The sequence below is a fragment of the Chroicocephalus ridibundus genome, chromosome 9, assembly GCF_963924245.1.
Source record: "Chroicocephalus ridibundus chromosome 9, bChrRid1.1, whole genome shotgun sequence".
NCBI classification, from domain to species: domain Eukaryota; kingdom Metazoa; phylum Chordata; class Aves; order Charadriiformes; family Laridae; genus Chroicocephalus; species Chroicocephalus ridibundus.
The window spans coordinates 5,869,255-6,001,621 of NC_086292.1; the positions used below are offsets into that span (position 1 = coordinate 5,869,255).

A 132,367-nucleotide genomic window follows, 5' to 3' on the forward strand; every position below is an offset into this window, starting at 1 on the left:
TTAACCTTGATGGCATTTAGAAATCTGTAGGCTCAGACGTGATTCCATTCTGCAGCTCAACGAGCGAACACGCATCAGGCAAGCTTTGGTACCTGCCAGAAACGTGACACAAAATGGACTGTGCTAGTACAGGCGAGGTGACGGGATATTAAGTCACTGTAACGTGGCTGAGCTCCTGAGCCTCGGGCACTGGGTTTAGGTGCAAATTGCAGCAGATACTTTTGAAAATGTTGTTTTCTGCCTAAATCATTCGGGCCCTTCCTTTAAAGAACTTGGAGATAAGCTTCTTGTGTATATGTGTATTTTTATATGCAGTTTTACTTGCCCTCCTCCGGTATCTGCGCTGCCTTTTAAGTCTTGATTGTGATCTCATCATATTGGAGAAGTCATGGCAGCCCGGTGAAGTTCCCACTGACTGGAAAAGGGGAAACATAAGCCCCATTTTTTAAGGGGGGGAAAAAAGGAAGACCTGAGGAACTACAGCCCAATCAGTCTCATTCCTGTGCCTGGGAAGATCATGGAGCAGATCCTCCTGGAAACTCTGCTAAGGCACATGGAAAATAAGGAGGTGATTTGTGACAGCCAATGCAGCTTCACTAAGGGCAAATTGTGCCTGACAAATTTGGTGGCCTTCTACGATGGCATTACAATGTGGATGGATAAGGGAAGAGCAACTGACGTCATCTACCTGGACCTTGTGCAAAGCATTTGACACTGTCCCACATGACATTCTTGTCTCTAAATTGGAGAGACGTGGATTTGACAGATGGACCACCTGGTGGTTAAGGAATTGGCCTGGATGGCCGCACTCAAAGAGTTGCGGTCAATGGCTCGATGTCCAAGCGGTGACCAGTGACGAGTGGTGTTCCTCAGGGGCTGGTTTTGGGACTGGTGCTGTTTAACATCTTTGTCGGCAACGTGGATGGTGGGATTGAGCGCACCCTCAGCAAGCTTGCTGATGACACCAAGCTGTGTGGTGCAGTTGACACGCTGGAGGGAAGGGAAGGGAAGGCCCCAGAGGAACCTGGACAGGCCTGAGAGGGTGGGTCCATGTGACCCTCGTGAAGTTTAACAAGGCCAAGTGCAAGGTCCCGCATGTGGGTTGGGGCAATCCCAAGCACAAATGCAGGCTGGGTGGAGAATGGATTGACCTCACCTGGAATACTGTGTCCAGCTCTGGGGTCCCCAACATAAGAAGGACATTGACCTGTCAGAGCAGGGCCAGAGGATGCCACAAAGATGATAAGTGGGCTGGAGCGCCTCCCTTATGAGGACAGGCTGAGAGAGTTGTGGATGTTCAGCCTGGAGAAGAGAAGGCTCCGGGGAGACCTTAGAGCCCCTTCCAGAACCTAAAGGGGGCTACAGGAGAGATGGGGAGGGACTCTCGATCAGGGAGTGCAACAACAGGACAGGGGGTAGTGGCTTCAAAATGAAAGAGGGGAGACTTAGATTAGATCTCAGGAAGAAATTTTTCACTATGAGGGTGGTGAGCCCCTGGCGCAGGTTGCCCAGAGAAGCTGTGGCTGCCCCATCCCTGGAGGGGTTCAAGGCCAGGCTGGACGGGGCTTGGAGCAACCTGGGCTGGTGGGAGGTGTCCCTGCCCAGGGCAGGGGGGTGGCACTGGATGGTCTTTAAGGTCCCTTCCAACCCAAACCATTGTATGATTCTGTGATCTCTGCAGGTTTTCTCACAACACTCTCTAGAGTCTGTCAGCCCGTAACGTTCCCATCATGGTTTGTTGTACACGGATCAATAAGCAGATTCCTTTCTCTTAGGGCACCTCTGATCTGTGTCGAAGTGACTCTTCAGCAGCTCCTGTGTGATTGCTTTCCTGCTCCTTTGTGTGCGCAGCCCAGTAAATAAGGAGGGGGATGGAAAGCACTTTGTAAATGTGTTGACAGCTTTTGGAGAACAAAACGGCCCCTGAAACTTGCCTGTCTGCCTTCCCCTTCTCTCCGCTATGGTTTTGCTTTCTGCTCTACCTTTTTCTCCGTTCTCTTTTCTTTCTCCATCTCTACCCCAAATCCTTTTACGCTCTTTTGATGCCCACCCCTCATTCTTTTGGTGCTCGCTGCTCTGAAAAGATCTCTCTTCCCTATAGCCCTTCTCATCTCTCATTCGGGGGGCGGGGGGGGAGCTGTTTCAGTCCCTGTGCAGGAACAAATGAAAAGGGGGATTCGTTCCATTCCTGAGTGCGTGGCAGCTGTCTGCTTGTGTCGGTTCTCTGCCCGTTCTTCTCTCTCACCCCAGGTACTGTGCTTTTAGAAAGTATCCCGCTGTTTTTTCTAAATGCTTTCAGCAGGGTAGAATCGGTGCCTGGAAGAGTTTTGTGCTTATTGATGCTGGCAAAGGAGGGGCAGTTACTTATTTGTCATCAGTTATTTAAACAAAAAAAAAAAATGGAGCAGGATGGTACGCTATTCGGGCCCGACACTCTTAGATTCTTCACAAGCTGAATTTAGGGCCCCTAATTCTAGTTTTGTTCCTTCTTGTTGAGAAGGGGCTCCTTGTGCTCGGCTCACAAGTGTGTTTGCCTGTCGAATGCGCTGGAATTGATGGGCAGGTCTGTCCCTTCGTGCGAGAGTTGTTCCTTCTGCCTTCCCTTCCCAGGTAGGCACATCTGCGATCCTGCCTCAAAACCGAATTACTGTCGTTCTGATGTGGATGTGTGAGAATGCAGTCTCATTGGTTACTTCAATTAGGAGGAGACCCAGATGAGGGAGCTCTGCGTCTCAGGAAAGCGGGATTCGTAGGCTCTTGGGGGAGAAATAGGTTTTCTTCAAGCCATAAGGGACCTTGTCCTGGCTCGCAAGCCTTTCACCAAACCCTTCTTCAGTAGCTGGATCCACAAGGACACTGTATGGCTCTAAGGAAAGTGCTCTTTATTCTTCTCTCTTCCTGTATCCTCCTTTTAGCAAGGATGCGCTTTCGTATACACTCTCAGTCAATGTTTAGGTCAGCTCTTTTGGGGTTTGGAGGCTGTTGGGATATCAATGACTTGGTTCCACGTGTAGGAACTTCACAACCTCCAACTGCTTCTCCAGCGCTAGTTTGGGAATTAAGCTCACCAGGCTCCCCCGGCTGCTTCTCTCCTCGAAACTCCATGTGGGTTCCTCATTGCAGGTTGTTTGACAAAAGGCCACAGCACTTTGTGCAAAGCAAAGACGCGGTTGAATACAGGTGTATGAACGTGCCCTGACCTACTGCCTTCCTCGCTGCTGCCGCCTCCTGCTCCCTGAAGCCTTTCTTCTCTCTCCAATCTCTGCGTGTGCTCTTGGGAGAGCTCGATGTGAGGGATTTTTGAGAATTTATTCCACACCGGGTGAATTGTCATCTTCCATGGGCAATCTACAATCCAGCTTCCTAGGTAAAGCATCATTCACTAGGCAATCTTTAAGGTCCCTTACAACCCAAACCATTCTATGATTCTCTGAAATATTTTCATTTGGGATAAATTTGAGCTTTACTCGGAAAGGGAAAGAATCTAGCAAAGTTCCCAAAGGACGGTAACAACACTTCCTCTTCTGTACAAGAGGGAAGATGACGCTCCTCTTTCAGGAGATGGGAGATTTCAAAGGAGGGAAGCTGCCGCGTTTGAAGAGGAGAGCGAATATACATCTCGGGGAGCAATTCTCTGCCACAAGGACTATTTTAGAAGCGGAAGTTAATGGGTGTAAAAACAATAGCCTTTAACTGTATCGACACCTGAAGTGCTGTGTTGAAAATGGCAATGCTGGAATTTTAGTTAATGTCTCTACGGGTTGGTAATGCAAGATATCGGTGTTATGGATGGTCCAGCTTATGAGTGATTTGACTGAATTAATACTGACTTTGAATAATGAGAAAGCAGTAGGCTTTAGGTTCAGGCCAGGCGCAGCCCTTACTTTTAGCTTTTTAAAATTTTCAGAATAAAAATACCGTTAGTTTGTGTCCCCATAGCATGGTTTTCATTAGTCATTTTCAGCAAACGCGTCTGTATTCAGGGTATTCTGCACTTTGCCACTTTGTGTGTTTGTGTGGCCGACTCTGGTTTCACGACTGTGAACTGGAATCCGTTTCAATGATTTAAACCGATTAAAACCCCAGTGTTCTAAAGGGAAAGATTCTGGTGAATCAGAACCTGATTTCAATTTCATGTTCATGCCTTAGAAAACCTGGCTTGATTTTTGTCTACTGTATGTTTGCACGCTCCGTTCAGCGTTGTGTGTATCGAGATGTCCCTGTTGGGCGGGTGGCGATTCTCCGTTTTGCTAACAAGGTCCGTATTTGCCATTTGGTAAGACGTAAAGTGCCTGAAATTTTTTGTTGGGGAAAAGCATAAGGTCGGTACCGCTGTGTCTTCTGAAAGCTGGGTTCTTGGAGTTCCTTGAGAGATTTTTTTTTTTTTTTTTTGGATTAAGCTCTCTTCAGCACTCAAAGCACACCATATTTAGCATCCCGTCTTATAAACCTTCCCATACACTTTAAAAAGTTGTAGTGCTTATGGGAGAGGCTGCATTTGTGACAAATCTGAGTTCGTCTCCCTGATTTCCTTTGAGTTTTGAGTTGCTCGGCTGCTTGTCCTAATTATATCCTTAAAACAGAAGGCATTGGGGAAATAAGGAAGATGCTCCCAGCCATGGAAGCAACTCTTTCACCAGCGATTCTGGTTTGTCTCAAAATTTAAGCTAAACTGACACATGAGATTTTTTTTTTTTCCTGCTGCGTTTTGCTGTCCCTAAACTATCAATAATTTAGGATGCATGCGCTGCAAAGCGCCTTGTTTTTGTGGTTCGTGCTGTCTGTTAACGTCTCTGTGCTGATGTGTGTCTCGTGTGCATGTGTAACTTGGCTTGATATGTACTCGCTTTGTTTACCCGTGTTGTCACGTCCCTTATAGGCACTGTTGGTGACAGATGCATGCTGCAGTTGGATTTGGCCGTGTCTCTCCGTAGGATGGTGTGTTTGGAGTTGCCTGGGTAGCCCTTCCAGCACTCGGTTGATGTTCTTTCCCCCCCCTTCACTCTCCTCACTTAACCCAGGATTTACTATTTGTGTGTGTATGCACGCACGAAAATAGCCCAGCAGAGAATCTACTCATTTCTGTTTTCCTATCCATATCTATTTTTCTTTTGGTCTAAATACAGCTTTTCAGAATGAGTTTTGTTGTGTCGGTACAGCTGTTGTGGAAGCAGAAGCTATTGAAGAAGATTTTAAAAGCAGGAGGTGTGTGGAGTGAGTACATGTTCTTGCGTTGGTACTCAAAAGTATTCAGCGTTGCTCCTTTTGGAGCTGACTATAAAGAAGCTGCTGTTTAAAAACCTTCTCCTTTCAGAGGTGTTACAGGAGGTTTCTGTGCATCTTCCCTCCCCGCGTGCTGCTGGGCTCGGCTCCTGACTCCTGGTTCACCTACCTGGGGTGAAAGGAGAGGTTCCTCGGGGTCAGACACCCACCTGCTGGAGGTTCTACCAGGTACCACCATGAGGAGCACACTGGTTTCTCGAGGGCGCTCTCAAATGTGTTTCACCGAAGATCAACTATATTTTGACTGCCTTCTCCGGGTTTAAATCGGTGACCTAGAAAAGCTTTTGATCCGCTCACGTCCACCTTCCCACAATGGCCTGGGATTAGGGAATTTTGTTCTTAGAGTCCCAAAACTGGCTGAAAGGTAGATTCAGCCTCTCCACCACACTGGTCACAGCAGTGGGTGGCTGAGGTGGGCATCTCCCGACCAATGCTCGCCAGTGCACGGCCCACGGGCAACCCCCACCTCTGCAGGGAGTTTGCCGGTTGCGTTTTCCATTGCTGCAGGAGAGAGATGTTTTGGCCAGAAATGATTTTCAGAAACATAGTAGAACTGTGAAGGTGTTGTTATCCATGCCCTGTGTCTGAATGAGCCAAGCGAACCTGCATTGTCAGGTACGCCTGACCTACTCTTTGTGAGGAATAAACGTCTGAAAATGGGCAACCTCTACAAACGGCAGTGGTGCTTCAGCAGAACGTGACTGTATGAGTAGAAAACGAGCGTCTTTAGTCTATCGGCTCTGGGAAAAGAAGGGCTAAGGCTCATTAAAGGTTGCTCAGGCAAGGACCAAGAAGATCATGTTTCCCAACTTTCAGTTTTCCCAGGGAGAGGCCGAGAGAGTCTTGTGGCTAAAGCCCGGGGCTGGGATCAGATTTGATTCCTCTTTCTGACCAAGTCACTTCACTCTCTTTGTGTAACATGGGAATAACATCGCCGGCATCTCGAGCAGTTTGAAATCCTCGGGTGGAATGATCTGAACAACTGCGAACTACTCGATACGTATGGACTGAAATCCCAGCCCCGGGTCTGCTTGTGTCCTCAGCCAGATCAGCGGCTCCAGTCCTTCTGTTCCTTGTGAGCTGAGACAAGATACCCTGGCATTTAAAAAAATCTTGGATCAGGATTTCTCTCCAGCTTGGAGAATTGGCTCTTCCTTTACTTATTTTTCTTTTCTAAGAAGAATAGGAAGTATATCCGAAACTAAGTGACTATCCTATTTTTGCTCCTTAACTTTAATTTTAAAACGGGCTATTTTTAAGTTATTAAATCGTGTGCCAGACACCCAAATTGTGGTTAAGAAAGGAGGTGAATGTGTCTGGCATTTTCCAGCACACGCATGGCTTTATCTAACCTAAAATGAGAGGCGGTGGGGAGACGTCGGCAAGCAGCGGGAAGCGTGTCTGAGCCCAGCAGCCTGTGTCAGGTCTCCGGAGGTCAGACCACAGCGCCTTTTGTGCCTTTGTATTTCTCATCCCCCACCCCTCCCTTTTCTTTCTCCTTCTCCATGTGTATTTTGTCTCCTCCTCCTCCTGCGCCGTGTGTCTTTCTTTGCATCCACTCTTCTCCCTCCCCTCCTCCGTATCGATCGCCGGCCGAGGAGACCTCCAAAGGGCCGGGCGCTTGGTGGGCTCGTCCTTGTTCCTCCTGTCTTTGCCGAGTCAAGGGTATCTCTCTGCAGGCTGGGAGAGATGCTGTTACTCCTGGTGATGTGATGGCATAGCAACACAGCGGCGCGGGGCGGTGGAGGAGGAGGAGGAGGAGAAGGCAGGGAGCCTGCCGACAGCAGCGCTCAGCCTCAGCATGCATCCCTGTCACAGGGACTCCTTTGCTGATTCACAGAGGCAGCCCCCATCCCCGCTCCCGAAGCCCCGGCGGCCGCTGCCCCCGCGTCTCAGACCCGGTGGACTCAGAAGGTAGGCCGTGACAAAATTTGTTTCCCGCTCCGAATCCTGTAGCTGGGCTGGAAAAGGGGAAAATATGAAGCTCGGGAATGCGCTCTTTGGGCGTGTGTGCATGTGTGTGTATATCCCTTCACAGAAACGCTCTCCGTGTACGTGTGGGTGAGGAAACTCGCCGGGAAGAAAAGGGGGGTGTCGGGGGGGGACACGGTGGGAGCAAGAGAGGTGGCCAACATCGTTTCCACAAGGGAGAGCCTGGGAAGCAGTAAGTGATGTGCATTCCCAAGGCAAACAATAGTAGCCAGCATCCCAATTTCACCAGCTTCGATTCTGTGCACACTGAGGGCTTATTTAGCCTGGCGGTGTTTTTGCCTGAGCCGAAGGACTGCTCTGGGCAGGGCGCATGGTGGCCTTCCAGCATCCTCCTGGGAGGATTAGACAGCAGGGCAAGGCGGGGACCCAAATATTCCTCGAGTAGTAAGCGGGGATCAGACTCCAGTCCCAGCTCAGCCTTTTTCATTCACCACCGTGCCCGGTCCAGCCCTGTTCCTTTATGTGTCTGCCCTCCCCTCCCCCAGCTTCTCCCCTGTCCCTTTCACTTATTCCTCCTCCTCCTCCTCCTCTCTCAAGGCCTTATATTGCCACTGCTGACCTTCCCTTTGCTGCGGGCAGCCCTGACCGGCTGCAGAAGACATGGGACCTCTCCTGCTCCCCGGGGCTTGGCACTCTGCCTCCCTCTCCGTGCCGGGCAGGGCAGCCTGGGCAGCGGTTCACCATGATTTAGTGATGTTTTGCACAAGAGATTATTACCTGTCCCCGATCCAGCCTGTTCCCTTCAGTCTTCCCTCCGGCACGGCGTCGCAGGCGTAGAGCATCCTATTCACGGGGGTCTCAACGCTGAGGTTGCCCGTGTGCGGTGACGGGGGTGTGGAGCAATCACTCCCACTGCGCTGTCTGTGGGAGAAAACAATGTTTGTTTGGGTTGTTTTTAGCGTTGAAAAAAAAAAAAATAATCTCTTGTCAAATCTTTGTCCGTCTGTGTTTTACCTGAGGTCCTTCACACCTCCTGCTTCTCACTGATCTCTCTGGAGGTGTGAGAGTTCTTGCTTGATTATTCTCTTTAATGGCCTTTCTTGCCCGACCACAGCACCCTGCAGCAGTGCACGGTGCGAAGTCCCATCTACGAGGCTCGGTCACGCTGGGAGGGTTTCTGATTTTCTGGCAGGCGTGTGTAGCGCGTGTGCCCGCCATGGCTCCGGTGCCATCTCGCAGCCTCCCCTGCCCCTTCCCCACGCTGAAAGCTGCTTCCTCCGCTGCTGCACGAATGGGCCGGGCAGGGCTCTGGTGACAACAGGCGTGTGCTGGCACTCCGGAAAGGGACAGACGTGCAATTTCAAACTGTCTTGTTTTGCCGCACCGTGCCCGGGAATGCGGGTGCCTGGAGTGGTGGGGTGGGAAGGCGTCAGAGCAGGCGCTGTGGTGCGATGCTGTGTGCAGGTCCTCTTCGTTAACTGAAGAGATTAAGATGAGGACCACCTCTCTCTGGGTTGACATCTGAGAGATCGATCCCACTTGCTAAAATTGGCCAAGATAGTCACCGTGAATGGGGCTGCTCAGGTTGGAGTGGCCATGTGAGACGGGGAAGGGATTAAGTGAACGGGTTCAAACAGAAGCCCTGAGTTCCGGAGACAGATGGTGAATTTCTGATTCTAATACAATTTTGAGAAATATGTTCAAGGCCTCCACTTCAGGCAGGATGCCTACGATAAAAGCGTAAAAGAGGAACTATAAGTCTCATGGAAACAAGACACGCTGACCAGAAAGAATTCAGTCTTAAAAAAAACCCTCATTTTCACAGGTGTATAAAAATGAAACTGGGCTTTTCGAAATTGAGCCAAAATAGCTCCATCCCATTTTCCTTTGCTGTTTCCCTTAGCATAAGAATAAGGTCTCTCTGATACATCTCAAGAAAGGAAAGGAAAAGTGACTTCATGTGGCACATTGGCTGGCTTATAACTGAGGAGGCCAGAGAACCCCGTGCTTTGACTGGGAGTTTATTATAAAGACGAGCTTGTTGGGGGCAAGGCGGAACGTTTGGTGCAGAGAAATAGGTAGGAGTTTGACACTGAGAATGAGAGACAAAGCGTCAAGGAAGCCAGAAGTTAGCACAGCATTACCTTGGCGGTCGCTGTGTGCCGGGTGTGCTCTTCCCGCTGTTGCTGGGGGGTACATAGTGTAGAGGTACAGTGTGGCAAACGGGTGACGTGTTTTTCACAAAGCAGCAACGCTCGTGGCCTGCCTCCAACAGCAGGGAAGGGAAAGCTCGGGTTCTTAGAGGAGAAAGACAAGACAAGGGTTTAAACAGGCTGGTTTCGGGGCTACAGGACACGACCGAGTCTCTGAAGAACTGGATTCGTCTTTTATGGTCGGTGAAACCTTCTTTTGGTCATTAGGCAAGTTATTTCCCCCCACCCTCCCCCCGCTGTCCCTTTTGGGGAGGTTGGAGAATGTTTGCTGTTTCCCCGGCTCCTTTTGTCTGTCAGGTCCATCAGGCAGCAACTTCTCTGTGTCCAGCACAGCGGGGCCGTGTCTTTACAGCTGGGTCCCCCAGGTGCTCAGGTAACTATTTGTAGGACTTGTCTAATCGAAGGAGGACGAGAAGAGACGGGAAGAATTCCTAGGCGAAGTGAGTTTTGGAGAGAGCAGCTTAGAACCCAGCTGGGAGTCTGAAGCGGGGTGTGAAACACATTTAGATTTCCATCTTCCTAAATAAATTCCCACAAGTTATTTTTAAGCAGGGAGAGGAGCTGTCAGCTCTGCGCGGCCGTGTGGTGTGCATGCACCCACACTCACCTGGTTAGCTGGGGACGTCATTGTCCCGGTTTCCTGCTGCACGACTAAATGGTTAAATGCTTCAGCCGGAGTTTTTGTGTTCATGCGCGTGTTCTTTTGCTTGGGAAAATGGAGAGTGAGCCAGCAGAAGAGATGCTGCTGCTTTATTAGGACCTGTGGCACCTATTTATCCATGGAGTTAAAATAACATATTGGTTATGAGCTCAAAGTCTTGAGTGGTCATTTAGGAACGTAACTCATTAGAGGCGAGAGTGCCTCACGTCGCCCACCCTCAGTGAACAAGGCATCTTCTGTGCCACTTGCTCACTACCAGATTTTATGTTACTTCTTAAGGACAGCTGCTTAATTGAAGGACCCTTCATTCTAATTAATGAAGGGGACCTGGTACTTAGGTGGAAGTGCAGCACGAAGCCCAGCTGCAGCTTTGGCATCTGGCTTTTTTGCGCCTTTGGATGACGGGGTTGTAAACGCCCCCTCATGTGGGAGAACATTGATAGTCCTTCCCCCCTTTCCGTGCACACAGGAGCAAGCGAGAACCAGGAGACTGTTGGGGTGATTTTTTTAAAAAGGAGTGTGTTTGGGTGTCTGTTCCTGGCTTGGAAAGAGATGGAGACTAAGGGCTCTAAGAGGGAGTTGTGTTGTTTACGCTTGGTCCCAGTGGGATGAAGACTCCTCTTCCTTCTTTCTCACCAAACCTTGACCTAGCAGGGTCTTGGGAAGTAGGTCTGCCGGCCCTCCATCTCAGGCTTAAACTATTTACTTAGACGTGCAGAAAACAATTTTTGCTGGAACAGGATGTGCTATTGCGCTGTGGAAGGAGTCCCGCTGTCTGCCAGCTTGGGAATGCTCCCTTTGTCAGCATGTACATGGGAGCTGAACTTTGAAATATCCACAAGCCTCCCACCTTTCCCCTTAAAGGACACTGAGCATGCTGAGCTAAAATGTTATTACTTCTCTTGAACTGTAAGTTAGACAACAACAAAGCCATTAACATTTCCAGCAGCGGGGAATGTGTTTGTATTTCCATTCCCCTCCTGGGATAAAGGCTGAGCTGCCTTGCCTCAAAACGTTGCCATATTTTTTCCTTATAGGCCAAGATCCGAAGTGGAAAGTTTCAGCCCGGAAAGAACATTTTGGAGGAAATTAGCAATTCAAAGCATAAGCCTTGTGATCGAGAGACCTCTTGACCTACATGTTGTATTTGCTGCTGTTATATGTGGTAGAGAGCCGGAAATTCAACATCTGACACCGAATTCTAGCTTCCGCGCCACGTCCCTAATTCTGGGGGTTACCTTTAGCGATGCGGGTCAGCTGCAGTGTGAATTCCCTTGATGTTTGGGAGAGTCTGGATCAGGGTTTGTATCAGAAGGATTTTAAATAAATGCAGTGAAACGGCGGTGAGGCAAGGGCTGTTCTTACTTCCTTCATGCTGGCAGAGAGCATGGAGACCCACCACATCCTACATCTGGATACCCACAGGACACGGTCTGCCCGTCTGGGCTTTATTTTCTCATGGCTATCTGTAAAGCCGAGACGATGCTGGCATTGGGATAAATCAGTCTTTTAGCTTGTTCAGGGTCCAAACAACAAAAAAAGTAGCGTTGTGGCCAGAGGTTGCATTGCAGATCTACAGAATAGATAAGGGGCCACTGCTAACTGGCTTTACGGGTCATACAGTTTTAAAACCAGAATAAAAAAAACTCATAAAAAGGTAGCTATAGTGTGAGATGCCATACTGGGGGACTGAGGCTCAAGGGAATTCTCCTTCTGAACAGAAAAGGAAAAAATAATATGTTTGAAAATATTGTTTGTTATGGGGATGTGTCTATTATGTCTAAACAAAAGTGGTCATGACAGTGAGATCCTCTGTCCCCTCTTCCTTTCGAGCCTGGGCATCTCCCGTAGTTCAGAAACCCAACCCTTGTTAAAAATGCAGCATAATCTGCGGGACTCGCTATCACAGGAGACCATTACAGCAAATCGCATAACCAGATGCAAAAAAGAGCTGGACGTTTTGATGAAAAAAGATTGCAATGTTAGTACAAGCGTGTATTTTCTTAAAAATGCATCCTTTTAGTCTTCAGCCTCCGTGAGGGCGGCAGGCTGGGAAGGAGCTCAGCTCCTTGATGGGGTGAAACCTGACCCAGGGACTCTCACGCTGCTTTTCAGGTGCTCGTGCCCAGCGTTGTCTCCATCCCCATGAACATCGGCTCTGATGCAGCCCCTGGTGATGCAGGAATGGCCCTATGTGCTCCCCCGGTGTCCTGAGTGGCACGTCACAGGCCAGGCGCAGCACAGCAGCACTGCCCGCCCGCTGTCTCAGGTAAGAGCTGGGTCCGGCAGCCTTTTTCGCGGCAGCTTTTTGCAATGGTTGCAAACGCCTGTGGAACAAACCGGGACCTCTGTTCCTGGTGGCAGGAAAAGCTGTTATCTCCAGCCCCGCCATCGGCTTGCACTTAATGAGAGCGTTAGCTCTCCTCGAGCGTTTTGGCTGCAAAGTGTTTCCCAAAGTAGAGCAAGAGAGGCAACCTGCAGAGCTGGATTTCGAGCTTCGTTCAAAATAAAGAGCAAGAGGCCACCATTAACAGCTCTTGTGTATTTGCTTGAGTTTACTTTTTTCCAACACAATTGGAAGAACGTCAGCTTTTGCTGAAAATGTCTGGTTTTAACCTTCCTGGTTGCAGAGAAGAGCTTGGAAATAAGCCCCTGGCGAATGCTGCAAGGCAGAGGAGGAGTTTGACCTCTTTCTAGTCTAGTTGTCTTGAAGAACAGAGACAGGGTGCTCACACTGCTGGTCTCCCCCCTCCTTCCCCCAGGGTCTCAGAGCTGGTAGACCAGGCTCCTCACCAAAGCCGGGCAGAGAGGCGAAGGTCTCCGGGACTCCTGGGGAAATGGCAGGGCAGAGTGGAGGGGAACAGAAAGGTGTGCTGGAAACTGTCTGCGAAGCTGCCTGTGCTCTGCACCGAGCTGTCACAAGCTGGTTTAGCACCTTGTCCCAGACAGCACGGCCTGGGAAGCGCTGCCCCGGCTCTGCGAGAGCACGGCTTCCCCTTTGCTGCCTGTGGCTGTTGGCCTCGCGGTACCTCTCGCCTGCCGAGAGACTGATGGACGGTGCCAAGGTTTTCCTTGGGCACTGGCAATGTTGTTCCCAGGATGAACGAGGTCCCTGGCTCTGACTTTTTCACCGTGCTTCAAACATGAAGAGCAAAGGCTGAGCTTGAATCTCCTCCCTGCCTTGGCTTGCCATCAGCCTGGACCGATCCTGACCCAGGGTCTGCAGGAGGAAGGGGGATCCTTCTCTGGAGTGGCTCCAGCATCAAGGATGGGGCTTGTGGATGGGGCAGGTGTTTGATAGCTGAGTCAGGGCTTATTGGCCCCGGGGTGGCTGTTAGGTAGCTGCTGTTGGGCCAGCGCGTGGGTGGTAATGAACAGCCCAGCAGATGAAGCGAGGAGAGAGAGGGATAGAACAATATGAGCAGGTAAATGCCCTCCTGAGCTGCCCTGCCTTGAGCAGTCCAAGCCTCTATGAAGGGGTCGGAGCCCTTTGGGGTTTGCCGGGAAGAGGGGAAGGGAGCTGCGGCAGGATACCCTGTGGGACCCACCAACATTGAGCTTCAAGACGGCACAAAGGGAGGGCACAAACATCCTCAGCTCAGGTCATATCCACCATGGGTATCCCCCAGTCCCTGCCTGAGCCTGGCTTTCTGCTGTGTGGGCATCAGTGTGCTGGGTGCCACGCGCTAGCTGGCTGCTGGCTCCCGCAACACTGAGGACAGCCTGCCTCATTCAAAGGGTCTGCCCTGCCCTCCTTCTCACAGGTGTAGGTGTTGCCACCTAGGAAACAGCCTTCCTCTCTTGTTCTTTCTTGTCCTGAAAGCTCCCGGCACGCTGCAGACATCCCATCCTTAGTTGTGCCCTGGCCCTGCCGAAGCCCCCTCCTCCGGTCTGGGAGCTGGTCCTGCATCTGTTGGCCCTGGGAAGTGGTGGGGAGAGGAGGCTGGACATGCCGACCGTGTCTCTCCTGGAGGGAGAGACAGCAGCAGTCAGATGTTCAGGCAGGGAAGGAGGGGAAGAGAGGGAGAGATACAGGGAGCTTTTCATTCCCTTCCCTGTAGGTGGAGGAGAGCATGGAAACAATGCCGGACGGCAGGATTGTGGGGGGCACGGCCCAGAGCCTTCTGGCAAAAACAAACTATTTGCACCCAGTCCAGGCAGGCAGGAACATCTGTGCTGGCGCCCAGCGCTGGCCTGGAGCACGTCGGGGAAAAAGAGGGCATCTTTGTCTTCTTGGGGGTTAGATCTCAAGGACCTGACTATTCACCTTCTGGGTAGCCAAAGCTTGCTGGGACCATTCCCTGGGTAAATCTCTTCCCTGGAAAACACCCTTGTCTGCCCTGCATGTGCTCCAGCATCTGAGGGCAAGGTCTCCGCTGGTCACCCCATCCCATCCCACCATCACCCTTGCAGATATGGATCCCCAGTGCCTGGACCAATCCCTCTGCGCACGGCCAACTTCCCGCCGGGAACTTTCCCTCACCGGGATACCCTGCAGATCTCTGCCCACTTCGTGCTTTGCGGGCAGCCACGATGGCCCCACAGGGGTTAAGGCAGGTTGGAGGCTGCTGGAATGCCACCGGACAAAGCTGGGATTGACTCTGGCTGCGAGGCACTGCCGCCCCCCTCCAGATTCCTGGGGGGTCAGTGCTCAGGGCGGCCCCGCTCTGCTGAGCACTCGGCGCTTGTCCCCTTCCCTGCCGGGTGCTGCCTGGCGGCACCCGGAGGGATGGGAAGCGATGCCGGCTCCCCCAGCGAAGCTGAGCGGCGGATCTGTGGCTAAGCACAGGTAGATGCGCTTGCCGGAGCCCACGTGAGTGTTCTGTGCCTGAAAATAAAGTCACAGAGGGGGAATGTGGGTCCAGGCTGCAGCTGCTGGGGCTCTGGGGAAGGGATGCTCAGGGGATGCTCGGAGGGCAAGCGCTGCTTTTTCCCCTCTGCTGGCTTCCAGGGGTTTTGTCCCAGGGGAGCAGATGTTCAACACCTGGCCACTGCTTGGCCACTCTCACTGGCTCATCTACTGGGCATAGTTTGTGAGTCGCAGGCTCGGCGGGCTTTTAACTCCTTACACAAGGCTGGGAGGACCGTGTTGTCTGCTGAGCTGTGCTGCAGTTGCACTTGCACCCAGGTAGAGCTGATTCCTTCCTCTGGTATCCCCTGGGATAGAGGGAAGGGCTGGAGCGTTCCCTGGCAGCGCTGTGGGGCTAACCTACTTCAGTGTCACATGCAGAGTATTGATTTTTCTACGTGTGAGCAGCAGTTTTAGCTTGAGCGGTTTGTTATTCATGGCACTAAGATTCCTGTGAACTCTGTGGGTGATGGTTTTCTCTGTTTTCTTGATGCTCCTGGAGTGGCAGGACGGGGAGGCAGAGAACAGCCCGGAGTTCAATGTTTTTAGGTCAAGCAAACTTAGCACCGGTCTCGGCGATCATTTGAATTCTCTCTGAGAGCTGGCATGGAGGGGGTATTGTTTCAGGTGTGTAGCCAAATTCCTTGTCCGGTGGTTTCCTCCTGCCTGTCGTTCTCCTTGGCTTGGCTGGATCTGTCCCCTGGACACCTGCAGGAGCCCCCGCACAGGACAAATCACAAGTATCTGCTCGTTCCCCTGGGAAGAGCTGCCACTTTCCCCCAGAGGCGGCTGCCTTTCTCTGGCAAAGGGGTGCCTGTTGTGTGCGCTGTTTAGAAAGTGCTAATGCAGTTAATTATGGTTGATTAATCACCTGGGGATAATTATCACAAATGAGCTCTAATATCAAAGTAGCATGGGATCGAAATGCTGCTGTTTCCCCAAGAAAGCGCATCGACGTCTCGCTGGTGGAAATGCAACGCGTCCGTGTGTTTTGGACAAGAAACTCTGTTTTTTCGGAGAGGAAATCCCCCCTCCCTCCCTCCCTCAGCCCTATGTGTGTTGCTTCCAGTCCTGCTGGTGCGTGTTGCTGTCGCCAGCAAGCGTAACGATATTTTTTGCTGCCATCATAAGCAGGAGTATGATACGGTGCTAAAGGCTTAGGAGAGGATTCCTTCCTCTATCCACCAAGGATTTGCTGTCCATGGATCAGCACCCGGTTTCTCAGGCTGAGCGGTGCAAAGTGTGCTTCCTTCATGTGGCTGGGTTAGGATTTGCCTCTCGGAGCATCCTTCCCACCGCCGCTTGCTCTGGAGAGGTGCGGAGGAGAAGCAGCGCCTGTGGAGGAGAAGTGGCACCCCCGATTTGCTGTGCAGGCAGCGAATACCCTTGTGCTTCTGTAGAGGAGCAGGTGGCGGCTCCCAGTACTGCGGATGGTGTAAAGGAGGTTAGCAGGGTCCCTTGGTCCCTTGGAACAACAGGTCCCAGGGTTCGCATCGCCTCTTCTCAAAGCACGGCAGCCCTGTACGGCGTGGAAAAAAAAATCGCTGTTAGCTCTGCAGGGACTGTGGCACACAAGAGCCAGCTCTGATTTAATACCTAGCAGTGAGATAAGTTCATTGCTGGGTAACTGAGGAGCACAGGGATCCTGCAGAACAGATGTGCAGTGAAGCCCTTCCTTCAGCCTTTGCTGTTTGTGCTGCTGGAGCTGACGCTGCCTCCTTCCTCCAGGCACGGCCACGAGCTTCCCTGGAGCTAACAGACCCCTCCGGGAGCAGGGCAGCCCCCTTGCGAGTTGAAAAGCCAGGCAGGGCCAGGGCAGAGCCGGGTAGGTGGCCCCAGGCAAGTGCCGTAAGCACCGGGCAGCGATGTCTGGATGCAGCGTGGTTCTGTTTCTGCCCAGGTCGAAGCCTCGCAGGATGGTGCAGGACCTCTGTGTGTAAACCCCCGGGCTCCGAGCGGTGCCGCCGGGCCCCAAGCCCATCTGGAGATGAATCTTTGCTGGAATGAGATCAAAAAGAAATCCCACAGCCTTCGGTAAGAGTCCCCGCCTGGAGCAAGCTCCGGGGTTGGCCAGGCCTTCCAGCCTTGCCTACTGCATGTGCCTGTCAGGAGGTTTTTGGACTCATTTGCTTGATGAGCCACATGAATTCACGGTGACCTTGGCTTGGTTTCCCCCCTTATCCACAGACCTCTAAGTCTTTCTCCCTGCGCTGAAAAGCATCCCCTCCATTTCCACCCATTCCATCCTCCTCTCCCTCCCTTCCTTCCTTCCCTCTTTCTCAGCTTTCTGCTGCTTTCTCCACCCTCTGCTGTCTCTGCAGCTTGTCTCCTTTTTGCCCCGCGGCTTTGCCGCCACCTCCTCTGTGCTTGTCCCTTTGCTGGGAGCCCTCTCCACCATGCGGGGGGTGGGGTGGGGGAAACATGCCTTCCAGACCCTCAGAGGTTGCAGCTCCACAGCCAGCATGACGGAGAGCTTAACTGGGGCGTGTTAATTGTCTCTTGCCTTACTGCAAGGCTCCTGGAAGCTGCCCAGTCATGTAAATGCCGTGCCAAGCACAGCATTTACAGCCAAGCACAGAGCACAGCCCCGACCCACGGGCGAACGCAGAGTGACTCTGTCTTCTGCTCCGGGGTGATGAAGAGACTCAGAGTTCCTCCTCCCCGAGTCCTCCGTGCTTCACCCCACCTGGTGGTGCAGCATCTGTGCTGGCTGAGGGTCACGCACAGCCCATGCCGGGATGTGCTGCCGGTCACTGGTGGGGTCCTGCGTCTGCCCGGGGGTCACCAGCCCAGCCGTGGTGCTCTGCCTCCCCTCCCCGGGGAACCTGCTCCTCTCCTGTCCGTCTGACCCCCGTCCTGCTGTCCTCGCTCTCCTGCCAGGGCTCGGCTGGAGGCTTTTTCCGACCACAGCGGGAAGCTGCAGGTGCCTCTCCAGGAGATCATAGACTGGCTCGGGCAGAAGGATGAGGAGCTCTCGGCACAGCTGCCCCTGCGGGGCGACGTCCTCCTGGTGCAGCAGGAAAAGGAGACGCACGCGGTACGTTCCCTCGTGCCTCCCCTGCCGCCGCTCACTGCGAAGAGGAGCTGCAGGTGGCAGCCCTGCCTGGGACCCCCGCCTCGCGTCACTGCCCCTGCCCACAGCCCACGAGCTCACCTGTCCTTGCCCGTCTCCATCTCTGCTCCCCGTGGCAAGGCAGAGCCCCAGTCCCGTAGCAAACACCCATGGCACGCGACAGGTGGAGCCCATCTGGTTTTAGACAATAAATGTGCGTTACAGCCTGCAGGTGCTGCAGCTGGTAGTGGGCCCCATCACTTCTCTCCTGGTTTCCTCCTCATGTCCTACCTCTGCAGCAGAGGGAATTGCCTCTCGTGGGCCTCTGCTTTGGGGATCCTGGGGCCTGAGGAGGTTGGTTGGTCTAGAGACGACCCGGTGGTCAGGACATGAGTGATTCCTCCCATAGCACATCAGCATCATGTCTGAAATTGGGATAAACCCAGACAGATCAGAGTTTCCGGCTTCCCCGATCAGACCATTTCCTTTTCGCTGCCGGTGGCTGTTGGGCTTTAGTTGTTTTTACCTGGAAAACAAAACTAAACTGTTGCTTACTGCTGCCATCCCTCCTCCTTGCTGGAGCTAGCCCCTTCCCCGGCGCACAAACAGCCGATTCAGCATATAGCACCACTGAGGAGCTGCAGTTGGAGGGGAGGAGAGGACATCCTAAACCAGCCTGCCTCCAAAGCCTGCCCTGGCAGATGTCCTGCTTTGGGGCATCCTGCTGTGCCCCTCCTTGCTCCTCCAGCAGCTGGACCTGTTGCTGAACAGCTGCTGGAAGGACCGTTTGCATGACCGTGCTCTCACCGCGTGAGTGAGGGGCGTCTCCAAGCAGGGCCTGTGAGAGCATCACCAATAAAGCAGTTCCTCTTGGGCAGCCCTGGCTCAACACACCCCTCTGGGCTCGCTGTTCCGCCTCCCCCCCCCAGCAAAGCCGCAGTCCACACCTCTGCAAGAACCACCTTCTTGCAGATGGTCATTCCATCCCCAAATCGCAAAAATATTTCTCTGTTAACTTCTCTCTGTGTCTGCAGTGATTTTGGGGCCCTGGAGTGAATAAATCACTGCAGCCCTCGGGGAGGGAGCAGCAGGGGCACTATTCTCCAGCTCAGCCCGCTGTCTCATCTCTGTGCTCTGCTCTCCAGGCTTTCATGGAAGAAGTAAAGTCTCGGGGACCATACATTTACTCTGTCCTGGAGTCAGCACAGGCTTTCCTTTCCCAGCATCCGTTTGAGGAATTAGAAGAACCAACTTCAGAAAGCAAAGGTCTGTGGAGCTCCCCCTTCCTTGTTCTCCCATAGCACAGCTCCTCCTCGGGATATTGTCACTTGTTTTCCCTCCCTCTTTCCAGTTTTCCCTAGATTTTTTTACCTCCCTCTTCCCTGCCCTTCCTCCATCTCTTGCCCGCTCTCCTCTGGGCTGGGCTCTCATTTTTTACTCTCCGATCCCCTTCTACTTTGCCTTCACAGATGTCTCTCCCCGGCACCGCATCCAAAACATCAGCCGCTTTGTCTGGAAGCAGGCGAACGTGGCCAGTGAGCTGTGGGAGAAGCTCACGGCCCGGTGCGTGGACCAGCACCGTCACATCGAACGGACCCTGGAGCAGCTGCTAGAGATTAAAGGGGCCATGGAAGAGCTCAGCACGACCCTGGACCAGGCTGAAAGCGTGCGTGAAACCTGGGAACCCATTGGGGACCTCTTCATTGACTCCTTGCCAGAGCACATCCAGTCGACCAAGGTACTCATGGCTCTGAGAAGGCTCCAGCCTTGGCCCCAGAGGGTGGCATTGATGAGCCATTGTCCATGTCCCGCTTCTCAGGAGATTTGAGTGATCTCCAGCCTGGCTGGCTTGTTTTGAGGTTGTTTTTTTTCCCCCAACTAAGGTACCCTGTGGGAGGGTTAGTCAGCAGCATCTTGCCAGGCACTAGCCCACACTAGGTTGTAGGAGAGGAATCAGGTCCAAGTCCCGACCACTCACCTGCTTCTTTTCCTTCTTCTGCTGCCCTGTGACTGTTCCCCTGGGCACGGGACTCCAGCTGTTCAAAGAGGAGCTCTCCCCCATGAAGGATGGGGTGAAAGTGGTCAATGATCTTGCGCACCAGCTTGCCATCTCAGATGTCCACCTGTCCATGGAGAACTCCCGTACCCTGGAGCAGATCAACACGCGCTGGAAGCAGCTGCAGGTGGGAAGGAGTCAGGACCAAGCACTGCAAATAAACCCCAGGTGGGAGGATGCCGGGGAAGAGCTGTCGCTGCTGAGCTTCAAGGATGATAAAGGAAGGCTTGGCATAGGAGGGATGGTATAGCTGGTGTTGCTGGAGGAGGAGACCATCAGTTCAGTGTGAGGAAAGTGGCTGGTAAATTTGTAGAGGTCCTGAGCAGGAAAAGGCAATGGGAGAAACAAAGGATGCTGTCTGAGGAGAATCAGGATCTGATGGGGGGGTCAGTACCAGCTGTGTCTGCTTTGATATCCGTGAAAATAGGGATACAGGTGAGCTGGAGATGTGGCCTGTGTGTCCTCAGCCTGTTGGAGGAGGTGTAGAGGGCTGAGCGGGCTGGGGAGTGCAAATACCAAGGCAGGCGAGGAAGGAAGAGGACCTGCATGCTGGGGCACGTCTGAGTCCATCCGCAAGCCTTCCTGAATGGGGCTTCAATCTGAAATGCCTGATGGGCTGTTGTTGAATTTTTCTGTCCCATTCTCCAGGCCTCCATAAACGAACGCCTGAAGCAGCTCCAAGATGCCCACCGGGACTTCGGACCAGGCTCCCAGCACTTCCTCTCCTGTACGTGAGCGGGTCCTCCTGGTTTCCCGACATGAGGCTGCCTCTGCAGAGGGGCTCAGCGTGGGCTGTGGCACAGGAGGGTGGGGTGCAGAGTCCTGTTGCTGACCCCAGAGCCTCCAGAGCCACGCACGCAGCTAGAAATGGGCCCAGGCCAGCGCCTGGTGCACAGGACCCAGAGCAGGAGGCATCTCCCAAAGTTAGCATTGCGCTACCATACCTTGTGGGACCAAGGGTGAGGTTCTCCTTCGGAGCGCGGAGCTGTGACACTCGCAGCAGCAGCTCCCAGGTGATACTGGGACAGTGCCAGCCTGCAACTGGGTGGGCAAGGCGACAGATGGCAGAAGAAGGCAGTCCCCCATATCCCGTGTTAGTCATTCGGAGGCCAAAAATGTGCCCGTTAAGGAGGTTTTCATTCACATGGCGAGGCAGAGGGATGCTGTTCCTACAGAGCTGAGCTGCTGCTGGCTATCAGACCTGCAAAGCATGGGTGACAAGTTGTGCTCCAGAGTCTGAGGTCCACCATTGGGGATGCCGAGCCCTGTAGGGTCTCCAAGATGTCAGTGGGGTTTGTTGGCCTCTGTTTCTCTCCAGACCACATCCTCCTATTTGAAAGGAAGAATGACTTTTTCCAGTTGCTGGAATTGATAAGCTGCCTGTGACAAGGGAAAATAGCTGAGGGTCATAAAAGGACTCTCGTCCTCTAGATAACAAACGTAGGGTGGCAGGCAACTGGTATGGGATGTGTCCTTGTCTTCCCAAGATACGGCAACTGACACACAGAGCATGAGTAATGGCAACAGCAGATGCTGTGGGTACCCAAGCCTGGCCATAACAGACAGTGCTCTGCGTGTGTCCGAATCCCAGCAGCTATGAGCCCTGCCCACTGGTGACCACAGCGCTGCCTTGGGCATCGTCAAAAGCATCAGGAAGTGTCTCTTCCCGAGCTCTGAGCTCAGCCAGATTCAGAGGCCCTGTCTCAAGAGAGGCATGACGCCTCTGACAAGACTAGCAGTCTTGTGCCTCTCCTATAGGCAGCATCCACTTGCCCACTCCAACTCCCCCCAGGTGGTGATTTGGCCTCTTCAGAGGCCCCCACCTGCTGGCACAGTCCTGCTGGGCTCCCAGCAGAAACAGCATCAACCTACAGGAGCGGTTTTTTTGGTGTTGATCCGACACATGTTTCTCTCCTTGCAGCCTCTGTCCAGGTCCCCTGGGAGCGAGCCATTTCCCCCAACAAAGTGCCGTACTACATCAAGTGAGTGCGCTCCCACCCACAGCCCCTGGTCTCCTCTAGCCCAGAACCGGTCCCCCATTCTGGAACAGGAATTAAGGACCCATTAGGAGTGGGGGGCAGTGAGCAGACCGGTCTGAGCACTGACCTCCAGCAAAGCGTGTTGCCCCCAAGAGCCAGGCTTTCCCTGCCTGCCGAGGTGTCCCAGATGGGAGCGGGGGGGCCGCTGGCTGGAAGGAAGTGGGGCTGGCAGCAAGTGGGGCATCCTCCCATGGGCATCCTCCGTGCTGCTGTGGCTGGGGAGTGTGCTCACTGGGGTGCAGCAGCATCTGCAGGCACTGGGGGACTCACTCCCAGGGCCGGTCAGGTCCTTTTTGTCATCTCTCATGGCAGCTGCATAGTTTCCAGCTTGACTCTTGGCTTCCCTCTCTTTTCCTTTCAGCCACCAGGCCCAGACCACATGCTGGGACCACCCGAAGATGACGGAGTTGTACCAGACACTGGGTAAGGAGGCTGCCACAAAACCATTCCAGTAGCATCTGCCTTTTCGCAGCGTGGGGTGCTACGGGATATCCCCCCAGCCCATCTGCTCCCCTCTGTGGCACGGGGGTCCCCAAAGCAACGGAGTGTGACTCCCCCCCGCCAGGCTCTGTCCCTCCTCCTCCCACACTCACTCTGCTTCTGCTGGTGGGGCTGGTGTCTGGGAATGGCAACTGCTGCTTCCCGCCCTGGAGATAAGGATGTCGAGCAGCGGTTTTATTCTTCTTTTCCTCTGTTATTGCAGCGGATTTGAACAACATCAAGTTCTCAGCGTATCGGACGGCTATGAAACTACGACGGGTGCAAAAAGCCCTGCGACGTGAGTGCGGGAAGAATTTCCCCCCTGCTGGGTCTCCCTCCGATAAAGGCATTAAACTGACACAAGCTTTTATCAGCGCATGAAAGGCAGGAGCCCACCAGGGGACAGGTAGCTGAGGCGAGAAGCGCTAGGAAAATGAGCCTGTGGCTGGAAAGCTGAGCAAATCCAGAGGCGAGGTGTCTGTGTCAGCGCCTTTCTTTGCAGGCTTAGGGTGGGAATGCCTCAAGGGCAGGTGTTAGTCAAAGGGATTTGAGAACAAAGTGGTCCAGCTCAGAGTTACAAAGCTGTGGGATCAGGCAGGGGCTCAGTCTGGATCTCCAAGGGAGCCCGGAGAAGCTGTGGATGTAACCGAGAGCAGAAACAAGGCTCTCTGCAGGGGCGGAGGGGGCTCTGCTGCTTAAAGGGGAGGAAGGGAGACAATAAACCTGACTTCTGCACTGTTGGTAAAACTCTGTTGGTAAAAATGAGGATTAATAGCCAGGTGAATATGATGCGATAGGAGTTCAACACACTGTGTGGCTCACCGAGAGGCAGCTGCTCCTCGGAAACTGCTGAGGGGTTTCCAGGGGAATCGGTGAGCAGGCGGACGGGAATCTGATAGATGCGGCATCCTCAGCTGCCGGAGAGCTTTTGGTAAGGCCTCTCGCCTAAGGCTCTGTCAAAACTAAACAGGGGCAGAATGAAGGAAAAACCCCTCCTGAATTAATTGTTCTGGACAATTCTGGGAGCTGCACCCGTTCTGCCACCACAGCGGGGCTGAGACCGCCCCAGGTCAGGGCAGGGCTGCGTCTCCCTCCTCTTGGCTCTCAGCTCTCCCGTTTTCCTCTCTGATCCCTCCGCCCGTGCTTTCTGCGCAGTGGACATGGTGACCCTGGCCACCGCCTTGGAAATCTTCAACGAGCACGACCTGCAGCCCAGCGACCGGGCGATGGACGTGGTGGAGGTCATCCACTGCCTGACCGCCCTCTACGAGCGGCTGGAGGAGGAGCGGGGCATCCTGGTGAACGTGCCGCTCTGCGTGGACATGAGCCTCAACTGGCTGCTGAACGTCTTCGACAGGTACCGCTCCCTCGGCGGGAGCTGTGGGGCTGCCGTGCTCGGAAGGACACATTCCGTGCTGCTCTTCCAGCCGGCGCTGCTGCAAAACGGCCCTGGCTGGGAGCGAGTGGGGGGGCGCCTGGCATGGGCTTGCCTTGCTGACACCCCCCCTCCCCATCCCCGACCAACCTGCATAAAAAAACCCCTCCAAAGCATTTGCAAACCTGCGCAATATCTCGCCTTGCAGCGGCCGCAGCGGGAAGATGAGGGCTCTCTCCTTCAAGACGGGCATCGCGTGTCTGTGCGGGACAGAAGTCAAGGAGAAGTTTCAGTGTGAGTCCCCCGTCTCCCTCCCCCAGGACCCGGTGTGGAGTAACCTGGGGAAAGTGGGAGTGCTTTTGTTTCCCGGCATGGCCCTTCTTTGCCCAGAAAAAGCAGAGAAACTGCTTTCCTGCAGTGACTAATCTGCTTGCATTGCCACCTCTCCCTCCCTCCCCGAGCCTACGCCGCCTAAATTAGGAGGCGTTTCTGCAGACTGACTGGTGCTGCGCTGATCTCGCTTGCGTGGCACTAGAAGGAAGAGCGCAGAGAAGGCAAACAGGCAACAGTTATCAGTGCTTCCCAGAAGGAAAAAACCTGGGAGCGCATGGCTGGGAAGTAGGTTTCGGACAAGTTAAAGGAAGTCCCTTTCCTCACTGCGTTTTAACCATGGTGCTCTCTGGCACGGGATGCTGCGGGGGGGTTAGCATAGGAAGCACCAAGGGATTAAATAAAGAGGTTGGGCAGATTCATAGCAGACAGGCCAGCTGTGGCTGTTAAAGAAGTGATGTTTTTAACCTCTGTCTCAAGAAGACTCTAAACTCCTGGTCATTGGGAGCTGGAAGGATATTTTAAGGCTATTTAATCGTAGCTCAGTTTTTCCCTCTTATTTGAGCTCCTGGACGGAGATAGGTGGTGGGACCCCTGCTCTGATCCACACACCGCTCCCCTGTGCCTGCGTCCTGCCCAGTGTGTGGGGGCATCAGCCGTGTCTCTAACGGGGCTGCGTGTCTGTCCCGCTGGCAGATCTCTTCAGCCAAGTGGCCAACGCCGGGGGACTGTGTGACCAGCGGCACCTTGGTGTCCTGCTCCACGAGGCCATCCAGGTCCCGCGCCAGCTGGGGGAGGTGGCGGCGTTCGGGGGCAGCAACGTGGAGCCCAGCATCCGCAGCTGCTTCCGCTTTGTGAGTAGGGTGCAGTGGTCCGTGCCATCCCCGCTGCAGCAGCCGTACTGGGGAGAGGCTCCTGGAGGTGGCGAGGAGCTTGCCCCCCATCACAGCCGGGTCCCAGCTCTGAGCAGCCCCTTCCTCTCCCTTCCCCAGAGCAATGGGAAGCCCGCCATCGAGGCATCCCAGTTCCTGGAGTGGGCTAACCTGGAGCCGCAGTCCATGGTGTGGCTGGCCGTGCTGCACCGGGTGACCATGGCTGAGCAGGTGAAGCACCAGACCAAGTGCTCCGTCTGCCGGCAGTGCCCCATCAAGGGATTCAGGTAAGGGTTGGGTATGGGACCTTGGCCCCCAAGGGGAGCGTGTGGTGTCCTGCAGGAGGGAGCGGAATTTGGTCTGTGCTGTCGGGGGAACCTAGAGCTCTGCAACAGCAGAATTTCAGGCAGGTCAGACCAGGTCCCAGCAGAGGGGGAAGGAGAAGGATGTTTTTCTGGGGACTTCATCCATCAGCATAGTGGGTTCAGTGGCGTGCGAGAGCAACACAGCCCCCTGCTAAGACCCTCTGTCCCCTGCTAACCTCTCCTTGGGCTCCAAAACGATGTGGTTTTCCTGACTGTCACTGCCTCCCTATGGCATCTTGATCTCTCCAGGTATCGGAGCCTGAAGCAGTTCAATGTGGATATCTGCCAGACTTGCTTCCTCACCGGGCGAGCCAGCAAGGGCAACAAGCTGCACTACCCCATCATGGAGTACTACACCCCGGTACGGGGCTGGGCTTCGGGAGTCTTGGCTCAGAGCAGGTCCCCATTGGCAGCAGCAGCCTTGCGATGTTTAGGCCGGTGAAGCCCCAGAATTGGATCCCTCGTACAATTTTTGTTCACCTCCACATGCTGGAGGCTGCCTGCATCCCTGCTATTCTGGGGCTCGTGCTGGGAGGGATGCGTGGCATCCACAGATGCCCAGCTTGGCTTGTGCCAGGCCCCGTGAGAGGCTGGCAGAGCCACCGTGAGCCCTCCTTGCTTCCTCGATTGTGTCTGCTTCTTCCTCCGTGGAGCTCATGCCCAACCCGAAGGGACTTCTTCCCTGCAGATGCTGACCTGTGGTCCCCCACTTTTCATTAAGCAGCATCTCGGCAATGTTTGTGTTTGCAGACCACGTCCAGTGAGAACATGAGAGACTTTGCCACAACGCTGAAGAACAAGTTTCGGTCCAAGCAGTACTTCAGCAAGCACCCGCAGAGGGGTTACCTGCCCGTCCAGTCCGTCCTCGAGGCTGACTTCTCCGAGACGTGAGTTGGCTGGCCCCTGGGCTCTGCCTTTCCGCCCTGCCTGATGCATGGGCTCCACGGATGGAAGCAGCGTCTCAGCTGGGAGACAGGGCTCCCATGGGAGGGCTGGAGGGGACACTTGCTCCGGGGGTGGTATGGCCATTAGTTTTTGGAGGAGCAGAGATTTCAGTCTCCCTCTCCAGCGTGTCCCTGGCTCCTCTCAGCCCAGGTGAGACCAGGGCAGCCTTTCCAAGCCCTAACTCTGAGCGAGGACTGCCAAGCCTTGCTGACCAGTGTGCATCTCTTCCAGACCAGCCTCCTCCCCGATGCTACCCCACGCCGACACCCACTCCCGGATCGAGCACTTTGCCAGCAGGTACCACCACCGGGCACTGCTGTCGTGCCGGGGCATGGAGCATGACTCTGATGGGTGTTGGAGGGGTTTGGGGGCAGCGCACGGTGAGGTCCTGCTGCCCGGAGGCCCCTCCATGCTTTCCGGTACACTGCCTGGTGGGCAGAGGCTGGCTGGGGCGGCGCAGGCTGCAGTGCCCTTGGGAAGAAGCAGCCGCAGGGCCAGGCAAACCTGCCCACACCACTTCGCTCCTGCCAGGGACGCGGCTGATGCCACCCAAATTGGCAGCGAGCACCATGCAATTTGACAGCAGATGCCTTGGTGATGAAGCGGCCTCCTGCTCTTCCCAGTAGGAGCTGCTGGTCGGATTCTCACCAGGCAGATCCCTCGGTGTCAGTGCTGCTTGCAGGATCCCCATTGCTGCTGCCTGGTGGCTTGTAATGCCTCTGCCCTCACCACGGGGCCGGGCAGAGCAGGCACCCGAGGAGCACCAGTTGCTGAGTTGTTACGCTTTCACCCCTTTCTTTTGCTTACGCTGAGCCGGCTGCATGGCAGCAGCCCTTTATTCCACAGACTGTCACCCCCAGAGCAGCAGGAGCTTTTGTTTTCCAAAAAGATAAAACTCTCTAGAGCCTGTAAAGAGGGGCAGAGTGGTGCAGGCCAGCTGGGAGACCCTGCCAGAGAGGGGTCTTGCAGGGGCTGCCATAAGCAGGGTGCATCAAGCAGACATTCGGGCTGTCTCTGACCATATCTCAGCCTGTTTCTCTTTCCTCCAGACTTGCAGAGATGGAAAGCCAGAACTGTTCCTTCTTCAGTGACAGCCTGTCCCCCGATGATAGCCTGTGAGTTCTGCCTTCTTTCCCTCCTCCTCATCTCCTGTAGCTCCATCCCTGCCTATCCAGGGCACAGAAATGCTTTCCTTCTCAGTTCCTTTGAGTACGAGGTTCTTGGGCACCCTCAACTATCCAGCGGTGCTGAGCCGCTCCTGAGCTCTAGACGTGGAGCAGCCATAATGAGCTCCCACATGAAACCACCTCCCTCCAGGCTGTCCTTCCCCAAGGGCACACAAATCCTGTGAGTCCAATGTTCTTAAGGTGTTTCTCCACCTGCTGCGACAGGGATGAGGACCAGTACCTGCTGCGCCATTCCAGCCCCATCACCGACAGAGAGCCGGGGGGCAGCCAGCAGGTTCCAGGGAGCCTCAACATGGATGACAAGGGAGAGCTGGAGCGAATTCTGTCCCACTTAGAGGATGAAAACAGGTAGGGGTGTGGGAAACTCTGAAAGTGGAGTCTATAGCCTAAGGGAAGAGGGCTGGAGGAGCCTGGCAGAGCTCAGAGTGGAGCCAGGGGATAGCTGCAGGGGCTGGAGGTGGGGATCAGAGGAGCTGAATGGGGTGGTTTGGAGGGTGTCTAGGCTGAGCCTTAAGACCTTCATGGGAGCACTCAGTGAGGAAAAGAGTGGAGTGGAGAAGAATGAAGTCTCAGAGTGGAGAAGGAAGGGAGAAGACAAAATTTTCCTGTCCCCATCCCCAGAACCTGTTCCCCTCCTGAACCCCAAACTGGTTGAAGTGAGCCCAGGGCGCTGCTGTCTCTCGTCCCTGAGCCCCTCGCAAACACTGCTGGTGCTGCTCTGGAGCACACCAAGTGAGCCTGTAAGGCTCAGGAGGAGGTGATGCTTTCCCTGCCCTTGTTCTCAGCCTTTTAGGAAGCAGTTGCTTGTCTTTTTGTAAGCTGCCGGAGTGGGGTAGAGCTGCAGGCAGGCCACCCTGCAGTGCAGGGACCAAGTCCAAGAGCGTGCTGTTCCTCAGTCTTCACATGTGGCAAAGCCTCCAGGAGTGTTTTGTCTCTAAGTCATGGGCCATCCCTGGTGCGCAGCTGTCGGGTGTTTCCGGCAGTCTCGAGAAATTAGGATGATGATGCTGACCTAGGCTGTCTTGCAGGATCCTCCAGGGAGAGTTGAGACGTTTGAAGTGGCAACATGATGAGGCGGTGGAGTCTCCAACCTTGGCTACGGGCTCCCCCGAATCAGTGCAAGACCCACGTAATGATGAGCTCCTGGCAGAAGCACGAATCCTCCGGCAGCACAAGAGCCGCCTGGAGACCCGCATGCAGATCCTGGAGGACCACAACAAGCAGCTGGAGTCCCAGCTGCACCGGCTGAGGGAGCTGCTGCTGCAGGTACTTTCAGAGCAAGGATCCGGGGAAGCCCATCCTTGGGGTGGGCTTTGCCATGACAGAGCTGGGGCAGTGGCAGAAAGCGATGCTCAGAAGGCAGGGAGGACAAGGACAGAGGAACATGACAACTCGCCTTCTCTCTCCAGCCTCCAGCAGAGTCAGATGGCAACGGTTCAGCAGCCTCTTCCTTGGCTTCGTCTCCGCATCAGTCCGAAGGCAGCCAGGCAAAGGAGAAGGAGCACAACACCCCAGACACCGAAGCTGCAGGTGAGGACTGGGGTTGGGCTGAGCTCTTGGCCCCACTCCCTTGGCTCCACGCTGCAGGAAGCTGCCCGTGCCCTGCCATCCTGCAGAGATGCTGGCTGGCAAGGTGGATGCCCAAGAGCCTCCTCACCCTCCTTCCCTCTTTCCCGCTGCAGATGAGGTGGAAGCCAAAACCCAGGAAGTCAGCATGTGCCTGGAAGACATCATGGAGAAGCTGCGGAGCGCCTTCCCCAACTCTCGAGGTACTCGAGTGAAATCTCCTTCTCTGGCCTCTTACTGCTCCCTCAGATGAGGTTTTCCCCACAGAGCCCTGCCCCGATCCCTGCTTCCCTGCGACGGCCGATCCCCCGCAGCGCCTACAGCCAAGAGCTATGCTGCCGCGGCGCTGCTGGGACTGGTGTGTGGCCTGGGCGCGGAGAGGATGAGGAGGAGGTTTCACACCTTGCAAGGAGAGGAGATCAGAGCTGCCGAGAGTATGGATCAAGTAGATCCACCCAGAGATGAACTGCGAGGCACCCTCCCCCCCTGCTGGGGACCCCGCACCCTGCGGGGCTCCCCACTGCGAAGACGGACAGAAATGCCAGCATGGAGTTTGCAGCGATCACCTTGAGCAGCCACCTCCTCGCTTCACCCCTGTCCAGACCCCTCTCCAGTTACCTGGCGAGACGGAAGCAATGGTGCAAGCTCTCCCAGCTGCTCATGGACGGCTCTTCCCAGCAGGGATGGGGACTGGGGGATGTGTGTGTGGATGGCGCTCCCCTCACCCAGTGGGTTTTGGTGTTGGTCTTTCTGCTGTCCCTCCGTGCTCCAGCCTGGGAGCAGCACCCGGTCCCTCGCCCAGGCTGGCCATGCTTTTGCCTGGGGGAGACATTGCTTGGTGCCAGCACTAACACAAGGCTGGGGAGAGCTCTCCTCTCTGCCCACACAGACCCTTGCCCACTTTCTGCCATCCCTGAGCAGGATCCCCCTGGCTCTGCAGCAGCCCTATTCTAACCAGGTGGCTCCAGGTCCTATTTTCCTGACCTCTCCATTTCTCTTTCAGGTATGACCTCCCTTATCTAACACCTCCTGTGAGCCAGAGGCTTTTCCTAACCAGCTACCTGGCTGCTTTCCTCCCCCTCCTCTCCCTGCCATGCTCCCTGTGCTGCGGCAGACCTCGCACAGACTCCCACCGAGCCGGTTGTGCAGGATGCTTGCCAGCTCCAGAAGATCTCAGGGGATCATAGGTCGTGCGGGAGTGGGACTGTGGGCTCCCCAGGAGGTTGGCTCGGTCACTCAGCCACAGTGTCCAAGCCTGGGTGGAAAGGTTCAGAAGAAAGAACTGAAGCCATGAAAGCTGCCTGTCTCCCCCCAGCACAGCACTCCTGGGCTGCAGCCCTCGTGGGATGCAGGGTTCAGCATCCTGCTCCTCTTCAGTTGCGCCCAGGGGCCTCCAGGTTTATGGGTGCCAAAACACTCCTGGAGCCACCCAGTTTTTAAAAGAACTCTTTCTAACCGCGTCCATCTGCCAGCCTTACGGATTGAACTCTCTCTGCCACCCAGGGCTGTGCAGCCAGCCAGGCATATATCGTCTGGTGGGGAGAGTCTGCCAGGTTTATGGAGTAGGGACGAGTCCATGTTCGAGCTTCAGCCCAGCTAGTAGCCTTATCTTGAGAGGGTCTTTATAACAGAGCCTTATCATTTAATTTGCATATATTTCTATATATTATATATATATATTCTGTACTTAAATACTCTCATGGACTCACTCCATTAAATTCTAATACTGTAAGTGCAGCTGCCCTTCACTTTCGGTAGAGCCCAACATCTGCTCCCATGGGACCAGCACCTTCCCCGTTGCTGGTGCTGCCTTGGAGCAGGGCTGGTGCGAGGGGAGCTCAGTGGAGGGCTGGACCGGCAGCAGGTAACTCCATCCCACCTGGTTTCCTGGGGAGCCGTGCCTTTGCCGTGGCACAGAGAGCCTGTCCTGCCCAAACTCAGCTCCATCCCTGGGGACCCTCGGCTCCTGCAGCCACCCATCCTCATGGCGCTGCAGGAGGGGGTTTCTCCAGCCATAGCTCTGGCCGTGGGGCCACCAGGATGTTGGGCTGTGATGCGGGACCATAGCGGTGTGGGAAGGCAGCAGGACAGACAGGACACCTCCTTTCCACCCCAAGGAGCTGCTGCCCTGCTGGTGACCCCCAGTTTGAGCTGGGCTGAAGGGCCGGAGGCACTCGTTGGAAGCAGGCGCGTCCCGCTGGGCAGCGGAGGAGGCTGTTGTGCAAGCTGGCAGGGTAGCGCGGTGGTGGCGGTGGCTCCTGATCCCAAAGGCTCCCTCAGGCTGGCTGTCTCATGCTGTGTTATGTCGAGAAAGAGGTAGAGTCAGGTGCTGTTGGGGTGCCCCAGAGCGGAGGCCGAGGTGGCCCCGGTGCTCTGGGGCCACAGGCTGCAGGGGGACGAGATGCCTGAGCCCTTGGGGCAGGGCTGCGTGCCCAGGTGCCGCATCCTGCCCAAAACAGGGCTTGCTGCGAGGACAGGGACGGGGCCGTCGTCGCTGGCTGGGACGGGACGCGGTGGTGAGCTGTTCGGGGAGGTTTGGACCAAGGGGGTGCGTGGGGGCAGAGGGCTGAGCGGTTGGCTTCGGCGTGCTGGCAGAGGCGTGAAGCAGTGCCCACCCCGGGGATTAGGTGGGGTGAGCCCTACAGCCAGGCGTTTGGGGTCTGGTGCTGCAGTGTCCGCTCACAGCGGTGTGGGTTGTCCTTGCCGTCCCCCCTCACACCCGGGCGAGCGACAGGAGCGGTGGCGTCGGCGTTAGGCTGGCTGTAAGCACGCTGTGTTTGACAGCGGTGAGGGACCACGCGCCAGCCTGCGAGACCCAGATGGACCCCCCCACCCCGTTATCCCAATGGCAGGATGGGGGGAGCGTGGGGAGGAGCGAGGTTTTGGCCTGAGGGTGAGGTCAGGAGCACCCAGCCTGGGGGGAGCCGGAGGAAGGAAAAGGCAGGATGAGGACCCAGCTGCTGGCCCCGGAGCCAGGCGCGGGGAGCAGCGGTGGCCAGGCTGGGGGTGCTGGGGCTGCGTCTGGGAGCCGGGATGCGGCAGGGAGGGGAGCAGGCTGGCTAATGCTCTGGTAACCATGTACCGTGGTGCTGCTGTCCTCGCTGCTTCGCGCCATCTCTGCTTTGGAAAGAGAATAAATTTGTATTTATACTGAGACCCGTATCGGCGCTCTGGCCTCTTCTATCCGTGCGCCTCTATCCAGGCTGGGTCAGGGCAGCTCCCGGCGCTCTGCCATCCCGGCCCCGCTGCTGCAGGGCTGCTGGGACACAAATGTCCCTGTGCCCTGTGTCAGCCTGACTGTCCACACCATTCGAGGCAGAGCGCAGAAGCTGTGAGCAGGGCCCCGGGCTCCCCAGACACAGGTGTGTGTCCCCAGCCACCATCTTCCTTCGTCCTCTTCCAGCAAAGTCTGCTCAGGACCATGCAGCAGCCTGAGGGCTGGTACAGGGGCTGTGTGGGGACAGTCCCCTTTTCCTCACCCAGGGACTTCTGCTGTAGGAAACCCTTCTGCCCCAGGAAGGATGGAGGCAGCAGGGGGATGCTGGGCAGAGAGTCCTCTCCCTCCATGCTTTCTCCCTGGAGCCCCTTGAGGTCTCCGGTTCCTCAGAGGTGTCCGGGTGCCTCTGCCCCAAGCGCAGCCTGTGTTCCCCATGTCTCCATGGCGCAGTGAGGGGCTCAGCTGAGGACTAGCCCAGGGCAAGGCAGGGGGCTCTCAAGCCCTCCCCACCACACGGGGTGCAGCCCAGCCTTGGCTGACAGTGAAGCCTGCCCAGGACTGACACTTGTAAGGCCGGACCTGCTCTCACCCCTGACTGGAAGGGCTGGCGGTGCCGGGGAAAGGCTTGACACGGTGCTACCGCAGAGAAGTACAGGGACAGAGAGATTCAGAAGCTTAAATAATGGGGGGTGAAATGCAGCCTCTTTAACACCCCCTCCAGAGAGTAAAGCAAAATGCCCCGTCCCTGTGCCGCAGGCTCCAGGGCAAGGCAGGAGGTGATCAGGGAAACCGGTCACGTCCAGGAACAAATCCAGCACATGCTGCCAGGGAAAAGCTTTTATTTCTCAGCCAGCAAAGCTCAGCGGGGCACAGCTGAAAGGCGCTGGAGCCGATGAGTCGGGGCAGGGAGGCAGCAGGCGCTGCTGCACAGCGGGGCTGGTGCTCCCGGCGGCGGCAGGGTGAGGACAGCTTTGTTCCCGTGTCACTGCAGGGCCAGTCCCCAGCCCTGGGGCTCCCTCTCAGGGCACAGCAGCCCCGCTGTGCCTCCTCCTCGTCAGTGGTCCAGCAGCCTTTCCCTCATCCAGGCTCTGCTCAGGGCTGGCTGTGCCCCAGGGTTGTGTCCCCAAGCTCTCTCCTCTCACTGCACCGTCCTGGGGGTGTATCGCTCCCTTCCCTGGCTGGTATGGGGCAGGGGGGTACTTCTGCCCCTCTGCCCGGCTTCTCATCTGCCCCCAAGCCCCCAGCCTGGAGCACCACCTCAGGGGTGATGCTCTTGGGGGGGATGCTGCCTTCCCCAGCGTTTCCCGAGCTGCTGCCTGCTCGCTGCTCCCTACAGCTCCCCTCCTCCAGCTCCTCTCTGGGGGGTTCATCCTCCAGCTCCGGGGGCCCCTGGGCTGGCTCCAGCCCCTTGCTCTGGGGCTCTGGCACTCTACCTGGCTCAGCTTTGGCCATGCTCCCTGGGCCAGGTCCCTCACTGGCTCCCTGCTGCAGCCCCGGCCCAAGGCCTGCTGCCTCTGTTGCCTCTGCTGCCCCACATTGCCCTACAGCTGGCTTTGCCATCTCTGCTGCTGGGCTCTCTTCCTCCTCCACCTCCCTCTCCTCTTTTTCTTCCTCCTCCGCCTCCCTCTCCTCTTCTTCCTCCTCTTCTTCCCCCTCCTCCTCCACCTTCTCCTCCTCTTCTTCCCCCTTCTCCTCCACCTCCCTCTCCTCTTTTTCTTCCTCCTCCGCCTCCCTCTCCTCTTTTTCTTCCTCCTCTTCTTCCCCCTCCTCCGCCTCCCTCTCCTCTTCTTCCTCCTCTTCTTCCCCCTCCTCCTCCACCTTCTCCTCCTCTTCTTCCTCCTCCACCTCCTCCTCTTCTTCTTCCCCCTCCTCCTCCACCTTCTCCTCCTCCTCTTCTTCTTCCCCCTCCTCCTCCACCTTCTCCTCCTCCTCTTCTTCTTCCCCCTCCTCCTCCACCTTCTCCTCCTCCTCTTTCTCATCTTCCTCCTCTGTCCTCCTCTCTGCTCCCCATCTCTCTGGCTTTGCCCCACAGGTGTCCAGGTTTTCTTTTCCCCCCTGTCCCATCTCATCCCTCTCTTCCACCTTCACCTCCGACAGCTGCCCCTGGGCTGCTTCTCCTCCTGGTGCTGCTCCTTTACACTCAGCCCTGGGGGTCCCTTGTTCTGCTTGGTCATCCCCTGGTTGTTCTTCTTCTTTGGTCCCTGGACCCCATTCCCCCTGCCCTGGGGTCTCCGGGACCCCAACCTCACCCTGAAGTGCCTCTTCCCGCAGCATCGTCTCTTCACTGACCTCCCCGCTCTCCTGCCCCTCGCTGGCCTGTGGCCGCCGGGGCGGCTGGAAGAGCCCCTGGTAGCGCTTCCGATCCTCCACGTGCTTCTTCCTCATCCTCTCACCCAGCTGCTTCAGCTCCTTCTTCACAGCAGCCGCCATGGAGGGGTCGAGGTGAGCCACCCGCAGGAAGTCCTCCCGTGCCTCCCGCTCATTCCAGACAGCTGCGTGGGCCTTTGCCCGCTTGAAATAGGCCTTGGCGTTGTCTGCCGGGAGAGGAGAGCCCCCAGTGGGGGTCCTGGAGCTCAGGGCCACCAGCCAAAGGAGCTAGAGAGACCCTGGGAACCCAGGGGACATGGAGCACAGGTACCATCATAGGCAGGGGAACATGGGGTGGACACACGTGGAGGTAGGGGTACCATATGGGCAGGGGGACCTGGGACATGCATGTACCACCAGGGGACATGGGGGGCAGGGGTCATCATGGGCAAGGGGAACTATGGTGGGTAGGGGGATCTGAGTGATGTGGGACAACATTATGGGCAGGGGGAACCTAGAGGACTTGGGGTACAGGTGCCATTGTGGGCAGGGGAAATTGGGAACATAGGCACTGTCATGGGCAGGGGGACCTGGGACATGGGTTCTGCAGTGGGCATGGGGATCCAGGTGACATAGGTACCATCACAGGCAGAGGGATGTGGGATGACCATTGTCACGGAGGGGGGATCCAGAGGACAGAGTCCCCGGGGGCTGTGGGCATATCTTGGCGGGGGGTGGGATGGAGGGCACAGGTACCTTTGTGTTTCTGAAGGAGCTCTGTCGTGTGCTCCAGCACCTCGTAGTACTCGCCCAGCTCCAGCTGGCACTGGCAGTAGTTGAGCACCAGCGGCGTGACCAGGCTCTCCAGCTTCAGCCAGCCATCCTCCCACGGCTTCTCCTGCCCCGGGGAGCCACAGTGGGTGGTTCACGGCTGTGGCTGTCCCCTCCCGGGCACCCAGGACCCACGGGGCTTTGCTGAGGAAACCCAGGTAGGGATGAGAGGAGGTGGCCAGGTCCTGCTCACCTTGGCCTGGAGGTTCCTCAGGCAGATGACAGCCTCCTGGTACTTCTCCGCTGCCTGCCCAAACTCCTTGCGGAGGACGAGGCGGTTGCCCTCCCTGTGCAGCACGGGCACCGCCGCCAGCTTCTCCTCCTTGCTCATGGCCCAGGTGTCACGCTTGTACGCCCAGGGCTCCTCCACCTGCACGGGCAGAGGGAGCTGAGCCTCCTGCCCTGATCACCCCTGTGCTGGCAGCCATCCCCACCCTTCCCCCTTACCCGGAACAACTCCATGATGAAGATGAGGGGCTGCGGCGTCCGCTGCAACTCGTCCAGGTCCTCATAGCCGGTGCTGTGGTAGTCAAACATGTTGCCCATGCCACAGCGGTGCTTCTGCCCTTCCAGGGGGTCCCGTCCCTCCGCGATCCTCCGCATGCCCCTGGAGACCAGGGCGTACATGCCCGTGTGCTGCAAGGAGGGGGAGCACCCTGCTCAGCCGCAGGGGGCCAGCCTGCACCCCCTTCCTCTGGGGCAGCCCCCCAGTGCTGTGGCTAAGTGACACCTGTGTCCCCTGTGCTTGCACCAGGCAAGGATGGAGCATCTCTAGGGTGCACGGTCCTGCGCCCTGGCTCTGCAGAAAGGAAGGGAGCAGGCTCCCGTCAGCCCCTCACTCACAATGGCGTCGCACCAGAACTCGGCCACCTCCCCGGCTCTCATGGAACGGAGCAGCGTCTCCCAGATCTCCAGCTTGAACATCTTGCCCACGATGATCTCCATAGGGATGCCAGCTTCCCGGCTGTCGTCGATCACTGTCCGCTCAAAGTCATCCTTCAATGTTTGGAAGTGGAAGGTGATCTGCCCCGGAGAAAGCTCAGTGTTGAGTGGGGGAAGGCACCCCAGTGAGAGCCCTCCATCCCCTCACCAGCCCCCCATCCCCAGGACACGGGGCCAAATCTGCTCCTGGCGAGGTGCTGGTTTGATTGGCAGCTCTCCATCTGCAGCAGGAGATTGTGCCTCCTACCCACTTATCTTAGACAGCAAGCAGATGGTGGAGTGTCTCAACGCCCGTCGGTGCTGTATCTTGCTCCCCCTTTATAACCCAGTACGGAGGACCTGGCACAACCCACGCTGATCTGCCCCAGCCCACTGTCTGGGGAATTTCAGAAATCCTCAAGATCACCCGGTTGCCTGCTTGACATGTCAGGCAAGGCAAATTTCCAGCCACACATGGTGGCTGCTGAGCTCCTGACAGCCCCAGGACAGAGGGAGGAGGCAGGTAACAGCACCAATGCAAAGTGAAGGCAGTGGGCAATGTCAGCCACCGCTGTGAGGGCAATGTGGCTGCCTGTGCCCAAAACAGACCTCCTGGCACACCCTTACGAGGGATCCCCTGGAGGTGGGATCCCCTGGAGATGGGATCTCCCCATACCACAGACCTGGAGCTCAACTTGTCCCATAATGGGCAGGGATAGCAGTGTCGGACCCACTCCCCCTTCCTAGGGCTTTGGGGTACCAACCAAGACAATTTACCTTGCTTCCATCCTGCAACTTCGGCAGCTCCCCTTGGCCTCCATGCAGAATCTTCTTTTTGACCCCTTCCACATTCAGCAGGTAGGTTTCCTCCATGGCCACCCCTGACAGGCCCCAGAAGCAGGTCACAGGCACATGGGCACACTCTGGACCTTCCTGAGCTCCGCGTCTTCCTTGGGGTATCTCCCTTTCTTCACTATCTGGACACACAAGTCATCATCCCAGGGCTGCCGCTGGCCTTTTGTTTTCTGGGTTGGGGCAGAGCCTGGAAGCCTTCTCCCTGTCCCCTGCCCTTCGGGATGCAAGAGGGGCGTCCTGCTGTGGCACACCCTCACTGAAGCCCACGGTGCCCTCTGTTGTGTTCTGGAACTGCCTTTCTAATCCTCTTCCCACCCTGCCAGGTTAATCTGGGATTTGCCTGCCTAGTCTGTGAGGAATTAAAGAAACTCCCCGATCAGGAGGGCCTCCTTCTTCCCACAGAGTGACAGCTCACGGAGTCCCCTTCGCACGCAGTCTCCCTTTGACCCAGCCACAGCAGGAGCATTTCGGTGGAGGAGCCCAGCAATGCTGGTGCGAGCACCAGCCAGGGGCTGTGCGTGGTCAGGCACAAGCTGGCAAGAGGCAGTGCTAGTCTGTGCTCCGGAGACCACAAAGGAACAGACCAGGATTGGAAACAGTAGTTTATTGAGTCTGGTTTGCAGACACAAGCATTCCTCAAACACAAGAACAAGCTCCTACCAGCCCACAGCCCATCAAGCCCAAGACTCAATAAGACGCACAAAGCCGCGCTGCACTGTCTCAGGGAGAACTAAATCCCTCTGGGAGAATGGTGCTGAATATTTACAGTAAATCCAGGGTTTTGGCTGCTCTCACAGGCATAGTCCAACTCTTTAGCTCCACCAGCCAAGCCCAGCACAACGTACATGAGAGCAGCTCTGGACACGGAGCCTCTAGTGCCGCCCAGTAGCACATCTGGCAGCAGAGGCGCGTAACTAGAGCAAAGACTTCAGCGTGATGAACGCTTCCAGCTCTGCTCGCAGGTACAAAGACCCAGGCTTGCTCCTCACTTCTCCATGAGGGACTCCAGCTGCTCCTGCAGGGACGTCATCTGGAAAGAGGGAGTGAGGCATTTACAGTAAGGCATGGCTGGGACTCCTGGCAGCTGCAGCCCAAGCACTTCTGTGTTTCTGCGGATCTTCCACCTACACCAGTGGCTGCTTTGCCTGTACGTCTCAGGAGCCGTCCCTGGGCACCTCTGGGGCAGAACTCAGCACTGCCCACAAGGCGAAGCCACACAACATGAACCTGGGAGTGGGAAACTCCTGCCTTGGTACCTGGCTGAATCTCAGCAGAGCTGCCCAGGCGGGAAATCTGTCAAGACCCTGCAGCTACTGCCCTTTTTGTACACGGGTGCTAGTGGGTTTGTGTCATGTTTTAGCCCAGCAATCCTAGCAGCTTTAGGCTGCTGACTAGACATGTTTTGTCTCACCACTCCTCCAGAAGGAGGGCTGCAATCAATCCCATTTCCTATACCTCCTTGTGCTTTAGGAAGCTCCATGCAACTACAGATGAGGTACAACCACACCTGACCTGTAACACTGCAGTTCAAAGCAGCTGGTGTGGTAGAAGATTCAGGAAACTTTGTCAGAGGCCAAGCCTAGAACCATGTCATGACCCAGTCCTTCCCAATCCACTGTGGGATTTTCCTCACCTGCTGCTTCTCTCGCTCTTCTTGCTGCTTGAATTCATCCAGCACAGCCTGGAGACGGGTCTGCAGAGACAAACATGCCACACCACAGTTAACAATGCGTTCTCAACCGAATGGGTGCTGCCACAACACGTCAAACGGTGCAGCAAGCCCCAGGTTGCACTGACAACCAGCCCCCTTATCTCCTGCAGTTTCATGGATTGCTTTGCCTCCATAGGGAAATGCTGGAGTATGTGTGTGGTCACACCACAATTATTTTTAACCGAGCAGGCTAAGGCCCTTGGCTTTTCCAGGGCAGCAGCTGAATCAGTCTGTTGGATCAAATGTCAAGCCAAAGCTAAGCAGAAGACTTGAAGACGCCAGGAGAGTTCTGTTCTCACCTTGAGGGCTAGGTTCTCCACTTTCATGATGAGATCTTCCTGGCGCTTCCTCCTGTCCTGGGTCTCCTGGAGTTTACTTTTCAGGTTGTCAATCTGTTTCTGGATCCCCATGACTGGAAGAGAGGGAGCTCAGACCCAGAGCAGCGGCAGAGCTGGGCAGCGCAGCCAGCCTGGCACCCTGGTGATTCTGCTGCGCTCTGCCACCCACTCACCTATCTGGTTGGACCCCTCGTTCTCCTGTTGCTGCCCATCGGACTCATTGAGCTTGTCCTGCAGCTGCCTCTCCAAGTCCTCCTCAGTGTCCATGATGTTCAGGTCTTCATCGTCATGATGATCCCTCTCATCTTCATCTTCGCTGCTGCTGCTGATGTCGTTAAATATCTCCCGCAGTTCATCATGTTCTAAGGGGGTGCAAAAGGGAAGAGGGGAAAAGAGGGAAGAGGGAAAATGCAGCTGATGAGCTCCCAGCACCCTTTGCCTGCTAAGGACCACATCAGTACACGGAGCCTGTCTCAATGCCCTCTCTCCTTCACTCTGGTTAGGGCTTACCCCAGAGAGAATGGGCCCAACTGATTACTTAGATGCTAGAAAGAAAACAACAGCGTTCCCCCCTGCACCTGAGGAGCCATGGCCTTGCTTATGTCCCGACATCCCTGGGGAGGAGATATCCAGGCTGGTGAGCGAACCATGGTTGTCTACTTCTTTTGTTTCATCTTCAGCAATGACTTCCCAGCCTGACAGCGGGAACAGACGAGTCAAGGGAAAAGGAGGAACATGAAAGATGCGGTACGACGAAACAATGCTAAAAATTGCAGGAGATCACTGCCCCTCCAACAAGTCTGGCCTTGCAGCTATGGATATCCAGGATGGACTTCCCCAGCACCCTTTTTTGATGACTTCTCCTCTGCTGTTAAGTTCCCGCTCAGTACAACAATTCAGTCTGCAAGGAAGGTCACCATGAAGAAACAATGAGCTCTGAACAAGGCAAAGATGAAGCCCCAAAACTCCAGTGCCTCTCGTGTGCTTATCTCCCAGTCTCTCACACCCACGCAAAGCTGAACTTGTCTCTCCTTTCCACAACCCCCAGGTCACGCACAGCGTCCTGTCCCCAGCTTGAGCTTTTTCTTTTTTAAAAGGATACGGACACTGACAGCTTCGGCGTCTGTGCTCAGGAGACGCTTCACCTCTTTTTCCACATCAGGAGACTCAATATACTGGGACAGAGAGGGGAAAGAGAACAGAGACACTGTTAAATGCCTTGTGTGTGCCGCTGGTGCTGGTCAACTCCAACCCTCCACCTCTGGAGGGAGCCCTGTTTCAAGCCTCTTTTCTCGTATGCTTTCTGATCGCGTTCACCCTAAAAGTAATTTATGCACCTCCAGAAAGCAATGTGTCTTTTTTGTGCAAAGCTCCTTGGTGGGTTGTATGCTCTCACTTTTCTACTTATACTTCTTACGAAATAAGACTTTCCGTGTGTATGCAGAAAGTCCTTGGGGTGCTGTTTCCTGATGGATGGTCAACTTAACTCCTTCCCATCTCACTCAAAATAAGGTTTAATTTTTCACTTTTAAATTAGGCAGGAATCTTAATGCAGTGACATCACATCTCTCCTGTGGGCTATAAGAATGTCTCAAGTAATTTTTTTCCCAAATGTCATGCCAAATAGCACTCCATCCTGTTCTCAGAAACTGCAAAGCAGAGAAGAACAAGTCTTTCCAGCCTCACGGTGCTGCAGCTCCCCAACACCTTGCCTGGCTTGTGCATATGCACAGAGACAGTCTCTGAGCTCCATCTGTTGTCACTCCCCCAGCTGAAATGACAGTTATTCTATTTGTAGTGCTGCTTGTTGGGGAAGTGAAGGGGCCATGCGTAGAGAGAAGATTTCAGACGGGAAAGCAGGAATGACTGAAGCCCCATTTCCATGCGAATCTTCCTTTCTTCTCTATGAGCAGGAAGAGATGCGGTACGGCAAGGCAGCCACAGGAATGGACTCCAGCAGTTCTCTGCACAGAGGATTTTCCCCTCAGGAGCATCTTGGAAAACATGGAGGAAGCACCCAAAGAAGTGTTTAAATGTACTATCCTCCCTTCACCCTCATCTCGGGCAAGGAAACATGTGAAGCAACGTTAAGAAATTACACGTTTTCTGGGCTAATAGATGGTTACAGCTCTAATGTCTCTGCCTTCCTATCCCTTGGTTATTGCACCTGCATCTCTGTGAGAAGCAACTCACCTTCTTCTTAGCTGTCTTCCGGAATCGTCTCTTCCGTACATTTTTCAAGGGAAGAGTGACTGTGACAGAGGAAACAGATTGCATGTGTCAGGCAGATGGCCTAATGGGAGAGCTGCATGCCAAAAGGGAGAAGATCCCTTCAGGAAGAGAGAGAGCACTGAAAACGCAGCAGCAGCACAGGCGAGACACAGCAATGGTGAGTGCCCTGCACAGCTGTGGGGACACTGGGGTGGTGGGATGGGGGGGTTTGGCACAGCCTCTACTCACTGCCATGGTTCCAGATGAATTTCTTCTCTCTGTCCTTGTCCTTCTTCTTGTTTGCCTTGGGGTCAGTGCTCACAGTTTGCTCTTCCAAAGGCGGGTAGAGATCACCATCCACAGTGCAAACAAGCATCTGGAATCCCCGCATAGACACAAAGGGTGCTTATTGTAACATAAGGAAAAAAGTATGTGAAAGCTTTCCTGGAAAGTGAACAGTGGCTGCCCACTGCATCTTGTGAGCCAAAGGGATTCATGGGCATGGGGTACGAGAAACACCATGTTTCACACCCAGCTCAGTTCATATCTAAACACGGCAGCAGTTAAGCTGTTACAAGGACAATCCCATTTCGAGCTTCAGAAATGGGATTTCTAAACACCAAGCAGAGCGGGGAATTTTAAACTGCTAATATTGTGAGAATACAGAAATTGGCCATGGGTGTCCAGCTGCCAAAGCGTACAGGGATTTTCCTGGAGAGTGGAACACAAGGAATTAAGCTGTTGGGGCAGGCAAGAAGGACAGACCATACCTGGCAAATATCCGCTGTCTTATAGAAGGTTTTCTTGTCAATGGTTTTTAAGCTCTCGATGATGCAAGGCAGATCTACCAGCTTGGCCGCCAGCGGCACCCGGTCTACGCGGACAATCCCGTGGCGCCCATCCGCTGCAGAAAGCCACGGGAGAGGTTAATGCTGTCACTAAGCAGCTAAACTGAGCAATACATTCTTGGACAACAGAAGTTTCACGGGAAAACATGTGCAAGTTGTACCGCTTCAGTTGTGGACACCCAGAGCAGTTTTAAGATGCTCTGATCCTGCTCACTCACCGTGTAGCTCAATGGTGAGCCTGTCCTTCAGGTTGACATTCCCGGACTGTACCGCTCGCCGCACAGTGGAGGCATATTCCTGGGAAGGTTGGAAAGACTCACATCAGGACTGGGTGTGCTTCCCCCGAGAATCACTGAAGGATTCTGTCCAAGCTACACACTTTTAAACAGCCCTGCCATCCCAACACAGAAAAACAACTGCAAGAGCTACAATGAAAACTGCACCCTTCTCCCACTATCACGTTAACCGTGTGGCTCTGCTATTCACAGAATCACAGAATGGCAGGGGTTGAAAGGGACCTCTGGAGATCATCTAGTCCAACCCCTGGCCAGAGCAGGGTCACCCAGAGCAGGTGGCACAGGAACGCCTCCAGAGGGGTTTGGAATGTCTCCAGGGACAGAGACTCCACCACCTCTCTGGGCAGCCTGTGCCAGGGCTCTGCCACCCTCAAAGGAAAGAAGTTCCTCCTCGTGTTGAGATGGAACTTCCTATGGTCAAGTTTGTGCCCGTTACCTCTCGTCCTGTCACTGGCCACCACTGAAAAGAGCCTGGCCCCATCCTCCTGACATGCACCCTTTAAGTATTTATAAGCATTGATAAGATCTCCCCTCAGTCATCTTTTTTCCAGACTAAAAAGACCCAAGTCCCTCAGCCTTTCTTCATAAGAGAGATGTTCCAGTCCCCTAATCATCTTGGTAGCCCTTTGCTGTCCCCTCTCCAGCTCCCTGTCCTATTCCCAGTGCCCTTCACACCCCCTGACACGATGCAACAGGCTGTGTGTGACACACTGTCACAGCCGTGACAGTGGTGCGATGCCCCCAACAGAGGACCACAGCTCTGGGGGAAGTGACAGCCCCCCTCACCAAGCTCTTGTGGGCTCAGCAGGACACAGTCTCAGCTTTAGGCACCTAACAAACACCATCAAGCGCACTGACAGCCGCAGCAACTGAAGACCCAGCACTTGCTAAAGCTCTACCCTTACAGAAATTTCCTCCCTCATCCTCTAAATTGCCTTCTGAGCCTCCTGCTGTGTGTGCCGGGGGCACCTCTCAAGAGGAGGCCGTGGAAAAGCTCTTCAAAAGAGTGGGAATGGGCTACCCGAGGCCGAAAGCATCCAGCCTGCTCCCATGTCCCTGGCCGGCTCCGCAGACATCCCACCCACCCCACCAGCCTCGCAAACCCCTCTCCCGAGCCCGGTGCCCCCCGGGCGAACCGGACCAAGGTGCGACGGCCTCTCACCGGCGGCAGCCGCAGCACGAACTGGCTCTCCAGCTCATGCGGGGCATCGTCCTTGCTCTTACTCATCCTCTCTTCTTCCTCAGCTCGCAAATCCAGCCACAATCACCTCCTCGCCAAGAACGCTCCTACACGGTAACCCCGGCCCAACAGCCCCAGGGCCGGACTCTCGCCCACGGGCACCGGCTGGGGGTGCTGAGGCTTCTCCGGGGCCGACACCCCCGGGCAGTGCCTGCCCGGCACCTGCGGCCGCCCCCAGCCCTCGCTGCCGGAGCCCCCCGCGGCTGCCCCGGGCGGAAGCCGGCCCCGGTTCGCCTGCTCCGGCTCCGCCCGCCCGCACCGCCCGTTATGTTCGTTCCGTTCCGCTCCGCCCGGCGTCGGGGAAGGGTTACAGAGACGCACCGGAAGCGGCGGCGGGGGCTGCCATGGGGGCGGCAGGCGGGCGGGCCGGCTTCTACGTGGGGCTGGGCCTGGCCCTGGCCTCCAGCGCCTTCATCGGCGGCAGCTTCATCCTCAAGAAGAAGGGGCTGCTCCGGCTGTGCCGCCGCGGCCGCGCCAGGGCAGGTACCGCCGACACCGGGCCGGGCCGGGGGGGATTCGGGCTAACGGGAGAGGCCAAAACGGGCCGGTGCTTCCCCTGTCACCTCTTCTGTCACCTCCGCCTTGGGGCCGTGGGCAGACGGTGCACCCCCGGAGATCGCGGGCCGCTTCAGCCTGTCGCTGGCCAGCGCTGGGCCTGGGCGACCCCTTGCCTCGCTTGGAGTGGGGGGGGTTTGGTCTAAAAGTAGACTTTTTCCACAGGGGTAGGCAGTCATCGCCAATAAAGACACGTTTGTAGAACCGCTCGTGCGTTTTTGAAACGTGGGAGAACCTGGGGATAAAATCTTTTGCTTTTAGGGTAGAAGAATCGGTCGTTGCCCACGCCTGGGCCGGGCCCGCATGTGACGAGGCAGACCCAAGGCAGCCTTGTGCTTAGAGGAGATCGAGCTGCTCCTGCTTTGCTTCTCTGAGGCAGTTCTGGCAGGATAGTGAGCCTTTTGTGTAGCTTCATCTTCATCTATCGCTTCATCCGAGGTTTCTTGTTGCTCTTTCTTCCTTACTTAGGGCAAGGAGGTCACGCGTACCTGCAGGAATGGCTTTGGTGGGCAGGGCTGCTGTGCAGTAAGTACCCGCTCTGAAAGTGTAGCAAGACACACTTAAGAGGGTGTTTGTCATTGTTGTTTGACCGCTTGATTTTCATCTGAGTGTCTGAGGATGTTGTTGATCTAATTATAACTCTAAAATATTCTAAAGTCTCATGCATTACAAGGTTTTTCTGCTAAACAGGAGTTGTGGCGCTGGTCTAATGGGTTGGGTTAAGTGCTTCTGACGTGTCCTGCCCAGACAATGTAGTTATAACAGCACATCCAGCACCGTGCATGCAGTGCTACAGCGGTTTCAGCAGCTCTGTTTTATACTTTGCAACACTAATAACCAACTGTACTTGATTTACCCTTTAAAAAGCTGTAAAAGCTGTTCCACGACAAGAACGTGACTTGAAAATAAGAAAAGGCCTTAAAATTCGTTCAGCTTTGAGTACACCATGGGAATACTTTTCTGTCGTTACTGCTTAGCTGCATAACTACATGTAGCCACTAAGCATCACCATACATAACCACGAGCCTTCTCTTCCCAAGACAACCTATATCAGGCTTCTGCTTGTTCTTGCTGGTGCTGTTCTTTCTTTTGTTGCATGACATACCTCGGAGAAACGTGGAATGCTCAGATGGAAATAGAAGCTCTCTTCTGACTGCACTCAAATGTGTATTATGCTGAAATGCTCCTACTTTGATGCTCACCTGACAGGGTTTCTCTTGCAGTGGGAGTTGGAGAAGCAGCAAATTTTGCTGCCTATGCCTTTGCCCCTGCAACATTGGTAACTCCACTGGGTGCTCTAAGTGTCCTTGTTAGGTAAGCAGCCTCAGAAACACCCTCACCTCACCAACCACCCCTTAGTGGTGAAAGCAGTTACTCTGCTTTCCTTTGTCTCTTCCCTCAGGCACTCCATCCCTTGGCCTAATTGGTTTGGGGTTTTTTTGCTATCTTTCAGTGCAGTTCTGTCTTCCACCTTCCTGAATGAGCAGCTGAATGTTCATGGGAAGATTGGCTGCATCCTCAGTATCCTGGGCTCCACAGTGATGGTGATCCACGCTCCGCAGGAAGAAGAGGTTTCCAGCCTGGAGTCAATGGCAGAGAAGCTGAAAGATCCAGGTACTTAAATAAAAGGGATCCTGCTAATTTCAGGCTTGGAAATGACAGTAGATACAAAAGATAGTAGGATACAACTCGTCTAAATTGGGAAGGACTGAACTAAAGGGTAATTGAGCTGTTTCTTGCTCTGCATACCAGTGGAGGAAACACTCCCCTGTGTCTAGGATAGCTTGTGGGTTTCCTTCTGTGATGGGAAAAGACTGGGGTCTCCACGCTCTAAATGTGAAAGATTGGTGACTGTCAAACAGCATTTAATGCACGTGCTCAGAGGATTTACACCTTGTTAACTAGCTCAAAACATACAGGGACATGTCAGCTTCAGAATGGCTTTTTAGGACTGTCAGGTCCTGTTGACTGTGGGATGAAAGAAGCAGATGGGAAGCCCACTTTGCAGAGAGGGAGTCCGAGTGATGCTCCCAAGTCACTCGGTCTCTGCTGAAGCACAAATGTGAAATTGGGTCATTAACCTAAGTAAGTGTGCTTTTTTTTGTACTGTCTATGAGGTGTAGATGCAAAAAGGGAAGAGCATGGGAATTAGCTGCAGCTGTCAGCAGAAGTGGTTGGGCTGTGGCAGTGCCGGGATAGGTGAGAGAATTCCTGTACATGAGGGTGGTGGTGGCGTGGCTGAGGGAAGACAGAGGAGGAACTTCAGGCAAAGATGAGTGAGCGATTCAAGGAATTATGCCCAAGATCGAGTAGTCCTGACGTTTATGTTAGAGGATGAATCAGGTTGCAAAGATATGATTTGGGCAATAGTGTGAATGGCAGAATAAGTCACAGGAGAATGGAGGAAGGAGGCATAGGGAGAAGACCGAAGCGGAGTAACAGGTAGATGCTGCTGCTCATTAGAGGGAGTGCTCTGGCAGGGCCTCGCATTCCTGTGATGTGGTGCTTTCCTCTTTATCCCACTACAGCCCGCAGAGTTCAGCTAGGGCTTCCCAAGCCTTCTGTCACCCTCCTGGGCCTCCTGCAGAGCTGTGCCCCCTTATCTTCCTGGTCAACAAGCCCCCCACCTCCACTAGTGCCGTAGAGCCTGGCTGTGCCCCTTCCCCTTCCAGCACGGGCGGCTGTATCCCCTGACAGGCTGATTTGTGGAGCAGTGCTGTGATCAGCGCTATTAAAGAGCTGCTGCTGTTTCCGCAGCTTTGTTCAGGCTGGAGACCAACCCTGCTTCCCAGCCCACCTACAGGTGGAGGCTAAAAAGACAGACTGATGGGGCAGTTACCCGTCTGTCCTCCATCTCTACTTGCTGTTCAGTTACATCTGTCACTGGTGCTACTGTTCTCTGATAGACCTTTTTAATTCTTTTTTCCCCAAGGATTCATTGTATTTGCTGTATGTGTCCTGGTGAGCTCCCTTCTGCTTATCTTTGTGGCTGGACCCCGTTACGGACAGAGCAACGTCCTGGTTTATGTTTTGGTCTGCTCTGCCATCGGCTCGCTTTCTGTGTCTTGCGTCAAAGGCTTGGGGATTGCCCTGAAAGAACTGTTTTCTGGGAAGCCAGTCCTGAAAGAACCACTGGGTTGGGTGCTCCTGGTGTGCCTGGTGATCTGCATCAGCGTCCAGATCAACTATCTGAACAAAGCCTTGGACATCTTCAACACTTCCGTGGTCACACCCGTTTACTATGTGCTCTTCACCACATCAGTCATGATGTGCTCTGCCATCCTCTTCAAGGAGTGGCAACACATGGTGCTAGACAACATCATCGGCACCATCAGCGGCTTCCTCACCATCGTGTCTGGCATCTTCCTCCTGCACGCCTTCAGGGACATGCCCTTCACCCCTGACCTCCTGCCCCTCTTCCTGCAGCAAGGCAGGACAGACCTGCACGCCTCGTGGAGGAGTGCAGACAGGCATCAGTCATGCCAGCACCAGCCTCTTCTGCGCTCAGAGGACAAAGGCTCTCAGAGCGCAGAGGAGGAAGAGGAGGAGGAAGGTGAAAGCGTGTGAGGAAGCCTCTGAACTGATAGCTTTCTGCTCCCACTGCCAAGCAGCTCCACTGCAAGGCTGAACATGCTGCCTCAGCTACTGCTGCACTAGCAGGAGTTGGCAGTTACCATCTACCCCAGGCGTGAGATGGGCGACCTGCCACTGCCAGGAGGCTGACAGGGACAGCAGCCTCCTGTGGCTACAGACAGAAGCCCTGGGAACAGCTCAGTTCCTGGGATCTGGTGCCTCTTTGCTCTTCTTTTACATGAAGATTTGATCCGCCTTCATCAGGACAGAGACTTCAGCTGCGCAGAGGCCCGCAGCACTAATACAGTGCTAACCCTTACTGAATGCGAAGACCACGCATTTGGGGACGCTTCACAATATTTTTTAAAAATATACTTAGAAGATTAACAGTTACAAAGTAATCTAACATGGTGCTAAGATTACAGGGAAAGAAGATGAATGTCTGGCTTTACAGATGACATACCCAGAGTATTAATTCAAAAATTCCTCTGTCAAATACTCATTTTGCTCACTCTGCTAGAATTTATTTACAGATTCACATCCAAAAACAGAATACAGCCAAAACTGGAAAACTTCAGTGGTGCTGCCACACGCTGCTGTGGCTCTTATGGAGGGACCAACCTCTTCGCGCAACTTCTGCAGTGCAGGTTGATGAAGCACCTGCTTACTGTATTCTATTAAAAAAAAATTTGTTCAGTTACCAAGTGGCTAGTGATACATTCGTACCGAGAGCTGGGCCAGCACTGAAAGGCATGAAGGATTACAGGGGTAGGAAGAAGCGGATGCTTGGGAGAAACTCAATATGGGGACAGGAGAGGGAATCGTTTACTGTGGGAACAGGAGTGACCTAAGAATCCTTAGCTACTGAGGTAAATTTCTGAACGACAACTAGACAGCTGTGTCCTCACTTAGGTGGGTTTATATCTGCGTAGCTGTTAAACACATCCTGAATTTGTTCCCAGGAAGGCTGCTGGCCACAAGCCGCCCCTGTTAGGCACTCACACGCCCTGTCCAGCCACCCATGGCAAATGGATGTGAGCAGAACTGCTTTACCAGGTGCCTGCGTAGAGCTCGAAGCCACTGGCAGTGGGTCACTCCAGGCTTCCCAGAGCCACGCTGGACGTAAACACTGCTGAAATGCAATGCTACCTTTCCAGGGGGCAAATCAGTAGTGTGTTGTTTTTCCAGATAGAAAAACTGACCTGTTTTTCCTCTCTGTGTCCTGGGGGCAGAGGCCCAGAAGACACAGCCATGGGCCTCCCTCCAGTGATCTCCACAGGTAAAGGTGTGTGAGGTTATAAAATGTCTGGTTACTTATTATTTCCTGCATTTAGTCTCCCTCTAAAGAAACTGCTCCTTTACAGGACAGCAGGAGCTGTTAACCCTTTGGGGAAGAGGAAGACAGGCCATAGCCTCTCCCAGAAATGAGTTTGATTCATGGGACCAAATTAATTGAGAAACAAATCAGAATTCAGATTAGACCTTCTAGCTAGAAGGCAGTTATGCCCCCTCCCTGCTAATTTTGCAATAAACAGGATCACTGGGAAGGAGGGGGAGAGACAAGGCCAGATTTTCAATTCTCAGTGGTCATCTACCTGAACAAAGAAGAATCTTATATTAAAAATTGACCCAGTTAATATTTATTACATCGATCAGGGGAAAGCAGTTAATGGAGCAAGTCAGTATTGACAGAGTTGTGCTGCAATTTGAAAATTTGCCACATGAATGATTTACCTATGGAAGCCTGAAAGTATTTTCCAGTAGTGTCTGCCTGGGATGATCACTGTGCCCAACAAGCTCTTCTCTCTAAGGGTACCTGTACCGGCCTGCGCAGCGATGGTGCCTGCAGGGCTCGTTAGCATCTCATGCTCGTTAGCATACCCGGGAGGGTTCGTTTTGTGCAGCACCGTTGAAGGCAGCCTCACCAAGAGCTGAGATTCACATCAGCGCTGGGAGCACCCCCTGATGCGAGTGTCACCGCCGCTCTGTTCAGCGGAGCGGGTGCGTTCCAAACACTCCCTGTGTAGCATCGGAAGCCCCTGGAGTCCCAGCACAAAGACCGCTGCTGGCCCGCGGGGCCGGGAGCAGCACGTCACCCTGAGGAGGGGCGACCATGTCTCTGTTGTGGGCTCTCATCTTGCTGCAGCTTCCCCGAGACTGGCACTTAATCAAATCCAAAACCCCAGAGCTGATCCCGGCTCATTCAGGCGGCAGAGTGACCAGGAGCCGGTACGGCGGAGGGGCCGGCCTGGTGGGGAGGGGGAAGGGGGTCTGGCCGGTGTCCCCTGGGGCGCGGGTGCCCCTCAATCGGACAGGCTCTCTGAAAAGGCCGACTTGGACTTCTGCGTCTGCTCCAGCCGGTTGAGGATGAATTGGCTGGTGTCGATGAAGCGCTCCACGCAGTTCACGAAGCACGTCTCGGCCCGGCTGTCCAGCTTCGGACCCGGCTTGTCCATGCACTTCTCCTGCACACACAGCGGCGGGACCCGTTGGTCCCAGGGACACCGCGGCCCGACCCCCCTCTTCCCCCCCACATCGCACACCGGGGACGTACCCCCGGGCCTTCACCACCCCTCGGGCACATCAGCGACGACTCCCCCCTCCTCGGGATCCTCATGCTCTCCTGCCCCCCGGGGCCCTTCCCGGCCCGGACCCCCCTTCCCGAGGGCCCCCCGCTCTTCCCGAGAGCCTCCCCACCTTCCCGAGAGCCTCCCCCCTCCGGTCTCACCGGGGCTGGGACTGCTCCCACGGCGGCTCCATTTTGTCCCCATCTCCCTCCTCCTCCCCCTGGGGGCAAAGGTCAGCGCGGCCTCCCGGCCCGCCTGTCCCACCACCGCGACCTGCCGTTTCCCCCCACCCCCTCCCTCCCTCCCTCCCTCCCGCCGCTCCGGTCACCGGAGCCGTCGGCCCCGCCCGTACCCAGCAGAGCTCGGTCATTTGGTGCACCAGTTGCTGGAAACGCTGCTTCTGCGTCTCCACCTCGATGAACCGCTGGAGCTGAGGGTCGGCGCCGCCCAGCCCGGCGGCGGACGGCGCATCCATCCCGTTACGGGTACCGCCGGGTGCCGCCGGTACCGCCGGTGTTACCGGTGCCGCCGCGCCGCGACCTTCACGTGCCGCCCCGCCGCCGCCGCCGCGCACGCGCCCCGCCCGCCCCTTCCGCCCGCCCCGCGCATGCTCGCCCGCTCCCCCCGATCGCCCCCTGGCGGCGGGGCGGTGCCGGTGCGCGGCGGCAGCCGGAGAGCCGTCGGCCTTGGGAACCGTTTATTGTGCACAGGCCCGGCCCGCCGCCGCCTGCACCGGGGCCCGGCCGGCACCGGGCCCTCCCCCCCCGCTTCTGTCCTTGGCTGTGAGGGGCCCTGCGGGTGACAGGGGCTGCGGTGGCGGCCGTCAGGGCCCCTCAGGCCACTGTCAGTCCGGAGAGTGGCCATTGCCGTGTCCGTGAGGTGCTGAGGTACCGTCCGGTGCGCAGGTCCGTCCCGGTGGGCGGTGGGGCAACGCCAGCCCAGTAGTACCAGCCAGCGGCAGCGGGCGGGGGTCGGCGGGCCCGGCCGGCCCAGCCCGGGGTCAGGGCTCCTCGTCCGTGATGTCCCGGATGCTGCCCAGCAGCGCGGTGAAGGTGGGACGCTCCTCGGCCTTCTGCCGTGAGAGAACCGGGAGCCCTGCTGGAGCCTGCCGGCTGCCCCGCTGCTCCCTGGGGAGCCGCAGAGCCTCGCCAGCCCCCTCCAGGGCAGCTGGGGGTGATCACTGAGGACGAGAGCAGCTTACCTCATGCCAGCAGCTGTACATGATGGCGTAGACCCGCTCCGAGGCCTGCTGCGGCCGGTAGAGACGCAGGCCTTGGATGACGTGCTCTGTTGTCTCGCTGTTATTAAACCTCTCGTAAGGCATCTTCCCCAGAGAGAAAACCTCCCACATCAGAACACCTGTTACAGGAAAGGGCAGGGACAGGTCATGGCACGGCAGCGCCTGTGCCTGGAGCTGGTTTGCAGAGCTCACCGTTGTTGGGCCACCCTCTCCTCCTGACGTCCGAGACGTTAGTGCCGTGCTCTTACCAAAAGCCCAGACGTCAGACTTGCTGCTGAACTTGCTGTACAGAAGCACTTCAGGGGGAGACCACCGCACTGGAAACTTTGACCCCATGGAGCTTGTATACTCATCATCTAGAACGTACCTGCAGCAGATAAATGGGTCAGGGTGCCTGTCTTGGATTGCACACTTTACTCCTCCATGCAACTGACCAACCCCAAAAGGAACTGACAGCTCTCAGAGTGACAAGAGGTTGCACTCTGCAACAGGCAGAAATGTCCCTTTGCAAACAGGTCTATGTTAGTTAAAACTGGGGAAGGGATAAAGTGACACAGAAGCACAGCAAAAAGGGGATGTGGAGAGAGAGCTGCAGCCAGGAGACCAGAGGTGGGGGAAAGAAGAAGCGAAGAGAGGGGGAAAAGGGATGGGGGAAGTAAGAAAGAGGTGGTGGAAAGTGGAGAGGCAGAAGGTTGAGCCAGATAGATGAAGCCGAAAGATAGAAGACGACGGAGGAAAAGCAGGGCTGGAGGATGGTGGGGAGAAAGACTAAAGTGCAAAAGAGACTGAAGGAGGAGATGGGAGACTGAGACAAGAGAGTGACACAGATGTATCTACCAGACCTGGAAAGGCCAAAATCTGATACTTTCACAATTCCTTGGTCATTCACCAAACAGTTGCGAGCAGCCTGTGGATGGAGAGATGGAGGCAGTCACTCCTACCTGCTCCTGCCTCTCCCATCCCCCTGTACCATCTGGAACTTCATCCTGCGCCCACCCACTTAACACTTTGCCTCAGTTTGTCCTGCAGGTTCACCTGGACTGGGGCAAGCTACAAAGTCCTCAGCAAAGATAGCAAGAGAGGTCTCCAGGCATCCTGTTTATCTATGGAGGGGCGACTTCCCTGGCAGGATTTTGCCTGAGCAAAGCAGCAGCAGAGTAGATCAGGTACAGCACCAAGCAGGACTGAAAGCTGGCAATGCCAGCCCAAGGCCTGACAGACTGCAGGCTCGGATTTTCACAGGGGTTGAGAGGTCCCTTTTCATGTCTGAGCCATGATGCTGCCTGTGCTGCTTAACACAAACCCTGCTCTAGCCACAAATGTGCTTCCTGTCCCTGGAAAGCTACTTAGTCCTGCCCTTTCTGTTATCTCTGCTAACTTGCTGCAAAGCAGTGACTTCAGAGCATCCCGCCCATGCCCAGGTGGGCAGGGAAGCTTAGAGGGGTGCTCTGCACAGAAGGCTGTGGAGCTGCCTCTCTTCATGTTGATGAACTAGCTGGACCCTGTCTAGGACATGCTGTGGCTGTCGCTGAGCTGGAGATGTGTCCTTCGGCCACAGCCGTACCAGGTCTCGGTGTAGGAATTGCTTGGATTCTAGGTACTCCATAGCTTCACAGACATCCTTGCACATCTCCAGCAGCTCGGCAGGCTGGAACCGCTGCCGAGTTTCCCTCAGGAAGTTCAGGAGACAGCCGTTGGCCATGTACTCGGTGATGATGAAGATGGGACGCTGCTTGGTGCAGACCCCATAGAGCTGCACCAGCTTCTCATGTGATAGGTTCCTGTGTTGGGGACAAGAAGGGCAATTCTGAGCATCTAGAAGGCCAAGCAGCAAAAGAAGCATCTGTGAATAAAGAGAGTTTGGGAAGGAAAGTTGTTCCCGGGCCAGCTGATGGTGGAAAAGCTCACTGGGGAATCAGCACAAAGGCAGTACGTTCTCGGATGCATTTTGCAGAGCGTGACGCTGCCTGATTGTCCCTCTGCATCACCCAGGAGAGCAGCCATTCTGGCAAGGCATATCCAGCACTGGCCTGCAGGCTGCTTACCACTTACATCATGAATTTGGCTTCGTCGATAAACTCATCCTCTGACATGGAGCCCTCCCTGATCATCTTGATAGCAACGTTGTACTGGCCTCTCCATTTCCCATACTTCACCACGCCAAACTGCCCCGTCCCCAGTTCCTTCAGAAAGGTCAGATCCTTCGGGTCAATCTCCCACGACCCTAGGACAGAGAGCATGAGCGTAACATGAGTGCAGGTGACATCCCTGCAGGGTGCTCCCAGTCATCTAATCTAGCAAGCCCAAGAAGAGCTCACGAGCATGTGCTGCCTGAAAAACCATCCCCAAAAATGCATGAAATCTGAGACTTGTTCCTCACAGAATGGGGAGCAAAGTAGCTTGTGGTGTCTCTTGATCAGTACCTGTCACCAGAGGGCCAGTTAAGTGTTGGGAAGCGATTCCTGGGAAGGCTGTGAGCCCTGCTGCCATGGGACAGCCAGGTTCCCAGCTCCTGCAACCAGGGAACTGTGAGGTAGCCCAGGCCAGCTTACCGTAGCCAAGGCCAGCTGTGGAAGGAGCACTTTTCTGGTGTGGAGACACGGGGTACTTCAGTCTGGATATGAGCCCTGAAACACAAAAGGGTAGATTGCCACACCACGCTTACCTGCCACATTCCAGCAGGGAACACAAACTTCCTGCCTTCAGCGCAGGAAGGCGAGGATACTGTTGTGTCAGTAAAAACACTGCTGGCCTCACTCTGTCCCCCAAACACTGACCGCCAGAGTTGTGCTGATGGTACGTGATGAGCTCCGGGATGGTGTTGAACAGGTGCTTTTCTGCCAGGTAATACTGATTCTGGGGGGTGCAGCATACAACGTAATGGCGGATCGTGCCTTGGGGGTCTCTGGAGAGACAGTACATGGGGTCAGCGGCATGGGAAGGACAGGCAGAGGCTGAGGGGTGCCTGGGGGGGGGCCCTCTGAGGTAGGAACAAGCTGTTCTTAGATCCACTTACACAGAGGACTTGGCATAGACGGAGACAGTGTATTTCCCTGTCTTGCTGGTGGAGTCTCGGACAATGAAACCCCCTTCCTTACCCTAAAACAGAAAGGGGAGAGGGGACAGGGTGGTTGTGGGGAGGTATGACTGCAACAGACAAGACTTAAAGTGAGTGAAGATCACAGCATGGCTGGAGAGGGTGTGATAAGTCAGAGGAGTCCTGTTTCCAGTCCCTGTCTGGAGACCACCTCCTGAAGTGCCAGCCAGGAGGAGAACACACAGGAGCAGAGATAGTTCCTGGGGCTGTTGGGGTGATACTCCCCTCCCATTGCAAGCCCGGGTTGGTCCCATGCTGGACACAACGTGACAGCAGCCCACGGAGGGCTGGTGTGTAGAAAGGACCCAGCCTTGGGAGTCAACACTTACCTCCTGTTTCAGCAGTTGCTCTGCTTGACTCCGAGTGATATTCTTTGAGTACCACCTGGAACAGGGACACAGCTGTCAGTGAGATCACCGCAGCCACCGCTACCCCCAGCCTGGTTTGACCCTGGCCCAGACAGCATAGGCAGTGCAAAGAGCAGGGCATGGATGGCTGTCAGAGGGCCAGTGGCTCTTGAAGGGTGTGCAAGAGGGAGAGGGACCCAGCCAGGCTGGGCTTGCAGGCTGCATAGGTTAACAGAACTGAATGTCAGAAGTCTCTGACCAAGCACAACTTGCCATATCCCTGCACCTTCTCTTACTCACTCAAAGATCTCCAAGGAATTTCTGGTTTCAGTGACATAGTTGCTGGGGATGTATCCTTCCCTCCTGCAGGAGAAAAGGGGCTGGTCACACACTGATGGAGAAGGCCAAGGGGAAAGCAGGCTCCTGTCCCAGAAGGCTGAGTAGAAACAGGCTCAAAAGCCTTGGCGCAAACCCATTTGGGTTCATGCTTGGCGAGGGCTGGTATCCCAGCCTGCTTCAGTCTCCCTCACCCTCCTCATGTGCCATCCCACACGGGAGCCTGTGGGCAGGCAGCCCTGTCCTAACCCCTGTGACTCTGAAGAAGTATGTTTGCCCACCAGTGCCTTGGCACCAGGAGAAGGAACCGTTGCGGAGCAAGTGGCGTGGGTAGTGGGAGCTCTTACCCATTCTTGTCACGGGCTTTCCACCAGGGCAGGTGGCTTTCCTCCAGGATGAAGTATTCCTCGCCCTTCTGCAGCTGCAGGTCCTGCGCGTTCATCGGCAGGTAGTTGTAGAGGGCCACCACCTTCTTCATCTCACCTGCTGTGCTGGGGGCTGGCTCGGGGGGCAGGGGCTTCATCACCATCTTCCCCAGAGTGAGGGAGAGCGTGGGACACGGTGAGGCTGGCAGACACACTGTTTCCCAGGCGATACCCTCCCCAGGCCTGGCAGGGCAGTGGGCTCAGGCCAGGTCAGCACAGCATTCATCTCAGCTCCCACGTGTGTTTCCACCAGGAGACTATTCCCCCCCAACGCTTTTTATTGCAACATTTCTTCCTTGGAGACCCGTTCTCACAAAAGATAAGTGTTTTATCTCTACCTTTTGGCTTAACACGTGACTCCTCCATCCTATATCAGGACTCCTCTATCCTCCCAGCTCCTGCTGTGGACCCTTAGGGGTGAGATCATTTGCCTTTCCTCCGGGCCTTTGGGTTCCATCCCCTGGTTCAAGCTCCTTCTGCCTTAGAGCACCACCTTGACATCCCTCTCCAGAGCACAGCCCTGGCCTATACATCTCTGAGCAATGCCTTGTCAGTCATTGGAAGTGTTGGCTTTTCCCAGGTAGACCTTTCCTTAGGGAACACCTTGGATCATGCCGACACTGGCTCCTACCTGGTCCTCCTCAGGAGTGGGGGGAAGAGGCTTCTTTGTCTTGCGATGTGACCGTCCAACTTTTAAACCTTCAGAACAGAAAAGGGACTAAGGTGAGAAGAGATCCCCAGCATCATGCTGCGGTGGTCCCCAGGGGCTGGGGCTGGGGCTGGGGCCGGGGCTGGGGCCGGGGAGGGTGCCAAGTGTCTTACTGCCGTTCCTGCTCTCCAGGATCTGGCAGCCCATGGCATTCTTGGCTGTCTGGGAGCAGCACAGGTACTGGCCGTCGATCCAGAAGCAGGGGTGGTACTTCTGTACCAGGTCGCTGTTGTACCGGATCACTGTGGCAGAGGAGGGGAGATGTGTGTGACGCAGGGCTGTGCCCCCAGCCTGCTGCAGAGAGCTCTCTGCTCCCTGAATGCAGATGATCAGCCCCATTAAATCATTTCACCCTCTGCTGTGCTACTGATACACAGTTGCATGTGGCCCTGCTGTTCGGGTTTCCCTCAACTCATTGCTTGTGTTTCGGTGAAGGGGCTACACCAACCCTATGCCACGAAATCCCAAACTTGGGGAGGGCCAGGCCTTTCAGATTTGCTTAAAAGGTCTTCAGCAGCTCTGCAAATGGACACAGACGTGGGCTTGGAGGGACAGGTCCTGCTGTGACCAGCCCTCCTGCCAACCCAAAGGTCCAGCATCTCCCGGGCTGCTCAGAGACCTTCCTTGCTGGGAGACCGCTCCCTTGCCAGGCAGGCACTGACCGGCTTCCTCATTCTTCTCCCCAACCTAAAGGGACAACTGGATGGGCCTAAATACCACCGCAGCGCGGTGCTGGCCCACAACAACTCCGCGGGGTGCAGAGAGCCCCTTCTCTGGGTGGAGCAGGACGAGGACATCCCAGCAGCAAAAGGCCAGCATTTTCTCTCCTCTTTTCTCCTGTGGATTTTACACTGGCTTCAGCTCCCACAGCAACCCCCCTCCCGCAGCAGGGAAGTGGGGAGAGGGCTGGCTGCCTGCCGGGGCAGAGCAGCAGGGCTCTCGTGAAATAACCAACTTCCCCGTTATCTTCTCTGCTCTGCTTCCGCCTCGCTTGGGCAAACTTCCCTGTGTCAATTTGAGCTGCTAATCTCGCCCCACCAGCACAAAGCCACAGAAAGACATACATGCACCAAGAGACACATAGGGGCAGCTCCAGCCGATTTCGGCCGACAGCAAGCACCCGAGCCCCTCTGCGCAGTGCTGCTGCAACACGCTCTCAGCTCACCCATGCAGCTGAGCGTTAGCGAGGCTCGGGGTGGATTGGGGAGAGACGCTCCCTGGCTTCCAATAGGCTTTTTGTCCGTGTTTCCTGAAACACTGGGTGCTCTACCCTTGTCTTGCATGTCACTACAGCTGTGTGGTCACATCTGCTATTTCCTCTTGCCCTCACTACTTCTGAGCCTGCTTGAGCTAATTTGGAGCAGGCTTGTGAGAGGGCAAGAAGTCTCAGCCGAGATGGCTGCGGTGCTGCAGAAGTCAGAGGGTGACAGAGGTGAGTGTCCACCTCCTCCGAGCAGGAGCGGCTGGTGTCAGCTCAGGGATGTTAGGGAGCATGCATGTCGGGGCACGGCCTTATGAATGCGCTTGTCATGGGAGAAGTTTCTAATCAGCACTCGCTCTTCCGTAGACGTAGGATAACATAACCACAAGATAGCGAGCCCCCGGAAACCCAGCGTTCTGGGTCGTGACACATGCACAGCCAATTGCTTGTGTTTGCTTTCTGAGGGAGCCACAGAGTCCCCAAACTCACCGCTCTTCAGTTGATGGATCCAGCGTTTGCGTAATTCCTCCGTCGGGGAGAAGACGTAGAGGGGCCCTTCATCATATACCACCTGCAGGACCACATGCCTCAGTGCTCCAGCCTGGGTGTCTCCCGGGAAGGATGGGGGGAGCTGAGGCTTGTGGCCACCCAGAGCAGCCCGTGCAGAGTACAAGCCGTGCTGCTGTGTGCTGGCCCCACACGGTGCTCGCGGGACCATGACGGAGAGGTTATAAATAAGCCCCCTCCCCCGAGACTTTCCACTTCCTTCTCTGACTTTCAGTGTGTTGGGGGCCACGCTGGGTGCCAGCAGGGACAGGCAGCTGGGTTGGGGGCTGAGTGGGCAGCCAGCAGCCAGCATCCTTCCAGCATCATCCAGGGGACTGAATGGGGCAGGACAGAGCTCAGAAGTAGGTTTCCATCTAAGCAGCCCCCTTAAATAGGGCCGTCCAATTCCTCGGGGCTTGCAGAGGCTCACTTGCCTGCTCCACTCAGCACAGAGAGCAGCAGGGCATCCCCAAACGGCTGAGTGACACCTGGCACTGGGGCAGCAATGTCGTGTTTAGCCCCAGGTCCCTCTGGGGTCCTCCCCCCAGCACTGTGCAGCCAGGCAGAGCGGACCAGCAAAGGAGGTGCAGTGAGAACTCACCTGGAAGGGGTAGGGGAACCGTTCGATGATGGAGATCTGCTCCATGTTGTTGTATTCCTCTCCTTTCCTCTGGAAGAAAGAGGCAGAGACAGATGCTGGCATCCTGTTGCTCAGCTGCTGGCACCTCCCCTGGGACCCATAGCCTTTGGTGTCCCCCTGCTCCCTGTGCCCTGCATCAAGGCAGACCCCTGGTATGGTACAGGCTGTGGGTGCAGAGCCCCCATGCCAAGCGGGACTGTCCCCCATTCGCACCACCCCAGGGCAGGGTAACTCTCACTGCTTCCCCAGTGAGGGGACAGGGGGACACAAGCGGGTACCCCAGGGCCTTCCTCACCGGGACCTGCCGTTCAGGAGGAGGGTTGTTTTCAGGCATCACCGTCTCCACACAGGTGATCTTCTCAATGTCCACTGAGCCCTTCTTGCTGCCCCGGCGCTGCAAGAGACAGGGTTGGTTCAAATGATCGCCAAGGGTGAGACCCAGAGATATTCAAGCAAACGACCATCTCTGCCTCACCACCCCTTGGGCTGGGTGCTGGCGAGGGACAACTTGTGACCCATTGGCACTGCCGTGGCATAGCCCCTGTGGCCCTAGGGCCGACGACTCACCCCCCGCTCAAAGTCATACTCATAGTAGGACAGCTTGCTCTCTGTCAACAGGAACAGGCGCTTCTTGAAGTTGAGGGGAGATGTTTTCTTCTTCTGCTGTGAGCGCTTCAAGAAGATGCTCTCCAGGATGACGCTGGCCATGTCGGCCACCCCGGCCTCCTCCGCGACGTGCTCGCCGGGTTGCTGTGGGCAGGACAACAGTGAAAGGGAGCTTGCTGAGCCGAAAACCTGCCCACCGCTGGACCTCGCTCAGGTACACGCTCCCCCCTGCCTGAGGGGCAGCCAGGGGGTGGTGGGACCCCCACACGGTGAATCAGCTGCAGAAGTGTGCAGGCAGGTCCTTGTGGAGTATTTATGATGTCCACTGAGGCTGCAGGCTGTCCCCTCTCCGATGCCAGGCTGCAGACCAAGCCACAACCCAGCCGGCTTCAGCTCTCGCTGGATGGTGGAGGGGCCCCTGGAGTGTGCAGACGGACACAAACCGCTGCAGAGGGAGGGTGCAGTGGAGGCTGTGAGAAGCATCGCCCCGGGGAGGAGCGCAGAGCCTGAGCAGTGACACCCAGCAGGCTCCCTCCTCCCCTCCAACATCGTGCGTGTGTGTTTATGTGGGCTGTTTCCTCCTGCCGCACCGCAGGCGCTTCGTGCCAGGGACGTGCTGACTTGGCAGTGGGCAAGGGGTGGCTGCGGGAGGACAGTGCCTAAAAATGTGTGGTTATGTCCTGGCCTCAAACATGGGCGCAGTTACGTGCTGCCCATAGCACGGAGCAGCCCTAAAGTCATCCTTCCCCTCTGCATCCGTGGAGCCTGCAGGAGTGCAGGGATGGTGCTCAGCCCCCTTTCCTGCCCTGTGAGCGGTGCTCACTGAGGCCAGCTCGAAGGGCTGCCTCCAGCCAGCAACCAGAGGTGTTAAATGCCCCCAGCCCCGCTCAGTGAAGCTCTCCTGAGCCTCTCCAGGGACTGGCAGGAAAGGGCTCGGATGAGAGCCCTGCATCCCACTGCTGCCCTGCCTTCATGGGCACTGGAAATCCGCCCTGGCCCATGTCTTGGAGCAGCCCGTCCATCTCGCCCTGTGCCCCTCCATGCTGCTCCCAGGCACTGCAACACCCAGACGGTCCCAGCACCCTGTAGAGCTGTGCAGCAGGAGCTGTGAGCTTCTCCTCTGAGGGCTGTAACCAACACCTGACTCCAGCCTGGACCCAACCGGGAGCTGATAAGCTACATGGAGCCACTGCTGAACTGTGATCCCTTGGAGTCCTCCTCCATGTCTCCTGCCCTGACCACCTACATGCCGTGCTCCGCCTCCACATTGTTCCCTTTTTTTCTCCTACAAACACAGCTTTGGAGGGCAACCTAGGAGAAGCTGTTTTCCTCCCCTGCTGCCTGCAGCCCATCTCCTCCGGGGGAGGCTCAGAGGTGGGCCAGAGTCAGGAGTTGAGCCCATCCTCTGGCTGGGTAGCCCATCCTCTCCCCCCATGCAGGAGACAGCCATTGGCTCACTTGCAACAGGTACCAGGTGGGGACTAAAGATGCCAGGAGCTGGTCCCACCAGCTGTGCCTCTCTCCAGGGCATGCCCCATCCTGGTGGCAGGAGCAGGGGCATCCCCCTGTCTGCTGTCAATGCCCAGATCCTGATGCTGCAATCTTGATCCTGCCCCACACAGTGGCTATAGCCACAGAGGCTGAGGACAAGCAAGGTTCCCTTCTCCCCTTCCCTCCCCTTGTGGCCCTCATGGCTCAGGCCTTTATGGCTTGTTTGAGTGGTTAAAAAAAAAACAACAAACAACCTTAAAAAATGAGTCGTCAGAGTGTTTTAGAAAAAAAAGCAGCCTTCACTGGCTGATCCAGGCCTGGGGAAGAGGGAGCTGGGGTCCCTGCTGGGAACAGGGCAGGTGGCTGGGGTGGCCACTGACCCCAGACTGCTGGCAGGGGGGTGGGCGAGCCCAGAACAACCCCAGCATCCCCCTGTAGCCCAGTGTCTCAGTTTCCGTAGCTATAAAATATGGGTGCTGTTCCTGTGTCCCAAGAGCAGGAGGGCTCCCATTGCACTCTCGGCACAGGCCCAGGGGCTCCAGCCCAGCCCGACTGCAGTGCTGTGTCCCCAGAAGCTTTACCTTGAGTCTCAGCAGCTGTGTCACTGACAGCAGTGTCGGGCAGATGGGACACGTCCTCGCTGTCTCCTCTGGGACAGTGCCGCCAGTGAGGAAAGAATGAAGAATGATGAGTATCTCAGAGGGCTGTTCTGCCCCAGCACAGCACAGCCACCCTGTCCCCAGCACTGCCTCCTTGTTGCCAGCATGGCGCAGCCTCCCTCTCCCTGGCACTGCCACCGGTCCCGCTCTGTCCCTGCCTGGGGTAAGCGGGTGCCCCGTGCGACTCACCCTTGCAGCCAGCCATCGCTGCTGTGCTGTGACAACAGAGGTGGCGAGTAGGTGGGTGGATGCATGTCCTGTGTGTCGTCCCCCCCGGCTAATGTGACTTCCTGTCACTGTCACACCTTGGCCAAATGTTCTCTGACACAACCACGGGGCCCAACACATCAGACACGGTGCCCCACCGTGGTCCCTGGGCCACCGCCCTGCAGGCAGGCTCCCTGGCCCCTGCCCGTGTCCTGCTAAGGAGCCGAGCCTGCCTGCCACCGCTGGTTGATGGGGGGCTGGCAGGGGAGCTGGCATGCTCTGGGCAAGCGGGAAGGGCGACAGGGGGTCTGGGAATGACAAACTTCACAGCCCCCGTGTTTCAGGTGCAGCCTGGAGGGTGCCAAAAAAGGACAGAGGAGGGAATGTACCACACGGGACACTCAGGAACAAACCCAGGGCTGCACCCCAGCAGCGCCCGCTGCAAAAAGCGCAAACAAGAAGTGGGTAAAGGCACTGTCAGCACCCCGACCCCCTGCTCTGCAGCACCCCTGGGGTCCCTGGCACCCATGCACCACCCTGACCCCTGCTGCAGCACACCCCCGCATTCCCCAGCACCCACACGCCCCCCACCGCCCTGCTGTGCGGCACCCCATGGCACTATGGCCCCATGGCAGCTGTCCCACTGCCGGCCAGCCACCGCCTGCTCAGAGCCATCCAGGCCGTGGGATGAAGCTGAGCCCCCCCAGCTGGGCTCACCCGCACTCGGCAGCATGTGCCCACTGCCCGGGATGGCTCTCCCGCCCCCTGAGCAGGCGCCATGACCCCTGGCAAGGCCGAGGAGGGGAGCAGAGGTGCGAGGCCGCAAGCAGGCGCCTCATGGCGGCTCTCCCCCAACGGCCTTAACGGGGCCACCACTGCCGCCGCCCTCGTGCTCCCCGCGCCATGTGGTGCCGGGACACGTCTCCCCCGGACCCCCGCGCCCAGCCGCACTCACCGAGCCCTCCCGCCACCGCTCCGGCCGGCCAGGGTCCCGCTGCGCCTGCTGCCCCGCGCCCGCCTGAGCGGCCCAGCCCAGCGGGTCGGGGTGGCTGTGGCGGCAGGGAGGCGGCAGGCACGGCGGGGTCGGCCGCGCGGGGAGGAAGGACGGGGCCGGCCACCCCCACCCTTTCGGTTCCCCTTTTTTTGGTTTCTGACTCAAAAGCAGCAGCTGTGTTTCCTCCTGGAGACAGGCCGGGCCGCCTCCATGGGGCCACCAGGGCCCTGGCCGCTGCCAGGAGCTGCCCCACATGGAGGGGACGCGGGGCCTGGACGTGGCGCCAGGGGTGCAGGGCCGGGATGTGCAAACCGGGGTGCAGGGCCGGGGCTGGGGGGCGGGCGGGGGTCAGCGCCGTGTCCCTGCTGCCCTCCTGCCCCTGCTCCCCACCTCCCGCACCCGGCAGTCCCCATGTCCCACACTCTGCGCATCCCACAGACCCCCGGCCCCAGTCACCCCCTGCCAACCCCCCCATCCCACGGACGCCCCCATGCCCGCGCCCCCACCCCTCAAACCCCGCGCCCCCCCCACCGCGCCCCCATTCCGCAGCCGCCGCCCGGCACTCCTCCCACGGCTAGGGGGCGCTGCACACCTCATCTCGATGGTCCTACCCTCTTCCATCAGCTTCCGCTTCCGGGGCGCTCCTTCTCTTCGGGCCGCGGCCGACAAGATGGTGAGCGCTGGCGGCAGCGGGATGTGGGTCTGGCTCCATCTGCCGCCATCCGCCCCGGTGGCGGCTCGCTCCGCCCACCCGAGGCGCCGGCCGCTTCGGTGGGCGCTTGGCCGGCGTCTAAGCCGCGGCGGGGCGGCGGGGGGAGGCCGTAGGGCCGGGATGGTGGGGCCGGGCCTCCCCGAGGGGAAGGGAAGGGAAGGGAAGCCGGGCGTCTCTCCAGCTCCTGCTGACTGACTTCTCCCTGCCCCTCCAGGTGAACGTCCCGAAAACGCGTCGGACCTACTGCAAGAAATGCGGCAAGCACCAGCCGCACAAAGTCACCCAGTACAAGAAGGGGAAGGAGTCCCTCTACGCCCAGGGTAGGGACGGGTGCGCTCCGGGGCACGGCCCGGGGGGAGTTGTGTGGAGCCCGGGTGGTCATGCGGGACGGCTGCGGGCTGAGTGTATAGCTGTGGGAGATGGGGGGGATTGCTTCCGATGCGTTGTGCAGCTGCAGGCTGAAGCCTGCTAGGGCTCGGTGAGAGATTGCCAGTTGGACTTGTAACATGTCTTGAGTTGTTGCCTGAACAGAGCCATTTTCTCCCATAGGAAAAAGACGCTACGACAGGAAGCAAAGTGGCTACGGAGGCCAGACAAAGCCCATCTTCCGTAAGAAGGTGAGTGCTGCTCCCGGAAGGAGGACGTGAAACCTTCTTGGCATTCCACATGCCTAGCTGAAGAGGGACGCTGCAGCCTCCTGCAGCTTTGTGGTCCTGTGCTCAAGGTGTGTTATGGCAGCTCTGTGCTGGTAGCACTGTCCAGGGAGTGTAAGATCCACATCTCATCTTCCCTGCTGCTCCTGTCTCATGTGGATGCTCCTTTTTTTTTCGCAGCAGCAGTGATGTAGGGTATGTTTGCAGAGCATGTTTTGCAGGGAGCCTTGATGCTGTCAGAGCATTTTTACTGGAAGTGATGCTTTTAATGAAAAGAGTGTTTTCCTCATTGCTTGCCAAAGGGGAGGAGCACGGCGAAGGAAAAGGCAGCCTGCTGCTTGCTTTCCCTATGAAGTGTCAGTATTTTATCACTGAAACTTGTTGCTGGGTTTGTGAGGCTCTCTGCGTAGTGAGGCTGCCTTCACTGACAAGGGTACGATAGAAGTGAAGCGTGTGCAACTCCTGAGGGTACCACAGAGCACGACATTGGTTTCTTGCGGACCACTGTCTCCAGGGAAATCCATATTGCTGCGGCAGTAAATGCTCTGTTAGGCCTTTGCTGAGAGTCTGAAAGACAGCAGTGCATTCTGTTACAGATGAGTTGCAGAAACCTGCTGCTGTTGTCCTTCCTCTTCAGTGTGGGTACCTGGGACTTAGCCTCGCAGTACGTTTTCCCTCTGTGTCTCTATGTATCTCCTGCCTAGGAGTTGAGGAGACAAAAGCTGTGGTATTTACAGCAGTGAAGCAAAACCTGATGGGCTGATTTGTTAGATTTTTTTGTGTGAACTGTTTAGTTAAGGTTATAGAGCTACTTGGCTTGTTGCTGGAAAGCCCTGGTATTCTGCTGGAGGCGTTCAGGAAGTCTTCCAGCAAGAAGAAAAAAATGAGCAGTTTTTCAAGTTGCCTTTCTGCCAGGAAGTGGGGAGACCTTGCAGAAAATGCTTCTGCAAGCAGGGTACACAAAGCAGCTGTGCTGCTTTCTCAGTTTGGCACTCTCCACCTGTACGTTGCCATCCCCATTTCGGTTTCTTCCCAGTCAGCATTATATGGATGATTGGCTGAGGCTTGTAACTGGTGGTTACAGCTGCAGTAGCCTTGCATTACAGCTTTGGATTCTTCCCTCTCAAGTCTTTTGGGTTTCATCTGACTTCTCAGTAGCTGCGGGTCTGCATTGAGCACATTGTGTTGCTGCTTCTTCTGGTAAAAGTTTGTCAGTCCTGCTGCTTTCAGGCATTTCTTCTGCCTGGCTCTCTGCTGAACCTCTGAGCAGTGTCAGTCTGTTCTCCCGCACTCCAGAAGTGCCTGTTCCTTGGTGTGTTCACTGGCACAGACTTAATTCCAGCGAGGCCGATCTCTGCAGGGGATCATCCCTGCCCCACTGAATGGTTTTGCCAGTGTCCTTTATTGTGAAGTACAGATCCACTATATTCCTGTACTGGTCCTTAAGGTGCTGCCTTGTTTTTAATGGAGGGAGCCGAACTATGTTGGTAGTCTTATTCTTTACACTTTGAGAAGAAGCTGCTGACTCTTCAGGAGTGTAGATAAAAGCTTTTCCTGAGAGCAGCAGTTTGTCTGCTTGTGGAAATTTTGTTCATTGATACGCTCTGCTACTCCCCTCCCAGGCTAAGACCACAAAGAAGATTGTGCTGAGGCTGGAGTGCATGGAGCCCAACTGCAGGTCCAAGAGGATGCTGGCCATTAAGAGGTGCAAGCACTTTGAACTGGGAGGAGACAAGAAGAGAAAGGTATGTTTGTGTACCGTGAGTGCCTGAGAAAGGGTGGCAATGTTCAGTGGTGAATAAACTTGCTCTATCTCTTCTTACAGGGCCAGGTGATCCAGTTCTAAGTTCCATCCTATTCGTTCTTATGGACCGTATTAAAATATTCGGAAGTAATCTGTTGCTTGGTTTTGTGTATCCTCTCTTATTGGTGGGGTGGGACTTGCAAGTCCCAGCACCAGGAAGGTGTTACTTGCAAAGCTGCTTAGTAAAAATTAGTAAAATCTGAATGCTTTTGAAAAAAACCCTGCCGATGGCTGGAATGTCCTTACTGTGTTACCAAGAGGTATTTTAAAATGCATGTAGAGCCTGAGGCTCTGATGGATTTTTGCACCAGTGGCTTCTCTCCCCGAGCATTGCGGTGCTGCTTTTCTACAGGCTTATTTATGAGCTTCCATGATAGAAGGCTGTCTTCAAAAGGGCCCTGTCTAAACTTCTGCAGCTTGTTTCATTTAAAACAGTTCACGTCTCTTTTATAACAGTTCCATTTCAGGAAAGCTATGATGAAGTAGGATTGTGTTAGATGAAGTAGTGATTGAAAAAAACCAAACCAAACCAAAAAGACAAGCAGAGCTGCCTGATTAGGCCTTTTTCCTTTCCAAGGCCTTACCAGAGAGGAGAGGCAGGTAAAATTCCTTGCCACCCAGCAATGGTTTCAACACAGTAGGGACCACAGTAATCCGAACCCCTACAGACAGCCCCTGCACTTGGCTGTTGGTCCTTCTTTACAAACAGGGAACAGTTGTACTGCCTTAAGGGGCAACGTGTGGGCAAAGGCCCTGGGACAGCTAGTGGGTATAGTATCAGGGGCTTCATCTGATGAAGCGTCACCCGCACCATTAGGCGGTGGTTACGTGCTGCAGCTCAGCTATGGCCTGCGCAGTGGCTGTGTGTTATGGTAGCTCAGAGACAGGAGAGGGACAGCTTCATACCCATGGTTCCCCCAGCTGCGTGCTGTCACGCTGAAAGCGATGGTGTGACAAGCTTCAGCTGCCTGTCCCCAGTGTCTGACTGCTGTTGGCACCTCTTCTTAGAATTTTCCTTTAAAGAAGCCCAAACACAGCACTGAAGTTTCAAATGAACGGTGACTGATGGGCAGCTGCTGAGTGTGGTACGTTATAGGGCAGCCTACCCTGGGCTTTGACGGGATCGTCCACTTGAGGCAGCAGAATGCTGCCTGTGAGTAGGAAGCCCACTATCAGCAGATGCTGGGAGCACAATGTGGAGCTTGCTTTTAAAACTAACTTTCTTGTGGTTGAAATAGAGCAGGAGAATGGAGAAATGCCTCTTCACACATCTTCATAGGGACTGAGACCACTCAGTTACCAGACTATCAGAATTTGTATTTTTGGTTATTCGGTACTGGCTGATGTGGTTGGTGTTTTCAGATTCCTGCTGCTTAAGCTGTTGGCAGCAGTGGCTTTGGCCTTTGCCCGTGAGAGGGACTGTACAGCTGTATTGTCAGCTTTACTGAGCACTGTTTGTTGTAATCGTGACAAATTTCACAAGAACTCAGTGACTTGAACAAGCTGGCCCATTTTCTAAAACCTGATTTAATTTCAGATACCATGCTGTACTCATGTACAGTGAAACTAAGAAAAAGCTTAGCCTTTTAAGGGATGCTTTAATCAAAGTGCTTAATCACAGAAATAAGAACAAATCAAGTTATCCTGATTGTGCAGTAGTCAGAAGAGAACATACTTGTACATAATGGTTGCACAAGTGATTAAGTATCCACCTCTCGTCTCAGAAGGACCTGTGTTATTCAACCTCGAGGCTAGTGCCAGCAGTAGAAGGCAAGCACATGGGCGTTTCTGGAAGGCAGCTCACCGAGGAAGGGGACCCTAGTGTTCCCACGAAGGGTGGAGAGGGATTTATCATCTGAAGGGAAGTGACAGCCACTGGTGAGAAGGACTCCTGGTGTAATGAGAAACCCTCAAAAGCCAAGTCCTGAGGCATGATACTTAACCACATTTATAATAAGCAGGCAGCTGTCAAGAAAGCAGTTGCTAAGGAGTGCAGTGATTTAGGTCGGTCCCTGAGTTGTCAGAAGGTGGAAGCAGATGCCCATGCTTTGAGGATAGTATTGGGTTTCTTCAGTGGGGGTAGGAGCAGCTTTTCTTGCTCTTGGACTGTGTGCCTGGCAAAGCAGCAAGTTTTTCCCCATTGTCCCTGAAGTGCTCAAGGAGAGCTGTAAGATGCTGCATGTATCCTTTGCATTTCTTTGGTTGGTAGTGGCAGTGGGCATTAACAGGAGTTGCTGCCCTGCTGGGGCCCTTATAGCCCCTTGGAGAAGGAATTAGGTGAGATGCCAGAGAAAGGGTAAACAGAAGAGAAGCAGCACCCCTTTCCCCGTTACCTCTTGGTGATGGAGTGATAGGTATTTGTCACGTTAAGCCGAAGGTTCAAAGTCCACATAGAAGCACATAAATAGTGAATGCTGGAGGAGAGAACAAAGGCACCCTGCTTGGAGGAAGGAGACAGGCTTCTCGTGACAAGAAGTTTGGACAGAGTCTGAGGCTTATGAAAAGATTGTCTTTGTACCTCCTATAGTACTACTACTTTCAGCAGCACCGTGCCTGTTGGGTTCACCTCCACGCTCAGGGAGGAGACCCATGTGTAAAACCCCCAGTCCCTGCTGGCTGGCAGGACCTGCCGGACGGAGCATGCTGGGTTGCAGGCCAGCCCGTTGCCGAGGAAGGTGAGGGAGAAGGTGAAGTTCTGGGGTCCTCCGATCTCCTGATGGTTTAGTACTGCCACAGCATAGGCTCGACCAGACAGAGGTCGCTCCCACAACTCAAAGTTCTTGTCCTGCCAAGGAAAAAAACCCAGGGCTTACGTTAGGGAAGGCAGAACTGATGGCCTTCGTGTCTGTCTCTTTAAACGGGCTTCAGGAGCAAGCGGGCTCACTGGGCTCCTGTTCCCAAACCCGGCGCACTCCTCTATAGCCCGTGTGTCCCCAGTGTCCCCTTTCTGAGGAGGCTGGCTGCCTGTGCCCTACACCCCACCTCCTAGCCTGGTCCTGCCATACCTTGGTGATTTGGTATCCCTGCTTGCCCAGGGGATCCTGGTTGATGGCGATCACCTCTTTGTTCTGGAGCAGCCATTTGGCCTCAGGACTAATGTGCCGCAGGTCATTGGACATGAAGAGGGGAGCTGCCATAATAGCCCACATTGCCATCTGAGTCACCGACTGATCCCAGCTTAGCCCAAAGTTTCCAATCACCAGCTGTGAGAGAAAAACAAAAATGCCCGGTAACGCTGCCTGCCGAGGAGAAACTGGGCCACCAACCTGAGCACTAGTAAATGACAGGATGCCGAGGGTGGGACCCCTGTTTGAGGACTGGTTAGATAGGCTGAATACCAGGAGGAGGACCAGATGGTTGGGAAAATCAAGGCATGATTAGTGTGGCAATTTAGGATGAACCACTGGTGGAGGTAAAGAAGAATCCTTAACTTCCTAGGTAGCGTTCAAGAATCTGCTTTTGGATGCAGGTATTCCTTCCTTGTGATGCTGGCACCCAGGGATTTTCCCCTCTGGTGGGAGATAAGCACTTTGGAAACCGTCTCCCACTGCCACATCTGTGTTCTGAACTGGCACTGCTTGTAGAGTCTGCTTTACGCAAAGACAGTGCTTCCTCGGTACCTTCTGCAGCTGTAGTTCTCTCTCCCTCTCATCAGATTCCTAATCCTAGGGCCCTATCAGAGCCCTTCCCCCAGTTCTCTCCCTCCCCTTCTCAGCCTACAGCCAAGGAAAGGGTTTTTTTGCCAGTGCCGAAAGGGACGTGGGTGTTGCTCTACTTGCCATGTCAGGATCATTCCAGCCCCCTGGCCCAGCTATCTTCACAATGCTGTCTTGGTGAAGTGCTGTCCAATCCAAGATACTCTTGATGCTTCTCCAGGAATCATAGACATCAAAAAAGTTCCTCCAGTGATTGCAGTACTGTTTGATCTCTGTGTAATTGGGCTGCCAAAATAATTAGTGTGATTAGCCAGAGAGCCTGACTGTACAAGAACAAGACTGTACACAAGGCTAGACTAGATCAGGGATAATTTGGGGGAGAACTATGATAACACCTTTCATCACCAGCCATCGGGATGATCTAGTACATCTTGGTTCCCTAGGATGCCTTGTGCCCAGTAACTCCAGTCTGCCATGCTCCAGACAATGTTATTGCTTCCCTTGGGTGAACAGTTGCAGCCATCTAGCTGTTAGAAAATTCCTTTGAGCGCTATTTTACTGAAGGTGTGACAGGGCCAGTGGGATTAAACTGTAACATCCCAGTAATTACTGCCCTTTCTTGGGTTTACATCCTGTGGTGACTAATGCGTTTAACTCCCAGTGGGAGGGAACGGCAGCATCCTGTCATGGTGGCACAGGGGATGCCAGCTGTGGGTGGAGAGCAGCATGTCAGCCATGGACCCTGGCTGGCAGAAATCTGTCGGTAAACAATGTGGGGAATTCCTATTAAATAGGCTGTCCTAAAGTCTCTCTCCTGGTCCCTAGAGATGACTGTAAGGCTCAATCTGTAGCACTCTGCCTCCAGGAGGAATAACACCGAACTGTCCGCTAACCGTGTGTCTGCATTGCCAATGTTTTGTTGCTTGGTTCCTTGGAGACAGAAAGCAGATGGATGCTGCTGTGTTCTTTGGCACATTGCAGCTGGGCTGTGCCTTCATGCTGCAGGATCCTACTGAATTCTTTTCAGCAGAGTAATGACTTGCCTCAGGTATACTTCAGGGCTCTAGAGGAAAAAGGGGTTTTCCTCTACCTTACAGTCTTTTTCTCTGTCAGACTAGAGAGCAGCAAGTTTCTCGGGAGGCTGTTTTGCACTTAAAGCTTTTTTGTTCTTTCCACTTTCAGCCCCAGGATAAGCCTCGAGAAATGCTCCTTACCTGCTGCACAGGCCTCAGGTAGAAAGGCCATTCACAGGAGTACACAATGCTCCTTCCAGTCTTGTTCAGGGCCAGAGACATGCGTCTGTAACCTAAAGGAAGAGGACAGGCAGAGGTTACACAATCTCCTTGGTCAGAGGAACTAGTCCAATGTCACAGGTTCGGGTTTCAGTTCAACTCTTGCAAAATCAAGGATGAAACACCACAGGGAGGACAGGGGAGCTTATAGTCTGCAGCCAGTGGCCTGCCTCCCAAGGACAGGTGAGCTTCTTCACAGCTTTGCTACAGGTCATGGGCAGGCTCATTGCTCCACGACTGCTGATCTCTTTGTACGTACAGCCGTGGGTAGAAGCTGCAGTTTTGCTGTGTGGCATTTTTCCCTCTAGATACCTGGGAAATACAAGTTGGTATCTATCAAGCTGCTAGGTACAGCTTTGCTGGGTAGTGTAGCAGTATGTTCTTATGAGGCGTTTGTGCCATATGGACTGGGCAGGAATTCAAAAGCACTAGCTAGCTTTTTCCTGTCCTTGTCCCCAGACAGCCCTTTTAAGTCCATTTTAATCAGCAGAGAGAGAAATAAAGGCTCGCTCTCTCCCCTGGAACTGCTTCAATACAACCAGATTTTATCTGGGTTACACATATGATCCAACAAGAGCTTTCAGCTCAGCCGTCACTTACGGTGCTGAGCTGTGCTCCTGGCTGTGGCAGCTGGCATATGCCCCACCAACTGGCTTCGATGGGATTGTCACTTGGGCATGTTCTCCCTGCCAGGCAGAGCCAGGACTGCGTGCAGGATTCCTGCTGCCAAACACCGTGGTGCTGACTGTGCCAGCAGCCAGAGTCCAGTCAAGAGAAAACCGCCTTCTGAATTGCATCGTTCTTCCCACAAATCTGCTCCCGTGGCACTGGGATTTGGTTGTGCTTGTAGCCAAGCCCCCCCCCCCTCAGCACAGTGAGCTACTGAAGCTTTCAACTGCTGACTTGCCAGCCTCTGTGCAAGTAACTTCTGAACTGGGATTTACACTGGCGTGCTTTAAAATGAAAGCCCCAGGAGGATTTTCATGCCAGAATTTCCTTCATTTTTTTCCATTAAAAGCCCTGATAACTGCCCTTTTTTATGGCTGACACAAGCTGTTCTAGCTTCAAGCTGATGTGCATTGACACGCCCTCAGCAAAGGGATTAAGGGTTAAGTGTGTGAAACGTTTTGAGCTCTCCAGTGAAAGCACTGCAGAAGGGCAAAGCCTCTCCGCATTAAAAGCTGAGGCGGCAGTCTGCACAGAGAGCTCCCAGAGCACGCAGTCGATGTTTCCGTGCTCAGCACAATGTGATCTCTGGTGTGAGGAAGCTGCTCTTTCAAGCTGTGCACACCAGTGAAAGCGCCAGGAGGCTGAACTGGTAAAAAACACTTGGGCCAGCAACACTTGCTATCTTGGCCTTGGGAACAGAGTTTCATACCTGCTTTTGTAAGCAAATCCCTCAAATAAGTATGCTCAGGGAAAAACAACTCCCTGGAGCCCACCCTGGGCCTAGAATTGCTGCTGCCTGCAGAATATTCCCACTGCAGTGCTGCCTCGAGCCCACACCTACCTTCTGCCAGCAGCTCCAGCGTGCCAGAGTTGCAGCCGTCAAACTTCAGCAGATCCACGCCCCAGGAGGCAAACGTTTGGGCATCCAGGTCATAGTAGTTGTAACTGCCAGGGAAGCCAGCACACGTCTTGTTCCCGACATCGCTGTAGATTCCCAGCTTCATCCCCTTGGAGTGGACCTGCAGAAAGAGAACTGGGGATGGGGCAGCTGCGAGGCAGGAGGAAGCGGAGCTGGGCCGGCAAGGGAAGCAAAACCCCACTCCGGCAGGTAGGACCTTAGCTAAGCAGCTACGCAGCCATTTTCCACCTGGCCTTCCCTCTCCTGCCCTGCTCCCAGTGTGGCTGCAGGTTGGGTCCCCCATCACTGCCCTGCGCCGCAGCGGGTGGCACTCACGTAGTCGGCCAGCTTGCGGATCCCGCTGGGGAACCGTTTTGGGTCAGCCTGGAGCCTGCCGTGTTCATCCCGCCTGGGAGCCATCCAGCAGTCGTCGATGCAGACGTACTTGTAGCCTGCGTCCCTCCAGCCCTCGGCAGCCATCACATCGGCCATCTCCATGAAGAGCCGCTCGCTGGGCACGGGAAAGACACGACCAGGAAAGAAAGCAGAGAACGTGGCAGTCTGATTTCTGGCACCGACACGGCAACCGTGCCGCCCTTCCGCCGAGGGGCCGGGCCGGGCCGGCCGGGAGCAGGGCCCGGGGAGGGCCCCAGTCGCCGCTTGGCTCTGTGCCCTGGCACGGGAAGGGCATACCGGGTGCCAGGGGACAGTGCCGCAGAGCATCGCCCTAGGCCGGCTGTCCCCGGCCCTGACGCCGCCAGTGCCAGTACCTGGGCTCCCCTGCGGCCGGTACCCCCCGCCCCACCACCCGGGGCCGGGCCCCAGGGCACCCCCGCCGGTACCTGACGCAGCGGTGCGGGTCGGTGTCGCAGTCGGTGCGGCAGAGGAAGCGCTCCCAGTGCAGCCAGCCCATCGGCGGCGTCCGCGCCAGCCCGTTGTCCAGCGCCAGAGCCGCCGCCAGGGCCAGCGCCGCGGCCAGGGCCCAGCGCAGCGCCCGCCGTACCGCCGCCATAGCCGCCCCCCGGCCGCTGTGACGATGGGCGGTCCGACCCACCAATCGCTGCGCGGGGCCCCCCACCCTTCCGCCAATCACGAGCAGCGGTGCGCACCGCGGCCCGCCCTCTCTCCCGGCGGTCACGTGGGACGCGGCGGTCACGTGAGCGAGGCGGGAGGGCAGATGGCGACGGGGGCGAGGCCTGGCCGGGCTGGGCCTTTCGCGGTGGCTGCCGTGGGAGGCGTGGGCAGGGCCGGCCCTTCCCGGCTGCCGCGCCGAGGCCTCCGTGAGGCGCTGGGGGCCTGCCCCTGGGCTGCGAGCCTCCTCCCCGCTGCGGGGCCCGGTCCTGCGGCAGCGCGGAGGGGGAGCCCGGGTGGACTCGGGGCTGCCGTGAGCAGCGGGGCGGTGGGTTTGTGCGCGCTCCGCGGTGTCAGCGCTGGCCGCCTGCGCCCAGCGTCCTGCGGAAGTGGGGAGGGTTTGTTCTCCATGGTCCCGGGGCTTGGTTTTGTCTCTCTTCTTCAGCCCTGGCTCAGAACCGCCTGTGAGCAGCCTCTGAGTGAAACCGCTAACGGCACCTTCCTCCTCAGAGCGCCTTCTTCCCCTGTTCTCTTTCCTCCTCTGTCACCGCAACCCTCTTAACGCCCTGGGTTCCTTCACCCCTCTGAGGCATGCCGTCGGCTTCATCTTCCTCGCTTCACCTTTTAGCCTGAGCACTGCAGCTCCTTGCCCGTGGCAGCTTGTCCAGCATCAGTGGAGCAGGAGGGGTTTGGCGTTACAGAGTTTCTTCAGACAGCGTCTTGCGGTCTTGTCCTGGCTGCACGGGGGGTTTGGAGCACAGGGCTCTCGGGTGGCTCGGCTGTGCTGAGGAGCCGGCAGGGTCTCCACCGTGACCTCAGGATGTTTTACGATACTGTAGGTTGGGAGGTAAGGAAGGGGAGCGGGGTCTCTGCAAAGCCTGGCTCCCCTCTTGCAGGGATCCAAGGAGCGAAGTGAAGCCTGGGGCTGGATCCAGCGCTGACAAGAGGTTGATACAGAATGTGAGGCATGGCCAGGCTGTTTGCTCCTGCTCTGCCTGCTTGTGGGGATGCCTGAGGGGCTGGATCCAGCGTGTCTCTGCCTGGGGTGGCTGTTTCCATCCAGATCTTTGCCCTCAAATATTGTACACTCAAATTCAGACACAAGAATAAGTCATAGTCACCGGGCATTGCCCCATTTGCACCAGTAAAATCAACTTGACTGGGAGGTGGACGAGAACCTCTGGGAAGGGGCAATGCTGATGTCAGCAGGACCCAGAGAGCCGTAAGGGGCACCTGCATCTCAGTCAGTGTCTCTGAGATGAGCTTGGGATTTAATCCCTGTTTATACAGGAGTCACACAGCTGTGAGCACTGCTGGAGGAACCAGCACTGGAAGTGTGTGTGGCCGGTCAGGGAGGCACGGAGGCTCCCGCTGCCAAGGTAGCAGTGAGAAACGTGAAATGAGGAGCCGAGTCTTCCCACCATGCATCTCCCCCAGGGCTGGATCAGCTCCTGCAGCCCCGCTGGAGCTCTCATCGTGGGCCCCACCGCAGCAGGAGGAGGGGAGCAGGATGGGACCGCTGCAGGGCTGGGGCTGCCACGGCGCTGGGCTCTGGGTGCCGCTGGTGCGCGGGGCCATCCAGGCATCTCGCTAGGTGTCCTCCGATCCCTGCTCTGGTGCATCCAGGGAACAAAAGCTCTTCAGAGCCTGTGGTTTGATAATTGCTCCTTGTTTCAGTGCCGGGGTCCTCCCCCTGCCCCTTGAGGGGCTGAAGCGCAGAGGCTTCACAAAGTCGGACAAAACAAGCCACTTTAGGGGTTGGAAAACCTCATCGCTTTGTTTTTTCTTGTGCAAAACCACAGCCCAGAGCTGGGCAGATATCCCATATTCCCAGGGCTTGAGAGCGCTGCAGGGCTGATCCCTGTGTGTCCCTGGGCTCCAGCCTTCCCTCGCTGCCCCTTCCCCAATGTCCTGCCTGCCCCGCTGCAGCACCTGGGCCACCCACACCGGTTGGGCTGGGGACCACGTGGGGTGGCCCGCGGCCTGCGTGTGCTGGCTGGCTTTCCCCGAGCAGTGCAGGCTGGTCCCAAAGTGATGCTGGGAGCGGGGGTGTGTGTGGATGTGGCTGTGGGGGAGTGGGGTTTGGCAGGGCACCGGTGAAGCCCCTCTGGGAGGGTGGAGGTGACGGGCTGAGGTGTGATGCTGCGGCTTAGATGGCAGGGACACGCTGGGAGCCAAAGTGCCCCTTGGCTCCGGGGGCTCCTCTGTCCGGGGGGGCAGCACTGGCAGAGCTGTGCTGAGGGCTGGGGTGCCAGCACAGCCACGCTGCCTGAGCGCCCTGCACCTGCACCTTCCCTGTGGTGGAAGGATCCTGCCGTCACAGGGCCGGCCACAGTGGCTGTATGGTTCTGCGAGGGCTCCGTGCCCTGTGGCATGGCAGATCCCAGCAGGGCTCGCTGCCAGTCCAGCAGCTCCTTGGCGCTTTCCTTGTGTCTCAGTTTCCCCATCTGTGAGGAGCAGCCTGCTCAGGACTGGCTGGCTGACTTGGAGCTGGATGTTTTCTTTAAAAAAAAAAAAAAAAAATCCATTCCTGGGCGAAGTGTGAAGGGTGCTGAGTGCTCGGAGCCCCAGCAAGGCTGTCGCCTTGTTCTTGCTGCATTGAACTCGCCTGGCTCCGAACCCGCTGTCCCAAACAGCGTAGGACATGCTGTCCTGTGGGTGTCAGACCATCCTGACAGGGTGGTTTGCTAAACCTCTGGCAGTCGGTGTTGCCCCAGGGCAGCTCCAGGCTATGGGTGCGGGCAGGAGGCCCCTGGTGAGGGAGACAGGGAGGGAGGGAAGGTTGGCATCCCAACGCTGCCATGCGCAGCGGCAGAGCTCGGCTCCAGCAGGATCAGGCCCCCTGCGGTTGGTGGAGGAGGGGCCTGGCTGGCGTGCCATTGCAGTGCCCGGCCAAGGACACATTTCCTTGGCCCCACACAGATCACCCCAGGGAGCCTTTGGGGCTGGCGAGGGGCCGTGCTGCCCTCGCCACACACAAACCTGTGTGCGCCCGTGGCCGCCCAGCCCTGGGCATGTTGCTGGCAGGCTGTCGGGAAGCTGCCAGTGCCGATGTCTGGGAGTCCCGTTAACCTGGCGTAACTCCACTAACTTCCATTTAAACCAGCAATTAACTTGGCCACGGCTGTTGGTCCCCTGCCCACCGCTGCTTCCCGTGGTGGCTGGGACGTGTCCCCCAGTGCACAGCCTCGGGTGGGAAATGGAAAACCAACTCCATCCGAAGGCCATGGGCTTTGCTGGGGGATGAAGCCACCAAGGCTGGCCCCTAGCCACACTGTGACCTGCGGGAGGGTGAGGGGCTCAGCACCCCCAGCCTGAGCGCTGCCACTGTCCCCAAGATGTGAGGGACCCTCCGGAGCTGTGTGCTGGAGGGCAGCGACAGCCCTACAGCTGTGTGGGTGTCCCAGTGGCTCCCAGTACAAACTGGGCCGTTGGGAGAACCGGGGACAGGGGCTGAGCACTGCTCCTGACCCCAAAACTGATCCTGGGGATACCCAAACCGTAAGGGTCCGTGGGGCTGTGGGGCAGCGCTCCCCTCATGCCTTTGCTAGCTCGGTGCCATGACCAGTGCTTGAGACCCAGGGCGGGGTTTAACTTTGGAAGGATGAGTTGGGTTTTTACCATTTTTATTTTTCTGGGACGCGCTGATTTCCGGAGCTGGGTGGCTTCGGGCTGACTGCAGCGTTTATCTCCAAACAGACACCGGGTGCCCAGACCTGGCGTTGGGCAAGGGACAGAAAGGAGAGCAGGGAGTGAAGAAACTGGGCACACCGCGCTGGCGTGAAACGTCTCCCCTTGGCTGCGTCCTCTCTAGGTTTGGGGTGGGGGCAGGAGCAAGACCTCGGGGGGGTTTGGTTTGTCCCATCTAAAGAACAACCCCAGCACCACATCGGCGTGGGTGCCTCTCGCCTTGTCTCCTCCCCGCCGCAGAAGACCCCGATGGGGCTGGGCGGGTGACGGGGCTGTGAGGTACCAACAGAGACGGTCTGTGAAACTTGGCCGGGAGGACAGAGGGAGATTGATGTTTGCTTGGGCGCTCAGCCCTCAGCTGTGGGCTCTGCCTGCCCCCGCGCCAGCTGGGAACAAAAGCCCCGGCCCCGGGTGGCACTGCAGGGCTGGCGTAAGCCCCCCGGGACAGCTGGCAGCTCTGTAAGGTTGGCGCCCGCCCAGCCGGCCATTGCGAAAGGGCCGCACGGGGAGGGCTCGCCCATGTTTGGGTCTCTTGAGCTCCACGGCAGAGCTCCTCAAGAGCTCCACGGCAGAGCTCCCCTCCCAACCCCACATCTGCCCCATCTTGGGTCCTGTCCCCAGGCCAAGCCTGGATGGGGTGGAAAGGAGCTGGGGTGACCATGGGGAGCACCGGGGAGGGGAGGAGAGGGATGGGGTTTGGGGCTGGGAGCTCGCAGGTGGCTCCCGCCCAGCCCTGCCGGCATCTGTCATGCGGCAGATAAAACCCGACCGTCACCACCAATTATGTCAGAAACGGGCGGATGTAACGATATCTGTGTGTAATTGCAGGTCAGGGCTCCTGTCCCCACAGGGCTGTTGTGCCCTTCTCCCCATGTCCCTCCCACACACGGGGGTCCCCGCCGGGAGCTGGAGCTGGCCGCAGGGTCCTCAGCAGAGACAAACCCCCAGCACACCACTGAAAAATCCCAGAAAAGCTTTATTTGCGTAGGAAGATTGATGCTGTTTAAAAATCCACCGCTATTAGAGGGTGGCTCGGCCGCCCAGTGCCTGCGGGTGCTGCCGGGGCGCTGGCACCTCCCCATTCGGCGCTACCCCCAGGATGCTGGGCGAGACGAGGAGACAAGGTGCACCCCTTCCTCCGCCTCCAAACGGGGCCTCTCCAAAAACAAGCCTTGAAAGCCTGGCCTGGGCACACGGTGGGGCCGCGCGGGGACCCCCACAGTGGGGAAGGCATGCACGGTGGTGGCGGTGGGATGGAGCTGGCTCGGCCCGTCCCGGTGGGTCCTGGGAGTGGTCTGGGGCTGGTTCTCCTCCACTTGCCCCATCTGTGAAATGGGTGCATGCGGGTGAGCGCTCTGCGGGGTTCGGGGGGCTGGGCACAGGGTGGGGGTGCGGAGCTTTGCGCCCAGTGAGTCATGCAAGGGAGAAGGTGATGCTTGCGCAAGGAGTGGGGCCAGGGGCCATGGCGGGGGTTTCTGTCCTGGTCTGGCTTCATCAAGCGGTGCTGGCCTCCCGCCCACGTCCCCCTGCCCTGCAGGGCCCCTTTTGCCATGACAAGTGGGTCACTGGGGTTCTCACCGTGCCATGATGGCACCACAGCCTCCAAGGAAAGGGGTGAATCCCATTTCCATTCTGTGCTTCCTGGAAGACCCTGGGCCCTGTCCTCCACCTGGGGCTGGGGGGGGATGGACGCTGCCGGGCTGCGACCCCCCCCGGGCTGGCTGTGAGCAGGAGGAAAGGAGAGCATCAACACATTTCTCTCTGTAGGACCTACATAAGCATCACCTACTGCTTTTATTTCCTGCTAAGCACGGAGGATATCCAGGTCTGGAGGGCTGTGGAAGCCTTGCTGAGCTTGTCCTGCCGACGTTTTGGATTCTCTCCTCCCTGGTGGAGGAGCAGCGGGGCTGAACCCCCCCCAGGAGATGCCACACCTGGGCTCTGGGGTGGAGAGAAAGCTGGGGAACGAGGCAGTTTTCTCCTCCGGCTCTCTGCTGGCACTCTGGTGCCATGGGAACGCAGCAGTCTGGGGATGCCACCACTCACTGTGCTCCTCCGAAGGGATCGGCCAAGCTGCCCTCACTGCTTTCATCCCGAAAAATCTCTCTTGGAAGATGAGCTGTGGGCCCTACCCTGCAGGCGGTGCAGTGCTGGCTCCCCAGTGCCAAGTGGCTCCCATCTGTGGCTGCCATGGCCGCCTGTGTCCCCTCACCGTCAGCAGGACCGGGCCCGCCTGCTGCCTGCCCCAGGGACGGCGTTTCCTTGGAGAAAGCGGAGCCTCCTGCCCAGTGTCCCTGCTGCTGTCCTGCCTGCGGCCGCGGGCATCACAGGCAGCTCTGGGCTCTGCAGGGAGGGGAGCATCCCCGACTGGCTGCTTTGCTGTGCGTCGGAGCTGGCTGGGGGCTGGAGGGGCCCTGTCTGTTGCTGGGCTGGGGGCTATGGGGCCATAGCCAGCACCCCACGCAGTCTGGGTGCAGGCAGGGGTGCTGCCTGCTGTTTCCTGCAACCGAGCTCCGGGCCAGGGGAGGAGAGAGGACTGCACCTCTCGCCTGGCTTCTCGTGGCCCATGGCTCAGTGATGCAGCCTGGAAAAGCAGCAGCCTGACATGGAAGGTGTGGAGGGTGTTGGCTGGAAGGTGGTGTTCCCTGGCCACCAGCTGTGCAGCATCCCAAAATACCGGGGAGTCCCCTGTGCCATGGCAGTGCAGCATCCCTGGGTACCTGGGGCTCCCCCAGCACCACAGCATCCCTGGTACCCGGGGGTGACACCATGCAGGACGCAGGAGGGGTCCCTCTCTCCAGCTAACCACGGGGACCTGGCGTTGCTGATCCCCCCCTCGGGGCCCCGGCATCCAAAGGGACATGGGGGCTACAACATGTCTGGACTCCAAGGCCCAGCCCGGCTGCGTCACTGCTTCGGGACAGAGGGAAACATGGTTCTGGCTGAGCTCGTGGTGCCCGGTGTCACTGCGGGGGTCAGACCGAGAGGCAGTCATACTTTTCCGGGCCTCAGGGCACCGAGTGGATGTCCTCCGAGCGCAGCACTTTGTAGACAACCCAGTAGAAGATATTGAAGACCAGGAAGGTGAAGGGGAAGACGGCTCGGGAGATGGTGTCGATGCGCTTAGCCCGGTCGATGTAGCGCCTGCGGAGGCTCTCCCCTTCCCGCAGCAGCATGCCGGCCGGGGGGGGGCTATAGATGCTGGGGCCCTCCGCAGCCCCATCCTTCGGCTGCAGGCAGTGGCCCAGCCCGTAACCTTGCAAGTAGAAGCGGCTCTCGCGGACGAGCTCTTCCTCCTGGCGAAGGGAAAGGCTGTCAGCCGGGGCACCTCGTGGGTGCCGATACTGCAGGGCGAGCAGGCGTTTGTGGCTGCGTGTCCTATACACCCCCCCCGCCGGGCGATACGGTCGTGTAAGTGGCCGGCGCAAGGCTAGGTGCTTTTTCCGAAAGCCCGAAGGGTGCAGGCAGAAGCACGGGGCCGGCAGGCTGCAGGCAGCGGCGTGCACAGGGTGCGGGGGCCAGCACTGACCCACTGCCTTGTCGTCTGGTGTGTGTTTTAAGGGTGCACCCAAGGGCGACCCCGACCCTGGCAGCCTGATCCCCCCTGGCTTCCTCCCAGCTCTGGCTGGGAAGCCCGGCTCTCCGGCAACTGGGGGGATGGGGGTGAAGTGGCGGGGGGTGGAGATGGGCACATAGGGGTGCGGGGGATGCAGGTTATACAGGGGCGGGGGGGAGGCGGGTGCAGAGCGCAGAGCGGTGCAGGGTGAATTGGGGCGCGGGGAGCTCGGGGGCGCAGGCACCGCTGTGGCAGCCGTGTTTGCTGCAGGCTGGACGCACGCCTGGGCCAGTGGCTAGGAGGGGTCAGGCAGCTTGCCGGGGCAGAGCTGGACAGGGATGCAGGAGCTTGGCTACCATCAGGGCTTGCAGGGCCTCCCAGTCCCTCCAAGGGCCCAGATCCCAGTTTCTCCCCATGGCTGCTTAGCGGGGGATGCCCGGTGCAGCAGAGGAGGGAGGCTGAGCGAACTGGGCTCCTTGCTGGCCTCTCTCTCCTTGTTCACCCCATCTCGCCCATGCTGGCAGTGGGCTGCATGCCCATGGGGGCTGCGTGCCCATGGGGGCTGCATGCCCATGATCAAGCCTGCAGAAGTCCTTTGAGAGCCGGGCACTTGCCCTCACCCTCGGGTCGCAGCCCACAGCCACCGTTTGGTGGCACAGCCCTGCTCGCCTCGCAGCCCCTCGGTACCGGCCAGCGCTGCCCATGCTCCTCCCCAGCCACAGCTGCGCATCGTTAGCGACGCGCATCGTTAGCGATTCGCCTCGTCCCGCTCTTCTATCCTGTACGCACAAAGATTTGGCAAGGGACCGGCACATGCAAGCCTGGGCTGCACGTCTGGCTTCTCGCCGAGCCCCTGGAGCCACTCATTTTGGTCTCTGTGGCTCATCCCCCCTTTGCCCCACCGCTGCTCTATCTGCGGTGGGTCTCTTCTCCCCGGGGCGTGCTGCAGGCCAGTCCCTCGCCTCGTGCTATGCCCACACGCAGCCCGGGTGCCGGATCCCAAACGCCGTCTCCCACCGGCACTGCCCTCCGAAGCCCGGAGAGCAGCCTCCTCGCTGAGGTCAGCCTGCACAGGCGCTCAGCCGGCACGGGGGCTCTCATGCGGACATCTTGCACCCTGGCGTCTTTATTTAACTCCGAAATCTGCCCGCTAAGCAAGATTTCTCAGTGGGAAGAGCAGCAGCGGCTCAAATTGCTGAGATTAGTTCTCATTTGCAGCAGAGTTTTATTCCCCTGTGCCAGGCGGAGCGCTTGCGGCCACCTGGGGGACACGGTCGGGGGGGGGGGGACGGGACGGGGACCCTGCATGCCCTGCAGGGCAGCAGCTATTCCCCCAGCCCAGGGAGCCATCAGGCTCAGCCAGGGCGTTTTGGGGGAGGAGATGGCAGATTGGGAGTGCTGGTCCTCCCAGCTGGGTCCCTCCGGGCTGGGGCAGCCCCCAGGTGCTTACCGAGGGCCGAGGCTGGGGACAGGGAGCTCCCTGGGCCTGGGATTTGCCGTGGGGCTGCATCGCCTGGGCTGTGCTGCTGGCACTGGAGCTGCGGGCAGTGGGGCTCTGCTCCAGTGTCTGGCCGAACAGCAACCCGGGATGCTCCTGGCTGCACCCAGTGCCTTGCCTGCAGCACCCCGGGGGGGCTCTACAGCTTCCACCTCAGGGCAGCTGCGCTTTGGTCTCTTTTAAGCCACCAGCTTGTTCCTGGGTTCGGCAGAGCCTCCCCCTCCCTGTCCCGGTTGGGTGGGTGCTCATCTCCAGGGGTCGGTGCCCAGGGGCTGGGAAAGCAGGGAGCGTGGTGGGGGGAGCAGGGAAGCATCTCCTGGCGTCCAAGGGCTGATGGTGGTGGAGGGGAGGCTCGGGGCAGCCCGGCTGGGTGGGGAGGTGAGGATGTACCGGGCCTGATCTCCTCCTGGGAGCTGCGGTTGTCCCCCAGCATCTCCCCGCTGCCTTGGCAGCCTGCCCCGCCGCTCCTCCCTACACCTTGAGCGGCAAAGTGCCTGCGTGCCCTGAGCAAGTGCCCACGCTGGGGTGACTGCAGGGAGCTGTGGGTGCCTCAAACCCAGAAAAGCCACCAGGAAGAGCTCCCACCCTGCCAGAGGTGTTGGCATGGCCAGGGGTCACAGAATCACAGAGTCACAGAATGGCAGGGGTTGGAAGGGGCCTCTGGAGATCATCTAGTCCAACCCCCGGCCAGAGCAGGGTCACCCAGAGCAGGTGGCACAGGAACGCCTCCAGAGGGGTTTGGAATGTCTCCAGAGACGGAGACTCCACCACCTCTCTGGGCAGCCTGTGCCAGGGCTCTGCCACCCTCAGGGGAAAGAAGTTCCTGCCCAAGTTTAGGTGGAACTTCCTATGCTCGAGTTTGTGCCTGTTACCTCTTGTCCTGTCACTGGGCACCACTGAAAAGAGCCTGGCCCCATCCTCCTGACACCCACCCTTTCAGTATTTATGGTCCATCAATCTGCCCCAGCATCATTCATCCCTCGGCAAAGGGGGCTGCTTTACAGAAGGGGAAACTGAGGCACGGAGCAGGTGCGTCTCCAGGGAAATCTGCTCCATTCCCATCCCTCTTTTCATCTCTTTACAGCCTAGGGAGGGGCAGCTCCATCCTATGGGCACATCCTCTGTGCAAATCACTGCCCTGCTTCTTCCACTGGGGCCGGCTCCTGGGGGGGCTGGTTTTGGGGAAGAGGGGGGTGAGGTTTGGCTGGGGGTTGCGCTGCGGGGGGCTGCCGGAGGGTCGTGCTTTACCCGGGAGCTGGAGAGCTGCGAGAGCGTCGCGTAGGTGTGCTCGCCGCCGTGCCGGCCGCTCAGCTGCCGCAGGGACTCCAGGCTGGCCGTCCCGCTGCTCAGGCCCTTTTGGCATCCGACACCAAACAGAAACAGGACAGCGGGTGACCGATGGCTCTGCCCCGGCCCTGGGGACAGCAGCTCTGGGTGCCGGGATGGGGACAGCTGGGGGACGGGGGCTCAGCATGGGGGGGAAAAAGCCCTTCCAGCAGTGCCCGGGCACTGGGATCCATCTTCGGCAGGTGCCGAAGGGATTTGGCTGCACAGGGAACTGCGAGCCCGGCGGTGTGTACGTGTACTCGTGTTTTCCATGGAGGTCTGGTGCCTCGCAGTGTGCGTGTGGCAGGAAAATGAGAGCGGGGACAGCCACGTGCCTTCCTGGAGCATCTCACAGGCCTGATGCCTGCGCCGATGGGCTGACGGAGGGGAGGACTGTCCTGCGAGAGCGGGACCCTGCCTCTCCCGGCCCTGCTGCCCTCCCCTCTGCAGCCCAGACCCTGTCCCTGGGTGCCACCAGGTCCCCTTGCTGCTTCACCGCCCTGTCACCTCTGCGGCACAGCAAGGAGCCCGGGTTTGGGGCTGCAGGTAAGGGGAAAGGCCGTTTCCCCCACCCTCGCTGTTTATTTTTCTTCGTTTTTAGAGGAAGCAGAGCCTGAGGATGTCCCAGCAGGAGGATGGCAGCACCCTGGGCGCGTTTGTGCTGGCAGAGCCTGGGCACCCATGGGTGCTGTGCACCGTGCTGCTCAGGCAGGCAGAAGGACTGCGATGCCCGTGGGTTCCTGGTGTGCCATCAGGGCTGGCTACAAGCCCTGGACAGAAGGACACAGCCCAGCACTGAGCCCTCCCCCGGCGGCTGCTGAGGAACTGGCCCTGTAGCCCCAGGGTGTCCCCTTGGCTGCTGAGGACGGACAGACGTCATAACAGCAGTGGTGGAAGGGACTCACCATCCTCTGCCGCCGCTGGCGCCGGCGCAGGCGCATGAACTCCTTGTGCTGGCGGGAGACGAAGTTGACGGCTGCGTACTCCAACAGGGCGGCAAAGACGAAGAGCAGGCACACGGCCATCCAGATGTCGATGGCCTTCACGTAGGAGACCTGCGAGGGCGAGAGGGGGCTCAGGGACCCGCTGCCCCCCACCTTGTTCATACCCCCCGCTGCCAGCTTCGCCCTGCTGCCAAGGGGCACAGGAGCCCTCTCAGCTGGGACACATGGGCTAGAGCTTGCCCAGCCAAGGAGCACCGTGTTCCCCTTTGGCTACGGATCCAGCCATTCCGAAGGGAAGGGTTCCCCTGCCCCTGGGGCACTGGGGGTGGCAGCGGGCACCCCGGGTGCTCCGAGCAGGCTGGAACATCGAGCTCCAGTGTGGAGCCGGCACTGACCTTGGGCAGGGAAGCACGGGAGCCGGCGCTCTGCGTGGTCATGGTGAGCACGGTGGTGATGCCCAAGCCCACCCGGGCCGGCGCCGCGTCCATGTTGATCCAGAAGGAGACCCAGGAGAGGATGACGATGAGCAGGCTGGGGATGTACATCTGGATCAGGTAGTAACCCATCTGCCTCTCCAGGTGGAACTTCACCTCAATGCAGGTGAACTTGCCTGTGAGGAAAGACAGCCCCGATGGGCGAGAGGGACCCCCAGGCCATGGCGGGGGGGTGGCAGCGGGTCCCTGGGGTGCTCACCTGTGTTGTAGTACTTGGTGCAATAGCCCAGGTCCTTCTCATCCCTGAGGATGAACTGAGGGAGCGTCAAGCCTTCTGCTACCTGCACGGCCTCCTGCTCCTCCAGCCACTCGAAGATGAGGTCGTTCATGGTGTAGCCAACTGGAGGGGACGGAGGGAGCCATGGGACAGGGGGGACACGCACCCCATTCATCCCCACCCTGAACGACCGCTCCTTCCTGCTCACCTCCTTCAGAAGCAGGGAGATGCCAGCCTTTGGGATGGGGTGGGATGGGATAGGATGTGACAGGGTGGGTTGCGGGGGATGAAGCATAGCTTGAACCCCCCTGGGTACTCACAGCTCTCCAGCTGCATGGTGCATGTCTGGATGTCCATGGGGAAGTTCTTGAGGTCCATGGGACAAGACAGGATCAGCGTCAGCCTAGAGGAGGCAGAGGAAAAGAGGGGGTTGCTGGGGCTGCCCCACAGGAGGCAGGAGGAAAGCTTTGCCTCCCCACTTGGGCGTTGGACCGGAGGAGAAGGGTTCTACCTAATGCTGTAGAGCACATTGCCATTCTTGAAGATGCGCAGCAGCTTGTTGTCGGTGGTGACCTCATGGAAATTGGCCCCTTTCTCGTTGGCGAAGAACAGGTCTGGCTTCCAGATGGAGTCAAGCATGGAGGGGTCGAGGTCGAGGGAGTCGTCGGGGTACTCGCGGTAAGCCAGGCGGGGGTCGTTCCACTGCTGCCGCAGGAAGACGTTCACCCGGTAGTCCTGGGGCAGAGGGCACCATGTCAGCTGTGAGCACCCCACGGTGGCCGGGGGGGAGGAGGAAGAGGAAGAGGAAGAGATGGAGGAGGAGGTGGAAGGGGGGCTCTCAGATGAGGCTCAGCCTTGCAGGTTCTGCCTGCCTGACACTAACTGCTCATGGGGAAGGGGTAGCTCAGGAGCCTTCCCACGCTGTCGGCAGCCAAGGGAAGTGAAAATGCCAAAGCCAGAGCAGCCGAGAGGAGGAGAAGGAGGAGGAGGACCAGTAGCTGCTCCTTGCAGTGTTCCTTGCAGGGCTCTGTGGCCCTGTGGGAGCTTGATGTCATGGTTGATGGTATTAAGGCTTTGCCCCAGCACAAATAGGGAATTTTTAGCTCTGGGGCTTCCTCAAAGGAGTTCCTCATGAACCCCGAAGAGGCTGGGGATGGCAAGGACACAGCTCGCCTGTGTGGTATGGCACCTGCCGAGCCTCCAAACAGCACGGAGCTACCGCTGGCTGCCTTGCTCCGACCCTTCAGGGTGTTTCTCCCAGCTCAGGCATGGGGAATGTGGCCTACACAGCCAAGCTCTGGTTAACTGTCCCCAGAAATGCCCCAGCCATTTGCTATGGCACTTCATGTCCCCACCATGGTGCTACAGATGGCTCACAGGACCCCCATGAGCACGGCCATGGGTTCAGGCACCGGGACCCACATGCTCCCCAGCCCCGAGGCGCTGGGAGAGGAGCCCGTTGCACTGGCGAAACCCTCACCATGGTGGTCTCGGTGACGGAGCCGAAGCTGTTGATGAAGATGTTGCACGTCACGTTGACAGGTGGACCTGCAAAACAGCAGGAAGCCTCCTCTCACGGCTGGCCGGGGAGACGCAGGCACCGCAGGGGCACATGAGGGGATGTCGCCTCCTGCGCAAGCATCCCCCTGCCCGTGGGGTCACCCTCCGCACACCCTGCGAGCACCGCAGCCGCTGGTGCTGTCAGGCAACGTTGGCCCACGCAGGGCTGCTGCAATCGCAGGAGCAGCTGGGACCCTGGGGAGGGCATTGGGACGGAGGGATGTGGGTCTGGGTCCTGCCCCCAAACCCATATCTGCCTCTTCCCTGGTTTTGGACAGCCATAAGTGTGGATTACTGCCAGGTTTGGGACCCCCACGTCCTCCCCTTACCTTTGAAGTTGGGTCGAATCCGGGCGTCGTACCCTGATGTTCGTCCCATAAGCTTGTCCAGGAAATCGGAGGGTGACATGGGCTGGGGGGAGCTTCGGGAAGCAGCTTTAATCTCCTCCCGCCCTGAGACCAGCCTGCAGGGCAGAAGAGCCAGGTCAGCTGCTTGCCGGCACCAGGGGTCTGCAGGCACATTTTGGCACCCTGTGGGGATTGTCAGCTGCCAGGGGAAGAGGCTGTGCCTGCGCCGCATCTGCTCCAGCACCGGTCCCCAGGACCCCTTCCTCCCTCTGCTGTGATCCCGGCGGCTTCCCCCCTCGCCCATCACAACCTGCATGCCATGAATCCATGTTTTGCCTGTCCCCTTGCCAGCAAAGCCCCTGCCCACCGTGTCCCCTGGCATTTCATTCGGGGATGGGTGCCTCCCGGCTCCAGGGCTGTGATGGGAACCGGGAATGTTCTCATTCACGGCAGCCGGGCTCTGTGCCGGGGATGGAGGGGGAAAGCGGGCAGGGTCCCTCCCCGGTTCAGTCGCCAGCCCTGGCTTGAGTTGCTGAGCAGATGTCCATACCCTGGCTGGCATGGACTCATGGCTTGGGGGGCTTGGGGACCCCCCAAGCTGTGGGCTGGCCTGGCGTGAGCGAGGAGGTCCCTAGGAGCACAGCTGAGGTTGTGATACCTCGCCAGGGGCCAAGAGGACATGGCAGGAGAGGAGCAGCAAAGCCCACCTCCGCACCGGCCGCGGCAGAGCTGACATGAGCTCTCCCACGCAGCGCTCCTAACGATGATGGAGACTTATTTAAACTGACCTTGGAGGGGATATTTTTGTGAACGCATCTTAGCCTGCCAGTTTCTCTCCTTCCGTCAGTCTATAATGATCATTTCAAGGAACAATGCGAGAGATGTTCGCTCACCACATTGCTAGGCATGTGGCTGTGATGGAGAGGAATTAGCTGGAGACCTCTGGAAACAAAGGGAGCTTTGAGCACGCTGCTGGTGCTGCTGCTGGCTGCCTCCTAACTCCACCAGGTCCATGCTCAGGTGGGTCCCACTCCTGCTTGGAGCTACAACCCCGTTATCACAAGCCGAGGATGATGCTGGGAGCCGGGACCCCCTGGGGTCCTTGTTCCTGCCTCCTTGTTCCTACCTACATACCTTGTTCCTACCTCCTCTCAGGGGAGTGGGATTCACCCTGGAGGGGCTTATGTGCATCCTTGCTGGCTAGAAATGGCCACAACGACCACCCCAACATGATCCAGCTGGGCAGTTTTTCCCTTAATTGGAGAGGGGAGCAGAGAGTATCCGAGACTGGTCCTGGCTGAGAGGAAAAGGCCGGGAGAAATTTACGGAGCTGCACGAGAGAGGTGCGCCTTTGGGAGGAGGGCTGTGAGAGACCAGGGTAACAAGGAGTTAAGCCAGGCCTCTGCCTGCCACATAGCCATGAACCATGTCCTCCTCCCACGCTGGAGAGGAGGATGAGGGGTCTCCCCTGGAGCATGTGGGAGGAAGGCTCCCTTGGCTCCGCGGCAGCTGGCTCCTTGAAGAGGCTCAGCTAACTGGCCAAGCAGCAGTGGATCTGCAGCCCCAGCAATGCTCGGACCTTGGGGACTGCAGGGGGGGTGCAGAAACACCCCGGGTGCAGCCACCTCCAGCGGCATCTCTGGCAGGGCCGTGCTGGCACACAGCCCCTGGGCATAGCCCCTGCGTCCTGGCTCTTCTCAGGGTTTGGCGGCAGCTCCCCAGTTTGGCCACTGCCTGCCCCAGGGGACTCTGCCGCTAAGCTGGCCCGGGCACTGCGGGGCTCTGGAGCTCAGCGCCTCCGTGGAGGGAGGGGATGGCGGGGCTGGAAAACGCTCACGTCCACCTAAAAATGCCACCCCGCCACCCTGAGAAAAGCAGTTTCCGCATATGAAGTGATGACATTTTGACACGATTTCTCCCCTCCCCGGCACAAATGCTGTGGTTCCCCACCGCGCTGCTCCAGCTGTACTGGCTGAATGGTGGGAGGGGGGCTGGGGCCAGGGAGTGGGCTCAGCCCAGGGGCACTGCAGCCCCCCAGCCCCTCCCTGCCTGTCCCACTCTCCCCAGCATCCCACCTTGTCCCAGATAGCACCCAAGGTGGCCGGAGAGGGAAAAAGGAACCCTGGGGGCTTTGGATTTTCCACCCAGGTGGGCCAAGAGTTGTTCCTGCACCCATGGAACCTGGGTCACCCATTGGCCTTGGTGACCCAGGGGCTGGGCCGGGGACTGTCCTGAGCCCACCCCCACCCCCCCGCCCCAAAATCTCTGAGACAGGAGAGGGTCTGGGCGTCACAGGGACTTTGCAGCATTGGAAAGGGAGCTGCCTGGGCCATCACCTGGCTCAGCTCATCCCTTCTCCCACCATGGCAAGGGTCCCCAGCTGGCCTGGGGCCAGAGGGACCGCTGGGGAGACTCAGCACTGGGGCAGGGGCTGCTGGGGACAGGTAGAGCCTGGGGGTGTGTGGCTGGGGCTGGAGGGGGAAGGTGGGTCCCCAGGGTGCTGGGTCAGGGTCTCGGGGAATTGAGGAAGAGGCCAGATTTGGGGAGCTCTGGCAGCCTGTGGGAAGGTCCGCATCGGGACTGGGAGGGTTCTGGCTGGGGGGAGCAGCCCCTGAAGAGAGGTCTGGATCGCGGCTGGGGGGTCCTCGGGCTCTGGGAGGGGATGTCCGTGTCCCGCAGGAGAGATGCGTCTCCGAGAAGGGGTGATGCCCAGGTCCCGGCGGGGAAATGTGTCTCCCGGGGGATGGGGGTCTGGGTGCCGGAGAAGGGGGTGTCGGAGGAGGAGGTGCCGGAGGAAGGGGTGCCGTGGGAAGGGTAGGGAGAGCAGCGGCTCCCGCAGCCCCACGGCCCGCGAGTGGGAGCCGCCCCGCCGGACGCGCAGCGCCGAGCACCCCGCGCCGTGCGCTCACCTGAGCGGGCCGCGCCGGGGCAGGAGGCAGCCGAGGAGGAGGAGGAGGAGGAAGGCGAGGACGCCGGCCCGGAACGCGCCCATCCCGCCGCAGCCCGCAGCCCCGCCGCCCCGGGCGCACGGGCATGACCCGGCCGGCGGCGGCGGCGCCCCCGCTCCCGCTCCCGCCGCACCGGGGCCGCTGCCGCCGCTGCCGCCACCTCCCCCCGCCCGTTCCCGCTCCTCATAGTCCGGGCGAGCGGGAGCCCGCCGCGGGGTGGGCGCCGACCGGCTGCGGGGCCCGGGAGCCGGGCGGAGCCTCGGCCGCCGCGGCGGGGAGGAGGCGGGCACGGCGGCGGGGGGCTCCCCGCCGCCGTGCCCGCCTCCTCCCCGCCGCCCCGGGGACTTCTGCCGCCCCGTCGGGGCTGTCCTGGAGCCCAGGTGTCCCCCCGTGGGGGGTCCGAGGCGCGGGGCGGCAGGGCCCTGCCCCGGTTCTGGGGAGGGAGGCAGCTCCCTGAGGGGTTTGAGAGGGTCCGGGGGGCGCGCTGCGATCGGGGGATGCACCGGGGATGTGGCAGGGCTGATGGCTGTGCTGGGATCAGGGGATGAGTTGGGCTGAGGGATGCTCCGGGGACGAGGGACGTGCTGGGATCGGGGGATGCTCCGGGGACGGGAAATGCACTGGGATGAAGGGCTATGCAGGGGCTGAGGGATGCCCTGGAGGTACTGCCCGTCGGAGTGGGAGGGAGAGGCTGGGAATAGCGGGGGTCCTTCTTCCCTCAGCCTGGCCTGGAGGTGCCTACCCCGCGGCTGCAGCTCGGGCAGGCTGGGGCACAGTCCCCGGGGGGCTCAGCCCTCCTGGCGGGACCCCTGTGCTGGCCTTTCCCAGAGTCAATCCTGTCCCTCGGTAGGGGCAGGTAAGCTCCTCGGAGAAGGCAAGATGGACAGTCGTGTCTGCGGGATGGCAAGGAGCTGCCGTGGCTGCCAGAAAGAGGGAAACCAAGGCAGAGGAGCTGCTTGTTAACCAGATTGGCATAGGCAGGGCTGGGACTCGGGCTGCTTGGCTACCTCTGCCCTGTCCCCTGGGGCCACCTGGCTGAGCCAGAGTCACCTCTCGGCCTAGGTAATCTGTGATTAATTTGCGAGGAAGCAAATAGTATTAAAAAAAGAGAAAAGCGTAGAATAAAGGATTCCCGGCGGATATGTTGTTCAGGTTTCCGTTCACCCTACTGTGACTGGCTCATCTCGTTTATTTGTATTAATTAGAGTTTGGTAATGGCTAGGAGCTGCCGTACGAAGCCATTGCTGCAGGGGCCTGCAGAGGATCATCTCAGGAGAGGATGAGGACTTGTCCCAGGGCAAGTGAGGGGCTGGGGTCTGGGCTGGCTTCTCCTCGGCACAAAGCCAGTGCAGGATTTTGAAGGCTCCCAGCTGAGTTTGCTGCAGGGAGGCAGCACGAGCGAGGGCTGGCTATGTGAAGCCCAGCCTGGGGTGCCTAGTCCGGCACAGGGGAGAGGGCAGGGGGCTGTAGGCAGCGGGCACTTAGCTGCGAGGCCCCACGCGGGAGTGCTCGTCCCCACTCATCGGCTCTCCCAGCACCAGGAGCTGGGAGAAGTCTCCTCCAATTACCGTTGCCATTAATGTTTACGGGGCCATGGCGCTGGGAGGCGCAAGGCAGGATCTGGAACCCTGGGGCGAGGAGCAAACGCACACTGCGCGACAGCTCCTCTTCCAGAGACTGTCCAAGCTAAGTGGACCTGACACCGCTGGGAGGGGGGGAGCCAGCCGCATCCTCTCCTCCCTCCGGGGAAACTGAGGCACCCGCGTGCCGTGCCTGCATCCATGAGGAGCTCAGGGGTGGTTGGAGTGGCCATGGGGACAATTCTGCAGGCAGCCATGAGCACAGGCTCTCAAGATGACCAGCTACAAGCCTCGGCCGCACATGTTGTGGTCAGCAGGGGACTGGGCCTGAGCTAACAAGGCCCTCGGAGATGCCGGTGAAGCCAATGTGGAAACACAGCTCCCAGGCAGGGCTGCAGGGGACCGTGCAGCCGTAGCCCTCCTGCCCGCCCTGCAGCTCTGCAGGCAACAAGCGCTGTGAGGAGCGAAGCCGTGCTGAAAATAAGCTCTGAGAAAATGAAGGCAGCGAGCATCCCGTCGGGAAGGAGAAGGCAGCGCTGATTTGTTGCCGGCCGGGTCGAGGGGGATGGAGCAGGAGCTGCAAAAGCAGAGCCCGGCCATGCCCGGGGGAGCCCAGGCACCGTGCCGCATCCTGGCCAGGGGATTTTTGGGAGTGACAAGAACAGGCTTCTCCCTCATGTTCCTCAGATCAGAGCATGAGGTGGTTTTCCTGTAAACAGCAAAGATGCCAGCCAGCAGGAGATGGGAGATGGGCTCCCGGGCGCAGGCATCCACTGCCAGGCTGCCCTGCGGCCGCTCTCCCCGGGGGCAGCAAGGCTGGGGGGGGACAAGGACCACACTATGACCCGGGGTGTGGGCAGCAGGTGCCAGCCTGGTGCAGTCCCCAGGGCTGGCATCGGCAGGGTCCGCTCTGGGGATCCCCCTGTCCCTGCCCCGAAGCCGTCCCCGTCACCGTGCCAGGCTCTGCTAACAGGAGGGACGCAGGCAGCAGGGGCTGGGGCTGCTAAGACGGGGAGGAAAGCGTGATGGCTTTTTTCCCCTTTTCCTTCGCTGTCTCTGAGCCCACGTCAAACTGTTCCCCTGGGGCCGGACTCTTATCCGCCGCGAATCTGCCCGGATCTGGAGCCTGGAGGAGGGTTGTGCCGATCCACACTGCCTGGATCCCGACCCCTCTCCGCTGCTCAGCCCCTGCATCGCCACATCTATATATTTAATCCCGCCTGATAAACCCTGCAGTGCATTTGTAGACAACACAATTCTGAAGGGCCGAGTGTTTCAACTGCTTGAAAACAGGTTTGGGGGTTTTTTTCCAGAGAAAAGGTTGTGAGGTGCATAAAATTTTGGGATGAACAGCTGCCGGTAAGGTCAATTTTGTGCTGTTTGTGTTGGGGAGGGGGGAAATGGGAGGGAGGGCAGTAGGCGAAGGAGCACTGTTTGCTCTCCATGTAGGGACACAAAGCCCTCCCTGGGCAGCCCCGCTTGGGGGTCCGGAATGCTGCTGCCCATACGGCTCCTCGGTCTGTCCTTCGGAGTCAGCTCGGAGCTTCACGGCCCTGGAGCCAGGGAGAACCTGCAGTGCCAGGAGGGGCAGAAGCTTCAGGTGGGCACAGGTTTGTGGTGGGCTTTAAGCAACCTCCTCCAGCTCCCCTGCAGCCGGCTCGGAGGGCGGGGGGCTCGGGAGTGGGGGTGGAGGGCAGCTTAGAGGCAGATCCCCTTTTGGGGGGCGTCTCGTGCTCTGCATCTCGCAGTCCCAGTGAGGGGCCAGCGCATGGGCCAGGCCCCGCCAGAACTCCGCAATTAGTCAGGGGCAGAGGCAGATGCTCTAGGAGACTCCGCTTATTGTAATTAGAGCCCGCCACGCAGCAGGCACCTCCATCCCCAGTCTCCTAATTCCCTCCCGCCTTCCTTCCCCTCTCCCAAGGCTCCCAGCCAACCCAGCCGGCTCTGGGACATCCTCCTCTCTCTTTTGCCCTAGGATTGGGATTTTTTTGCACGGAACAGGGACCCTGAGTGCAGAGGGCTCTGCCAGCCAGCCGGCGTGCAAGCGCTGCTGCGCACTTCTGCTCCGTACTGATTGCTTAAACACTTAATGGGCGCTGGGGAGCAAAGTGCTCCCTGTGAAAAATTCAAGACCTCTGTGCCTTCGGTTTAGGGCTACGCCAGCTCCCCTTTCCATTTTTTAATCCTCCGGCCGGTGAGAGCAAGGGAAGGCAGACACAGTCTCATCGCTGTTTCTGAGGAAAGCGGCAAAACAAATAGGAAAACCCCGCGTGCCTGCGTTCGGGGAGGGGACAGCCCCTCCGCCCCGGGGTGGACACGGTGGCAGGCTGCCCCAGAGCAAACATTTTGAGGCGTCTAATCGGGTGTGAAATTAATGCCAGGGAAGACGCATTCTCAAGCGTGGCTGTGCATTGCTGCCAGCCTGCGGCTCTCCCTGGCCGCCCGGCGTGTGCCCAGCTTGGGCACTTCGTTCCCATTTAATGGCACATTCATCTCATCCCCCAGCATCGTGCTGGTGCCCACCTTTCCCCGGAGAAGCTGTATAGTGGGCTGCGGGTGCTTTCCTTTCCCAGCTGGACCAAAAACCATCTCAAGGCAATAAATGGGTGGCTAAGGGATGAATAACTGCGGTGGTGCTTTGGTGGGGAGACTGGGGACCCACTGGCACCAGAGCATGAGCAGAAAGCCCGAACCCTCCCCACATCTCAGCAGGACAAGTGGGCACTGGGTTCGGTGTAGCTGCCACGTGGACTGGGCAGGACGTCCCCTCCAGTGGCCCAGGAAGGTCATGGGGTGCTGTGGGGATTTGGGGCTGCTCCTAGGGGAAGGTGGCACCGTGGCATGGGAGGAGGGGACAGGATGGCGGCGGTGCTGGGGACCTCAGTGGGTGCGTGGTGCTCATGCGGCGGTGCCAGCGGGCCCCAGCGCCTCGCCGAGCCGGGCAGGGTGACCCGGAGGAGATTGTGCAAGGTGAACCGAGACGTTGGTCCCAACTCCAGCTAATGTCGCTCTACGATTTTTGTGGCGGTTTTCCAGGCTAAAAATACCCCTGCTGTTGGTGCGGCGCGGGGCGGGCGCTGCGTGCAGCGGCTGCGGAGGGATGCTCCGTGCTGCGGGACCGGCCAAGGGCAGCCGGCCGGTGGGGCTGGGGTGGCCCTGCAGTGGCCATGGGGCTGGCTCTCCTGCTCCCCGAGCAGCCAGGAGCATAGGTCCTCTCACCTCTTCTCTCTTCTCGCTCCGAGGTGACCTGGCACCTCTCATAAGGGCTGTGCCAGATGCAACCGCTCAGCCAGCAGTCCCCAAAACACCGTGTGGGGAGAGAGCATCCTCAGTGACCTCTCTCAGCTGTGTTTCAGCCCAGCACTGGGTCCTTTGCTGATCCCGGAGGATCGCACCAGCTCATTTGATTGCTCCTCAGGAGCTGTGGTTAGGACACACCAGCTCCTCTGGGTGCTCCTCAGGTTGTGTCTAGCCCATTTGGGGACCAGCCTGGGGTGGGATGCTGCAGCAGGGCTCGTTTCCCCAACGAGGGGCAGCGAGGCCTGAGGAGCTCAGCCCATCGCTGTGGCTGTGGGGCTGCTGCGTGTGGTTGGGGGTGTTTCAGATGCAACTCTCCTGAAAGCTACCAAAGAAAAGAGAGTCCGACGCTTGTTCTTCGAAACCATCCCCTCATCTAACAGGTGCTTATCCACGTCTCTAACATATTTCTGTTATTTTGTGGCAGGTTCTCAAGGAAATATTTCCTGTATATCCCCTCCATCATGTACGAGCAGAGGACTCCGCGACTCCCACCCTGGCCTGAAGATGCCTAAATGGTCCTAACTTGCCTCTTCCCAGCCGTGGGCTGTGGACCTTTGCCTTCTGGAACCGACGGTGCTCTGCTTTGGGTAAACTACGTGGATCGTATCTGCAGACAGAGCAAGCGCGGAGGGAACTGCAGACAGAGGGAAGGCTGGAGCAACGGTACCGGCTCATCCCATGACCTTGGCAAGCTGGGCACGCCGAGGGGGGAGATTTAATTTAGATAAGTGTCAAGCGAGACTCTTGGGGCCAGCAGCAAACTCTGGCAGAGATTCCAAAACCCTCAGTGGGCGCCTCGCTCCCCCAGGGTGACCTGGCCCTTTCCCATCTTCGTGTCCCTTCTCTTTTCCCACAGGTCACCCCTTTGCTGCCTGCCTTGTCCCCAAATCACCCCACAATGCGGGCTGGTTCCTTCCTGAGGCTGGAGATGCAGGAGGGGAAGTATAGGGAGGAAGCTTGGACTGGAGCAGAGCTCTCTCTTGGCTGAGGATGCTCCTGCCTCTGCTCCCAAAAATGGCCCTGCTTGGTGAGGACGGCGATTGGCTGGGGTTGGGATCTGCCGATGGACTGAGGGGAGTGATGCTGGGGGAGACAGCACTGGCCTGACCCCTGATCTGGTTGCCTCCAGCACTTCCAATTACTCTGGGGAAAATCGACTGGATTTTGACACTGCAAGACCCCCCCCAGCCCCTAATCTCTGCCTCCCCTAGTCGTCCCTTCCCCCTGCCACCCCCAGCTCTTCGCCCTGCCTGAGCATGGGCAGGAGAGGAGCTGCCGTGCAAAATCGATGCCTCGGCCAATGCCGGGCTAAGGGGGGGTTGTATCAGCTAAGGCAGGTGGGGGATGAGGGGCAGGGTCAGTGTGGTCCCCCCTGCCCCAGTCTCCTCCCCACTTTGGGGTACCTGTCTCTGTGCATCCTCGGCCACGGTTGCCATGGTGACGCGCATCCCTCGCTGCGGCAGGAGCGCTTGCGGGGTTTGATGAGCTCTGTTTGCTGCTCTCGCCTCCACGGCTCTCCTGCCCTTGGCCCCAGCGGTCTCCAAGCAGGAAAGCAGAAGGAGATCACCGGGAGCAAAATGTGCGGTAGCGTTGCGTGGCGTTAACTGCAGGCTGCCCGCCTCAGCCTCGTTGGATGGGATTGGGTTGGTTTTTTTTCACGAGAGACCCCCCCGTGAGTGACAAGTCTGGAAAACAAAGCGTTACACATCTGCAGCATCAGGTGGCAAGCACGGGGGGAGAAGGAATAAGAAACCAGCCCCCCTGCCCTGTGTCCCCCCAACTCCTTCCCCCACCTCGCCCCGGCACGGCCATTGTGGTGGAGATGAAGGATTTGTTTAATTAGACGGCAAATCCTCCTGCTGCTGCACAGATGCAAAGAGCAGCGGTTCAGGCAGCAGATGCTTCCCGGGGGAATCTTGGCTGTGGGAGTCGGGGCATGGGGCTGCCATGATGGCACTTCCACCCCACGTTGCTGGGGGGTGTCACGGTGCCAATGAAGCCGTGGCTGGCAGGGAACAGCACGCTGGGTGCCATCCCGGTGGTGGTGGCCATGTGGCTGCAGAGAATGGTGCCGTGAGGAGCTTAGTGTGACCCCAGGTTCACTCCCCCACTCCGTCCTCTGCCTCCCGTGCTGTTACGGGCTCTGGGGTGGCTGTCCTGGTGTCCCTGCTGCAAGTGGCGTCCTGGCAAAGGCACCTCACCCATCCCCACCTCTCATCACCTTGTCACCCCCAGGGCGCGAGGCCGATTCTCCCTGTGCAGCTGCGGGCGCAGAGGGGCTGCACAGCGGCATCACCCACCTGAGCGCAACAACTGGAGCGGCAAATGAGTCCCCCGTCCCCAGAGCCACCCCGGGAGAGGAGCCTTCGTGGCATTCGGGGTTGTTTCTGCCTGTCTCAGCTGCAGGGGGGACGCAGGAGGGTTGTGCGGCCGCTGCTCTCCATCCGACTCTCTGAGAGCCGCCTGTGTCTGCGACTCGGGGGGGAGGCGGTGGGTGCCGGGTAGGAGATGTCTGCATCTCTCACACCCACCTCTTGGTCCTGCCATTGGGTTTGCCCTCCAGGAAACGCCGCAGGGTGCTCTCTGGAGCTCAGGCACGAGGTGCTGTGACAGCAATGCCACCCCGGGGGCTGTCACCGCTGTCCTTTTGCTGCCCAGCCCAGGCCTTCACCTCCTCAGTGCCCACTCGCTTGTCCCTCGGGAGACCCTCGCTGTGGCTGGCACCCGCTGGCCACGGGAAGGGTCCTGCCGGCCCAGGGACAGGGCTCAGGGTAGCCGGGTCAGACCCTGTGCCCTGGTCCCCGGGGGGAGCATCACCCCTGGCACGCCTGGGGGAGCCGGGGCTGGGGTTGGCATGGGGGCGGGCAGGAGGAGAAGCATCTTTCTGGGCTTTGGAGGGAAACACAGGGAAAAGCTCCCTCTCTGGGTAGAAATCCAAGACAAAACACCGCAGCACAACCTCGACTGCTGAAGGACTGTCCTGGCTAACCCAGGAACTCCCTCGGCATCACTCTGCATCTGCCGGGCTCAGGGAAAGTGTGGGACGAGTTAGCACCTCCTTGGCTCTTTGCAGGCACACGAATTCTCCTGAGCCTTTCAAAATGGGTCCCACGGGCAGCAAGAGATAAACGGGGGTGCCCCAGAGCTGAGCCCAGCCCCGGCGCTGCCTGCACCTTCCCTTTACAGAGCCTGTTTCCCAGGGGCAAATAGAAACAGAGTGATCCTGGGCTGTGTTTGCTCTTCTCAGATACCATCGGCTCCACGGAGGCGGAACGACATTTGTCTTTCCCTTCCAGGATTTTCTGAAAGGTAAATGAGAACAGTTCAAGAATATGACCCCACGAACGGCAGAGCGAGAGAGTAATGAACAGCCCGGAGAACATCAGCGTGAGGCGTCTGTTTACCCTCCTTTAGGAAGAAAATCAAGGAGAAAGGCAGTGGACGTGAAAGGCAAATCTGCTGGAAAATCAGCCAGAGGAAAAAAAAAAAAAAAAATCACCTTCTCCTCAAACCCGTAATTAACCCTGGAGACTCGCTGCACTGGGCGAGGGGCTTGGTGAGAATTTGGGGGGCGGGAATTAGAAACTAGAATAAAAAAGCGGTTTGGACCAGAATATTATCCCCAATTTCTGCAGTCAATAACAGGGCTATTTGGTGGGTAAAAGGAGCAGCGAGCAGTCAGAAAGCCCTCCGGCGCCTGGGCTGTCTCTCACATCAGCTGGGCGCCGGGTTGTGCTGCCAGCAGCTGTCTGCGCCCCCGATTCCCCGCGCCAGGGCGCAGGCAGCCGTGTCCCCACACCTGCGCCACGTGGCCCTGCCACCCTGGGCTTCACAGACTGCGAAAGGTGTGGGGACAGTGGGGTGACAGCAAGGCTCCTGCGTGCCGGACACCCTGCCCCGAGCATGGCAGGGGGGGCTGGTGGCCCTCTCTGCCCGCCAAGGCTCGCAGCTTCTCCTACACCAGCCAGCCCAGCGAGATGAGAAGATCTTCCAAATTTTAAAACTTGGGGTTTTGTTTTTTTTTTTAAAAATCATGCTGCTGTTGGGGAAAACATCAGCCAGGCACCCCAAAAAGGAGGCGTGGGCACCTGCTCATCTTCTCTGAAGGGCGACTGGGTGAGGAGATGAACTCAGCTGGGGTGTAAATCTCAGCTGCCCGGCACCTCCATGGCTGACCTCCACGGTCCCCGGTACAGGCCGGCAGCCGGGGCAGGCAGGAGACGGGTGGTGGTGCCAGGGAGGAGGGCTCTGCCCCTGGGTCATCCTGCAGGGCTTGGGCACGCTGCCTGCAGCCCCGCTTGCTGCGGGGTCCTGAGAGCCTTGGAGCATCCCTGGGGATCTCAGGGCGTGGGGTACCCATCGTGGTACCCACTGCCCATCCCTCCCCTCAGCCTGGCAAGGGTTTTATCTCCCTCCTCTCCCCAGCAGCCCCTGCCCTTCCTTTGTCATCCCGCGACACTGGGCTGTCCGTCTGTCTGTCCTTCAGCATGCGTCCTCTGTCCTCTGCCAGCTTCTTCTTCTTTTTTCTTTTTTTTTTTTTAAATTTAATTTTTATTTGCACATTTTGTAGCCTTGCAGCAACCCAGGAATACAAATAGGACAGCAAGTGCAGCCAGGCTTGGGCAGCGGCGAGCGGGGCCGGCTCCGGCCATGGTCCTTGGCACCGCCGGGAGGAGGCAGCTGGACAGATGCTGCCGGTGCCACCGCGACCTCCCTGCGGTCGCCATCTCCTCTCCGCTTGGATGGGGCTGCCTGGGAGAGAAGGAGATTTTGCACGGCAGGAACATCCCTGGGCATCCCTGGGCAGCCCTGGCCGCAGAGCTGCCCTGGGCCACTGGCTAGCAGGACACAGCTCTGGCTCCCCGGCCGGGGTGCTTTTAACCCCGCTGATGGGTGAAGAGACGCAGCGAGGCGCGTGGAGAAGGACAGTTAAAACCAGCAGCAGATAACAAGAAATTCAGCCCGGCCAGGGAAGCGGCTGCCTAAAAATAGCAGCAAGGTTCTCGGCTGTGACAAGACACACCGGGATTTCTCCCGCTGCCCCATGTATAATGGATAAGGGCGCTGCACGCGCCGCCGCTGGCTCCTCCTGGGAGCACCGGGGCTGTGCCCGCATTTTGGGGGGTGCAGGGGTGGAAGGGCTTGCAGTGTTTCGCAGGGTCGGCACCCACCGAAGGGTGTGATTTTGGCCACCGCGCGCCTTTGAAAACCCAGGGCAGCGCAGAAAATGAGCCCGCGGGGATGTAAGCAAAGAAATCGATTTGGGGGGGGGGGGGGGAGGAAATTCCTCCCTGAAGCTGCGGGGCCGTGGCAGTAAACCACCTTCTCCCAGCTGGCCTCCCCGCTGCCTCCCAGCTCGCCCTGGGGAGGGCTGCCCGTGTGCCCGATGTGTGCCGAGGGGGGGCCAGGGCAAGCCAGGAGGCTGTCCCGTGCCGTCAGCGTGACGGGAGCAGGTGTGACAGGCTGTCCGCGGGGATTACGGGTGAGGTGGCTGCAGATGGGGATGGGGACGGGGAGGATGCTTTGGTCCTCTGCCCCGTATGTTCCTGCTTGCTTTCCCATCCTGCTGCTTTGCCCTAACGTGGTGGAGAGGTGCAGACCGGTGGTGCCCGACTGGCTTTTCCTTTGCCGTTGCTGTCACCTGCTTGTCCCTCCAGCTCCAAACTTGCCTTTCCCCATGGCCCAGGGAAAGCCCGAGGCTGAGCCGCAGCTGCGAAGCACTGAGGGTGGGAGAAAAAAAACCCACAAACACCCCAGAGAGGCCATACCGTGCGGGGGGTGTATTTAGAGATGTACGTGTGCGTTTTCCTCCAAAGACTTCATTTTGGATGCAGCCCGTTCCAGTGCCTTAGTGCAGGTTTTGGGTGGCTGGGGAAAGAAAGCCTTCTCCGTGTCTAGCCCCCCCCCCACACCTCGCAAGGGGCAGCGTGGCCGTCCCGGGCTCTATTAATGAGTGCAGGTAGCTAAGCCCTTAATTGCCCTGTGTGTGGGGGGGATGTTTTGGACATAATTGGCCACCGCCCAAGGGTCAGAACAAATTGCAAGGTGATCCGGATTGATTTATAAGCATGTTTATTTTTACCGGCCTGGCATGGCCCCCTCCTGGCTGGCAAACAGGGATGCGTCTCCCCTTCCCTGCCTGAGAAATAGCAGCATTTTCTCTGGCAGGGATGAGCCGACGGGAAACTTTTATGCGGGCTGGCAGGCTCCCCGCAGCCACACGCTGCCCTGGGGGCCGCATCCGGGAAGGGGCTGAGCCGCAGGATTGCTCCGAGCGTGCGGTTCCACCCCGAGGATTTGCAGGAGAGGCTCTCAGAACCTCTCCAGCTGAAATACAAAGGGAGAGGGATGCAAGAAGGGCTTTTCAGCATCCCCGTGGCCACACAGACCCCTGGGGCTCTGCCCCCACCCCCCCCATTGTGGGCAGACGGTGCAGTGTTTGGGGTGCGCTGTTGGCCGCCCACCCAGCTGCTCGGCGCAGGGTGCCCGCCGCGCTGGCGGGGGAAAGGCAGCCCCGACCACTTTCCTGCACGCTTTCTTCTCCCTCAAGCCTTAGAAATCCAGGGAGGGGATTTCCCCCTTTTCCCCCCCGTCTCCCTGTTTTGCAGCTCCGCTCCGGAACACCCACGGGAGCACTGCCCAGAGCTGGGCTGGTCCCTGCTGCCGGTGGGCGATGCTAACGGCAGCGCCGAGGGGTTTCTGTCCCAGGAGGGAAATGCTTGCTGACAAACAGTGCCCGGTCACCAAGAATTTTAGGCCGCTTTGTGCAGAAATCACAGTCCCTCTTAGTTGCCCACATTCTCCCCGACGGGGTAAAGCTGCCGCTTCCTCCCGGGGTGTTCGGAAGTTGCAGAGTCGGCAAGACTGGAATTTCTATGGAAAAAAAAAAGAAGGGCGTATATTTTTTCCCCAATGTCTTATTTTATTTTGTTTTATATTATGTTATATTTTATATGTTATATTTATGGGGGGGGGGTTATGTCATATTTTTTCCTCCTTGTGGCCAGGGGCCCCCCTTGTGCTGCCCTGGGGTGCAGGCTGGGCCCTGCTGGTTTCCAGTGGCCATAGGGGTCACGGGTGATTTCCAAAGGGATGTTGTAGGGCTGTCACCCTCCCATGGCCGTTACGAGCTGATTGCGGCAAGGTGACATCACCGCCAGGCCACCTGGAGGGCTAAGGGAGGTACCCAAGGATGCTGCCCACAGCGGTGGCAGAGGGTGTCCCTGCTCTGTCGTCCCTCCCATCCCACGGCTGGCTGGGGACACCGGGCAGCCCTCTGCCACCCTGCCCTGCCTTGGGAAAGCGAGTCAGGGAGTTGTGCTGGGGGGCCAGGAGCTGGGTCCCACCGATGTGGGGTGCAGCTGACCACCATGAAGCCCGGGCAGCATTTGCGCAGCTGCCCAAGTGGTGTTTCCCCCCAACCCAGCTGCAGGCAAAGCCAAGGGAGGGCTCTTTGGGTGGGCGAGGAAGGGACAGGGGTCCCCAAAAGATGCCCACCCTGCTCCAGCGCCCAACCCGCCAGCGTCCCCAGCCCCAGGGACAGCCAGGCCCTGCCACTTTGCTGCCTGGCACAAAGCGGGTCATTGAGGGACACAGCGGGGCTTTGTCCACCCTGTGCCCGCCGGGAAGGGGCCGGTTGCCCTCTGCAGGCTCCCCCGGCCCTGCGCTGGCTCCGCAGCCGCAGCACCCAGGGAGGCTGGGGGCACCCATGGGAACTGTGGCACCCGGGGGACGGGGGGCACCCAAGGGAGCTGGCTCCATCTGCTGCAGCCCTGGAGCCATGCCCGTCACTTGGGGACCCCACAGCTGTGCCCACCTGAGCGCAGTTCCCCCGCGGGAATCAAGGGGCTGGGGAAAGCGGCCGCAGAATTCAATCAAAAGTGGGGGGGGAACTCTCAGTTTGGGGCCCCCCAAGGCTGCAAGTCAGTCCCTGGGATGGGGAGCCCCTTGTTCCCCACTGGCAGGTGCTGGGGGGTCGGGGAGGTGACAGAGGGGCATCACTGCCGTCTCGTGGGGCTGGTGTCCCACGGTGCCCGGGGGGGACCCCAGAGCCACCGACAAGAGGACACCCCATGACACCCCAAAAAAACCCCTCCAAGCTGCAATTTTTTTTTTTTGCTAAAGCCTTTTCCCCCAAAGCCCCGAGCGGGGCCGTGGGGCGGCTCTGCCCACGCAGGCGCTGGGCACCCAGGAGCTGGCAGCCAAGGGGTGCTGGGGGGGCAGGAGGGGGGGCGGGGTTCTGTCCCTTTAAGGGGGGTGGCTGTCACTCAGAGAGCCCTTTTCTTTGCTGGAGAGCGGGACAGGCACCCAGAGGGGGGAAATACAGGGCGAGGGATCGCCAGGCAGGCGAGGGCTCCCTCAGACAGCACCGAAGCAGCCGAGCGGGAGGTCGGGGGAGTTGACCAAGTCCAGCGCCATGGGTGAGTATGGGGTGAGGGTGGCAGACACGCGGAGAGACATTGCTGGTGGCTCTGGGGACCCCATCCCACAGCAGAGCTCCCTGAAACTTTCCTCTGGCACTGGTCAGGTCCCAGTGTGGCCATGCCGGCCATGGGAGCTGCCGGGGGAGGACGCCTTGGCACGACGGGGACGGCATTTTCATTCCCAAAGTGGTTTTCTGTCCCCGTGTACTCATGCACTGCCTGTGGGGACAGATGCCATCCCCATAGCTGGTCCCACCCGAGCCCTCACCACACAGGCTGGAGAGATGAGAGCTCCTGCCCAGGGCTGGCGGGAGCTGGGTGGTCCAGGCAGGGTGCTGAGACCTGACGCAGCTCGTGCCACTTGTCTGCTGGCAGCCTTGGGAAAACAGAGGCACTCCTTGTGCCTCAGTTTCCCTATCGGTACACCAGAGCTAATATTTACCGGCATACCCCCCCAGGGATGTTCTCTGAGAACAGAGAACAGGTATGCTCTGTTCTCACGGGTGCCATGGGCTGCCAGCACCCTGCCTCCTCCTCCTCCTCCTCCTCCTCCTCCTCCTCCTCCTCCTCCTCCTCCTCCTCCTCCTGCTGTCTGCAGCGTATTGTTTGGCTCCGGCAGCAGCTGAGCCCGGGTACAAGGCTCGGGATTGTGCAGCACAAGGGCTCTTTCTCTCCTCCTTTCCCCTCCCCAGGCTTCCCCAGAGTAGCTTCCCAAAGCCCAAGGGACCAGAGCTGTAGCAGGGAGCCTGCCAGGCCCTGCTGCACCCCGGGACTCGCAGCCCCCCCCGAAAGGAGCCACTCACCGTTCCCCCAGCCCCCAGGGAACTTGCCATGCCACTTCCCAGGTGGCCAAAACAAAAATAAAAAAGGCGTGCTCGGCGCAGCACCCACTGGCCGTCCCCGTGGGTCCCAGCGAGGTTCGGGGAGCAGCAGACGAGCGGGACCCCCCCAGCCCTGCTGTATTCCAAGGCAAACAAACGGGGGGGGGGTCCCAGCGCTCCTCCATAGCGCGGCCTTTGTTCCCTGTTTGCTCTCGGCACGGGGCAGCCGCCGGGGTGGCAGTGCCAGGACAATCCCCCATTGTCCTCGGTGCCACCCCGCGACCTTGCTCCCAGTGGGGAGGGGAGGGCACTGCTGGCCAGGACCCCAGGGCTTTCTTGTCCTTTGTGGGAGGAGATAAGCACTGTGGGGTCCGTGGAGGGAGCGTGGGTTTGGGAACACTTCCCACGGGTACCTTTTTGGCATGCAAGGCACAAATGCTATGCCCAGATGGGATGTGCCTGGGACGGTGGGGTGCCGGAGCCCGCGTTTTGGGGAAGGGGAGCAGCTTCCCTGGGCAGAGGTGTTGCACAGCCAGGGCAGTGGGTTGTCACAGCTTAGCTGGAGCCAAACTGATGCTCCCAAGGTGGATGCCAGCGGGTACAAACCCACCTGGCTGCCCGTCCCCAAACCGGGCAGGAGAGTGAGCACCTCTAAACCCAGCCCATCGGGAACCCGAGCTAACGATCCCACACGTCAGAGCCCTGAACGTGCGGAAGGAGCAGGTGCCCATGGCCCCATTGCTGAAAAAATCCAGCATTTGGGCAACCCAAGCGGCACGCTGGCTCACGCCCACGCTTTCCCTACCCACACACAGATACACGTGCCCTCTTGCCAGATATCTGTCCTGGAGGACTAAATCTATTACACAAGCGCTGACGTTTGGGGAACTAACACGGCTCCTCTCCTCTCCGCATCTGCTGGTGCAACGGGGCTGTTGCAGCCCGAGCTGCCCGCGGGGTGCCAGGAGAGGGGACAAGTGCACCCCAGCGTGCCACCTCGGAGCCCAGGATGCTGGGGGTACATGCCAGCTCCTCCTGTGCTGCCCCAAGGCCAGGCCACGATGCTGGGTCTCCGCTGAGGTTTGTCTCCCTGGAGGTGCTGGGTTCCCCTCCATCTTCGATGGGAAAAGAGAAATGGAGGCAGCCGGGGTCGATGTTGCCCGCAGCCGGGCAGTGCCAGCAGCGGGGAGCCCATTAGCAGCTTGTTTGACGGGTCCCACTGGCATTACGCTACATCACCTTGTATTTCCATCTTGTTTCGCACGGGTCATCCTGGCTGGCTCACCTCGGCTCCCCGTCCACCTCACACCCAAGGGCTTCTTCATGTCCCCGGTACCCCACGCTGCCATCAACCCCTGTCCCTGGGCACGCTTGGGTGCAATCCTGCCCAGGAAGATGCTGGGTTTGGGTCTCCAGCACCACAATGGATCATTTCTGGGTTTTCCTTCAACCTGCTTCCCTCTGGGCACCTTCCTCCCCTCATACTTGCCTGCTCCTGAGCTGCCGGCTCCGAGTGCTCCCTGTCCCGGCGGTCCCGTCCCACCTCACTTCTCTTCTCCCTAGGTTTGCTCGAGTGCTGTGCCAGATGTCTCATCGGGGCACCCTTTGCTTCGCTGGTTGCCACCGGCTTGTGCTTCTTCGGGGTAGCGCTGTTTTGTGGCTGTGGGCATGAAGCCCTCACAGGCACCGAGCAGCTCATTGAGACCTACTTCTCCAAAAACTACCAGGACTACGAGTATCTCATCGATGTGTAAGTACCCTGCCGCGGTGCATCGCCCTCACGCCGGCGCCCCGTGCGTCTCCGTCTTGCTCTGTGCCAGCAGGAGGTGTCCAGCCGGGCTGGCCGGGACGATGCTGTCACCCAGGCACCATGGACACCCCAGGCTGCTTTTGCCGTGTGCCGGTGCCGCGGCAGGGTCCAGTGGTCGCTTGTTTCCATTTCATGCCTGTTTTTATCTGACCCTCGCTAGGTGCCCTGGCTAGTGCTGGACCAGTGCACCGGGTAGGTATGGAGGGCATGGGGAAGCCGGCAGTGGACCACAACGTTGCTTGCCAGGGCTTTGCCCTGGCTTGCTCCTCTAGTGGCTTCACCCTCCGTTTCGGTCCCCCCAGGGTGGCATGGGGAGGGTAAGTCGCTGTGGCCAGGCTGCCCCAGCCGTGCCACATGCAGGGCTGAGCTCCCCAGCACCTTCCCTGCTCCTGAGCAGCCCTGCCCGCTCCTCTCCCCGGCAGCATCCACGCTTTTCAGTATGTCATCTACGGCACGGCCTCCTTCTTCTTCCTCTACGGAGCCCTGCTGCTGGCCGAAGGCTTCTACACCACCGGCGCCGTCCGGCAAATCTTCGGGGACTACAGGACCACCATCTGCGGCAAGGGCCTCAGCGCAACGGTAACTGGGGGCCCGAAAGGGAGGGGAGCGCGAGGCCCCCAGCGAGCTCACTCGTTGCAGCGGGTGTGTCAGTGTTTGGGAAAGTGGCTAGGACATCCTGACAAGGTGATCTTAACCGGGGTTCGGCACCCCTTCGCGCGCCCGCAGCGGGTTTGCCACGCTCGGCGTGGCCGAAGGGCAGGAGACTGCGGCCGTCGGGGTTTCGGGGTGTCCCAAAGGGAAGCGCAGCCCGGCCGCCCTCCCCCAGGTCTGCCACAGCCCCCGGGGACCAAAGCAGCCCAAATGGCCACATTTAATGAAAACACTTCATAGAGTCATAGAATCATAGAATGGTTTGGGTTGGAAGGGACCTTAAAGATCATCTCGTTCCACCTGCCCTGGGCAGGGACACCTCTCACCAGACCAGGTTGCTCCAAGCCCCGTCCAACCTGGCCTTGAACCCCTCCAGGGATGGGGCAGCCACAGCTTCTCCGGGCAATGTTTAAGTATCATCGGGGACAGCCATGCCCCCGGGGTTGACCTCTCCGCTGTGCTTGGGGACCATGACGACAAAGTGCTGGCAAGGGGAGCCCGTGTCCTGGGGGAGCGGAGGGGGACGGCTGCGGTTCCCTCGGGGCTGGTTGGCGTGGCACGGCGGAGGGAGGGCAGGAGAGCCGCATTTGCACGCCAAGGCGGGTTTTGCAGCTGCCCTCCCGCAGAGGCCAAACCCTGCTTGGCCGCGGCCGCGGTTTATTACCCCCAGCACGGAACGTGGCAGCCATCCTGCTGCTGCCACCGGTCACCTCCATGCACGCGTAGCTGGCTGCGAACATGGGGCTGGTGGTGACCCCGTGAGCCGCAGGAGTGCCCGGCTCGGGCTGCTGCTCCGTGCTGGCCGCCTGGGGATATGCTGGGTTTGGCGGGCGGTGCGGAGCGGGATGCAGGCAGCATCTCAGTCCCCTGCCTGCCCCATGCCCTCTGCTGCCTGGGGACCCTCGCGCTCCCCTGTCCCCTGTCCCCAGCCGCTCGGTAACCACGGCTCTGCCCCGGCTTGTCCTGCCCCTTGCAGTTTGTGGGCATTACCTACGTCCTGACCATCATCTGGCTCCTGGTCTTTGCCTGCTCCGCGGTGCCCGTCTACATCTATTTTAACACCTGGACCACCTGCCAGTCCATTGCCAACCCCAGCAAGACCTCGGCCAGCATCGGCACCCTGTGTGCGGATGCCAGGATGTACGGTAAGTGCCGGGTTTGCTGCCAGGGAGCCAGGGCTCAGGGCGTAGGAGACGGGATGGAGGAGAGGGCTCAGGTGGATAAGGCTGGGATAAAGCAGAGGCAAGTGCTGAAGAGCCCCAAAAGGCGAGGGGGGGGCGGTTACACATGGTTGCAGGAGACTGAGCAAGGCAGCCGACTGGTGGCCATGCCTGGCTCACCCGGTTTCCCACATCTCACCAGGCGTCCTGCCCTGGAACGCTTTCCCTGGCAAAGTGTGCGGCTCCAACCTGCTTTCCATCTGCAAGACCAGCGAGGTGAGCACCTCCCATCAGCCCATGTGAGCTCCTTTCAGTGGGTGGCCTCGGCACTGGCTCCCCAGCCTGTGCACGGGGCCCCAGGAGCTCACCCCCCCCTCTTCCCTTGCAGTTCCAGATGACTTTCCACCTCTTCATCGCAGCCTTCGTGGGGGCGGCTGCCACGCTGGTCTCACTGGTGAGTCAGTGCTCCCCCTGCCCGGCCGTTCTCCTCCGCCCGGCGAGGATGTGGGGGCAGAGGACAACAGAGGTGGTGGGCATGGACGTGACAGAGCCCGTGCTCGTGTCATTTTCTGGCACATAAGTGCAGACGATGAATTTGGGCCATAAGAAGGTAGAGGTGGCTGCTGGAGGGGATCTGGAGGGACTTTAGGAGACCACTGGGGAGAGGTCCTGCTGCCCATGCACTGCCCCTGCCTTTCCCCAGCTCTCCTCTTGCTTTATACCACACCGAGACACTGCAGTGTCCCACCGGTGCAGGAGGTGACAGGGCTCCGCGGGGCAACTGCCCTGTTGGGGTTCTGGGCTGGGGGATGCCACCTCTGACATACCCCAGCGAGAAGTCCCACCTCGCTTGCCCTCCTTGCCGGTGGGAGAGCTTCGTTTCTCCTCCTCCCTCCTCGCTCACTCTCTTCCCACCCACAGCTCACCTTCATGATCGCCGCCACCTACAACTTTGCCGTCCTCAAGCTGATGGGCCGAGGCACCAAGTTCTAGCCTGCGCTGTGGATCCCGGCCAGACCAAATGCCCTTCTTTTCTCTAACCTCGAGGCTTTAACACTGCAGCCACCCGACACCAGGTCTCCTGCGTTAACTCTGCCTTCGCCGCTGACTCCCCTCCTCTTCCTCCCTCGCATCCATCGTGCTGAGCGTGACCAGGAAGGAGAGCTTCCCACCAATGGACACCTCTTCATGCACTTTTCTCTCTCTGCTCATCCGTAACCGGTTCGCTCTAGGGCCAAGCCCATCAAAACCAGCCAGAGAAGAGGAGGGACTTACTCCAGTGTCCCGATGTTGCCTAGAGATGAGCAAAGGCCTTCATGCTCCTGGGAGGAGGAAATCCATGTAGGTTGCTCTATGAGTAGCAAGAGGCTACCTAGAGAGAAAAGGAAGTTGGCCCAGTCCTGGTACCATTGCTAGAGACTCTCCTGGAGCTGTCTGCTGTCACCACCCGTGGATGGAGAATAAGGACTTTTTTTTTTTCCCCTTAGCACAGAAAGATGAATTTACGCCAAATTGCCTGCTGCAGCCAAGGCAAAGGGAGTTCAGGGCAAGGATCTTCCCATTGCGGAGAAGAGAGTGCTGACCCCAATGCTGATAAAGCCCTAACCCAGCTGCCCCTATTAAAGCCTAAAGGAGTTTTGGTGTCTCTCTAGACAAGGGGGACTCTTGGCTTTACCCTCCGGGCAGCAGAGAAGTGGCAGATAGGTTTGACCGAGGGGGGACGTCTCTGCGCTGTGCCCTGGGAGCGTAAAGCCAGAGCCACCCCTCCGCAGGCAGGGGATGTCCCTCTGGACTGCACCTTCGCCTGCCCTGCCCTGCTCTTGTCCCTTCACAATGGTGCTCTTCTCTGGGGTGACGTCTGCTTCTCTAACCTCCGCTGCGCCGGAGAGCTCGGTTTGTTTCTCATCCGCGTCAAATGTAACTTTCCCCCTCGTTCTGTCCCCTTCTTCCCCCCCTCTTCCACCCCCCCCACCCCCACCCCCGCCAATGTGTCCTGCAAGTCAGGACAACTGTCTTGCGTCTGCCAGGGCGGGAGGGACTGGCAGCATCTCGCTTCCAGCCAAAATCCACGGAAGAGTTAAGGAAGGAAGGAAAGGAGGTGGTTAGGGGGGGTCACAGGGTGGAAACACGGCCCCTCTCTGCAAAAGAGATCCTTTCCTGTGCCAGCTCAGTCTGTTCCCATGGAGGGGGGCAGCGGGGCGAGGGGTTTGGTGGAGGCGACCTCTCCCGCATGATTGCTCTCCACGGAAGCTGGAGGAAAGCCTTCTGGCTGGGTAGCATGGGTCCAGCCAGACCCGCCAAAATACTGGTTCCAGTCCTCCCCATCAACTGGTATTTTGTTTTGCTCTTCCCTGCCTCTCCTTAATGCTAATTTTAGTGTTTATTTATTGGAGAAACTACTTTCAGTGGCAGACTGTAGCTCCATCTTGCATGGATTTTTATTTTTTTTTTTGGGTCTGTATTATTGTTATATATTTTTTTTAAGTGCCGGTTTCAGCAGGGGCAAGGATAAAGGAGCAGATCTGCTGAGCAGAGCGTTCGAAGGATCCTTGCCGCCGGGAATGCTGAAATAGGTTGTCCAGGCTACCAACGCACACGGGCTGGGGAGGGGGGAGATGCCAGGAGGGATGGCAGGGTGGGGAGAAACCAGTCAAGATCTGGGAATTCACATCGATGCTATCTCTCTTGGGGGTTTGCTGGGGTTTTTTTGGTATGCATTTAACAAAAAATAACCAGACCCCCTTCCCACCCTTGTCCCCAGACCCCAAACACACACACACACACGTGCACACACACACACGCGCCAAAAGACAGTTAATCGACTGAAAGTGTTTCCTTCCTTTCTGATCTAGAATTTCAACTTGTTAACAAGCAATAAAAAGGAGCAAGTTTTTAGAGACTTATCTTACAAGATGTATTTTATAAAAATTAAAGAAAATAAATTAAAATTAAGAACATTCTGAACAAGAAAGATGTCTCGCTGTCCCTTTGTTGTGCTGGCTTTCCTCCCCAGCCCTGGGCTAAACAAAAGCAGAGAAGGGGAGGCTGCAGAGAAGGTCCCGGAGGATCAGCGCTCGCCAGTCCCACCTGTGGGCCGGCAGCCCCCACCGGACTCTGCCCACCCCACCCTTCGCACCCCAGCCATGAGGTTCATAACCCTGACTTCAAAATCTTTGTTCCCAGCTGGGGAGCCCTTAAAACCTCTATTTCTCCTCCAGCCACCCAGAGGAAAGCTGGGGTCTTGTAGGAGCAGCTCACTCGTGTTTGGTGATGTGCTGCTGCCCTTTAATACCCCAGCCTCTGCGGCGACAGCCTCCGCCACGTCTCCTAATGTAGCGCCCACCGCACGGCCACAGCAAAACTAATCGGCACAGCTTGAGCAAAGCTGGCCGGCTCGCGCCAGGCGATGCATGTGGTACGAGCACGTCCAGAGCCACGCGGGATGCACCACTCTCTCACTTGCAGAGTGAAACGAGACGGTCTTGTTCAGGCAGGAGGGTGGACTCGACTATCGCAGGGCCTTACGCGTCCCGTCTGCGCGCTCTGTGGGTGGCTGCGTGCCATTTGCTGCAGGGTCATTAACAGTTTGCACAGCGCTGGTGCGTGGGAAAGTCATCGGCTGGTGGCTTTCTGCCCCTCATCAGATGAAGGCTGCCCTCAGGCGCGTGTTTCCACAGCAGCTACTCAAAAATTATCGATTCAAATGTTGCTGCTCTTGGAAATCCCCCCCAGGAGCTGTGCCCAGGAGCTTCCAGGGAGCGAGGCCACAGAGGGACGCTCCCGGTCCCACGCACAAACCCCGGCACTGCTCCTGTTTTGCAGCAGGTCTGCCCAAGATGCAGATTTCAGGCGCAGCGAGGTGCCCATCAGCAGCAGGGCGGGCTGAGAGCCGGCAGGGAGATACCTTCCCACGGCCAGGACCCACACTGCTCTTCCTAAATGGGACTCTAGCCCAAATCCCACTCTCTCCTCTCTCCCTCGGCTCCAGCCCCCTCTGGGCAGGCAGCAAGGCTTCCACGCAGCCCAGCCGGGGGAGGTTTAGCTCATGCATTGCTGCTGCCCCAGCTCCGTGCACAGCTGTGCCCGCACCCCGGCCTTGCCCCAGCTCACAGAAACCCGTGGGGCCGCAGCGAGCATCAATGGTGCCCTTTGTTCCCCGCGTTCCCAGATGCCATCACCCTCCTCTCCCCACGCTGAAAGGGCCCTGTGTGTGCACAATCAGCCGCTGGGCAGGAGCGAGCCAGGGAACAAAACACCATCTCTTTCCCCTGGCAGAGACTGGTGCCCCCCGGCCGGGGTGAGGGCTGGGGACAGCAGTGCGAGGTAGCGTGTGAAAGCGGCCAGCGTGGCCAGGACGCTGGGCAAGTCCGAGGGCCGAAGGACACATGTAGCCTCTTGTTGGGTGTGCCTTCAGCAGTGTCCTGCTGCCACCCCACCTGGGGACATGGGACCTGTCCTCACAGCTCCTTCCCTCCTGGGCACCCAGTGCCCTCCAGGAACTGGCTGTGAATAGACAGGAAACAAACCATGCCTCTTACCAAGCCACATCTCTGTAAACCGGCCCATCACGAGAGCTCCACGGAGAGGAGCTGGTGCAATCAAACATTTTTCCCCTGTCTAGCGCCTGAAACGCAGCTGCAGTTTCCTCCCACAAAGGCTGGGCCAGAGGAAGGGACCCTGGAGCAGGTCCCACGGGCTGCCTTGCAGGCCAGGCGGCTCCCACCCCTCCGTCCCATGCCCTGCCACTCCGGGAGACGGCCCTGTGCCGCTGCTAGCACGGGGCCCTGGGCAGGCAAGCCCTGGGGGCCAGCGGAGACAGAAACCTCCCCTGCGCAGGGAAAGGAGAGGGGAGGGGATGGCGGCACCCGAAGGTGTCACGTAGGGTCCCCAGGCCTCCGCGGAGGCGGCCTCCGAGGGCGAACCCCCGCCAGGCTGACGCTCCTCCCGGCTGCCTCTCTCTGCCGGGGCGGGACAGGTCCCCGCACCCCCAACTCCTCCGGCCACCGCATCCCCGCTCCTCCGGCTCCCCCCCGCGGCCGCCGGCCGCAGCTGCCGGGGCAAGGCGGGCGCCGTGCCCCGAACTCCCTCTCCGGTGTGCTGCCCCCGCGTCCCCGGGGAAGCCCCCCCCTCCCCGCCCCCAGCGCAAAGGCACCTCTCCTGCTAAGGGCGCCGCGGGAGCCTCCAAAATAAAGCCAACCCACCGGGCACGCATAGGAAAACCAGCTACCGTCTCCCTCTCGCGCCTTCATTTACACTGGGCTCAATCCTGCACAGTGCAGCAAGAGAATAGCAAATAAAAGCTACCCTAAACATGCACGTGCTGCCATTTAAAGTCTGTGTGCAAGCCCCCAAGTACATAGCAAACTCCTCTGAAGCCACACAGGCAGGCACAGTCCCCTGCCTTGCTCTCCGAGCAAAGCCTCGGGGCTCAGACCTGGGGAAAGGCTGTGTAGGATGAGCAGGAGGGCTCAGGGAAAGGGCTGCCCACTGCCCTGGGATGCCCTCCATCCCTCCGCCTGCACTAACACTCAGCAGAGAGGGCAGCGGGCACACCAGCTGTGGCAGCACACACTCACACTGTTCCTTACCAGCAGCTCCTCCAGCCCTGTCCTGGGCAGGGAAAGGGCTGCGAGTGGCGAGCGATGCCCTGGCAGGGGCGGTAGCTGGCGAGCAGCCCTGCCTGCCAGGGCCACAGCATGGTACTGCTGCCCATCTGACCTAGAGAAGGTCCCACCTGCTGCCTCTCAGGCACCCAGCTTGTTTCTCCCCATTTCTGCAAGCAGTTTGTCTCTGCTAGGGAGATGCCCGGGGATGAGGAGGGAAGATTAAGTGGAAAGTCATCATGGAAAGGACTGACAACAGCACAGGCAGGTGCTGTACTTGGCCGCTCAGGAAGACATGAATCCTGCACCTGCACATGGCCACATGCACTGGCCCTTGAAGGACCCCCCAAAGCCACCAGGAGAGAGCTGCTCCACAAGCCATGCAAGCACTGGGGTCAAGAGGTATCTCTGTCCATCCACCATTGCTTTTGCCTGAGCAATCGCCTCAGCAGGCAACCCACCATTTCAACCACTTCACAGATTGTCCCAGGCCTGTCTCCCAGAAGAGGGACTCTGGCTCACCTGAGGCTGTCGGAGCTGCCATCACCTCCCACGTTGTCAGAGCAGGGAATGCTCCTTACGCCAGAGCAGAGCACACCAGCATCCCTAGTGCCAGAGCTGCAACAAACTCCCTGTTAAGAACCGGAGCCTGAAGCGGGCTTCAGAGACTCCTGAAAGGGCATTTTTAGACTCTTTGTATCTTTTGCTCATCTTCAAACTCATGCAAGAACATGCAGTCCCCAGAGATCTCGTTCCCATAAACCTCCGTACAGCTGTACTGCTGTGAGGGGCCAGCCTCCGGAGCAGGGAGGGAGGAGGGAAACACGGTGTGTGAGGAGCCTCGGTCACCCAGAGAGCAACCCCAGAGCATCTGCAGTCACGTGGGGCTCCTCAGCTAGCAATTCCAGAGATTTCCATTTCCTCATCCCACCAAGCAGCTGCACAGCTTTACAGCTGCACTACCTGGCCCAGAGCTGCAAAATCCTCAAGAGGGCTGTGGGACAGAGGGATGGATGGGAAGAGGAGACTCCCCACCACTCCCCCTCCTTTGCAAGCACGCAAGGATATGCTGCAGCATATGCTCCACACAGAAGTAGCTCACTTCTTCCTTTGGAGACATTCCTTTGCCTTCCAGGGGGATTCATCCTGTCCCCAGCCCATGAAAAAACCCACGGAGCCCTCCGCTACTGCTCGCGGTGGCCAAGTGAGGAATGAGGGAACAGCCTCACCATCGCTCCTGCTTCTGCCCCACATTTTCTTACAAACATCTCACAACAGGGGAGTCAGTGGTTCTGATGGTTTTAGACAGACCCTCGCAGATGTGAGACAGCCTCATTCAACCCCCATGTCTCCTCCAAGGCCGGGACCATCTCCCACCAGGACGCGTTGGCTCTCTGCTTTCAGCTGTGTTTTGAAACAGCTGAAGTAAGACGCTGGAGGCCCCCAGATACTCCAGCCCACATTTAAAAAGCAATATTTCCAAGGACTTTAAACCCTACGCTGCCTCTGGAAGTGCAGATAGGCAAACAGACGTGGAAGAAAAATAAACTAAAAGGTTCTGCCAACAGAAACAGCAGGCACAGATTCTGCAAACACAGAGAAAGCCTCCCAAAATAAGCAACCATCCTGGCAGGACAGCGGAAGAGAACAGTCCCCGTATGCTGATTTCTGCCTCAGCATCCTATGGAAATCATGCCTGGTTACAGCCCCCTGGAGCCCGAGGGACCGGTTCCAAGATCGCAGGAAGAAATCAAAGGAAAGTACCCGACTTGCTGCTGAGAGCCCAGGCTGGAAATTAAAATGTAGTGACAGAAGGAAGCGATGTGGAATATTTCTATTGCAAAAGTGTTTTCTGATGCACTCTTGAAAAGAAAAGGCTGGTCACTGGATTCAGCTGGTAAATAAGTTACATTCCTTCAACTCCTGGTCTGGCTAGCTATACTCAGGAATAACCAACCCCTTTGATCCCTTAGCGACTTCCCTCTGACACATTCTATAACCAACCCAATTCCACATCCCTCAGGAGAACAGGAGCCGACTTGAACTTTGATAAACCAAGAAGGCAGCCACTTCCTGAATTCACTTGAATACATCCATGTTTTATTTGCTTAAATAAAGGTAGAATCTCGGTTTTACAATGCCAGTTCTGTAGCAATAGCAACAACCGCAGCAGCATGAGTGGACACAGGGAGGGGATGGCTGTTGGCACTGAACTTTGCAACAAAGAGTTCAAAATCCTGGCTCCTTTGGAAATTGTGCGTATCATTTAAATTAAACAATTTAAATATATTATACTATACTTTTTTAAAATGGATTTTTAAAAACACATAAGCCTAATAAAATAGTTCGTTTTTTTTTTTTTTAAAAAAAGTCAACGATCTAATGTCTGTTAGGAATAAAAGATCCTGTGTAACACCCTCTGGCAATACATACCGTCTGCACAGCCTGGGCACAATGAGGCTCTTGAGCTTCAGCTATCAGCATCGACAGGCACCCAGGGTACTGCAAACAGCGTGCTGCACCCGCCCTCTCCCACAGGAGGTACCAGTCCTCGCACAGATCCCATGGGATCCCTCAGCAGCCCCTCTGGCAGCGCACAAGGGTCTGAGCTTGTTCCAGCACTGGGACCCTGTGCAAATGTGTCTGTTCAGAGATGTAAATCAGAACCACAGGTCACAGTCTGGGATCTCGAAGGAAATAACAAGCAGTGTTAAACTGAAAAAAAATCTAGAGGCCCGGGGACGCCAGACATTGGTAAATAAACAGTAACAATAACTTTACTATCCTGTAAAAATCTGTTGCACCTACAGAGGCAGAGCCTTCTCCTATACCTCAAGGGAGCTGGTTTTCCAGAGACTGCAAGCACTCCCTATCTATCCCTGCGAATGAGAGTGTTCAGCGCTGTTTAGAAATCCGATCCCTCTAAAGCACTTCGCATTAAAGCTTCAGTCCCTTACACACGTGGCTGCCCTGCAGAGAAGGGCAGGATCACCCTGAGTTCCCCCAGAGGAGACTCCCTGCATGCTCAGAGACTGCTTGGCGATGGGGATTAGCTGCCACCAGCCAGCACGAGGGCATGATTGCCCTGCTCCAAAGCACAGCATAAGTGAGGCTGCTTGATTTGAGCTACAAAATTTACCATCCAGTAGCCCATCACAGTGAGGATCACACTCAGCAGCTAGCGGAGACGTACTCAGGGAAGTTCTCCCCATGGCAGGATCCTGTGTGCTTATGGGCAAAGTCATAGTTTTGGACAAACACTTGCACGGGAAGTTGCAGGACATGAGGTTATAATGGTAAAGACAGCAGTCAGCAAGCACTCATCTCTGCTACACAGACAGCTTGGGACTAACACCTAGCAGGGGCAGGAGCTGGGATTGGCAAAGCCTGGTGTCCTTTTCTAGAAGGTTCCCTGTCCCCTCTGACCCTACCATTTTGTAGCCACCTTGAACAGAGGTTGAACCAGCGCAGCTCCCTCCCCAGTGGACTGAGCACAGCAGCCACTAACAAAGGCCACTTAAACGAGTGGACATCCTCTACCAGTAAAGTCTGTCATATGAATTACAGATTAAACGTACTGGACTCCCCATTCGGGAATAAGGGCCAGGACAATGGCATGAATTAGCTGTGCTCAGCAGCACCGCACCTGACACAGCAGGTAATAAAGTGAATGGTTCTATGATGCAGCATCCAGATGGGAACATCTGTGCTAAAGCAACTGAAGATGCTGATCTGCCAGCTAACGAAGCACAGTGGTCACCGGCCCTGCATGGGTGGATTTAACAGCTGACCACTGTTAATGGTCATGACTCCCCCAGCCACCTGCACACCTAGGAGACATTCCACCCACCCACCATCTGGTCTGCTAGAGAACGTCATCTGGACATGTGACAGAAACCAGCTGAAGTTTCACACTCCAGACCTCCTGAGTAACTCTAAACCCTTTGACATGACATCGTGAGCGTCCATATTGGTATTTTTCATCCAGGGCTTCAAGGTACAAGAAGCAAAATCCAGTGTTGAGCCTCCAGAAGAGACAAGGAAACATACATTAAACAAGCAGCAGACAGTCTCTCCACAAAATAACACTCACAGAAGACAAAGTTAGAGGTCAGGGAAAGCAGACCAGAAATAGGCAGCTACGGAGAGGTGATGCTGCCACAGGTCCATCTCTCCTTCATACGTTGCTTCATATCAGAGCTCTAACAATTCTCAGCACAATTCAGTCTCAGGACAGAATGCACTTATCCCAAACCACAGATACACACATCTCAGCCACACTAGTATTTGGCATTCTCGCAGTCGCGTGCGCTAGAGTCTCCACAACAGGTTTCGTTCAGTATGCTGAGCAGACTTTCCTTTGGCAGTAAGGTCATGAGTTTAGTGGGTCTAATATTTTTTTGAGTTCAGGACTAAAATACTTCAAAGAGTGTCTAGAGCGCTCTCAGCTTTGTTCCACAGGCAGTTCTTGGTACAGATCAGGTCACCAGTGTCTTTAGTGAATCTAAAGGACTTTAACCCAGTCCTTTAAACCTGCTAAAACAGGCAGAGATGGAAGCAGGACTACGCTCACGTGCTTTTTAACAGCTTCCTCCTGCAGATACATGCTCTGTGTCTGAAAACTCCAGCCAGAATTCAGATGGTGAGGCTGCAACTCCGCAGGGGCAAACCACCTAGTGTCCTTGTGGCCACTCTCCTCAGAGTGCCCCAGAGCTGCCCACGCTTATTCTAATCCAGCCACTGGCTCGAGCGAGGTTCCCGAAGCAGCAGTCACTCTTAACAGCAGGAGGACCCTGATTTGGAGCTGGAGTGCAGGTCAATGGTGTGGCCCAGCATGCAGTGCTCTAGCTGCTCCTCCACCGCCAGCACCTGTCGCACAGCCTCCTCAAAGGCTACTGCCACGTTGGTGTCATCCTTGGCACTAGTCTCCAGGTATGGATAGTTACCGTTTTCCATGCACCAGGCCTGGGCCTCCTCTGTGCTCACTTGTCTCTCAAGTTTGTCTATCTTGTTGCCCAGGACTACAAATGGGAAGTGTTCAGGGTCCTTCACGTCAGCATAATAGACAAACTCCTTCTGCCAATTACTGAGGTTCTCGAAGCTCTGCCGGTCGTCCACACTGAAGGTCAGCAGGCAGCAGTCTGCTCCCCTGTAAAAGGGGGTTCGCAGGCTCTTGAATCTCTCCTGTCCCGCAGTGTCCCAAATCTGGAGGGTCACAAAACGTCCATCCACCTCCAGGTCCCGGTTTAAGAACTCCACACCAATCGTGTGGAAAGCCTGTGAGTCAAACTTGTTGGTGACATACCGGTTCATGAGGGAACTTTTCCCAACTCCACCATCCCCAAGGAGAATGACTTTTAAGAGCAAGGACTTCCCACTCATTGCAGCAGGACAGAGGGGCGCAGTACCAAGGCAATCTGCAGGGTTCAGAAAGAGTACAAAATAGCTATTTGACTCATGGATTCTGCAGAAAGTTCCACACGAAAGAACAGAACATGGTATTTCCATCCCCATTTCTGAACAAGTTTTGCATATAGGAGGTAATCTCTCTTATTAGAGAGATTAGAGCTGGGAATTGGACAATCTTTCAGACACATAAGTCCTCCATCAAGTCACCACTGTAAGCACAAGGTGAGAACAACTGTTTAGTAACAATTATACTACTTTTGGTGAAAACTCTGTATCTGAAAGCTTGTCTAGTTTTTCCAAACATACCATTGCTACTTAAACACCTCTTCTGGCCTGTGTCCTCAGGCGATCACAGAAACCGCCAAATCACCAAGCCTTCCTTTCCACCGTACAATCACTAACTAATTTCTCCTATCTGACTTGCCCTACTGGAAGGATGCAAAAGATGTACAAGCCTAACATCAATACAAGTCATCTGGAAAACCAGTTCTTAATCACCCCAAGAACGCTGACTCACCTTACAAGTGGCACAGCACTTGTTTTCTGTGCATGATCTCTACAGCTCAGAAGGGGTTTCCCAGGAACAGAGATCCAGCTTACCTGCTGCTCTTTTCTGGCAATGCTTTTCGCAGGCCAGTTTGCTAGGGCACAGGTGCAAGTTCATATTGCAACAACCCCGACACCATAGGCTCTGTAGTCAGCAGTCACAAGAGAAAGGCCAAGTGCCAACCAGTCCTCCCTCTCCCAGGGACCTTCTGGAAGCAAAGGTAAAGGCCTGACACAGAACAAGAGCTTTGTTTGGCTGCTGTCCGTACTGTACCTGCTCTAGAAATACAGCGCTTCTGTCTCCAGGACTGTCCAGGGAACACCTTCTTCCAGCATAACAGTCACTAAAAACCAAACATCAGTCAGCAATGGTTGCCAGAGCTGCACTCAGTGCACTGCCTTTCAATCTGTAATGTTGACTCTGACTGGAAGAAGAACAGCAGAGCTCCAGGAAGCTGAAAGTGCAGTACTGATGGCTGGAGTAAAACAGGCAAGAACAAGGCGCTGAGGACAGTTTCCCTTGCCCTAAGTAAAACGGAACACAGCCCATTTCTGACCAGGGCAGAGCCAGTACATTATGGATGCTAAAGACAAAATAAGAAAAGAGTAAATTGAAGGAGCTCTGGCATGAGTGTACACGCTGTGTAACCTGTGTCTCCTCTCATTCCAGGGGATGTCGACAGCTTTGATCTGCTTGGCCTGCCTACCTACACACACGCTGGAATCTGATCTGAGGATCGAAGACGTACCTGAATCTTCTAACCAGAAGAGTAAGCCAGCTGGCAAGAGCCTGGTATGAAAAGAGATGGGATCTGGCTTGCTTACACCTGCTACCAACATTCCTGGGAAGGGTGTGGACATGCTTAGTGATGACACCAGCAGACCAACCTCCAACCAACCCAAACAGGAGCATTCAACACTGCTCAGATCAGCACTCCCATTCCTTCCAGGCCAGAAAACCACTTTCTGCATTAATCACAGGGGGGCCCTGTTCAACTTTGTTTCTGCTTTTTCTGCAGCTCCTTCAACCAGTGCTTACCACAAAGCCAAAATCAGAAACTTCTGCTTCTAGCTTGTTTCTGCAGAAAGTGCAGAAACTAACTAAAGGCTCACCAATTTCACTTCCCCTGCACAGAAACACCCCAAATCAAGCACAGCTGAACTAACCTGATGGTCCATGGGACATCTGAGAAGCATCTGTGCAACCCTGTGGTTCTAAAGAGCAAAATGCAAATGTCACAAGAGACAAACAGGAATTGCAACATAGCTCCCTGGGGCTGATAGCTTTGGGAAACTCTCCCCCCCCCCCCCGCCCCGAGCAGGTGAGCTGCTCAAAACCCTTGCTCTTCCTTTTCCAAACCCTTGCTCTTCCTTTTCCAAACCCTCGCTGAGGAAGAGGGTTAAGATGGCCCCTGTCCCCAGTCACCAAAGCCCTCCCTGACACACACCATCAGCCCTGACAAGAGTTTCCGTTTAGAAATGGTTCGCTGGCAAGTAACTAGCAGACGTTTTAAAAATGACTAATGGGTTATGCTAGGCTACTCCAGAGCCTGGCAGGTCAGCAGACTACTGACAGACAGACATGATACAGCCACGACACCGATGGGCACGCTGCCACCCATCACACCAGCGTTCGCTTGCAACCTGCGCTCACCGATTAGCCCTTGGCGAGCTATTTCGGAGGCAAACCTCGACTCGCAGCAGGACGGAACCCCCTCACGCAGCACGCCAGCACCTGCCTGCAGGGAAAAACAGCGGGGTGCGAAAGACTCTGCTCCCCAGGCCCTGGGGATCCCTCCGGCGGACCCCTACCTGGCCGCCTGGCCCTCGCCCGACCCGCAGGCCGCAGCGGCCGAGGAGAGGCGCAGGAAGGGGCGGGGGGGGGGGAGGACGCGGTGGAGGAACTGCAGCCGGCGACGGGGTGCTTGCCAGGGGCAAGGGGTGGCCCCGGTGGGCGGGGGGTGTCCAGGGGCCGGGGGAAATGGCGGTGGGCCCGCCCGCCCTTACCTCCCTCGGCGCCGCCGCCACCGCCCACCTGACCCGCCGCCCGCAGGTGCCGCCGCGTCCCGCGCCTGCGCAGCGCACGCGCCCGCCCGACGGCGGCCGCGCGAGGCGGCGGGGCGGGGCGGGGCCAGGTCAGGCATCGCCCCGCCCACCCGCGGGGGGGGCGTCCCGGCCCCGGCGCCGCCGTCACCCGTGTCCCCTCCTGCCGCCCGAGCGTCACCCCGCTCCGCACCGCCCCGCTCCCTCCCGTCGCTCCCCTCACACCCGTACCCTCCTGTCCCCATACCGCCCTCCTCAGTCCCCTCCTGTCCCCTCACAGTCCCCTCTTGTCCCCTCACTGCCCACCTCACTGTCCCCTCACGGTCCCTTCCTGTCCCCTTACTGCCCTCCTCAGTTCCCTCCTGTCCCCTCACAGTCTCGTCTTGTCCCCTTACTGCCCACCTCACTGTCCCCTCCTGTCCCCTCACGGTCCTTTCCTGTCCCCTTACTGCCCTCCTCAGTCTTCTCCTGTCCCCTCACAGTTCCTTCTTGTCCCCTTCCTGTTCCCTCACTGCCCTCCTCACAGTCCCCTCCTGTCCCCTCACAGTACCCTCTTGTCCCCTCACTGCCCACCTCACAGTCTTCTCCTGTCCCCTCACAGTCCCTTCCTGTCCCCTCCTGCCCCCTCACTGCCCTCCTCAGTCCCCTCACTGCCCTCCTCAGTCCCCTCCCGTCCCCTCAGTCCCTTCCTGTCCCCTCCTGCCCCCTCACTGCCCTCCTCAGTCCCCTCCCGTCCCCTCAGTCCCTTCCTGTGCCCTCCTGTCCCCTCACTGCCCTCCCCAGTCCCCTCCTGTTCCCTTCTGTCCCCTCACTGCCCTCCCCACAGCCCCCTCCCATCCCCTTTTTGTCACTTCATTCCCCGCTGTCCCCACACCGTCACCCCACTGCTGTGAGGGCAGGGGCAGTGGGACGCCTGCCCCGCGTCAGGCGAGCAGGACCAGGGGGTGTCCGGTCGCAGCACTGGGGCCTCCATGGAGCCTGTGTGAGGCCATGGCACCCTTGCCACAAAAAGCCCCCTACTTGCCTGCAGAACACAGTCCCCTACGCAATGGCACCGCAGGACAGTGGTGGCTGTCCCCAGCCCCGCAGCTGCTGCGCATGAGGGACGGACAGAAATAAATTAGCAAATTCCCCAAATGGCTTCTCCCTGGTTCCCCATTTAGCGCTGAGGGAGGCAAATGGCTGGCAGCTGCCCGAAGGTGGGCGGCTCCCCCCACCCTCACCGTCACCCGTGGGAGAATGTCTTAAAGAAGGGGGTTTCTGGGGAAGAGCAGCAAATGCAAACATTTCAGATGGTTGAAAGGAAAAATAGTGGTGAGGTCATCCCAGCCTGGGGCAGGCAGCGAGGGGAGGGGACCAGACCCCAGGGTGGCTGCAGGGGGGTTTTGGGGAGCAGGAGCCACCTGCCCCCCAGGCGTTGTCAGCTCTTCTTCCCACCAGAGCCTTGTGCCCACCCAGACACAGCTCCAAAAATTGGGGACACGTCTTGCTGGGGGCTGCAGGAAGCCTTGGGCACCATCCCTAGGGGGACAAGAGCAGGGACCCCTCGCATGGAGACCCAGGGCTTTCTGGCCACCCCAGGGCTGAGCGGGTGCCATGAAAGTGCCTCAATTCCCTCCTCCTCCCCCCATGGAAAAACATGAGATGGGAGGAGGATTTAAATTAAGCCAGGGATTATAGTAATACCGGCCTCGGTGATCTGTCGGAGGAGACGGGGAACAAGGGAAGCGGAGGGGGGTGCGGAGGGGGCGGCGGGGCGAGGGCACAGAGTGCTGGCATCCTGGGACCGGGGGAGCCCAGGGAATATGAGGGTGCTCCTTGGGCGTTCATTTGGGGCACCCATGTATGTTCCAGGGTGCTGCTGGTACTGGCGGCAGACCCAGTCCCACCACTGACCGGGGCTCGCTCTGAACCTGTCCGGGTCCCCGTGCCAGCCCTGCCAAGAGCCGCCAGAGCAAGCCTCCAAGCACGGCACGCCTCCCCCTTTGCCCGGCAGCCGTTTAATCCCATTATTCGTCATTACTTATTTATTAGAGATCTAATTTAGCGTGTAGGAACACCAAGGCCAGGAGGGGCAAGACACCTCCTGAGCGAGATAGAACCACCAGGACAGATCCTGCGAAGGCAAGAGGTGCTCAGCAGCAGCGCCGTGCCGTGCCCTGATGCCCTGGACCACCTCTGGTAGGGCTGGCAAACACCAAAGCCTCAGGAGATGCTGCTTGCAGGGCTTAGGGAGGGCAACATGTCCCAAGGACACCACAGGGCAGGTGGCCACAGCTGACCGTGCCGGTGCTCAAGGGGCCCTCAGGTTGCCCTGGGCTGAGCCACGGGCACCGGGAGCCGTTGGAAGGTGACCTGCTCGTCGGAGCAGGGATGTGCCTGGGCAGGTTTGGCTCCTGGTGGCTGTGCAGCTTGGCTGCCTCCCCAGGCTGGGTGACAACCTGTCTGGCATCCGTAGTGGGCTGACTTTGGCTGGAGGCCTGGTGCCCACCAAGTCGCTCTATCACTCCCCTGCTCACCGTGATGCAGGGAGGAGAAAATAAGATGGAAAAAAACCCCTTGTGGGTCAAGATAAAGGCAGTTTAATAAAGTAAAAGCAAAGGTCATGCACAGAAATAAAGGAAAACAAAAGATTTATTCTCTACTTCCCATCAGCAGGTGACGTCCAGCCACTTCCCGGGAAGTAGGGCTTCAATACGCGTAGCGATTGCCCCAGAAGATATATGTCAAGATAATGAGTGCCCCCTGGGCTCCTCCTCCTTTCTCTTAGCTTTAATTGCTGAGCAGATGTCATTCAGTATGGAATATCCCTTTGGTCAGTTTGGGTCAGCTGTCCTGGCTTTCCCCTCCCAAGATCTTGCCCACCCCCAGCCTACTGGCTTTTGGGAGTGAGGACGGGAATGTTGGAGAGACAGCGCTGTGCACCATGCAGCAGTAGCCAAAGCACTGGCGTGTTATCAACACCTTTCTGTCTACCAAAACAAAGCCCAGCACCATGAGGGCTGCTAGGGGCAAAATTAACTCCATCTCAGACAAACCCAGTACCATCTCCACCCCTTATTCCATACCCTTTGCATAATGCTCAGGTTCCACATAATTAAATACATATATATCTTCTAACCATCCCACTGTATTTAATTCTCATTACTGAAATCCTTTCTTACCGACACCTACAGCTTATACTACATACTTAAACCATCTTTAAACCCAACATACAGATGTATACATTCTCATTAACTACTCTCCCCTGTCCTTTAACAGATATATATTATTCTCCCGTTCCATGGGCTTCCTCCACTCCTCCAAATGTCCATAAGAACAGCCTATGACTTGGGCCCCATCTGTCAGGATGGGTGCTCAGGCCAGGAGAAGCAGTAGGCTCAATTGTTGGGCACCAACACTAGCTTGGTTTGGGTCATCGTTGCACTCGTCTGGTTCCTTGCAAAACTCAGTCTTTGTCAGTTCAGGTCGTTCCTGCTACATCACTTCCTAGAGCATACAACTCATATCACAGATTATTTTTCCCCCAAGGTTAAATCTCTTTGAGGCACACACCGGGTGTGTCCCCATCCTTCTGCATTACCCACCAAGAAAACCCAGCTCTCCACCTCTTCATTGTTCTGATGTTTTTCAGTGGCATAGATTTTGGACAAGTGAGCATCTACATGATGTACCTTTAGAGAGATGTTTTCTACCCAGGCAGCCATGTCCTGCCACAGTGCAGCAGCCCAGATGAATTTGGCCCTGCCCTGCCTATTGGTCTTCTTCCACTACTGTAGCCACCTCCACAGAGCATTAGCCACCATCCAGGAGTCAGTATAGAGATAGAGTACTGGCCACTTTTCTCCCTCAGCAATCTCTAGCGCTAGTTGGATGGCTTTCACTTCTACAAACTGACTTGACTCACCTTCTCCCTCAATGGCTTCAATGACTTGTCGTGTGGGGCTCTCCACAGCAGTTTTCCACTTCCGATGGTTTCCTACAACAGGACAGAATCCATCCATAAACAAAGCATGACACCTTTGATTTTCTCATAGCTCATTATATGGTAGTGCCTCTTGGGCTTGAGCCACCTCCTCAGGCAATGCTGCAAAATCTCTGCCTTTTGGCCAGTCCGTGATATCTTTCAGGGTTCTTGGGTGGTTGGGTTTCCCCAGTCGAGCTTGTTGCATGATCAACGCAATGTTACTCCATGTAGCGTTGGTTGCATGATGTGTAGGGGGGATGTTTCCTTTGAACATCCTGTGTAGCACGGGTAATCGCGGTGCCAAGAGGAGATATACTTCTGTACCAACAACTTCTGAAGCAGTTCGAACCCCATCATAAGCTGCTAGAATTTCTTTTTCAGTTGGGGTGCAGTATCCTTGATACCCGTGACCTTGGGTTTCTCCTGATGTTTTCTGCCAGAGGCTCCAGGTGACACCATGCTCCCCAGCCACAGCGTAGAGTACATTTTGCATAGTTGGTTCTGTCTGGTCAGGCCCAAGAACTACCGCACAGTCTTCTGACAGTAGTGAACTGTGTCTTGGTAGGGATGGGCCAGGTCCCAGTACGGTGCTGGAAGCTGCTGGTTTCCACTGGGACAGGCAAGGCACCCTTCTATCAGGTGGCACATCAGTTTGCCAGGGTTAATTGGCTGTTCAGGTATGAAGTCCCAGGTGATGGGAGGTGATAACCACTCTAGGGACCTGCCCAAATCCTTCCACTCACCCCATCGCCCAGGGACAAGCTGCCTCAGGGCACATTTCACTATTGCCTCACCCAAAAGTTGTCTTCTCTTACATGAGGAAGACACCAGATTCCTCAAACCCCGTAATATGCCAGGAGTGTTAATTAGTAGTATTAAACAACTCACATAAGGGTAAGAAAGGACGTCAGGACAACAATAAAACCAACCACATCAGTTCTGGGTAGGAAGAGGGACATGTATTCCCTCATCCTCTCCACAAGGTAGCTCCTCCAGCGCAGCAAGGCCACCAATGCCAGGGCAAGCATGGAGCCATTATTTGTGCTAATGTCTTCCCAAGCTCAGCAGAATAAGCAGTGCAGCCAAGAAACTCCATGGCCCGCGCAGAACCTCACTATTTACTAACTACTAGAGCTATAGCACGATTAATACAAAATTGCCTTTGTCTCATGCCCCACGTTGGGTGCCAAAAAGGTCTGTGGTGGGTTGACCCTGGCTGCAGGTCAGGTGCCCACCAAGCCGCTCTATCCCTCCCCTGCTCAGCATGATGTGGGAGGGGAGAAAATAAGATGGAAAAAAAAAACTTGTGGGTCAAGATAAAGGCAGTTTAATAAAGTAAAAGCAAAGGTCGTGCACAGAAGTAAAGGAAAACAAAAGATTTATTCTCTACTTCCCATCAGCAGGTGATGTCCAGCCACTTCCCGGGAAGTAGGGCTTCAATACGCGTAGCGATTGCCCCAGAAGATATATGTCAAAATAATGAATGCCCCCTGGGCTCCTCCTCCTTTCTCTTAGCTTTAATTGCTGAGCAGATGTCATTCGGTATGGAATATCCCTTTGGTCAGTTTGGGTCAGCTGTCCTGGCTCTGTCCCCTCCCAAGATCTTGCCCACCCCCAGCCTACTGGTGCGGGGAGATGTTGGAGAGACAGCTCTGATGCTGTGGAGCACTGCTCAGCAGTAGCCAAAGCACTGGCGTGTTCTGTCTACCAAAACAAAGCCCAGCACCATGAGGGCTGCTAGGGGCAAAATTAACTCCATCTCAGCCAAACCCAATGCAGCATCTTGGAGAAAAATATCTTTTATGAGTGAAAGGAAACCTCCGAGGAGACTAACCATGGCATGATGGGTTGCAAACAGCATCACAGCCACTGCCCCACGGCTCTGCCACCCTGGTGTGGTGACACAGCCTGGTGGCACAACCCGGCATGTCTTGCTTGGCCATGCAGCGGGGAGAGGAGTCTGGACCCTCTCCTGAGGAGGTCTGGCAGGGACAAGGGGAGAACTAACTAGGAGGCGAGCTGCAGAAGTGGGGGTCCCTGCTGAGCCCCCGGGAGAGAGGAGCAGGAGGGAGGCAGTGGGGAGCTGCTGGGAGGGCTGGTGCTTCCCATGGTGCCTGGGAACCCGAGCCCTGGGCTCAAGGGCGAAGGAGGAACGGGCTTATCTCGGCATGACCTCACGCTTGCGGGGAGCCTGCGGAGAGCCGGCATCGGCCCAGCGCTGCAGGCAGGACAGAAGCTTGCCCTGGGCACTGCCACCGGTTGCTGCTGGAGATGGGGACACTGCCCAGGAGCCATGTGCTGGGCAAGGAGTGTCAGGGCAGCGGGGACAGCACCAGGGCAGGGACTCTGCAGGGCGCTGGGCTCCTGGACCACGAGAGGTTTTACTCCCCTGGGCTCCCCTGCATCCCTACGGAGAGGCTGCAACACACGTGCCCGCTGCCTGGCTCTCACTCCTGGCTCTGGGTGTTACGGCAACACAGGGAAGCCGGTGCCAAGGTAAGGAGCCCTGATACAGCCTCATCCCTGCTGCCAGCCCGTGGCCACGTGAAGCGCTGTCAGCTCGTGCCCCGATGAACTCATCACACGTCCTGCGCTGCAGCTGGGGCTTGGGCGTCTTCCTTTGTTCCACCCCAGTGCCCAGCCAGCTGGGCACTCTGCAGCTGCTTCTCCAAGGCCTGTATAGAATCATAGAATGGTTTGGGTTGGAAGGGACCTTAAAGATCATCTTGTTCCAGCCCCCTGCCCTGGGCAGGGACACCTCCCACTAGACCAGGCTGCTCACAGCCTCATCCAGCCTGGCCTTGAACACCTCCAGGGATGGGGCATCCCTAACTTCTCTGTACCCGGCGGCACCTCCAGCCTGTGTATCTGCTCTGAAACATCCCCCAGCACTTGTCCCCCTCTAAACAGCCCTGCCACCCCCAGCCTTGGCCACCCCCATTTCCCCCAAACCCATGGCTCTGAGCTGCCAGGCACCCTGCCACCCATTTCTCCCCCCAGGACCAACATAGCCGGGGCAAAGCTGAGGAAGGGCCCCCCCCGCAACCTGCCTCTCTACCCCACACAGCTCAAGCTGCCCAAAGAAGTGCCCTGTGCGGTTTTTGTGAGCTGGGCTGAGGCCTTGCAAACTCGACACTCGCCAGCCACCACACAGGCAACAGTAGCTCAGGGGGTGTAGCAGCATCCCCGAAGAGAGTCATCCACAGTGGCAAGATCACATAGCCGGTGACATGCTGGAGATGGAGTGGCTGCCGACACTGCAGGGGAATTGGGACTGGGAGCTGCTTCCTCACCGTCTCCTCCCCACCGTGGCGCTGGGGTGCCGGAGGTGCTGTCGGAGCCTTCCCTGTGAAAGCTGCGGCCCCATGAGGTCCCTCCTGGCTGAGCTGGGAGTGGTGTGGGAGAGGCGGCAGGGAGAGGAACATGCCCGGGCTGCCGAGCCGCCTCTCTGAGACACAACACTGCAAGCGGGGGCTTGTCCCAGCTCCGCCACAGCCCCGGGGCTGGCAGCGGCCGAGCTGCGTGCCACCGCCACGGCCTCACCTCCTCGCCCATCCCCACCTCATCCCCGCGGCCCTTTTGGCCCTTTATCAGTGACATATTGGGTGACAGTGTGGCAGAGCAGGTAGCACCGTGGGAGGAAACACCAGCCATAATTTTACCCTGCCGTAGGTGTGCAGGTGGTCGGGGCTTTGGGAGGCAGCATGAAGCATCCGTTGCAACACGCTTATCTGCTGCCAATGGCTCCTGCGCTGGTTCCTGGAAAGCCACGGAGGCGGCTGGCAGGCGCCTGGCAGGGGGGAGCTTGGTCCCTGCTGCAGCGGGCTCTGCTCGGGGACTCACGGCAAAGGCACATGGTGGCAGAGCTGGCTTTGTGGCGGCAGGGATGGAGGAGGGGGACATGGCATCTCGGCTGCCTCTTGGCAAGGAAAATGCCTGAGCAGAGGGTTGAAGGGAAGCTGCTCCTGCCCCTGCTTTGGAGATGCCTCTGCCCTGCCCGCAGGTGATTTTGGGTGATGCGGCAAAGGGCCGTATTCCCGTGCTGACCCCTGGCTCGTAGCCTGCACCACACCCTCCGTGCCCAGCTCGTGCCCTGCACCGCACTCTCCGCACCCAGCCTGGCCCCGGTTCCCCGTGGGCAGCGGGACATTCCCCCACAGACTCATCCAGGCAGGTTTGGAGCTGTGACACCACACGGTGCCACCAGCACCGGCGGTGGGACACCCAGGCTTGGGGACAGCAGTGTCCCTAGGGAGAGGACACCGACCTCTGCCTTGCCCGAACAAAGCGAGGTGACATCGCTTCATGGGTGACACCCACCACGGAAAGGCTTTGGGTTTGGTTTTCCTCCCCTCGAGGTTTCCTCACATCACGCAGTCGATGATAGCGGTCTGGGGCACCCCTGGCGCCTCTGCTGCCACCACTGCCATGGGTTTGAGCCCCCACCTCATCTCCCCCCAGCTCCCCGGGGTGCCGTACCCCAGCTGCTGCCTGAGGAGAGGAATAAATCATGGAGTGGGGGCTACTCACTGGGAGCAGGGGAACAAAATGGCTTTTCATGCCATAATCCTTTGTAATAAAGCACCAGGGGGAAGAAAGACGATAAACAATGTCTCCTGTGTGAGCCAGCTGCTTCCTAAAATAAAGTGCTCCTCTCCACCATCAGCTGCCCCGGCTCGGGCACAAGTGCGGGCGCTGCCGCAGGACACCGGAGCCGTGTCCCCTGCGGGACCACATGCTCCTGCAGCTCCCGGCACGGCCCCGCGGGAATCTGCAGAATGCAACTCGGGGCAGGGAGGGGGGACGGGGACACCAGAAACAAGCAATTAATTCTGGCCGCTCTGGGGAGGGGGCTGTGAGCCAGCGAAGGGCTGGGCACCCCCAGGCGCCAGCAGCACGCGTGCCGCTGGGCGAAGGCATGCGGCAAAGCTGCTCCCACCTGCGCCCCTGCGCCAGCAGCCACCCGAGAGAACGCGGGAAGCTCAGTGCAGGAACTCCCCGGTTTTATTCGCAGCTGGGTGCTGGCTGGTCCTCGCCGGGGCTCTGGAGGAGAGGGCAGGGAGCTCTGAGCGCTCCTGGTTCATCGTGAGTAGGGCTGAGCCCTCGCTGGCAGGGGATGAGTAAGCTCCTGCTGGTAAACCTGGCCTCCCGGGCATTATTTGGGAAGCAGCAATAACTTCTCTACTGCTGGGGAAGGCGTTGGGGTGCGCTGAGGGTGGCAGCCCGGCTCTGCTGGCCACCGCACAGCCCGCGGGCGAATGCGGCTGTGCGGGTGTCCAGAGGTGCCCGGCTTGCTGTGACGGTGCCTTTGCACCCACTGGTCAGGGAGAGCGGTTTTCCTGCCCCACGGCCACAGGGGGTGTCCGGCACAGCGCTGCTCCCCACCACAGGATGGGGACAGTTTGTCTGTTAATCCTCCCCCTGTGTCACTGGGCGTCCCCAGGGGACGGTCTGACCTACAGCAGCACACCGCACACACTCTCCCACCCCGTGGTGGCCTCCCATCAGCTCCATTCCCAGAGGACCATGGTCACCAGCTCGCACAACACTTTCGTTTCCCTGTTACTGCTCGGTCTCTTCTGCTTTCCCCTGTTACAGCCAAAAATGTAACTATCCCCGTGCACGCACACACGCGTCCTCCCCAACAACTCCTAGCAGAGGTTTTCCCCGGCAGATCGTGCTTGCTGCACCCTCGCCTCCCCTCTCCGCCACCGCCACCGTGGGGTTTGGGCTCTGCGCTTGGCAGTGTGTCCACCCAGGCAGGGGAGACCTGGCAGGGAAAGGCTGACCCGAGTGCCACTGAGGTGGTGACATGTTTTTCCCCGGGGGATGTGGGGAGCGGCGGTGGGGGAGGACACACACGTTGGGGAGCCGCATCATTTGTCCAGCTGCGCAGCCTGGCTTTGCCTTATCCTGTTTGCTCTGGTGACAAACCCGCACCTTCCAGGGGGGTTTTTGCTGGGACCGACTGCGGTGCGGGCTGGGGCTGGCCATTTCCCACCGTCCAAATGCGGGGGTTGCCCCAGGCCCTTGTCACCACCACTTCTTGGCTTTCACCACTTTCTGCCGCAGCGCCAGGGGCTGCCAGCTGGAGAGCGGCCGAGGGAAAACCCCGGCTGCCGGCGTGCAAAAGCCTCCCTTTGCAGTGGGCCATCCCCGCTGGAAGCCAGCACGGTGCCATGGGATGAGTGGAGAGTGCACAGCCTGGCAGGGTGGGTGCGCAGCTGGGAGCAGGGGGACACCGGGGTGCCCGGAGCGGGGCTGTGCACCGGCTGGCTCCGGCATCTCCTGCAAGAGATGGGATTATGATCCTCCACACATGCGTATACAGGGCCAAATCCTCTCTTGGCTGAGTCAGAGGGGATGGGAGCAGCGGCAGGGGCAGATGCCCATCCCAGTCACAAGCCCTGATCTGAATTCACCCCGTTCTGCTGATCATTAGGTATTTGCCCAAATTCCTCCTGCCGGTGACTCAGCCTCCTCCTCCCTCCTCCGCAACGCCGGCCACGGCTCACCACCCGATCCAGCCACGGGAAGAAACCGCCC

The 132,367-nt window shown here is 57.6% G+C and overlaps 11 protein-coding genes across 29 annotated transcripts; 4 read left to right on the top strand and 7 right to left on the bottom strand.

Moving 5' to 3' along the window:
• Positions 1–6,586: 6,586 nt before the first annotated feature.
• DRP2 (dystrophin related protein 2) lies at positions 6,587–32,367 on the top strand. Of its 2 annotated transcripts, none has more exons than XM_063346623.1 (24): positions 6,587–6,717; positions 6,963–7,197; positions 12,205–12,358; positions 16,839–16,972; positions 17,819–17,975; positions 19,136–19,256; positions 19,460–19,728; positions 20,027–20,173; positions 20,695–20,773; positions 21,968–22,028; positions 22,447–22,508; positions 22,789–22,863; positions 23,721–23,922; positions 24,149–24,234; positions 24,967–25,124; positions 25,263–25,429; positions 25,757–25,868; positions 26,258–26,394; positions 26,684–26,749; positions 27,502–27,567; positions 27,844–27,987; positions 28,668–28,905; positions 29,049–29,169; positions 29,322–32,367. In XM_063346623.1, exons 3-24 carry the CDS (start codon positions 12,251–12,253, stop codon positions 29,456–29,458), a joined length of 2,847 nt encoding a protein of 948 aa, XP_063202693.1. In that variant the 5' UTR covers positions 6,587–6,717; positions 6,963–7,197; positions 12,205–12,250; the 3' UTR covers positions 29,459–32,367. The 2 variants fall into 2 exon arrangements, with proteins under 2 accessions (XP_063202693.1, XP_063202694.1); XM_063346624.1 differs by lacking the exon at positions 6,587–6,717 and having other exon boundaries at positions 6,814–7,197; positions 29,322–29,408; positions 30,209–32,367.
• On the bottom strand, positions 31,528–36,563 carry LOC134520868 (aryl-hydrocarbon-interacting protein-like 1). Its single transcript, XM_063346740.1, has 6 exons — positions 36,404–36,563; positions 36,008–36,196; positions 35,754–35,930; positions 35,486–35,627; positions 34,453–34,956; positions 31,528–31,703 (listed from the first exon to the last, which is right to left on the bottom strand). Exons 1-6 carry the CDS (start codon positions 36,503–36,505, stop codon positions 31,528–31,530), a joined length of 1,290 nt encoding a protein of 429 aa, XP_063202810.1. The 5' UTR covers positions 36,506–36,563.
• A 1,360-nt stretch (positions 36,564–37,923) lies between these two features.
• Positions 37,924–44,041, bottom strand: TAF7L (TATA-box binding protein associated factor 7 like). Its single transcript, XM_063346080.1, has 11 exons — positions 43,903–44,041; positions 42,663–42,741; positions 42,367–42,500; positions 41,846–41,972; positions 41,579–41,637; positions 40,488–40,560; positions 39,964–40,080; positions 39,559–39,747; positions 39,347–39,459; positions 38,970–39,029; positions 37,924–38,366 (listed from the first exon to the last, which is right to left on the bottom strand). The coding sequence occupies exons 1-11, from the start codon at positions 43,966–43,968 to the stop codon at positions 38,322–38,324; spliced, it is 1,062 nt and encodes a 353-aa protein (XP_063202150.1). The 5' UTR covers positions 43,969–44,041; the 3' UTR covers positions 37,924–38,321.
• A 169-nt stretch (positions 44,042–44,210) lies between these two features.
• On the top strand, positions 44,211–48,519 carry LOC134520546 (magnesium transporter NIPA2-like). Of its 3 annotated transcripts, none has more exons than XM_063346077.1 (5): positions 44,211–44,463; positions 45,004–45,060; positions 45,759–45,849; positions 45,989–46,149; positions 47,468–48,519. In XM_063346077.1, exons 1-5 carry the CDS (start codon positions 44,325–44,327, stop codon positions 48,100–48,102), a joined length of 1,083 nt encoding a protein of 360 aa, XP_063202147.1. In that variant the 5' UTR covers positions 44,211–44,324; the 3' UTR covers positions 48,103–48,519. The 3 variants fall into 3 exon arrangements, with proteins under 3 accessions (XP_063202147.1, XP_063202148.1, XP_063202149.1); XM_063346079.1 differs by having other exon boundaries at positions 44,333–44,463; positions 45,745–45,849; XM_063346078.1 differs by lacking the exon at positions 45,004–45,060.
• An 88-nt stretch (positions 48,520–48,607) lies between these two features.
• Positions 48,608–51,270, bottom strand: TIMM8A (translocase of inner mitochondrial membrane 8A). The gene is made up of 2 exons (XM_063346081.1): positions 51,028–51,270; positions 48,608–50,573 (listed from the first exon to the last, which is right to left on the bottom strand). The coding sequence occupies exons 1-2, from the start codon at positions 51,148–51,150 to the stop codon at positions 50,412–50,414; spliced, it is 285 nt and encodes a 94-aa protein (XP_063202151.1). The 5' UTR covers positions 51,151–51,270; the 3' UTR covers positions 48,608–50,411.
• A 152-nt stretch (positions 51,271–51,422) lies between these two features.
• Positions 51,423–63,916, bottom strand: BTK (Bruton tyrosine kinase). 4 transcript variants are annotated; one of them, XM_063346107.1, is made up of 20 exons: positions 63,785–63,916; positions 61,895–61,962; positions 59,784–59,966; positions 59,512–59,610; positions 59,178–59,246; positions 58,520–58,601; positions 56,943–57,071; positions 56,752–56,819; positions 56,043–56,224; positions 55,660–55,722; positions 55,342–55,396; positions 54,932–55,014; positions 54,693–54,820; positions 54,468–54,542; positions 53,968–54,139; positions 53,480–53,696; positions 52,758–52,822; positions 52,164–52,282; positions 51,877–52,034; positions 51,423–51,747 (listed from the first exon to the last, which is right to left on the bottom strand). In XM_063346107.1, exons 1-20 carry the CDS (start codon positions 63,792–63,794, stop codon positions 51,676–51,678), a joined length of 2,097 nt encoding a protein of 698 aa, XP_063202177.1. In that variant the 5' UTR covers positions 63,795–63,916; the 3' UTR covers positions 51,423–51,675. The 4 variants fall into 4 exon arrangements, with proteins under 4 accessions (XP_063202177.1, XP_063202178.1, XP_063202175.1 ...); XM_063346108.1 differs by having other exon boundaries at positions 63,766–63,873; XM_063346105.1 differs by lacking the exon at positions 63,785–63,916 and adding an exon at positions 63,135–63,659.
• On the top strand, positions 63,784–66,433 carry RPL36A (ribosomal protein L36a). The gene is made up of 5 exons (XM_063346111.1): positions 63,784–63,846; positions 64,100–64,205; positions 64,435–64,502; positions 66,161–66,283; positions 66,364–66,433. Exons 1-5 carry the CDS (start codon positions 63,844–63,846, stop codon positions 66,382–66,384), a joined length of 321 nt encoding a protein of 106 aa, XP_063202181.1. The 5' UTR covers positions 63,784–63,843; the 3' UTR covers positions 66,385–66,433.
• Positions 66,434–67,920: 1,487 nt separating this feature from the next.
• Positions 67,921–73,893, bottom strand: GLA (galactosidase alpha). Its single transcript, XM_063346109.1, has 7 exons — positions 73,700–73,893; positions 73,194–73,368; positions 72,801–72,978; positions 71,213–71,304; positions 70,122–70,283; positions 69,348–69,545; positions 67,921–69,127 (listed from the first exon to the last, which is right to left on the bottom strand). Exons 1-7 carry the CDS (start codon positions 73,867–73,869, stop codon positions 68,864–68,866), a joined length of 1,239 nt encoding a protein of 412 aa, XP_063202179.1. The 5' UTR covers positions 73,870–73,893; the 3' UTR covers positions 67,921–68,863.
• A 4,709-nt stretch (positions 73,894–78,602) lies between these two features.
• LOC134521035 (glycine receptor subunit alpha-4) lies at positions 78,603–90,738 on the bottom strand. 4 transcript variants are annotated; one of them, XM_063347075.1, is made up of 10 exons: positions 90,470–90,690; positions 87,543–87,676; positions 87,134–87,201; positions 86,165–86,388; positions 85,974–86,056; positions 85,636–85,776; positions 85,338–85,552; positions 84,904–85,053; positions 83,921–84,025; positions 78,603–80,914 (listed from the first exon to the last, which is right to left on the bottom strand). In XM_063347075.1, exons 1-10 carry the CDS (start codon positions 90,550–90,552, stop codon positions 80,627–80,629), a joined length of 1,491 nt encoding a protein of 496 aa, XP_063203145.1. In that variant the 5' UTR covers positions 90,553–90,690; the 3' UTR covers positions 78,603–80,626. The 4 variants fall into 4 exon arrangements, with proteins under 4 accessions (XP_063203145.1, XP_063203144.1, XP_063203147.1 ...); XM_063347074.1 differs by lacking the exon at positions 87,134–87,201 and having other exon boundaries at positions 90,470–90,738; XM_063347077.1 differs by lacking the exon at positions 83,921–84,025.
• Positions 90,739–103,671: 12,933 nt separating this feature from the next.
• PLP1 (proteolipid protein 1) lies at positions 103,672–111,224 on the top strand. Of its 2 annotated transcripts, none has more exons than XM_063346625.1 (7): positions 103,672–103,808; positions 106,196–106,382; positions 106,865–107,126; positions 108,070–108,238; positions 108,456–108,529; positions 108,642–108,707; positions 109,175–111,224. In XM_063346625.1, the coding sequence occupies exons 1-7, from the start codon at positions 103,805–103,807 to the stop codon at positions 109,244–109,246; spliced, it is 834 nt and encodes a 277-aa protein (XP_063202695.1). In that variant the 5' UTR covers positions 103,672–103,804; the 3' UTR covers positions 109,247–111,224. The 2 variants fall into 2 exon arrangements, with proteins under 2 accessions (XP_063202695.1, XP_063202696.1); XM_063346626.1 differs by having other exon boundaries at positions 106,865–107,021.
• A 4,706-nt stretch (positions 111,225–115,930) lies between these two features.
• RAB9B (RAB9B, member RAS oncogene family) lies at positions 115,931–121,932 on the bottom strand. Of its 9 annotated transcripts, none has more exons than XM_063346890.1 (4): positions 121,819–121,854; positions 121,466–121,550; positions 120,979–121,026; positions 115,931–119,273 (listed from the first exon to the last, which is right to left on the bottom strand). In XM_063346890.1, exons 3-4 carry the CDS (start codon positions 120,995–120,997, stop codon positions 118,633–118,635), a joined length of 660 nt encoding a protein of 219 aa, XP_063202960.1. In that variant the 5' UTR covers positions 120,998–121,026; positions 121,466–121,550; positions 121,819–121,854; the 3' UTR covers positions 115,931–118,632. The 9 variants fall into 9 exon arrangements, with proteins under 9 accessions (XP_063202960.1, XP_063202964.1, XP_063202961.1 ...); XM_063346894.1 differs by lacking the exon at positions 121,819–121,854 and adding an exon at positions 120,086–120,155; XM_063346891.1 differs by lacking the exon at positions 121,466–121,550 and having other exon boundaries at positions 121,819–121,863.
• Positions 121,933–132,367: the final 10,435 nt, after the last annotated feature.

Coding starts and splice junctions, on each gene's coding strand:
- RPL36A (XM_063346111.1), top strand. Junction 64,206..64,434: donor GGAGTCCCTCTACGCCCAGG/GTAGGGACGGGT, acceptor TTTCTCCCATAG/GAAAAAGACGCTACGACAGG. Junction 66,284..66,363: donor GAGGAGACAAGAAGAGAAAG/GTATGTTTGTGT, acceptor CTCTTCTTACAG/GGCCAGGTGATCCAGTTCTA.
- TAF7L (XM_063346080.1), bottom strand. CDS start 43,968: ATGAGTAAGAGCAAGGACGATGCCCCGCATGAGCTGGAGAGCCAGTTC. Junction 42,501..42,662: donor GCTCACCATTGAGCTACACG/GTGAGTGAGCAG, acceptor GGCTTTCTGCAG/CGGATGGGCGCCACGGGATT. Junction 39,460..39,558: donor CGAGGGGTCCAACCAGATAG/GTGAGTGGGTGG, acceptor CCTCTCTTCCAG/TCATGGGGATCCAGAAACAG.
- LOC134520868 (XM_063346740.1), bottom strand. CDS start 36,505: ATGGAGATCATCGTGGGCAAGATGTTCAAGCTGGAGATCTGGGAGACG. Junction 36,197..36,403: donor AGTTCTGGTGCGACGCCATT/GTGAGTGAGGGG, acceptor CCCTCCTTGCAG/CACACGGGCATGTACGCCCT. Junction 35,628..35,753: donor TGAGGAACCTCCAGGCCAAG/GTGAGCAGGACC, acceptor TCCCCGGGGCAG/GAGAAGCCGTGGGAGGATGG.
- PLP1 (XM_063346625.1), top strand. Junction 108,530..108,641: donor CCATCTGCAAGACCAGCGAG/GTGAGCACCTCC, acceptor CTTCCCTTGCAG/TTCCAGATGACTTTCCACCT. Junction 108,708..109,174: donor CTGCCACGCTGGTCTCACTG/GTGAGTCAGTGC, acceptor TCCCACCCACAG/CTCACCTTCATGATCGCCGC.
- DRP2 (XM_063346623.1), top strand. CDS start 12,251: ATGCAGCCCCTGGTGATGCAGGAATGGCCCTATGTGCTCCCCCGGTGT. Junction 20,174..20,694: donor CGCGCTGGAAGCAGCTGCAG/GTGGGAAGGAGT, acceptor CCCATTCTCCAG/GCCTCCATAAACGAACGCCT. Junction 27,568..27,843: donor CTGTCCCCCGATGATAGCCT/GTGAGTTCTGCC, acceptor CTGCTGCGACAG/GGATGAGGACCAGTACCTGC.
- LOC134521035 (XM_063347074.1), bottom strand. CDS start 90,695: ATGAGGAGCGGGAACGGGCGGGGGGAGGTGGCGGCAGCGGCGGCAGCG. Junction 87,677..90,469: donor CCCCGGCGCGGCCCGCTCAG/GTGAGCGCACGG, acceptor TCTGCCCTGCAG/GCTGGTCTCAGGGCGGGAGG. Junction 86,057..86,164: donor AATGTGCTCTACAGCATTAG/GTAGAACCCTTC, acceptor TGCCTCCTCTAG/GCTGACGCTGATCCTGTCTT.
- TIMM8A (XM_063346081.1), bottom strand. CDS start 51,150: ATGGATGCGCCGTCCGCCGCCGGGCTGGGCGGCGCCGACCCTCAGCTC. Junction 50,574..51,027: donor AAATGACCGAGCTCTGCTGG/GTACGGGCGGGG, acceptor CTGTGTGTGCAG/GAGAAGTGCATGGACAAGCC.
- LOC134520546 (XM_063346077.1), top strand. CDS start 44,325: ATGGGGGCGGCAGGCGGGCGGGCCGGCTTCTACGTGGGGCTGGGCCTG. Junction 45,850..45,988: donor GCTCTAAGTGTCCTTGTTAG/GTAAGCAGCCTC, acceptor GCTATCTTTCAG/TGCAGTTCTGTCTTCCACCT. Junction 46,150..47,467: donor AGAGAAGCTGAAAGATCCAG/GTACTTAAATAA, acceptor TTTTTCCCCAAG/GATTCATTGTATTTGCTGTA.
- BTK (XM_063346105.1), bottom strand. CDS start 63,648: ATGGGGGGGTTGGCAGGGGGTGACTGGGGCCGGGGGTCTGTGGGATGC. Junction 54,543..54,692: donor CCATCAGCACAACTCTGGCG/GTCAGTGTTTGG, acceptor TTTGTGTTTCAG/GGCTCATATCCAGACTGAAG. Junction 54,140..54,467: donor CACAGCTGGCCTTGGCTACG/GTAAGCTGGCCT, acceptor TCTCTGTCCTAG/GGTCGTGGGAGATTGACCCG.
- GLA (XM_063346109.1), bottom strand. CDS start 73,869: ATGGCGGCGGTACGGCGGGCGCTGCGCTGGGCCCTGGCCGCGGCGCTG. Junction 73,369..73,699: donor GACCCGCACCGCTGCGTCAG/GTACCGGCGGGG, acceptor TCCCGTGCCCAG/CGAGCGGCTCTTCATGGAGA. Junction 69,546..70,121: donor GCTGGAATGATCCTGACATG/GCAAGTAGAGCA, acceptor TTTCTCTCACAG/CTGGTGATTGGAAACTTTGG.